Below are 134600 nucleotides of genomic sequence, written 5' to 3' on the forward strand. Positions count from 1 at the left end.
TGACGATCACCATGGTCAATTTTAGAACATTTTCATCACCTCTAAAAGAAACCTCATACCCTTTAGTTACTACCCCAGGCCGCTTCATACCCCAGCCCTAAGCAAACACTGGTCTGCTTTCTGTCCCTCCAGATCTCTCTATTCTGAACTTTCATATGAAGGGAGTCACATACTGTGTGGCCTTTTGTGATGGGCTTCTTTCACTTAGTGTATTGTTTTCAAGATTCATCCATGTTGTAGCGTGTATCAGTGCTTCATGCCTTTTTAGGGCTGAATAATATTCCATTGTGTGGATACACCACTTTTGTTTATCCATTCTTCAGCTGATGGATATTTGGGTTGTTTTTTCCTTTTGGAGATTATGATTCTCCCATAACTCTTATGTCTCTAGATAGCCTGGATCATGTCGAACGAGGTCTGTGGGCAAGAATGGGTATGTCTTAAGTGTGGGAATAGCCAACATCCGGGAAAGCAGGGTCTTGGGAACATGCCTCCTTTTGTGTTAATTACACATGCTCAGCTGGAATGTTCCTCCCTCAGTGAGTTACTGAGGGGGCTACCCCCTCCATTCTCACCCATTGGCATTTGGATCACTTGCTGTGCTCCTCAGAGTGGGGGACTCAGACCCTTCTCCGGGGGTTTCAGAGACACAGAGATGAATGGATGTCTTCTCGGTGCAGAAGAGGTTCCCCAAGTCTGGCCTCCAGTGATCTGCCAGTATCTCACAGCTGAAGGAAGGTCGGTGGAGGCTCCAAGGTCAAGGGAAAGTTTTGTTCTCAGGGGTGTGATGGAGCCTAGTAGCCAAGCCTCATGCCCCGCCTCCTTGCCTGGCCCATGCCAGTGCTGCAGACAGGCTTCGAGTTCCATCCCTTCACTCACCTAGCAAGGATGCACGAGGCACCCAGGTTACCCAACAGACGCTGGCCCTGCCCTTGTGAGCCTCGCACTTCTAGTGGTAAGAGTAAGAAAAATACAAATGAGCAAAGTCATGGCGAGTTCTGTAAACATTTGGTGAATGGATGAATGAATGAATGAATGAACAAATGAGGTCCTTACTACATGCTCCAGAAAGAATACGTAAACAAAGCAGACTTGTACATCACTTTCTGCTGCCACCACCTTTTCTTGTCCGGAAAGCAGCACTGCTTCTCCCTCCCTCAGAGGGGATGGAGTGCAGAGAACGCAAAATATCAGTTAGTAAAATCAAAACTACAATGAGGTATCACCTCACACTAGTTAGGGTGGCCACAAACAATGCTGGAGAGGGTGTAGAGGGAAGGGAACCCTCCTACACTGTTGGTAGCAATGTATTTTGGTGCAGCCAGTATAGAAAACAGCATGAAGGTTCCTTAAAAAACTAAAAGTAGACTTACCATATGATCCAGCAGTCCCACTCCTGGGCATATAGCCAGGGAAAACTCTAATTCAAAGAGATGTATGTACCCCGATGTTCACAGCAGCATTATTTATTGTAGCCAAGCCATGGAAACAACCTAAATGTCCATTGATACTTGGATAAAGCAGCTGCAGTATATATATAATAATGGAATACTACTCAGCCATAAGAAAAAATGAAATAATGCCATTTGCAGCAACATGGATGGACCTAGAGATTATCACACTAAGTGAAGTAAGTCAGACAAAGATACGTGTCATATGATATGACTTACATGTGGAATCTAAAAAAAAACACAAATGAACTTATTTACAAAACAGAAAGAGACAGACATACGGAACAAACTTACGGTTACCAAAGGGGAAAGGGGGCTGGGGAGGGATAAATTATAAATTAGTTTGGGATTAGCAGGTACAACTATAATATACAAAATAGATAAACAACAAGGTCCTACTGTGTAGCACAGAGACTATATTCAATAGCTTGTAATAACCTATAATAAAAAAGAATATAAAAAGGATATATACATATATATTTGTATAACTGAATCACTATGCTGTACACCAGAAACTAATACAACATTGTAAATCAACTACAATAAAAAAAATTAGCTAGTAGTAGCTACCATGTATTGGACTAGCCATGTACCAAGGGATTTATATATCTCACTCATTTTCACTCTTTGAATTAGGTAATATCATCCCCATTTTGAGGATGAGAAAAACTGACTCAGAGATTAAGTAACTATTTGAAATCAATCATGCACATTTGTACTGGACTCTGGGGTGTGGATTTGTTTTCATCCCCTGGTCTCTGCAACAAAGACAAATTCATCTCCTTCTGAGGCCGGGATGCAGAGGACCTGGCTGCCCTCCCCTGTCCTACTCTAGCTCATCCCCTCCACTCCTGCCTAAAGGCAATGAGGGCTGAGGTGGCGGCGCCAGCTCTTCTCTCGAAGCCTGTGTCCGCTGTCTACACCTGCCTGGTGGGCAGGAAGGGAAGGATCAGTTTTGCTTTCAAAAGCCTTTTTCTTCCAGCCCTTGCTGTGTGGGAGGGACCACGAGAGGCCTGGATGTTGTCAACCAGAGGCTTGAACAAGCCAAAGGCTGATGACATTGACAAGAAGGGGACTGCAGCAAGGCAGATCAGCAGCAGCTGATGATTGACAGCCCTTTAGCATCCCCCCACCCCTGCTAAATCAAGACACGTACTCGAACTTGATGACAAATAACAAAACTTTAACACGTTATAATTTTCATATGCATTTGTTCACTTTTTACAGCAAACATAAAAGGTATCCAAGGCTGGGCTTATTATTACAGGAGAAAAAATTTGTGAGGCTAGAACCCGAGTGTCCTGCTCAATTTTATGTGATGAAATTTATGTATGACTTACTGCAGACCATGGACCCTGTTAAATATTTCATGGTGATGAACTCATCTGTTTTCCACCACCATATGAGGTAGGTATTAGTAGTCACCACATACGTTTTTTAAGATGAAGAAACTGAGGCCCAAGGTCTTGGCCGAGGTCACACAGCCCACAAGTGGCGGAGCAGGGATTGTGAAGCCAACCGCCCGCCCCAGAGTCTGTGCGTCATCACTGCACCAGGTGGGCTTGGCACTGGGACTCCACTTGGGAACTCGAGTGTGTTTTCCTGGCCACCCCCCGCTCCCCTTCCCCCTGCCTCTCTCAGTCTTTATGGCCCATTGGAAAAAGCAAGGCAGCGCTGTGGCTCCCAGGGTGACGATCCTTCAGCTGCCTCCTTGGCACTGTCATTCTCGCCTCCCATCTCTTGCCAAGGGCTCCAGCCGGGAATACCACAGACGGTTTGCCATGGATCGAGACTTCTCCGGAGAAAGCGCACAGGAGGGCTGCTGTGAGCAATGAAGGAACTTGCTGTTTCCCTGATTCCCTCATCAAGAGGAGCCCAATGAAGTCACTGCACGTTTGAACGGGTGCTATCCAAGCGCAGCTGCTGGCCAGTTCAGAGGGCTAGGGCGGCCAGTGACTGAACGGCTGCACGGAAAATCTGAGGTGGCGCATGATGGAAATAAAACTCCTGTAGGAGCTGTGTGATTCACTCATCAGTGCTCCCAGATGTGGGCCCAGCGTGTGCACGTGAACAGTGAATAGGCTTGTTCATCCATTTACTTGTTAGCCCTTTATTTATTCAATAAGTTCTGATTATGTACCTAAGAGGCACCACGCTGGGTGTCCTGGATGGACAAGACCAGATTCCCACCCTGCAGGGGCCACGGTCTAGAGAGGGGAGGCAGGAGCAAGGTGACAGTGATTTGTACCAAGTGCTGAGGTGGGAGAGGCATCTTGTATCTCCATTTGATGTCACTACCTCCAAAGCCGTGCTCCTCATTGCCCCTCCTCGTGCTCAGTGCAGCCCCCTTTCCTCCAGCTTCTTTCTGCCTGGATCCCATCTTCCTTATGAGCTGGGTCACTGTTTGGCTGCCGGCAGCGACAAATGCGGCAATAAAGCTGCAGAAATAAGGCTCTCAGTTCTAAGGGAATCCCGGGTGGAGTGGGCCGGGTGATTTGGTTTGCTGCCTCTGTTCTCTGGGCGTCCCTGGCCCTGGAGGCTGCCCTACGCAGAATGCATCACCTGGGCTCCTGAATTCTCCTTCGTGGTCGGATTTGGCCGGCAGGGGTCCTGGCAGGGAAGGGAGAGAAGAGCCAAGGTATTCGGTTCCTTGTCTCTTGCCCACCTCCTCCCTTGTCTGCCTAAAGTCCTAGCAGGGGTTGTGTTTCCCCAGTGGCTCCAGCTTGGCTGGGTGGCCGCTCTCCCCAACCCCAGTTTTACTGGCATCGTTTCTACCCTTATTGATTCCCTGAATACTATCTATGCCTTGAAAATTGTCATGTCATTAAAATCTCTTCAGTGAAGCCCTTTTGAATATCATGTGTTTTCTGTTGGGACCTTGACTGGCCCTCCTAGGTCTACGTAGGGGAGGGGTGATGGGCAGTTATTACACTTCTCCAGGGGCTCCCTGGAGGAAGAGAGAGGTTTTGGACTAAGGAATGGGGGATAACTCCCTAGGGATTTTCACTGAGGAATGAGGAATCACTGCCTGAAGCACTCTGGAAAGCAGAATCGAGAGGTGATGCAGAAAGCTGCAGCCGGGAAGGCTTGTGCTTAGGCAAAGGGAAGGAATAACGACTGAGGACTGACCCCATGATGGCCACTCTGACAAGCTATCTCCTGAAGCCTTCCTAGTCCCTTAGTCCCTCCAAGTGCCTTATCCTCATTTTATAGATGGAATCTTGTGGCTCAGAGAGGGAAAGAGGGAGCAGAAGGGAGCTTCACTCTGCCTCAGTCGCCCTGACAATCAAAGAGAAGGCTCACTTTGTGATCAGGGGATTGGCAGGGTGACAGACAAATCTTGGCTTAAGGGACAGCCTAGGCAGAATCTGGAGCCAGACTGTAAGGAGTTGAATCTTGGCTCCACCTCTTACTAGCTGTGTGATCTTGAGTAAGTTACTTGACCTCTCTGTGCCTCCATTTCCCCACCTATAAAAAAAGGAGCTGATGATAAAGACAAAACTACCCGGAGACAGTAAGATGAGCTTACGGTTAAGAGGGCCTTAGGACATGCAGGCATATTGACCACTCTGTGTAAGTGTTAGTAAAAAAAAATGGACCCTCAAGCTTTGTTCTTATTTTCTACCCCCACCCTCTTCTTATTGCCCATCTTCCCTGCCTTCTTCCCAAGGTCCTGAAAACAGGTGACCATCTACCGGGAGCCCTATGACAGGTCTGTTGATCCCCAAGCCCTCTGTGAGCATGACTTGCCCTGACCTGCCCCGCCCCCAGACGGCACCATTTAGAGAGAGCAACAAGGACTGGAGAGACACCCAGAAAGATCATTGTCGCCGGCTCCCTCCTCCAGTGGGATCAGCCTCGATGCGTGCACAGTGGCTTCTTCCCTCCAGCTCTCCTCGACTTTCGAAGCGGCAGGGGGCCCAGGAGCTCTCAGTAACAGCACATTAAGCCCCTGTTTTGTGGGAACTTTAATTTAAACACACATTAGAGGAGGCAAATGATGCTGGCAGCCAGATAAGCCATCCTGGGAGAGCAAAGAACAAGCCAAGAGAATCAGCCGAGGTAAGGCCTGAATTTAAACTTCTGTTGATACCCAGAGGCCAGGAACAGGTGGACGCTGGAAGTCCTCGGTGAGGAACCCTGGAAGCCCCACCCCCTGGCTGCCCTGCTCTGGGCTCCGAGCCAGCCCCCTTCTCCTCCATTTTCTTGATTTCCTTTTTTGCAAAATTCCAACCCGACTCCTGATTCCATCCCTCCCTTCTCCCACCCCACTGTTTTGGAGAACTCCATTCCTTTATTTTTGTTTCTCATCCTTTTCTGTAGGTGACTATTCTGAGAAAGTTCTGCTTGTTAGCTCACCTCCGTCTCCTCTATTACAGTTGGAGCCTAATGTATCCTGCTTAGTGGTGGCGCAGGGGGACTCTGTTCAGGAGACAAATGTGGGGTAGTGGGAATAACCTGAATGCTAAAAGGCCTGTGTTTATTTCTCTGGGTCTAGTTTCCTCATCTGCACAATGAGTGTGTAAGAGGCTCTCTAAGTCCGGGTGAGCCCTGATTTTTCACAGGAGAATTTGAGGACAAGAACATCCCAGAAATCTCTCTTGTTCTATAACCCAGGAATTTTCCACTGTTCTAGAAACCTTGTTGAATATTGGGGGTGGGGGAGGGAGAGCGCAGGCAAGCCTGTCTCTTCCTCAGTGGGAGGGGCCTCCAGGCTTTGTTTCCACCCCTCGGCACACAAGCCAGCCCCAGGCCCAGGCCCAGGAGAGAGGCTGCCTTTCCAGTTCTGTCAAGGCCTGCTGAGCCCAGCTCTGTGGGGCTGTGGCTGCTGAGACGTTGTCACTGCCCTCTGGGGTGGAAGTGACATATGTTCCCTCTGTCACAGCACCTGTGAAGGTGGCTGAGGGATGGCAACCCCCAGGAGGGTGGAGTTCCACCTTCTCCAGCTGACCTTGAGAAAGCTTCTCATCCTGCTTTTCCAGAAGGTTTCAAGTGAAGGCAGTGGGGGCCCATCATCACAGCCCCAAAGCCCCCACCAAATGGGAAGCTACTGCCTTCAGAGTGTAAAAGAGCACATCTTGGCTACAGCAAAAGGGAAGAGAGTCAAACCACAGGTAGAACTTTCAGATCGGATGCTGGAGCCGACTGTGACCCCAAGAAGTCATCCAAAAGGGAAAACCCACAGCCCTTGGTCTTGGAGGATGTCTGTGACACCTGGGTCACTGGCAGGCGTGAGGACAATGACCACAAAGGCCTGTGCCAGCCTGGAACTCAGGAATCAGAAAGTCCCTGTGATTGGCATAGAAGGACCTTGGCATTTTCTCTAGCCCAAGGCCCTTAGACAGAGGTAGGCAGCTGCCACTGGGGCCCGTGGCCCAGCTGTGTCCCTACCTTGCCCGCTTCCCCCCTCCCGCGTGCCTGGCTGCCCCTGGAGCCCCAGGCCTGCCCGCCATCTGGGCAGCTCAGAGGAGAGCCCATTGCCAAGGGAGTGCCAGCATTGATTTATAACCCACAACCTTGGCAGCCTCGGCAGTGTGCCCAGAACCTCCTTTGCTCAGGAAAGAGACGTGCCTCTTAAAGGGACCGTGCAGAGGAATGTGGGAAGTCCAGGACAAATGCTGAGGCCGTCAGGGGGCTGGGGAGGACGTGCCCCACTCCTCAGGACTCTGGGTGACTGACTGTCATTCCCTAAGGAAGCCTCTCCCCCAACCATCTCACCCCTCATCATGTACTTCTCTGTAGACTTAGCCCAACACTAACAATTTAGTTTGTTTAATGTCAGTCTCTCCTGATAGACTGTAAACCCCATGAAGGCAGGAATCAGAGGCATTGTGTTCATCCCTGTGTGGGCAGCACCCAGCACAGTATCTGCCGTGTGACAGAGGCTCAGGAAGAATTTGTCAAGCACAGGAAAGAAGAAATAAATGAAGGTCCCTGCCCATGAGGTCTGGGGAGGACCATAGCCTTCCTGTTGCCCGCCATAGTTTTTAAGACCCTGCAGCACCTGTCCCCACTCCCAGGACCTCTTCCTCCAGGGCCCTCCCCCACCCCTGTCATGGCAGCTGGGACCAACAGGGCCAACCTGTTACCCAGATGCACTTGCCTCCCCCTTTTCCTTGTGTCATATCTCCCAAGTCTTTCGTACAATGTTCTTTTCCTCCCGTTTTCCTTCCTCCAAAAGCTTTCTTTAATTGTCTATGATCTCAGCCCCTCATTCAGAGACTCTTTTCCACATGACTTCTCATCGTGGAAGTGCTTTATTCATTCATTCTCTGAGGAAGCAGAGAATTGGGCTGAGATTTGAAGGGCGAGAAGGAGCCACATGAAGATGGGAGAACAGCATTCCAGAAGCGGCTCAGTGCTCTGGGTGTGCATAGCAGAACCTCCAGAGTTGGGAGAGGTGGTGAGAGAGGAGCTTTTCCAAACTGTACACTCCCACCTCCTCCATTCTCGCCCCTTCAATATGGGAGGACCATTGTTTAAAATCCTGGGAGAAGCTGTCTCACTTGGGAGCTGATTAGAAAAACAATGTCCAGTTCCAGGCCAGATTGACTGAATGGGAATCCGCACTTGAACAAGATCCCCAGTCATTTGTAGGCACAGGGGTGTTTGAAAAGCACTGATCTAGAGATCACCTCTAAGGCGGGACAGTGTGAGGCCAGCACGGAGGTGGGCAGGGCTGGGGGCGGTTGCTGAAGAGTCAGGATTTGAATCAGAGATGGAGTGTCAGAGTGTACATGTTTGTGGATGTGTCTGTGTGTGTGTGTGTGTGTGTGTGGAAACTCCAGCCTTAATGACTGTGAGCCATCTGAGGCTTTTCACCTCCAGGTCATTCTCCTCCCACGAATGTGGATTACCTGGGGATACATCTTTACCCCACTATGGCAACACCCCCTCTCCTACCTGCAGCTGCAAGTCACATGGAATCTGCCGGCCTCTGGGGGTGGGGGGGACACCTCTGAAGCCAGTCTGGGCGACAAGATCCCTTGTTCCTGACCTCCGGCAGTCCATTTATCTGACCTGAGTCTCATAAAGGCGTCCTGATGAGCCCAATTGCTTGCTAATGGTTATGCGCTGAGACCTGGGGATTTATGGCAGAGGCCTCAGTGGCCACAGACAGGAGCAGGGCTGTGTGCGGGAGACCAGGCTCTGTGTGGATTCGGTTCATGGAGTTCAGTGCCCAGGATTATAACAGAGACACTGCTACCCCTTTCATATGGGGCAAAGAGCACTGCCCTGGGCAGGGGAAGTGGGCTGCAGAAAGAAATGACCTCTGGCTGCAGATGTCCCAGAAATGAAGAGTCCAGCTTGACTGGGGGGGGGGGGGAGGGGGCGGGGCGGGGAGACACTGGGGAAATGAGCACTGGAATTGGAGCCAGTCAAGCTGGAGTTCAAATCCTGGATCTGTTGTTTGCCAGTGTGTGACTTTAGACAAACCACTAATTTCCCTGAGCCTCCTTTTCCTCATGGGTAGGTGAGAATTATAATACAATTCCATAGGTTTGTGGGAATTCAGTGAGATACTGTTTGCAAAAGGCACTACAAATTCTAATTGTGTGCATTTAAGTAGGTCAAGAGATTGTAATTTGAACTCTGCCTCTAACTTGCTGCAGGTCCATCCATCATTGGCTTTGTCCCCAGTGGTCTCATATAAATATGTTTTCTGGGCCTCAGCTGCCCCAGAGATATTAAGAGAGGATTAGACCCAATGTCCGTTCATACCATCCAACTCTGAAGTTTCACAGTTCTAACAAGGAGTTGGCAATGGAGAGTTGGAAAGGACACGCTTCATCTTGGCCATGCAGATAGTATTCCTGCCACATGGCTTCAGGGACCAACATGGGGGAGGGAGCTGAGCAGGAATGGCCTCTCCCTCAGTGGTGCCTTCCTGTGAGTACAACCCCTGGCAGGGTGCTGGGCGCTGTGGTGGGGAGGTCCGGGCCAAGAGGGGTCAAAGTTCTGGAAAGACCATGCAGAGGTAGGGGGCCGAGGGGATTGACGGAAATGCCTAAACCACTCATGCTTTTTGAACAAAATAACCTCCTCCCCTCCTCTTTTCTCCCCTCTTCCCACTCAAGACATGCACGCACGAGCGCATGCACACACACACACTCAGGCACTCACAATCACACCATAACAGAACTCACAGTAGAATCAGACTCATACAGAGTTTGACCAAATGGAGCAGAGAACCCCCCCTCCCCCAGCTGCATCCCAAAGGATGCAGGTAGAGACCTAAGGATTCCTATACCGTTGTGCATCACAGGGTCCTCAGCCCTTCCCCCACCTCTTCACCTCATTGTGGGAACATCCTGGAGCCAGTCGCTGTAGGAAACAGACGTTAACCCCAACCCATCCTCACAGAGCCTGCCCCTCTTTCATGCTTTGCCCCCTGCCCCCAGGTGCTAGCATCCTGATTTGGAAAACCTGGAGACCTCTAGGGACCCAGACAGCAGCTAATTCAATGCCATTTATGGGGGGGGTACAGCTCAGTGGTAGAGTGCATGCTTAGCCTGCATGAGGTCCTGGGTTCAATGCCCAGTACCTCCATTAAAAAAAAAACAACAACCCCCAAACAAACAAAAAAAATCAATGCCGTTTACTGAGCATGTATTATGTGCTTGGCCCTGAGCCAGGAGCCAAGGAGGGAAGTTAGACCTGATCCCTGTCCTCAAGATGTCCTAGCCTAGCAGTGGGACAGACTTTCTACAGTAATGAGAACACAAGGTGCCGAAGGACAGTAATGTTCAGGACAAGAGGTAGCCAGCTCAACTTTGTAGGAGAGGGCGGAGTAAACACTCAATCTGCTTTCTAAAATTTTTTTTGGTGGAAGATTGATAACATAGACAAAAATGAAACAGTATAATAAGCCTGTGTGTCCTTATCATCAGCTCACTTCCTAGGCAGTTTTGGTGACTATACTCCTGCGCACTCCAGGCCATGGGGCACCATTACTTTGGATGGAACTGGGCTGGATTTCATGGAGGAACAGCAAGTACAGGATGGACATCACAAACAGAAGCTAACGCAATACACAGAGGCGCCAAGCAGTCCTCAGGCGAGGCATCAAATCCCGACAGGACCAGTGGGGCAAGATGCTGCATCCAAAGTGCGTGAGCCCCTAAGCCGTCTTTCGCAAGTGTGACTTGTCACGCTATGGAACTAGCTGTCTCTCCAGGCAATTCTTCCTCAGAGCCAAGGAAGCGCAGAGCAGGCCCCTTGAGAGCTGGGAGTGAGGCGAATACAGTGAGGAGGCCTTGAGGAGGCCGCAGGGCCTTGGCCGCCTGAAGCGCAGGGGACAGGCGCGCACCGGCACCCACGGGCACGGCGGGCGCAGCCGGGCCCTCCACCCCGCGTCGGCGCGAGGCCTTAAATATTACCCCGGAGTTTTCAATTATCTCTTCTTAATGGATTTGCAGGGGCTCTTTCATCAAGCGCGGGGTGGCTGGGTGTGGGGGTGTGGGGAGCGCGCGGCGAGGGCTGGAGCTGGGAAAATGGCCCATATTTCAATATTAAAGCCCTTTACGATCGTCAGCAGCATGAAAGATGCTGCAAATAAAACGGAGCCGCCCGCGCCAGCCTCTCCATCTCGCCAGTTTTAATTAACGCTGAGGGGGAGGCGGTTGCCGGGCGGGGTCGGAGCCCGGCCAGGGGCGGATCGCAGAGCCTCGTGGATCCCCAGGTCCCGAGCGTGAGCCGCAGGGATCTGGTCTGCGTGGAGGGCCGGGCCAGGCTGCGGAAGATGCCCGCAGAGGTGGAGAAGGCAGAGGGGACGGGGAAGAGGTGGGAAGGTTTCTGAGCGTCTGAGCAGGAAACAAACGTCGTGCAACTGAAGGCAAATGGCTCTTTTTATTAAAGGGGAAGGGGCTTTTGGCCATAGGACTGAGTTCTTCACCCCAACCCTCCTTCAGCGTCCTCCCTGCAGTCTCCACCCCCCTCTCCTCCCCCGGCCTCCCCCACGGTTGTCTACCACCTCCCCACCACCCCCTTCCCCGCTGGCATCCAGTGGCCCTTGTTTCGAGGAGGCAGACGTGCTTCCTGTGATCCAGCGGCTCTGGGTTCCCGCCCCTCACGGCTCCTGCTCTGGGACGTCTGCTTTCTCCATCACTCCCTCGGCTTCCCGGGAGGGCCGCATTCTCCAGGCGCGGAGTAGAGCGCACAGAAGCGCCACTGTTCTGCCTTGGCAGCGGCCTGGCCTGACAGCTTGTGCCTGAGCAGCAGACCCATCCGTCAGGCGGGGAGGATGGAGAGACGTCCGGCTGCCCGCCCTGAGGACTCCCCGGGGACCACCTCTGGCCTTGGCCCAGACTGCTCTCTCCCCCTCTCCCCGCTCCCCCAGCCCTGCCCGAAACTACCAGCTCAGTATATATGTTTTGTCCCTACTCACCTCCCTCTCATCATATACACACAGCCTGGAGCCTGAGGCTCAGGAGAACCACCTCCTCTCACGAGTCACATTTAAAGGTCCTTCCCCTACCTATCTCTCCATTGCAGGGCATAACTCTTTGACTTAAGAGGATCCAGGCATCTTGGTGGACAACAATCCAAACCTAAATCATCCAGTTAATACTCAGGGTTTAAACCAAGGACTTTAGGCAAACGATAAGGAGTGAAGGAATTAGAAAAAAACAATAACTGAAAAATTGTGCTCTACACTGGAAATTGACACAACATTATAAACTGACTATAACTCAATAATATAAAATAAAGAAAAACAATACAAATAAAAGTCATGATCTATATTCCTGAGTATCTATGTGTACTTTATACGTCCTGAAATATTTTGCAGAAATCAAGTGCTTTTCTCATTGTACTAAGGAGCTTGCAAGCACCAGGTAACAAATTATAGGTTAAAACAAAAAAAAAAAAAAAAGAAAGAAAGAAAGAAAGAAAAAGAAAAATCCTCTTCTGCTTTCTTTTTGGTATGTATTGTTTTCTTCTTGTCAATTTGTGATGATCATCTATCAAACCTGCTGAAAATAGTGTGTGATCATGAAGTTTGGTTAGGGAGACAGAACTCACACAAACAGTATTGGGAACTAATACAAACTTCAAGTGCTATTGAGATATAGGGAAAGGGGGTGATAATTAAAGCATGTCTGGCTTAATCAGGGAAGATTTCTTGGAGGAGACTGGATCTGGAAGTATAATGGCGATACAAATGTGAAAAGAAAGCTACAGGTGAGGAAACTTACCTAAAGTAGAACAGATTATATGTTTTATGTCTAGTTGAGGAACTGATACATTTGGCTACAACACATGTTGCCTAAGAACAGAGTAAGATGAAACAAGACTTGTGTGGTTTTCAGGAAAGATTCAGGGTAGACAGTAAGCTCTTCAATGATGCTGGAGAATGAAGTGAGTGGAGAGGGTCCCTGAAGCACCCCTTCTCCAAAAGAGTCCACCCATATTTGAGTCTGTGGGAGAGATGCCTGGACCAAGGGTCTTGGCCACCACTTCCGGTTGTACCATTAGAAGGTTTGTATCTACGGTCATGGAAGGCAGAAAGGGCCCCAGAGCTTCAACCACCAGCCCTGACACAGTCAGGGGAAGAGAGAGGTTCTTTCCCCACCTTATAAGGGGAAAAACCAAGGTCTGTCCAGTCACCCAAATCGGGAAATACTTATTGAACACCTACTATGTGCCAAGCACTACACAAGGCACTGAGGATCCAGAGATGGCCAGGACATAGTCCTTGTCAACAACATGCTCACAGTCCAATGAGGGAGAGAATTCATGCATTCCAAAAAAGTCTTGGCTGGAAGATGTAGTTCAGTGGTAGGGTGTGCGCTTAGCATGCATGAGGTCCTGGGTTCAGTCCCTGGGACCTTCATTAAAAAAAACAAAACAAAACAAAACAAAAAAAGAGTAAAAAGAAGTCCTGAACACCTACTATGAGCCAGACAGAGCTGCAGGTGCTAGAGATGCAATTGCAAACGAGACAGGCGTGACCCTTGCCCTCTTGGAGAGCAAGACCTGATGCAGGAGGCAGGTACATAACAGGCAGTTGGAATTCAGGGTGATGTGTGCTATGAAGGGGAAAGGACATTTGCTGTGGGAGGGGACCAGAGGAGGCATCGGAGGGACACTTACCCTGGTCTGTGAAGGGGGGAAGCAAGGATGATGAGGGAGAGGATGTACTAAATCTATCCCAAAGGATGCATAGAAATCAGGGGCAGAACGGCACTGGAGGATGTTCTGGGCCATTCTTTGTGCCTGTTCAGCGTCCCACCAGGAGCTGTGGTCAAATCAGGCTCAGACCGAGTTTCTTCCCTCTAGGCACAGGATGGCACTGGCCTGCACTAAAGAAGCTCTTCCAATAGCAGCAGGGAACGCTCAACAATAACCCTTACAGAGCCAGATCAGGGAATGAGGTTATCAGTTTTCCTTATTCTGCTGGGAATCCTCTGCCTCCTGGCTGGGCTATTTGGGAAGACTGGAGGGTGGGAAGGCTCTGTGGAGGGTCTTACTCTTTCCATCTCTCCCTCACTGATAACAGTTTTGAAACAAACCAGATTTTAAATAAAAAGAAACAGGTGATCTGTCTCTCTAGCCACAGCTGAATACAAACCAGGACAAGAAATAATTGTCCTCCAATAACGTTCCTACTTCCCTCATCCTAACCAGCTTCCTATAGCAGCCACGGGGCAGAAGTGAAGTAGCAAAGCAGGAAAGGGCATTCGAGAGAAGAGAGCAGCCTGGGTAAAGGCCCAGGGGCCAGAGCAGCTGTGGCATTTTTGGGAAACCGCCTGTATTCTGTGTAGAGAGGAGGTTGGCACAAGCTCATGAAGGCCCAAGCTCATGTCAGGCTGAAGGGGTGGGGACACTGAGGGACCCCTGATTTTATGGTTTAAATTTTGACAAATTTTTCTATAATACTAAAAATGGAATAATGTCACTCTTGTACCCACTCTCCAGAATTAAGGTTTTATCAAGCTACTATTAACATTTCGAGAGTTTGAGATTTACAAATGTTAGCCACTGTATATAAAAACAGATTAAAAAAAATTTCTTCTGTATAGCACAGGGGACTAAGTTCAACATCTTGTAATAACCTTTAATGAAAAAAAATCAAAATGAATAGATGTATGTATGTATATGCATAACTGGGACATTGTGCTGTACACCAGAAATTGACACATTGTAATTGATTGTACTTCAATTTAAAAAAAAATTTTAAAAACATTTCATCAACTTTGCTCTGGAGTTTCTAAAAATAAAATAAACAGGTAAAACTGAAGTGCCCTTTTCCCCCTCCCAGTACCATTCTCCTCCCTACCAGATGCCCCATCATCATGAATTTGTTTTTATATTTTTTACCACATACATACATCCATGGAAAACATATTATATTGCTTTAGTGATCTTTTATAAAGTTGTTCAGTTTTTATGATATAATTTACAACTTGATTTTTCACTCCGAATTTTTAAAAATGAAGTCTTCATTTGACGTTTTTGGCAGAGCACTGATAAGAGTCGATTTGGGTTTGTAAGATCACTCTGGTGACTAAGCAGAGGATTCCAGGTGATGGGGAGGACCGAGGATGGTAACAGTGGGAAGGAGGGTAACAGATGTCCAGAAGGTAGAACCCACACATTAGGTCACTGATCTGCAAGCTGGCGAGGGCAGGGGGTTGTCTTGTTCTTCAGCACCATGAACAGGGCCTGCATCATCGAATAATAATAAATTTCTGTTGGCTCAGAGAGGTTGATAGGGGTGGAGGAATCCAAGATGACTCCCAGATTCCCAGCCCAGTGTGACCGACCCGGTGATGGTGTCAGCCTCCAAGATGAGAGTCCCAGAGGAGAAGCTGGACTGCAGGGAAAGATGCATCCAGGAGCCATCTTTTTGGGCCAAGGCAATGAGGCTGTGGCACACAAGGTTGTTAGGGAGCAGACCAGACTCCCAGTTCTTCAGCTCTAAGGCTATAAAGGATTTGGAAGGACTCAGAGATTGGAGGAGGGAAAGGTTCAGTCCTGCTGGGGCTGAAAACACAAACCAAATTTAAAAAGCAGTTTCCTCAGAAGGCCAGGAGGGCAGGGCCGAGCTTCTGCATTACCCACGATGAATGTCTTGCTGCCCTCTGCGCGGTGGGTACCCACAGCCCATTAGCCAAGGCAGAGGAGGAGGAAGAAGGTGTAATAAGTGATTCTAGAATCATAAAGACCTGTCAGACGCCCACACTCCTAACTTTGCTCCCACTCCAGATTCATCAACAAGATGGACAGGCGGGGTGCTCACAATTGCTTCCTAGGGACTTATTCTTGACCAAATCCAATCTCTCTATTCAGCGAAGGAGGTAAAATATAACCTGCTTTCCTGCTCTTAAGACCCAGAGTTCTGGCCGTCACCTAGAAAGGCTGCCCTTGGCATAGAGCTCCCCCAAAGCTGCCACCACCCCTCCCTTTCCTCAGCCCCCAACCCCCTGTCCCAGGCCCAGCTATCACCCATCCTCTGCTGCCAATTCACCTTTAAACAGTTCGCTGCTCATCTCTTTTTTCTCCTCCTCAGACACCCCCACCTCCCGTGGAAGCCTTCCCTGGCCCACACTTTCCCTGTCCTCAGCACTGATTTCCTGAACTGAGTCTGGCAGTCCATGGCTCCATCCTTATCTGTCTCTGTTCCTCTTTCCAGCCCCTCAACTGGCCTAGGAGTTCTTTGAGTCCTGGGTATGGCTAAGTGGCATTTCCCCACATCGTTCCTGGGTTAGGGGGCAGGAATGCTTTTACCATCCCCACTGCTCCTCTCTTGGGAGTACCAGGGGGGCACATTAGTTTTGTCTAATCTGGCAGAGTAAGGCATTTCCTTCTCTGAGAAATTGAGCTGTCATGAATCTAAGCCACTAGACTCCCTTTCCCAAGAGTACTTGCAATTTAGACTTGTTCTTTATTCAGGGAATTTTTACTGTCATGAAGTAGTGGAGTAGGTGTAAGAAAAAATCTTGGAAGGGCTGACCAGAATTCTGGCAGCCCACTTCTCCATGAGTTTGCCTTTTGAAGAGTGGTGGGATCCATTGAAAAGATACCCTGTTCCCTGGATCCAAAGCCTAGAGTCACCCAAGGACCAACCTAATGATCCTCCGACTGGGCTGTGACCAGTCCCCTTCCACCTTGAACTTGGGCAGGTTTCCGATTTTTATAAGAGCAATATACCCTGCAGAACACCACCTCCCTGAATCCCACACCGAACAGAGTCACATCATGTAGACTTCCACCTTAAAAGGAGGAGACTCAAAGTCATGCGCCTTGCCCAGCTAACCAAGGAACTTCCTTAGTGGGGAAACTCTGGGGACTTTTTTCTTTCTCCTTTTCAGCTATCTAGACTCAGATTTCTCTACAATCAGCATATATTACTTGTACCATTAAGAAGAAAGTAAAACTTTAGAAAGACCAGAAGACAGCCACGGTGGTGACTGCTGCTGGGTTGGTAACAGAGCATTAGGGAGGTGTGTCTTGTGGGTGTTCTAATGAGTCAGGGGCCACGCCAAGGCCCTTTGAGAACACGGAAGCCTTGAGCCCTGGGCAGCCCCAAGGCTGGACCAACAAAGGGCACCTGCAGAGGACTGGGAGGGGGGTGGTCAGGAGAGGAATGGGTCCACAAGACCTGGATGGGCAAATTCCTTCCTCAGTCATAAAACTTAAAAGCCTGTCAGTGACAGGTAGCCTCCAGGTTCTTCCTTAAGAATCCAACCAATTTTAAGTGTTCTGCTTTGCCGCCTTCTTTAAAGTGTGACTGTTCAACAGGTTGATAGTTAGTGATTTGGCTAGTAATCATTAAACAGGAAGGACTCGGAAATAAGTTGTCATAGATTTAAATTGAGTACTTCATGTCCTTAATGCTAAACTTGAAGGTTAAACAGCGGGAAGGCGGAAACAGTCGTGATGGTGTTTGTTTTGCTCTTTTAAGGGGTGACTGGGGAGGGTATAGCTCAGTAGTTAAGTGCACGCTTAGCATGCACGAGGTCCTGGGTTCAGTACCTATTCACCTCCACTAAGTAAATAAACCTGATTACCCAGACCCCCTCAAAAAAAGAAGTGGAAAGTCTTAAAAAAAAAAAAAGTAACCAAGTCGGAAATTCTGGTTCTTATCCAGGCTCTGCCTCCAACATAAGGATTCTCAAACTTTTCTGCCCTTTGAAGTTAGTGAGAGAAGAGTGAATTAGACCCCAGTGGTCTGGGGGCTCAGCTTGAAGGGCCCTCACTAAGGACCAAATTCTTCTGAAGCGTTAAGTTTTAGTTTTTAAGTTATACAAATTTTGCATTTTATTACATCGTATGTTTTTTATGTCTTGAAATAAAAATGATGTTTGCCGTCAAAGAAGATATAAAAACGATGTTAGTCCTCAGAGAGGCTTCTTATGTGTCCTGTGATACTTCCACCAGGCGGCCACTGCAGTGTGGCCCTTGGCCACCTGCACCCCAGGTGACAAGGGCTTCCGTGTGTGCCCCTCCACCCCCAGTAGGTCCCTTCTCATTCGAAGCCCTCCAGTGACAGCAAGCTCTTTCATCTATGACCAGGAGAGTCTTGCAGAAGAAATTCAAATGTCCTCTCTTTAGGATCATTTAGTTGAAAAGAATACTCAAGTTAGCATCAATAGTCATGGTGGCAGAGGGAAGTGTGTTTTGTTGTTGTTGTTTTAATGGAGGTACGGGGGATTGAACTCAGGATCTCATACATGCTAAGCGTGCGCTCTGCCACTGAGCTATATCCTCTCCCAGTAAGTCCCTTCTCCGTTTGACTTTTTCACTTGTCAAACTTCTCTGCCACTGTCCCAGGTTATAGCTCTAATGGCTGCATTTAGTGAGCACTTAACATGAGCCAGGCTCTGATGCCAAATGCTTTTTATGCATTATATCATTTTTTAAAAAATTGAAGTATAGTCAGTTTACAATCTTGTGTCAGTTTCTGATGTACAGCAAAATAGTCACACATACACATACATATATTCATTTTCATATTCTTTTTCATTATAGGTTACTACAAGATATTGAATATAGTTCCCTGTGCCATACCGTATAAACTTGTTGTTTATCTATTTTATGTATAGTATCTCGTATCTGCAAATCTCAAAGTCCCAATTTATCCCTTCCCACCTCCTTTCCCCTCTGCTAACTATAAATTTGTTTTCTATGTCTGTGAGTCTATTTTTACTTTGAAAATAAGTTCATTTGTGTCTTTTTCTTCTTTCTTTCTTTCTTTTTTTTAAGATTCCACATATGAGTGATATCCTATGGTATTTTTCTGTCTCTTTCTGGCTTACTTCACTTAGAATGACGATCTCCAGATCCATCCATGTTGGGGCAAATGGCATTATTTTATTCTTTATGGCTGAGTAGTATTTCATTGTAGAAATATACCACAACTTCTTTATCCAATCATCTGCTGATGGACATTTAGGCTGTTTCCATGTCTTGGCTATTGTAAATGGTGCTGCTATGAACATTGGAATGCAGGTGTCTTTTTGAATTAGAGTTCCCTCCAGATATATGCCCAGGAATGGGATTCTTGGATTATAAAGTAAGTCTACTTTTAGGTTTTTAAGGAATCTCCATACTATTTTCCATAATGGCTGCACCAAACTACATTCCTACCAACAGTGTCAGAGGGTTTCCTTTTCTCCACAGCTTGTCCAGCATTTGTTTGTGGACTCTTTAATGATAGCCATTCTGACTGGTGTGAGGTGATACCTCATTGTAGTTTTGATTTGCATTTCTCTAATATGCATTATACCATTTAAATTCTCACAAGTACCTGAAAGTCAGAGAGGTGAAGCAAATTGCCTAAGGTCACACAGCTGGCAAGTGGCAGAGTGAGGATTCCAACACTGCTTGCTTGAAGTCAAGCAGACTGCAGCCACCCGCTACCTTCAGGGGCCAGGGCTGGAGTACATGGCTGAGTGAGTAACAGCCTCCTGAGGAAGGGGACAGATGCAGTACAGAAAGAGTCAGAAAAGCTAAGTTTAGTTCCAGCTCTGTCCCTGACCAGCTAGATCCTTCAGGGAGCCCCTTAGCCTCTGGATCCATATCTGTAAAATGGGATGAAAACTATCTGCGAAAGGGACGGTGGAAAAAAGATAAGCTTTAGAGTCAATATCTTAGATTCCTCTCTTGTTCTCCTGCTTACCGGCTGTGTCACCTCAGGGAAGTCACCAAAGCCCTGAGCCTCTGTAGCCTCCCTTCCAAAGTACGGAGAAAAACGTTCACCTCCAAGGACTGATATAGGGATTAAAAATAATATGTGTAAAGCACTTGGGACAGAGTTTGGCATGCAGTAGTTGCTCAGTAAATGCTCCCCCATAGTGGTAAAGCTTGTACTAATATTAGCGGTAGTGCCAACCTTAAGACACCGTGATTATTAAAATGAGGAAAATATGTGAGAGCAAAACTACACAGTGAGGAACTGGAGAAGGGTCTGCCTTAATGCACCTCAAAATAGCTCTGCTGGACACAAGCCTGGAGCTACCCTTCATTGAGAAACCACTAACATAAGTTAAAAGCGGAGAAGGAACCATACATCATGTTTTGGGGGGTTTTTTGGTTGTTTTTGTTTTGTTTTTTTTCCATGTTCTTTTTCCATCTCTTCTCCATGATCCCAAGATGAAGATGCCTCTAACTCATTCCCACTGCGATGGTGCCAGGCAGCCGGAGTACATCTGTTGTAAGTCCTTCCCTGGACACCAAAGCCCTCCTGGAAAGGGATGGGGGTGGCAGCCTGGAGAAAGAATGCTGGGGCAGGTCGAGGTGCAGTAGGGAGGACCCAGGCCTCTCTGCCAGCCAATTTGGAGGACTAAGCCCGACCCTCTGCCAGGAGAGACTCTCAAAGTCTCTCCTCGCTTTATCGTTGATCAAGTCTGACTCTGTGACTCGGCCAGTTAGCCCAAATCCCTCAGTGTGGGCAGGGCCCCCCACCACCACGCACCAGCATCTTTGTGAACTTACACAGCCCCATCTTGGCAGCCACACACAGGCACTTCCCAGTCTCAGTGACGGGAACTCTCTCTGAAGGGGCTCCAGGCCTTGATCCAGGACTGCCTCTCCATCTCCCCGTCGGTGCCTTGCGGCCTCGCCTGGAGGGAGTTTGCCGAAGCAGGTGGGATGGGTTCTGCTCTCCCTGGGCCTTTTCCCCCTAAGCTGGTGTCCCAGGCACCTCTCCCAGTTTGGAAAGCAGATTATTTATGGTTTATTTTTGACACCAGATCATCGCTGCCCAAGTTTCATCAATTTGTCACTGTTTTTATTGTCAGCAATTGCCCATAACTGGAGCACATTTAAAATGTCATTGATCTTGGTATTACAGTGTCATAATCTGACAGTAATAGGTGTAGCCAGCACAGGAAGCCCAGGCCCTGAGATTGATGGCGTTCAGCACACCAATTATATTCTGTCCATCTAAGTGATAAAAGAGTACGTAGGAGGCATTCAATAGATAAATTAGATATCGCTCCCAATTATGTCCCTTTATTTTATGGAGTCATGTGTTCCCCTGAGAACTTTTTTTCTTCATTTGGCTGGTAAAGGGGTATCACTTGACCCCCCAAAACCAGGGTTGCTCCCCTGCCTGCCCCACCTTAGGTTTGACCCTGATCCCTTCCTACCTTCTAGAAGTTTCTCACCTGGCTCTCCCTGGAACTCACCTAGGAGCCTCCCCAGTTCAGTGAGCGGGCATAGATGTGGAGGGAAGGAGGTGGCAGTGCCCCAGTGTCTGGGGAGGGGTTGGATCAGGCCTTTGGGAAGGACTAGGAGGTCTAATGGTGCTTTTCTTTCAAGTAACGCTAACCACATAGATGAGATTGAGAGAGGAGCCATTCAGTGGGTTAGGATCCTCCATCCCAAACACAAGCAGAGCCTTCAAATTAGGACAACTCATGAATTGTTATGGCTGGGGAGGAGAAAGACGGTCCAAAAGCTTTCAGTCCTCAGGAAGTGAATTCATCCATCCCTCTACCCCAACTCCAGCCTGAGTGGAGCCAATGCAAACCTCCCTTGCTTGGACAAATACCCCAGAACCTCCCACACCACCATTCCTGTCCCAATTAGATGCCTTTCCGAACCTGACTCCCAGCTCTGCCACTGTGGTTGAATGATGCCAGCTCTCCTGGGGAGGCAGTGGGCTCCCTGCTGGAGAACAAGCCTCTGCGGACAGCTCATTTCCAAAAGGAGCACTTGCCCGAGGCAGGGAAGTACCCTGCCAGAAATGAGAGGCAGGAAGTCCAGGTAGAGTGAGGGGGTCACTTTATTTAGGGCCTGGCTTATAAGTACCTTAAACTCTGAGGACAGCCTTGACCTGGTCCAGTTCCTTGTCCCCCATCCCTCCACGTCCCCTTGAAGACAGCAGGAAACACAGAGGAGGCCAAGACACCAGGTGGTAAACTGTGATGCAGGTTCATTTATTGAGCTTTGCAAGAGACAGTGTCCGTGGGCTGGGCTGTTCCCCGTAGCCTGTTGCCTTCTCAACTGTTATAAATAATCCTGGCACTAAGTGCCCTGTTACACTGAGCGGAAGTTGTTCTTATGGCGTGAAACCTGAGAATGTGGGTCCGGGGGGAGGGATGACGGGGGACAGGAGAGAGATGGGGAGCCATCACCCCGAGGCTCTGCAAGGACACCCCTGAGCTGGTGATAGATGAATTTCTGGAGCCGCAAATGGCATTTCAAGTGAAATGTTTATAGGAAAAGAGAGTGATTTAAACAACGTCTTGGCCAATAAACACCAGCCAGATCGGGAGTGGCGGGGGGTGGGTAGGGCCAGGCAAAGGGTGGAGGAATCAAAGGCCCGGAGGCCCCCGTGTTAAGCAGCTGTCTGAAGCGCTGCTCAAACACACACACCAGCTTTGGTCTTAACGTGTTTTTAAGAGCTGGTTATGATTTCCTTGAGGGCAGCTCCGATGAAGACAAGAGTGGAGCCCCCAGCTGAGTGCCTTCAATAACTGTCCATCACATCCTCTTTAGAGACAGCAACCTCCTCCCCTTGGCTCAGGGAGCCTGGGACCGGGGAGGGCTGTCGGGCTGCCTGCGCGTCAGCCTGTTCCTGGGCAGCACTGAGGCCTGATGACCTTTGCACGGCCCGGGGCCTGGATGCTGGGACAGATCCCAGGGACAGGAACTGAGCCCCGCCCCCAGAGAGCTCTCAGTCTTCAAGGAAAGAGAAAATATACAACTTAGAAAAGAAGAGAGAGCATGAAGAGAGCAGAGGATGGAAGTCAAGGAAGAGAAAATTGTGCACAAGGAAGAGAAAATTGTGCACAAGCGAGGCCATCACTGAAAACGGGGAGACTAGCCTGGATTTACCCCCTGAATCTGGTGGAAGACTTGGCTTTATGTTGGGATTTCATCATCTCAGTGTTTGTTTGGGGGGAGGGAGGTAATTAGTTTTATTTATTATTATTATTATTTTAAAAAATTTTAATGGAGATACTGGGAATTGAACCCATGACCTTGTGCATGCTAAGTGTGCACTCTACCACTGAGCTATACCCCTCTCAAGCCTTAGGTAGGCCTTCTGTCTTTTGTGTTGAGAGTAGATTGCAGGGAGGGGCTAGGGAAGATTCAGGGAGACCTGCTGAAAGGTTCTGGCACTAATCCAAGTGAGAGGTGTGTGGCTTGGACGAGGGTGGCCATGGTTGACATGGTGAGAAGGGCCCGGAAGCTGAAATTCAGTATCTTGTAGTAATCCAACCACCTCATTCTTGCCTGGCATATCTCTTTGATATGATTGTCCCCAAGTCCACTTTGGTCACTGACTATACTTCAGTTAAAAAAACATAAATTAAAAAAAATTCAAAAAAAAAAAAAAGAATGAGGTGGTTGGAAATGAGGAGTGGACGAGTATTCAGAGGACTTCAAGGTCACAGGAAGGATGTATGTTATTGTATATGTTAGTGGGGGGAGGGAACCGAGTCATCATTTCAAAGAAGATGTTCCATCTCCACTGAGGACAGATGCAACAACCAAGAGCTGCACTTAAAGTAGAAGGAATTGCAATTAGACATAAAGAGAGACTTCCCAACAGTGCAACAGGTAGTAGAGCGAAACTGTGAAGCCTTGTTCTCTGGAGAACCTGAGCAGGACCCAACTGGTGATGCCTCAGCCAGGCGGACACTGAGGGTCCTGGGATGGCAGATGAACACGAGAGCCCTGGAGAGGATTCCTGCCTCTGCCTGGGCCCCTGCCCCCTCCCCTCTCACCTGCAAGGCTTCTGAGCTCCTAAGGCGTGCAACCACTCACCTGGGTGGGAGGGGAAACTGAGAGTATTTGGTTCTCCAAGGCCCCACCAGTCCAGGTGTGTCCGTTTACCTCTCTCCCCAGAACCTCAGTGCTCAACTTAGCTTTGTGGTGACTGCAGGATACAAGGCAAGAGAAATAGAAAATATCTTTGGAGGCTTCTATAAGGCCGTGGTTACCGTAGTTATAATGGAGAGAGGACCAGGTAGCCTGGTAGTTCTGAGGATGGGAGAGAGACTTACTTGTCACTGTATAACTTTTGGTGCCTTTTGAGTTTTCAATCATGTACATTTATTTCCTATGTGAAAAAATAAGATAAATAAAATCAGACAGCAGCAACAACAATAATAATAAAAACAAAGAATAGTTCCAGGGAAATGGGAATTTGATGCCTTACAATTGCTACCCTGAAGACTATGACACTTCTTGCCCATGTGCGCCCTCCTCCTCTTCAGGTATCTCCATTCTCTAGAGGCTCAGGGAGGGGCTTGGCTGGTCTGATGTCACACAGCATTTAGTGATGAGAAAAGATCTGGGGGAGACATGTCCAGACTCTCAGTGCCAACTTTCTCTCTTGGTCTTCAGTGGCTCCATCTCCCCTTTGACTTCTCCAGATCCTTTGCACGGCTGTGTATATGCTACATATCAACCTTCAATGATATATTTTTAAAGCTGCAGGGTCTAAAATGTCATCTTTTTCAGGGAGTCATCTCTTACGGAGCTCTCTTCTGTCCCCTAGGCTGATGGTTTATTCCCTCCCTTCCTGCCTCCATCCTCTCCAGCATCCTTGACCACCAAAGTGTCTCTCTCCTGAAATTTGGCCCTGTCCCAATGAGACATGTGACCTTGAGCAAGTCATTTAACCTTTGTGTGCCTCTGTTCCTTCATCTATAATTGAGGATCGTGACCTTCCTCCCACGGCTTTTCATTCATCCATCTGTACAAGCATGTATTCTGTGCCAGGCGCTGAACCCGGCACGGAGGATCACATGAGACAATGTATGTGGAGTTAATGCAGACACACAAGAGAGTTATTACCAAGGCCTCCTTCCTTGGATGCTTTTCTGGCCTGGGCGTTCCACCCTCCTCAGCCAGCATGCCCTGGGAAGAATTGCTTCACTGTCCCAACCTCTCAGCTTCCAGCACTGCTCCTGGGGTGAGACTAACATCTTCCTCTGGATAAAGTGTCAGCAGCTGCAGAAATAGCCTCTTTCCCAGCCTTTTCCACTTGGCTAAGTCCTGAGGGCATCACTTTGCCTTCAAGAAGGAATAATGCTTAAATTCATCTGCTGATATTTAGTACAGAGCTTCAAGAGTATCTACCTCTCTTGTTCTGTGGGGCCCCATCCCTGGGAGCTGGGGATGGAAGAGGGGACAGGAAATCTGCTCGTGTCCCAGCTCTGTTCATTTCTCTCCTTTCTTGAGCCCCTTGCCTCTTTAGGGGCTGACACAGAGGCAGAGGCTGGGACTAGAAACTCTCTCACATTTGCCTTCTTCTGAATGTGACTGGGGCTGATGGTCCTTTCTTTAAAATGACAACCACCCCCTCAGAGCATATAGGAGCTGGTTTCAAATAGAGAAAAGAAAAGTTCCAAGAGCTCTTGAAGGGAGGCTATCCCCACTCCCTACCTGGCCACTGAGGACTGGGTATCAGTGGGAAGGAGGGGTGTTTGAGAAAGAATGCACTGCTGCAGCCCTGGTCATAACAAAATCCCATCAAAGTGATGATGATGGACCATGGGGATGGAGGGATCAAGTTTAGACACAAGGAGGCACTTCCTGATCATGAGTAAACAGGTGGAAGGAGGGATGCTGGGGAGTGTTAGATGCAACCACTCACACACAGTTCTCCCAGAGGCAGGCGGAAGGATGAGATGATCTGGGGATTGCTAAGGATTCAGGGATTCTATGATGTTGCAGAGCTGGCACGGATGGGGGAGGAGGCCAGGGAGATGTCAGTTCATCCGTGTCCAGAGCACAGACCCCACAGACAGGGACCAGGCTCTCCGGAACCCCCAATATGCCCAGGACCAAGCCTCATATAAGGCAGACTGGAGAATCTGACTGCAGAATACAAGTCTTTCCCTGGCAGATGGTGCCAACTCCACCCTCAAGGAAGGACAGCTGCTTTAGAGCCTCAGCAAAAAATGGTTCCAGACTGTGCGGAAGTACTTCTTCCCGTCCAACCGCAATCCCGCTTACCACACCTTGCTGTGATCTGACTGCAACCTGTGGGGTTTGCGCACCCCTGAGGACAAACTGAGCAGGGAGGGCTGTGGGAGAGTTGGCTTTCAAGCTCAGCTTCTGGGGAGACTGGTGGAAAGTGGAGGAGGGTTTTTTTTCTGTGGACTGCCACACTCCACCGGGAGAGAGACAGAACAGCAGAGGGCAAGGGGAGCTGAATTCAGAGTACCCCACCTGGCTGGGGGTGGAAGAGCTCTTCCGGATGCTCACCCCTTCTACTCCCTGAGAAAAGACTGCAGTTTCTAGAAGGACGGAACTGATTCTGCATCATTTCAGCAGCCCCAGTGCCCAGAGCAGAGCAAATACTCAAAACACATGGATTGAATGAATAAATGAGACTGGGGGCCAAGAGCCCAGCCAGAAACTATTGCGGCTCTTTGGATAAGAGATTCCCCTCTCTGGGCCTCAGTCTCTCCATCTGTAGAATGAAGGGGCTGCACCAGATTATCTCTAAGGTTTTTTCACTCCCGGTCCCCTGTTCACCCATCTTCTCTCTATATCTGTTCTCTTCTCCCCTTTTAAATCCCTCTCTCCCCCTTAACCCACATTCTCTGCCCTCCCTTTCTCAGCCTCTCCCCTCCGCCAACTTTCTCCTGTTTTTCCCTTTACAGGTGTTTCTCTTTCTGCTTCTGGTGATCTATCCCCCTACCCGTCCCCCACTACCCCCAAAGCCCTCTCTATTCTGGGTTCCCCATCCCCCACTGCTCCCTGGTTCCAGCGTCCCATTCCTCGACCTTCGACGCCAGAGCCAGGAGACTGCAAGGAGAGGAGCCCTAAAGCAGCCTGTGCCCTGCCCCTGCGGTGGCCCCACCGCGGTGCCCAGGCTCCCCACCCCCAGCGTGGCCGGCCCGCCTCTCTCCCCGCAGCCGGTGCCGCAGCGCGCCCTCGCCCCACGCTAATGCGATCTGGAGAGACCCGGGCGGGCGGCGGGCAGTCTGGCCGGGCGTCCCGGGCGGCGCTGATGGATGGTCCCCTGACAGTAATCGCAGAATGAGGACGCGCTGGCGACGCTCTCGCCCGAGGCCCCGCTGTTTAGCGAGCCCCGGAGTCCCTCCCTCCGCAGCGCCGGCCGCCCAGGCGCTATCCCCAGCCCACCGGGCTTTGGGAAGGCCTGGGGCCTCCAGGTGAAGGGCGAGGCGAGGGCTTTCCCTGCCTGATCTCCCCCGAGGCACTGGTTTCTTTTGGGGATTTATCCTTGGACCCTACACTGTGTCTCCTTGAGCCTCAGTTTCTCCTTTTGTATAAGAGGAAATACAGTCTTTCCAAACCTGTATAGAGAGTGTTAGCAGCAACGGAGAAAATACTGAGGAAAATTACCACTCTCCCTTAAGTAGAAATAGATTTTTACTTTTTAGTTCACAGTGCTCAGAATAATCTGAGTCAATGAGAGCTGGGTGGATATTCATGTGCAGAATGTATGTTCACAAAAGTACACATGTCATAGTGTTTTGGCCCATCTAACCAGTATATCTGACTAGAAGATGACAATATCAGTATTGCTTAGATGTCTTTGAGGAGAAGCATGTCAGCGCAGGTATTCCTCCAGGGAGGTGACGCTGCAAGCAGGACTCTTTCTGCATTCCACTGAGGCCCACCTACCCATCTAAGCCCCAGTCCCACCCAGTCTTGGGATCCTGAAGGATCCAGGGCTGGGCTGACTGAGGCCAGTGAGGAGAGGATTCCCCTTGGGGAAAAGTTCGTGGACCTCACCACTTCCAGGTGACCCAAAATTCTAAGGCTCTTTCGCTCCTCCACCCCAGGGGGTCCCCCTAGGGCGAGGGCCCCTCGGAGGGCTGGGAGCAAGGACCCAGAACTCATTACAATTCTGAGTACACCCAGACGCCTCCTCACTCCCTTTTAACCTTTCCCTCTCGTCGGAAGCCAAATTGAGTTAGTCTTGAGTTTTGATTTAATTCCAGAAATGGAGTCATAATCTGTTTAGTGTCCTTTTTCCCAAGTCCTGAGTACTGAAGTGTGCGTGGGGAGAGAGGGGGAGTTAATGAGAGAGCAGCTCTGTGGCTTGTGGAGAACCCTAGCACACACTTAACCTCCCAGCACCACCAAGAGTAGGAGACACCACGGTCGAGTTGCTGAGTGCCACTGACGGTGCAACGGGGACTGTGATGACGATGCCTGATATTTGCTGGGCACCTATGCGTGCCAGGACTGAGCTAGGCACTGCCGGCGCATTTCATACTTAAGTCTCACAGTTACCTTCCAGGTGCCGCTAATACTCCCAACTTACAGATAAAGAAACTGAGACTTAGAGAGGTTAAGTAACTTACTCTGCATCCTCCAGCTATTATTATGGGACAGAGCCCAACTCTGAAACTATAGTCAGACTGCAGTGCCTGTGCTCTTAAGCACTTCCCTGTGTGACCCTCGGTTAGACACTGCTACAGGCACCAGTTGTTTGCATAACACAGATAATAAATAGGGATCATCATATACGTCCTTCATCGGGTTGTTGTATTGATTAGATGAGGTAAGGTATTCACCACCTTCGTTGTAAGCATTCAACTGTTTCAGCGCCCTAAACACTGGAGTGTGGGTGGCGAGGGAAGGGGTACCAACGCAATGCCATGGGGTGACTACTCATGATAAACGGTAATCGCTGATAACAGTAGTTATCATGTATTGGAGAGCCTACTGGGCACAGGTAACCCTATAAGGAAAAGATTACTATGTTTGTTTTGCAGATGAAGAAACTGAGTTTCAGATAAATTAAGTAAATTGCCTAAAGCCTACCAGTTAATAAATGGCAGAACAGAGCTTATAGTTAAACACTAGGTACTTGGACTCCAAAGCATGCGGCTCCCAGTGCCCCAAGGTCACCAGAGATCTGCCTCTCCTAGGGGAGGTCAGGGCTGAGGCCAAGAAGCCCAAGTCATACCCCCTACCACCTGGGACCTGCTTTTCTCAGGTAAGCAATGTCTCCTTAAAGGCACAGGAGGAAAGTAGATGACGAAGCAGCTGAGACAGTTTCACCCTCCCCCAAAGCCAATGGGGGCCTCCGTCCCCTCTCTCTCCCTGCTCCCCTGTTTCCTCTGTGCTCAAGTTTGTGGCCATTAAATAGAAGAGGAGAAAGTTTGAACCAGGCATGAAATATTTATCAGTTAATTACAATATGCAGATTCTGTTCCTGGGGGTGATTAATCTTTTTGGAAATAGAGGAAAAGATCCTGGAAACTTGTATCCTAATTGCTTGGCCTATTATTGTAGCAACCAGGTAGAAACTCCATTTACTATGTAACTACAGATTTTCCCACTAACCGCCTCTGCCTCTGTCATGGGTGGTCTGGGGATCATATCCTTTTCTGATGAGGGAAGGTCCTCAAAGAGGTCAATTTGTCCATTCCCCTGTCTTCTCTTGGGGTGGCCCCTTTCAAAATCCCAATAGTTGCAGGAAAAGCAAAGGATGGGCGTCTGGAATTCTGAGATCTCAAGAGAAGCCGGTCCTATATCACAGCCCCCCCTCCAACTGATTGAAGTGGCTGAAGCAGAGTGGCTGCTGCGGGGCCCTGTGTTGAGAAGAAGCTCCGTGCTGAGGGTCCTTCCTTCTCTGCGCCTGGTTCACAGACAGGAAAAGGGCAACGTGACAGCCCTCCTCCCACCTCTTGGATCATTTCCTAGGGCCCATACCTCAACTCCTGGCTACAAATTAGCATCAGCTGAAGAGTTCTTAAAAATCCAGGTGCCTGGGCACTACTCCAAACCAACCAAATTAGAATTTCAGGAGGTTGGACCTAGGCATCAGTATTTCTTAAAACTCCCCGAGGCGGGGGGTCCAATGTGTGGCAAAAGATAAGACCCTCAAGGGCTAAAAGAAGAGAGTGACTACTGGTCCAGGGCCCTGCTGATCTGCAAGACTCTATCACTGGTATCCCTCCCTTTCAGATGCTGAAGGAGGCAATTCCTTCACTTTTATTGGAATCTGAAGTGCATCATTTTCTCTCCTTACAAGAAACTTCTTTATTTTTCTTTTTTCAGTATATGTATTTTTTTATTGAAGTATAGTTAACAACGTTGTGTCAATTTCTAGTGTACAGCATAATGCTTCAGTCATACATGAACAAGAAGCTTCTAATATTAATAACTACCATTTATCAAGCTCCTGCTGAATGCTTGGATCTATGTAAATAAAATTTAATCTGATCTGCACAACAAATCCATAAGGTCGGTGGGCATGTCCATTTTATGGATGTCTCAGAGAAGTTAAGTAATTGGCCTAAGGTTGTACAACCAGCAACTGACAGATCTGGGATCTGAATCCAAAACCCATGCTTTTAGCCACTGTGCTAAAAGCTGCCTCTCAGATTCTCAAGGCTGGAAGGGAAGTGCTTCAAAGCCAGTATCTGTGAGCCTAGGGAATATCTTGGGGGAGGGGAAGGGAAAGAGAAGCAAGGAGAAGTGGAGAAAGGCGCTACACGTGGATGGGGCATGGAGGAGGGAGTGGAGGTGGGTGGGAGAGACTGGACAGAGTATGTGGGGATGGGATGAGGTACCTAGAGGAGGGGGTGTGGCAGGTGAATGGGGTCCCAGAGTGGGAGCTGGCAGTCTGAATGTCAGGAGCCAGTGAGTAGTGCCCACCGGGACTGGGTGGCTGGAGAGGGGGAGGGACCTTGTGTCGGAGGAGGGGTCTTTGTGAGGCACGCAGCAGTGAGGAATGCCCGCCATGAATACTAAGGGCAAGAAGAAGAGAAAGGGCCAGAGGGGGCTGGGTGATGTTTAGCTGCTGGGGTGATTAATGGGGGTGAACGGAGGGTGAAACTCAAACCCTTCGAAGGCGATGGTGGAGAATGGTTGTCCAAGAACAACAGTGCACTGTTTCATGGAGAAAGCCAATGTCCAGAGGAGGGGCAAGTAGGGAGGACGCCAGGCATGGTTGCTCCTTCCCTTTTTTTCCCAAGGTCTCTTTATTTGCCGTCAAACAGTAAATTAAAATATACTTGCCAGCTCCAGAGGACTCTCTGGATGGGTTACCTATCTGCCTCCTGGCTTAGGGGAAACTCAGGGATGCCAGGGTGGCCCAGAGGAAGAGCAAGTGAGCTTTGGGATGGTGGCTGAGATGACTCCACCAGGGCACTAAGTGGAGATGTGCTGGCAGGGCCACTGGCTTCCCCTGGACCAGACACGCACTGAGAGATGCATAGGGATTGGGTCCCCAAATGTCCTATGGAAGGTGGTGGTGTTCTTAGAGCAGCCCTCACTTCAGGGAGGGAGAAAGGGCTCCTCTTCCAAGAGAGAGAGTTGTGGGAGGGAGGAGGGAAGGCCCTGGCATCGTGGTGTCGAGCTGGGTTTGAGGAATAGAGGTAAGAGTCCTGGGACATAGGAGATCTGAACCCTCTCCCCATTTCCTCCTTCTGTCTCTCTCTACGTGCAGCTGTGGGAGCTGCCTGGTCCTCCCCACCAGCATTTTGAGAAGGCAGGAAAGGAGGGCAGAGGGGATGAAGACAGGTGTCTCAGTGCAGGTGGAGGAGGGCTGCAGGCAGGGATTCAGAGGCCTATTATCTCATGGGACCTAGTTTTCTCCCTCCCTAGGCCATTACAGATGTGAAACAACTGGCAGATCCCACTTCCCTGTCCCCAGCTATCCCAGGGATCCCAGGGTGTGGTGTATTTTGAAGCCTTTGTCTCCTACAGGGGAGTGGGCTAGGGGGAAAGGGAGGTCAGGAAAAGGAGAAAGGTGCATCTTCAGGGGTCCCCAGAGGGCTCAGGGAGGCCAGCATCACTTCAGGGCAGGGGAGGCAGGATGTCCATCCCTGATCCCAGATCACTTGAGCGTTGCACCTGGGAGTCGTGCCACCAGGCCTTAATCCCTGTCTCCACACAAAGCTTGGCCCAGCTGCTTCCCTGGTTGGGGTCTCACTTCCGGTCTCCACTCCATCTTTCTAAGAGCCAATCCTATGTAGAGAAGACTTTGAAATCTGAAGTTAATGGGAGGTAGTTTATTGAGTGCAAATACTCTGTGAGGTACAATGCAGCTTGACTGGTAATGAGGCAACCACTCCACATAGGGGCTGAGTTCAAGGGGCTGGCCTCAGTTTGCTGTGCTGAGGACAGGGGCTAACAGAGGCTGCCATGTGCTTCACAGAGGAGAAGGAAATCAATTAGCTCACTGGAGGGCAATGGTCACAATCAACAGTCTTAATTATGAATTAATAATTCATAATTATTCCAGACTTGCAGATTAGCACAAGCCCACTAAAATTATTTTCCAGAGAGGAACATAGTCAGAAGGGGTGGGAAAGGGACTTCGGTACAGCCATTACTCCTAGAGGCCCTTAAGTTCATTCCTCTGTTTCTCAACCCAAACCTGGAAGACATTCGTTAGCTTCCTTGGCTGATTCCTCCCAACAGCTATCATCCCCCCCAAGCCTCTGAACTCAGTTCACTGAGCCACACTGCCTCTCAGTTCTTCCTCAGGCCAGAGGGCCATTCCTGCCAAAGTGACCTTAGAACCTGGACTCTGGATTTCTGGGCTCTCCCTGTTCCCTGCTGCCTGTTCTACTATTTGTATATGGGGTGCAGGAGGGGCTGGTGCTGGGTGTCCCAGGAAGGTGTGGCCAGCTTGCTCTTCTCCCTCCTCCATCCCTTCTCATGGGGATTGCCCAGGAGCCCTCAGATTGTGGTGGAAGGCCTCTCCAATTCCATGCAGGAAGGGAAACAGGGAACATCTCTTCTGGTATGGGTGCCCTTGTTCCAGGATCAGAGTTTGAGGGACCTGAGAAGACATCTACGCGGGAGGTATCACCGATGGTGGGGGTGGGCCTAAACAGGGCTAGGGAGGCATACTCAATATCAGAACCAGCTCTCAGTTGCTCCCCTCCCAAACACCCACAATCCCAAATTCCCACTTCAGGGGATTTATAAATATCTTAAAGGAACCTCAAAGAGCTGCTCAGATCCTCCCAGCTCCAGAGAATCTCCTCTCGCTCAGGGAATCTGACAAGAAGGACAGATTCTTTTTCTTGCAACTGCTCAACGGCCTTACATTCTGGCCTTTAGGAGATCCTTGACCTCCATCTCTGCCATGGAACCACTCTCTTCAAAGTGCTAGAAGGAAGAAGGAGCCAGCAGATGGGGACCAAGGAGATGTGGTATTGGAAAGGATTTCCAACCCCAGTTCTACTTTTTCCATCAGCCTTATCATTTGCATCAAATATGCACATCAGGCTAAATCTGCAGGATGAAGGGAGTTGAAAGAATTGGGACCAAAAAGCACCCTTTTCTAAATCGATGGGTACAAAGGTGCCCTTGAAAAGCTGCTACTGGCAACGTGAATGGTCAGCCAAGCACACCTCGTGGGCACCTACTACCATGGGGGCCACACATCCGCCCTTCACCCAAAGCTCTCTTCTTCCCTGGCCCCACTTTTGGTCTCAAGAGGAGGATCAGTAAGGTGTGATCCAAGTTATCCAGATAATTCACTGTGGAAGCACGAGCTGTGTTTTTAAAACTGCCACTCCTTTGGCCTCCAAAGATACCCAAAATCCCTTCCCTCGCTCCTCCTATTACGCCCCTTCCCCCGCATATACTCCCAAATCCTAGCTCCAAAAAAAATCCTAAATGTAGCGGGGGGCGAACTTTTCTGATTCACCGTTTTCCCCACCTGCAACCCCTGTCCCCTGCACCCCACCCCCCAATTTTTTCTCTCTCTCTCCTGAGCCTCCGTTCTTCGCTTCTTTAAAAAAAAAAAACGAAGAAGAAGGAATTTTCAATAGTCCCACTTGTCAAGCGAAGACCATCTTTTAACCTTCAACAGCAGCGAAAGCCGTGTGAACTCTCGGTGAACCAAGATTGAAGTCATAAATCACGCGTACAAAGGCGGCTGCGGAGGCTGGCGCGGGCTGCTGCACCTTTAACGCTTTCTGGGGCTGACAGGCGGCGGCCCAGCTAAAGTTCACAGCGCCCGGGGAGGGCCCGCCCCCACCCCCGCCGCCCCTCCCCCCGCCGGCCCCGGCCCGCCCCGGCCTGGCCCGCCGCGCGGCCGCCCGAGCCCCGCCGCGGAGGCCCCTTAGCCGCTCTCGCAAAGGAAGGTGGGGGGAGCGGTTTCTCTCCTGCCAGCCCGCTCCATCCCGGCCCGTCCGTGTATCCCCCCACCCTACCCCGATTGCTTTATTTAAATAGGCAGCCAGATCCACACGGACACAATAATTTCGCTTGTTTGGTTTTGGGCATTTTCTGCAGGACCCCTAGAGATGGACCCTCCCCTCCCCTTCCTCCCTCTAGAACTGGCATCCTTCATCTCTGTCTATACAGGCCCAATTATACAGATCCTTGGGGTTCCAATAGGATCTGAGTCACTGGAACCAGGAACACCTGGCCGAAACATGCCGTGTAATTAGATAGGATTTTCTTTTTCTTTACCTTTTCTTCCTTTTCCTTTTGTCCTTTCTTTCTTTTTAAAAGAGGGTTGGAATTACCCTCCTTGGCTAGGGCGGAGAAGCTGGGGTGGGCAAATGGAAGACCTTCATACAAGGCCCAGCTTCCAGACCCTTGCAGAGATCTCCCTGAGCCAGACTAGCTTCCTTTGCTCGGTCTCTCGGCCTCCTCCTCCTGCAATCGTGTTTTGTTTTTTTGTTTTTAAATCTCCCCCTACTGTTTTCTTTTCGGTTTAATCAAAGTTCAGCGACTCCACTTGCCTCTCCTCTGGTTTCCCTCGGAAAGCGGAGACATGACAACCCAGCGGCCGCGAACTGAGTGGTCCCAGCACAACCACGGACTGCCGGCGGGACCTCCCTTCGCCTGCCTCCCTCCGCCGCCTGCTCCGGCCTCCCGGACCTGGGTCCCTTGCCCATCCACCGTCCCGCAGATGTGCAGCTACTGGCCTAGGGGATCTGAATCGCTGGGGCTGGGGTTGGAATGTCCTGTCTTCCCTTAGGCCCTCAGGTTGCACCAGAAAGTTCTTAGAGGGTGGGTACACCCGGACTCAGGCAACTTAGGCCCCCCCAAACCCATGGCTGACTAATCTGATATGACAAAAGCCCGTGATGGATTTGGTATATGTTAATTCACAATGCCCTTTCCTCCAGAATTTAACTATAAGTTAATACACACCGGAAACCACGCGCAAACACGCTCGTTAATGGGCTTAGGTATTAGCGAGTCCTAACGATGCATACAAATGCGCTCTGCCTCTGTAGGCCCCTCAAGATTTATGGGCCTTGAGCTCTCTGAAGCTGTAAACAAGGAGAAAAAAAAAGAGAGAGAGAGAGAAAGAGAGAGAGACTAGGGGGAAGAGACAGAGGCCTGACTTGCCCCTCCAGGTTGTGGGAGAGAAGGGATCTCTGCAAGTGGGTTCTTACATATTTTCCTTTCCTTTCAAGTGCGTTGTGTGGGTTTTGGCATCTGTCTGGGGATGGTGGTTGGGTCTGAATGCTGGTGTGCGTGGGCAACGTGTTGTTTGTGTGCTGGGGTAGGATGCCAGCCTCCTCTGAATTGCTGTTCAGGAGCCTGAATAGAGTAGGTATTTGTGGGTATATACCTGTGAATGTGTGCACTGTGCTAGGAGGGGTGTGTGTCTGTGTGCACATGCACGTGTGACAAGCAGGCCTCCCTCTGGGCCAGGCTGCTGTCCCCTGAACCTGGTGAACAAATCAACAACACTCATAAGAACAATAAAAATAACAATAAAAACAGTAGTTAGCCATCCCTTCCTAGCAGGGTAACAATAAAATGCAGAAGGAGATATTTTGAGGAGGGGACAGTGGAAGGAGTGGTGATTATAGCAACTGGGGGAAGAAAAGAAAGGAAAGAAGGAAGTTAACTTCTTCCTATGCCCTTGGGGGGCTGGGTGTGGGAACCCCTCACCCCAGATGAGGTCCTCCAGCCAGAGGAGGAGAGGGAGAGCCAGGAGGCCGCTCTGTCCCGCTTCTCTTTCTCGGCTTTTGCTTTGTGCGATGAGGGGAAGAACCCCACATAGGGGGTTGGTTAGTGGCTTTGGGAACTCTTTAGAGCCCCTGTTTTAAAGAGAGGGCCAAGCGTGTAGGATCAAGCCCAGGGGCAGAGATGGATGCAGCGATGACCACAGCCGGTGTCCAGGCTGGGTGAGCGGCAGGGGTGCCCGGGAGGACCAGCCGCCAGGCAGAGATCGAAGCAGAAAAACACTTATGGCCGCCCGAGAGATGGGAGAGCGAGGCCCGGGGCTCCGGTAGCCCCAGGAAAGTTGCCTTCCTGGGGTCTTTTCAAAGGAAAAAAAGAGAGAGAGAGAGAAGGGAGGGGTTGAGGCACGTTGAATTTTCCTTCCCGGGCTTGGAGCGGAGCGGATTTCCATAAAGGAAGAGAAGAGCACGGTCCTGGATCCTTCCACGTCCGCCTCATTCAATCCAGGTACAAATTTCTGATTATCCTATTTATTTATGTATTTGAGGAAGGATGGATGGAGTCAGAGGTGTAGGGATACGACGGACGCTCTCGCCTGGGAGGAAGCCGCCCCACAGTTTCAGTTTCGGGTCTAACGAAATCCCCTCCCTTTAAAAACAATTGTATGCAAAAAAACTCGAAATATAAAAACACAAATTAGCCAACTTCCTTTAAAAAGGAAAAGAAAGAAAGACCATAACAAATGAGCGTGAGAACTTTTTAAAAAATTTAAGTCACAAACCTTTTCAGAGATTTGGATTCTTTTTCAACAGCCGGTGACCCATCTAGTCTGGAAAGAGACGGAGACATGCACTCTCCACTGAGTCACTGAAGGCCAGTGTACACGCAAAGATTTGAAAGAGACCTCTGGGCGGGCGTCCTCGTATTTGAAAACCACACGGGGTGGAGGAGCGATAACCAATCGGGCAAAATTACAATAAAAGGCAAGAACAGCGGTCGAAGCGCCGGAGTGCGGGGCGCGCGGAGAGGGCCCAGGTTTGGGGTCCAGGCGGCGACCCCGGGCGAGGCAGCTGCCCCGGGCGATGGGGCACCCGGCGGGCCGGCGCGGGCTGACGACCCGGCCGGGTCTCGGCCTCCGCGGGCGGGCCTGTAGCCCCTTCTCCCCAGCCTCCGCGCGTCTCCTGTTCTCTCGCCTCGGATGCTCCGGTCGGTCGGGGCTTCCCTGGTGCAAGGATTTGGGGCCTAAGATGAGGGAAAGTGACTCAAGCCAGACTCTGCTTCATTTTTCTCCCCTAGGCCTCTCCACTTGCCCGAGCTCCCAGCCACCAGGAGATTGACACGGAAGGGGCTTCTGGGCTGCCCCCCACCAACTCCCGCCTGGTTTCCCCAAATCCAGCGACCTCCAGACCTCTTTAGGGGGAAACTATCAGTGCCCAGACACCTCTGCGCCCTGTCCTGTGTGACTGTGCTCTCACACGGAATATCTCACAAAGAAGAAAGGCTGGTTTAGAGCCGTGTTTACACGTAGTTCTACAGATCCCTTCACATCTGGAGAGTTTATTTATAACTCCCACTGTAACTCTCTCTGTTTAGAGGCACTGGTGGCTCTATTGACAGACTGATGTCTAGAAAATATTGCTCCATCTCTAACCATACCTGAATGTGCTGTGGTTGTATTTACAGATTTACGCTTGAGGAAAATATGATTATTTTCATTATATTTGTGCATATACAATAGTTATAGGAACAGATTTATATATGGGAAAATATACGGCTCTCTTATAGCCATCCAGCTTTATGGACATTTGATATCCTGACAGATTTATCTCTCTGAGCAGCTATATAGATAAATGTATATCGTTGGAATTATGTATCAGAAGATATACACTTATTGATTGTGATATAGAGTAGTTAGAACATTCACTTGGAGCCATATATGGCTACGGAGATATTTCTATATTATTATCACTATATATAGGCATATCTATTTATAACTACATAGTTATAAAAATAGACATAAGTAATTATAGTCCTATATGTACATGCTGCTATCTCTCTCGAGTTATAGACACTTGTGAATATAACTCTATAGAGATTTTTGTATGTATATAAGGATGTAATTATCTCATGATGTGTGTGTACTGGGGCTTAGGCCAGTCTATCTCTGTACAGGCATATTTATATGCAGGGGCTGGGAGAGACTTGTTCGTGGAAATGTTTCCAGAGGGCCAACAGAGAGGTTGTATCTGGCCATCTAGGAAATCATCTAGCAGAGTTCTTTACTTACGGAGGGATGGAGTTGCAAAAGGGTAAACAGAGCATAGGAAGCCTCAAGGAGAGGAGGCAAAAGGAAGGAGATTGAGGCTCCGCACAGACATTCAGGGAGGAAGGACGACAGCCCGGCACCCACCGAGGAAAGTGGAAACCGGTTTTGTGAGGGGCTCGTGCAGGGAGGGCCTGGGTCTTATGGAAGGGGAGGCAGTGAACTACTGTACAACCCAGAGAATGCTCTCCACTGAGGGAGAGAGCGGGCAGGCCTTAAAGGGCCTTCTGTTTGACTTTTAGTGCCCTACAGCTCAGCTACTGCCTAGCCCCACTCTCACCCCTGGTGCATTTCCCTTGAAGCCTAATTTTGGGATCTGAAAGAGTGGGCTTCAGAGGTGAAGAAATTTGGAAGGGACAGAGCAGGAAGTGGGGTGCCCTTTTGTTGCCACAGCTCTCTGGTGGTACAGCCAGGAAATCGAGGTAATGTGACCAAATACAGCTTGCTTTCACCTGGGCCTCCTGTGCTCCTGGGAAGCCGGGTGGATTGAGGTGAATTTTCCAGCAGTGGGCCTGTTCTGATGGGATTTTGGGGAGGACCTTCTCACCTCTCCTTTCTCAGAGGCCTGGGCTTCAGAGGCCTAATTCTGCTCCACTGGGCCACTCCTCTGTGGCTCCCCAAATTGGGGTTTCCCCTTCTCTGGATACCTAGGGGCCCCTCCAGCTCCCTAACAACCCTGTCTGGGGCCTTTATGGGGAGAATTTGACTTTAATGAGCAGGGAACATGGACCTGAACCTCTATCCCTCACTTCTACTTATCTCCTTGGTTCTCCTGCCGGCCCCCTTCCAGGCGCCACCAAGCCCAGGAGCCACAGTTCTCCTGCCACCAACCGTCCCAGGGGAAAAAAGATGCCCCCAACCCCATTTCACTTTTTTTTAAACTAGGGAGTCACAGGCATCTTTGCTGAATGGTTTGTGTGAAGGAGTTTCTCTGTTCTCAGTCTCAGAGGCCAGCTGCGCTTCCAGGATATCCAGGATGCTGGGAAGAGCGTGGAGACCCCCTCGGCTGGGGTTAAAAGCCAAGCTCCAGCCTCCACACACCACTGCCCACTGGATGGGAGTTCCAAGGCAGGGACTCTCTCTGCTGCCTGGCACAGAAGGTGTCGCCCAGTACATACTTGTTGCAATAGACAAACCTAAAGACAATCAATCCAAAAGCTTTTGGCGGAGGGAGTCACCCTCCTCAGCCACCGCAGCCTAGCAGGCATCCGGGGACCCCAGCTGAAGCCAGCTGGGGGTCACATGGCAGCTGCCCGCAGTGGGCGCTGGTGGGGTCATGGTTAGTACCAGGGCAAGAGAGTAGCCCCAGCCTGAGATGGGGGGCTTGGGGGCGGAGTGATGTACCCAGAACCAAGAAATGGGGGTGAGGGCAAAGCAGGTTCCCCATCCTCAGTCTCCTGGCTCCCCAGACCCCCAAGTATATGAAAACTAAGCTAGAAATGAGACTTGGGCTGGGATGGAGCTGCCTGTGGGCCTGAGGTGCCCAAAGAGGAACCACCACTTGATCCATTAAGAAATACTCAAATAAAACAAACATAAATCAGTGGAGGCAGCTTGCCTGGCTGAGGAAAGGCCTCTATGCCTCAGCCCTGCTCCAGGGATGCTACCAAACTGATCCCAATTAATGTTTAAAAAGTTTTTTAACTTTAAAAAGATCACAAATTTTCTAATACAGTAACACCCCCTAATCAGGTCATTTCATATAGTTATTTCTTAATTGTCATCATTCCCCGTGCTTTGGTCCCTATAGAATAGTTCCTTCTGGGAGTCTGGGGACAGGCGGTCGCTGGCAGTGAATGGGTGAGATAGATAAGTTCAGAGTTTCCCCATCTAGTGAGGATCCAGGTCTGCAGGGAAGGGTCCCCCTTCCCCTCAGGCTTGGAGCAGGGAGGACACTCCCAAATTTGGTTCCTTTTTTCCCTAAGGACACTTAGAGGCAATCTGCCCAATGTCTGGGTGAGGGACTGAGGTTCAGAGAGGGGACTAAGTTTAACCTGGAATCTCATTTCTAGTTCACTCAGGGTTTGGACACCCAGCTCCCCCAACCCACCACCACCACACACACACCTAACACCCACAGGGATGGTGGATGCTTTCCTTGAGGAAATGCAGGGAGAGAGCAGAGGGGCTGGCATTTACATACGTTTGCTTAAGCAAAACTCGGAGCAGGTGTCTGGGCTCTGGCCAGGAGGTGGGGGCAGTTTACTGTAAACCTCAGAACATGTGGGTTTCAAATAACAATTGTCTTTGGCCAAAAGGCAGGAAATGAAGAGACACTGGCCATACTTTGTTTCACCTAGAGAGTTTGGGTCCCTTTACATGGGCTAGAATGGCTCTTAGCTATTTCTGGGTCCCACACTCCTTTGAGATGCTCATAAAAATAATTCGCTCTCTTTCCAGCGAACGCACGGACACAGTGTTGCTGAAAGTGGCAGGGATTAAATGGAGCCAGGAAGCCCAGGATCTAGGGCTATGGAGCCCTAGTTTGTATATTTATTTACCCTACCTTTCTTGACCCATCCCCAGTTGTCTGCCTTTATTTTGGCTCTCCCTGGTCTCCTTGTTTGGGAGGCAGGAATTTCCTCCCCAAGTGTAAGCTCTGCCATTCTTTTTTTTTTTTTTTTTTTTTTAACACCACGACTTCTCTTTATTTCCTCCTGGGCAGTGACCCCTCTGGGAGTCTGGATCCCGGCTAGCCCTGCCATTCTTGGCAAAGCCCTTTTCCTTCTTTCCTTCCCTAGCACAGACATCGGGCAGAGGCCCTGCAGGCTTATGCTGAGCTCTTATCTGCTCTCCTGCAGAAACTGGGAGAGTGGCTGTTAACTGAAGCCTGGTCTCCACTGCCCAATTACTCCACTAATTCCTGAGGGTGGGGGGAGTCTGGGGGCATCTTGGCAGCAGCAGAGGCCTGACTATAAGGGGACCAATTCCCATCTCTGGTGGAAACTTGGATGCAAGGAGCAACTTGCAATTGCTATAATAATAGTCATAATAATAACAATAATAATTTATTTAGCATATCATTAGATGTGTATTTACTGTCTTCCCTCTGCTTTCTTACAAGTGTCTCCTAAGGAATTCTCACAACACCCAGGGGAAACAATAATAAGCTAATTACTACCCTTCAGCTCCTCTCCTCCTCCCATCCACAAAGTCACCCTCTCGGAGATAGAGCGTTCACAGAACCCCTCTTGGTTTTTCACACCTGCTTACCAACATCTTCCCAGTCCCAACTCTCCTCTCCCATTCCCAGTGTTTTCCATCCCTGTTAGGAAATAGCTGAGGCCCAGAGAGTGGCAGATATTAATATTGCTTCCCTGATATCACAGCAATATTTAGGATAATGTGGGAGGAACCAAATTCTTACTTCTCCCATTGCTCTTTGGAGGGCAGAAACTGCCTTGGACAGAGTTTAGAGGCAGACCAGGTTAGAGAGAGGACTTGTTTGTGCTGCCCTGATGCCAAAACATCTGAATCAAGTGTAAGAGTGTGGCCTGTCCTGCAAATGTAACATCCACATCAGTGGCTTTCGGATTATTTAGGCCAGACCTCAGAGATGCCAGGCCCCACTTATCTGCTAGCCTCTTTTGAAACTGGAAAGAAAAGAAAGAGGGAAGGAAGGAAGGAAGGAAGACATATATGTGTATGTGTGTGTGTATATATGTGTGTGTGTGTGTGTGTGTGTGTGTATATATATATAAATTTGTGTATATACATATTCATACACATATTTATTCCTGCGTGAATAACCATGACAGTGGTGATTCTTTTAAACATGTTCATTTCCTTGTACCTCTAAATATAAATTCCTACCTTCTCAGAGGTTATAATTAAAACACAAACCAGACATATGTTTTTGGATGACAGATTCTGGGTGGACTCTTGGACCATCTAAAAAGGCCTCCTGGAGTCCCAGGGATCTGCAGAGCACAAACCTAGTTACTCATCACTCGGCCCCAAGCCAGGGTGGAAAACTGAAGCTGATGTCATGATAGTCTTGGTCAGAGACAGAGCTGCTTGGCCTGTCACTGAGATCCTGGGTGTTGCTGCTCAGACTACCCAGACACTGAGACCAGCCCTCCACCTGTCTGCCCAAGTATACAACTGCTCCGGGAAAGAAGCCATTCTGGGCTGGAGGGTGCAAGGGCTGGGTACAGTTAATATCAAGGTGAACCAGAAAAGTTAGCTTTGAATCTACTTTTTACCTCTCTAAACCATAGGTGGCAGAGCTGACATTCTCGGCGGGTCCTCTAGCCCATGTGGTGTCTTTTCCTCTTTCTCTAGTCCTTGTGTCTGTCTGCTGCTCACACTTCCCACTGTCTGCCTCTGGCCTTTCCATATCCCCAGTCCTATCAAAACTTACTTGGTCCTGACTCCCAGCCCAGTCTCCATTGGGTAAGAGCCAGACTGTCAGGTTAGGAAACCTTCACCAATGTGTTCACTTGTACATTCTCCCAGGAAACTATGTGCTTTTTGGTAGCAGTCTCCAGGAGCCATTGCCCAGATGGAAAGACATAGCTACAGTGATGGAATTTCAGACCCATGGCAGGTGGCCCAGTATAGATTTGTGTGAGAGTGATATTTTTCTTAAACCATATCTTGAAGGCAACCACCCATCCTGTCTGTGGGGAAAGCCATCTTTGCCCGAGACCTCAGGTTTCCATGCTGCTAGGAGGGGGCCAGAATTCTTTCTATTTCTTCTATGACCGGTTCTTGAGGGGTCAAATTAAGTTGTAAGAGGACTGGATTCTATTCCTGTGTGAGGATTATGTGTGAATTATCAGGGTCTGGGCTTCTGATTTGTTCAGGATATAATGATCATTCACGCCATGACTCAGTTCCAATTCATGGATAGTATCCTGAAGCCCCCTCAATACTCATAACCATAATAGCTTCCATTTATAGAGGATTACTATATGCCAGGTGCTTTATACTGAATTTGATGAGGAAGTGTAATCTCAGAAAGGTTAAGTCACCTGCCCAAGGTCGCTTAGCCAGGTTTGAACCCTGGCTGTGTGTTTCCCCATCTGCTAGGTTTGAACGGTTCCAAATCATGCCTTCTGGGTTAAATAAACAGCAGATAACCGTGGAAATGAAAAAAAAATTTTTTCCAAAATAGTTTTGCATCCTCTGGACATACAGAGGCGACTCCATGAGACACTTCTACACTGGCTTCTCTACTGGCCAAACTAAGCTCATGTAACACTCAGAATTTTCATCTCCCTGAATTCAGCTTTACTGGCAACCCCTGTGATTTTTCAGCCTAATGACTAGCCTCACCACTTAGAGTCCAGCCCTTTTCGAAGACTGGAAATATACCCATAGCTCAGGCGCCTGGTTTCCAGGGCAGTCCTTGAGTTCCCACTTCCCCGGGCAGAGTCTAGCTTTCTCACAAGGCTCAGCCAACATGAAACTGAGAAGTATCTAGAGATTAATCTTCAGAGTCCCTCATCTCCCTGAGCTTCCCCTCTAATCACTACTTTTCTGGTTCTAGCCTTGTTTGATAAAGTATCCCAGCGGTGCTTTTGTATTTTAAAGGATGTGATGTGCAGAAGACTGCACTTAACACCATGTGCTCTAATGGTGGAACTTAAGGCATTTCAGTGGTGGGATAATTGGGGAGGGGAAAAACAGAGCCTTCCCAGGGGCTTTAAGCTGCATCACTGCATAAGGCTGATCCTGCATCTCATTATCCATTATCTTCAGATGAAAGCTTTAAAATTGGATCCCTTTATTCTGATGTTTGAAACTAAGCAGATAGTGGGCTGATTTCTCTGTTTTTACCTGGCTGCTGGTATCCTGCAGACACCCTCCCCATTGTCCTGCCCCATCTTGTCTTTGCCTCCATCCCCTCAGGGGCAAGGTCCTTAAGGGAGACAGCTCCCCATGGTGTGTCTGCAGGGGCCCTGCGGGAAAGGTTGAGTTGTCAAATGAGGAGACACCACAGCTAACATCCTTACTCCCCCAACCCCCACCAACTCTGGAATGAAGATGGAGAGTTTTCTGTGCCTGGTTTGGTTCACAGAGACACATAGTCCATCATTTGATTTGCTACAAGGAGTATTCCTTCCCTGCCCCCCAGCATCCTCTAGTCTTTGCTTACAGTCTCAGAGCTGGAAAGATCTTAGAGATAACCTGATTGAACCACTTCATTGTAAATGAAGGGAAACTGAGGCTCAGACAGAGGCTAGAACCCAGGCATTCTGATCTCCAAACCAGTATTCTTCCCACCACTACTCTGCATCTGGCTCTCTCTGCATTTCAGCTAGATACTTTTGGAATTGCTTCCTCCAAAACCCAGGACCAAGCTTGCTTTCCAGGGCAGAGAACATAGGCACCAACCATCATGATAATATGGATCCCCTTGCCTGGCTGTGGCCACTTTTTGGCACATGCCTTATCATACCCACACCATGCACCACAATCCCACTGGAGCCCATTTGTGATTTCTGTGAAATCAGAGAGCCTCTCAAATAAACAGGGGAAGACCCTGTTTCTGTTCCATATTATGAGTAAGCTCAACTCAAGACATTCCCTACAGCTGGCCCAGACCTGGAAAGAGGCTGCAGGTCTCAGGGCATTTTTGCAAAGGGGTAAGCATTTTCCCCACCTCTAACATCCTCCCTCCAGCCTCAGTTGAGGAGAGAAAGAGGCTGTCCTGAATAGAAAATTTTCCTTAATAAGTTGTCAAGCCTTGCTCAAGCTTCAAAGGAAAAAAAGGAAAACCTCTCTTATTGTCCAATTCTGAGGATTGGAGGCAAGGGAAGAGGGTAGAGCTTAGCATGAGGAATGCTGATTATACATACAAAAGAATTTGTCAGCCGTGAAAGTTGTCAGACACCTATGTCCTCCGGATACATCAGATAAGTTTTCACCCCCTTGACATGGTCAAGTTAACCTCACAAGGTTCCTTCTGGTCCAAAGATTCTGTTTAGAAGCTTCCTTTTCCCAGTGTTGGGTGGTCTGTCTAATCCTAGATTCCTTAGGCAATGCTCACTCAGGTTCCCACTGGGCCTTGACTCCAGAAAACATTCTTTAATCTCATGTTGGTCCCAAACAACAACTCCCCCATCTTTAAGAAACAAAATGAAACTGAACCAATTTAGGAACAAAATCCACCAGATCACTGATGTGGGTACAATATCACTGGACTGGGGGACCAGATCCTTGGTGTCTGCTACAGGCTGAATCATGTCCCGTCAAATTCATATGTTGAAGTCTTAACCCCCCAGTACTGGAAATTGTGACTGTATTCAGATAGAGGGCCTTTATAGAGGTAATTAAGGTGAAACAAGGACAGAGTGGTGGGCGCTGATCCAACATGACCGGTGTCCTAAGAAGAAGAGATTAGGACACAGACAGACACAGAAAGACCGTGTGAAGCCAAGACCATGTGCGAAAGACCATCTACAAGCCACGGAGGGCGGCCTCTACAGAAATCAACACTGCCAACACCTTGGTCTTGGACTTCTAGCCTCCAGAACTGTAAAAAAATAAAGCTCTGCTGTTTCAGCCACCTGGTCTGCGGTACTTTGTTATGGCAGCCCTAGCTACCTAATATGGTGCCTAAATGTACTAGGCTATTCGCACACAGTGTGACCTTGGGCAAGTCACTTAAAACTCCCCAAGCCTCAATTTCCACATGAGCTCTAAGGTCCCTTCGATATCTAACATTCTGTGATTCTGTAAGAAAGGAAAGGCCCAGATATGCTACACAAACTTTACTTTCTTGCCAGTGAGGTTAGTTTTAAGCAGACCCAATTCCAGGGTGAGTGTATAGCTCAAGTGGTAGAGCACATGCTTAGCAGGCATGAGGTCCTGGGTTCAATCCCCAGAACCACCTCTGAAAATAAATAAACCTAATTACCTCCCCTAAAAATAAAATAATAAATAAAATATATATTGAAAAATAAAGTATACACACAGTGCCAGATACATGGGCTCATACAGTTACACACACAGCCTTGCATCACTATTTTATTCTTCCAAATGTACAGCCATGTACACAGCCCTTTCTGCTTCTCAATGCCAGTGTAGAGCTAGCTTTCAATGCAGACACATTTGGGTTCCCTGACTCTCAGGTGCTGCTGCTGCTGCATCTTGCAAAATTGCTGGAAATGAGAACATTTTAGTCAGTTGGCTGATTTTGGTAAGTATAGTGCCAAATAGCCCCACTGGTTTGTCTCTGCTTAACTGATGGATCTTATATTTAAACTGTCAGATCCTGTCCATCCTTTTTGACTCAGAATCACTCTGTGGCCATGCGAGGCCTAGTCAACCACCTGATCCCCTCAGTTCCATCGCCATTATTCTTTGAATTGATGGGTAAATTCACTCAAAAAAAAAAAAATCAAACCCAGACAACTGATGGCTGACCTCAGGCCCAGAGAAAACACTCTCAGATCATGCCTATAAGGTTCCAAAACACTCACTTGGGTCAATCAAGTCCGTGAAAAATCAGTCTAACCTCCAGCTATAGCACAATGTAGGCAAAACAATGTTCCCTTGTCAGCCCGAGATGACTTGCAGTCTGAACATGGCCAGCATCCTTCCCCTTCTCACCGAGCTGACTTGTTAGGACAGAGGAACGTGTGTTCACAAGGGCACATGCACCCATACATACCATGCCACACTACTCTTAGTCTTGTTTTTTGGGAAGAGAGAAGACTGGGGGATAGAAAACTTGTGCTGGCAGGAGCAGTGAGAAGACCTTGGGATGACTTCTCTCAGGTGCATATTTGCATGAATGTGACTCATATTGTAGCTTTAGCCAATATTTAGTCCATTTGATAGAATGAGAGGGAAGGAACCAGCTAGACTGTGGCTTGGTCATGTTAACTGGTCATGAGTAAAAATGGCCCAATGTGTATTTGCATGCCTCTGGGCTTTTGTGTTTGGCTTTCTGTGTTTTTGTTCCAGGACTTGCAGGTTTGTATCCCTGCATATTCACACATGCCTGAGTGTTTGGGTTTGTGTCTCTGTGTTGTCCCACATGCATGAGTTTGTATCTGCTTGTCCATTTGCCTCTGTCCCTGAGTGTTTGCATGTGTTTGTACATGACCTGTGTCTGAACGGGTGGGTTTGCCTGTGCCTCTGTGCACATCTCCTTTCGAGCTTCTGTATGAGGGTGCTATTACATGTATCTTCGTGTCTTTGGAGATCAGTAACTCCAATGAGACTTCAGACTTCTCTCAAATGCCTGGCAAGCCAAAGGTGAAATCTAATGCTGGAGGATGGTTGGGCAGGCCCCCTGCTCAGATTCCCTCTGGCTCAACAACTATTTTCTTCCAAGATGAAGTCTGCAGTGTTTTCCAAGGACCCCTTCTGGCTGCCTCCACCACATCTAGATCTCCAAGGTACCCTCTCAGCCCATTTTTAGTGGACCTGATGAGTAGAGGGGAGTTTCTGGAGGTGAACTGGGATTTTAGGAGGGATATAAAAAAGGAATCTCCATCCTTTCCTCCTCATCCTTCTCATTTTCCCTTATTGACATTTATCAACCCTGAACACAAGGCACATGGCAGTCAGCTGCTCTGCATTTTTCAGACATTTTTCACTCTTAAAAAGGGAAAAAAATTGCTGAAATTTTTAAGGTAGGTATGATCATCTTACTGTAGTTATGTTGTAAAAAATGTCTTTACCTTTTAGAGAAATTCATCAATTTGGTCATAGAAGAAATGATGTGATATCTGGAAGTTGCTTCAAAATAAAGGAGGTAGTGTTGGTTTAATCTAGACGAAACTAGATTGGCTGTGGGTTGATCAGGGTTAAAGTGAGGTGATGGGTACATGAGTGTCTGATTATATTATTCTTGCTATGATTTTATCTGGATTTTTCCATTGTAGAAAAGAATCACATTCACACAGGCATCTCCTGCTATTTCCCCACGACACTTCCCAACTGGAGATGTAACTGAAAATTATTTCCCCCCATTATGTGGATGAGGAAGTGGAGGGCTCTCACTGAGTAAGCGATTTGTTTAAGGCAACTGGGAGCAGAAAGCTCTGACTAGAATTCCGGCAGCCTGATTCCCACCCAGGGTTCTTCTCATTGGACTGTGCATAAACATGAGCATCATACAGCCATAAAATACAGAATTTGTGAATAAATACCTATCAGATTAATGAAATTACTGAGGCTCCAGTTGCCCATACATTTCCATGGTGCTTACCTAGACAAGTATATGGACACCCAAGGGCTCCACATTTGCATCTGCAGAGACACATACACACCTCAGTTCACACAGCTATGCTTCCCTTGGTTGCACACTTGTAGATCACTTATTTTGCAAAGGTGTGTTGCACATGATGTACAGAAAAAAAAAACGAAGGGGATCAAATTGTTAGCTCCAGGTGTTCATGTTCTGTGTGCTCATGTGAAGAGCTGGGTTATCTACATACCTCTGATGAGAATGTACCAACAGGAGACTTGGAAGGAAGAGAAGCCCCTGAAATGAGACAGATCAAGCTCAGGGCCACAATCATACAGAGGGTTTGATGAGGAAGGAAAAACATTGGCAGGCTGGTGACTTGTACCCTCAATATAACTGCAACTTTGCACACAGGGATACATGATATTTCTTTTCTCATACATGGACATGTTCAGATAAATAAAACCATCAAATACATCCATCAACTGTGTATGGCACCCAGGCACCTTCACATGCATGTTATGCAGCCATGTCTTTAGAGAGAGGGATCCTGAGCAGGGCAGCACAGGCCCAAAAGTCACAGGACAGGAGTTCTGGTCTCCTGTCCACCACTTGCTGAGCGTGTCATCTTCAGCAAGTCACATCATCCCTCTTTGGCTCAGTTTCCCCTTTTGAAAACCTAGATTGATATGAATAGCTAAGCTTCTCAGGTCACACAATGCTAAACATATAAAAACTCTTTTATCTATAAATCTATATTTTACTCTACATATTCATACTAAAAATAATGAATGTGCACCTATAACATACATGGCATATAAATATTTGTAATATATGTATATCTATCTATCATCTATCTACATAATTTAATCTTTGGGATAGAAAAATTAAGTAACTTGCACAAAATAACAGAATTCAAATACAGCATGGACTAGTGAAATGATGATGAGTTTTGGAGTTAGAAGTACCACTAAAGAGCTAAAAAGCTGTCCAGTAGAATTGTTATGGAGTGATTTCTGGTTATCTCAGTTGGTTAGATTAGTGGTTCTTAAAGTGTGGTCCAAGGATCCCTGGGGGTCCCAGATATCCTTTCGGGAGCTCTGTGAAGTCCTTTCTCTTCCAACTATATATCTGCATGAGGCCATGTAATTCATATACTTCAACCAAACAATATATCATGACAAATTGAATGCAGAAACAGATATGAGAATCCAATCATCTCCTATTAAGTTAGACATTAAAAAAGATTTGCTTCGGTGTAAAACAGTAACATTCTTCTCCTCAATTGTTTTGGAAAATATAGTAATTTTTCCTAAAAAGTTACGGTAACATGTAATAGGTTTATTATTGTTTTAAAGGACTTTTTTTTATAGTTCTAGTTTCAATTTCCAACAAGGCAAATGTTGATAGGTATAACCCATATAAAAAGAGCTCTTTGAGTCTAATAATATGTAAGAGTGTAAAAGGTTCCTAAGACCAACATGTGTGTGGACCACTGCGTCAAAGCCTGTTGTTGACGAGGACAAGAACCTGTCAAGACAAGACCACGCCAAGGAGGAAAACCCAGGTTACTTGAGGTTCCTCCTGCCCTGTGCTGTCGCCACATCCTCATCAGGGCTCCCTGCCAAACTCAGTCCCATCCTAACAGCCAGTCCTCAAGTCCATCACGGGCAAAGAATTGGTTCCGAGTGTCCACTCCAGGGTCAGGCGAGTCTGATTGGAGTCCTGGTTCTGCCAGGGGGCATATCGTTAGCCTCTTGGGTCTCACTCAGCTTCCCCTTGGGTAAAATGGGGATATAACAACTTCCTTGCAGTGCCATTGTAAGTCTCACATGAGATAACACATCAGCACAGTGCATATTACATAGTAAATACTTAAGAAAACGCCTATTATTGTTAATAATAACAACAGATAGCACTTACTGAAACTTACTCTATGTCAAGCACTCATCTAAGTGCTTTTTATACATTAACCCACGTAATCCCAAGGCAATTAAGAACCCTAGGAGGTACTCTGTAGCTGCTGCTGCTACTGTGGTGGTGGTGGTTTCCTAGGTCCTGCCTATGGGCAAAATAGTGTAGATTGGAGGGTTAGATAAATGTTTGTGGTTTTGATTTAACTTTGACATGTAAGTGAGAATGTTAAGTGAGGAATCTAATCTTCTAGACACCTCTGACTCCTGCCTCCTTCTTATGTAGCCACCCCAGGCCTATGGAGCCAGGTTGCAGGATTAAGGATGAATCCTTAGGTTACATGAACTTCAGCAAAGGGGCAAGTGTTTTAAAGAAGTGTATGGGGAAGAGGGGACAGCAAAAGCCTCTGTCACCAGTGGCATCAGTGATAAGTAAAACAGCCTACTTCATAAGTTCTCTACTTGGGATGTTATTCTCTGTCACTCATAGCCTCTACACACATGCACACACATACAAACATGCACATCTTCAGTAAAGTCATTTCCCATGCATATATGAACAGAAGGAATGAATGTGTTGAGGTCTTTGCACATCAGTGTCGTGTATGTTTTGAGGTGTGCTCTAGGTAATCACGTATGTGGAGAGAAAGGACTGTATGAAATTACAGACTGGAGGGAGGGACTCTCTCCCTGGTCTTCCCTCTTCCATCCTGACTAATTAGCAAAGATGCTATAACAAAATACAGGCTCCCATCTCCTGTATCCTTCTTAGATCAGGTTTCCTCAGGGAACATCCTGGCTGGTGTAGGTCTATCCAACCAGTTGAGGTTGGGGGTAGTTCAGTTGCCTCTCATCACCATGGAAACTGAGTGGCTGAGCCACAGGGAGCGTGAATCTGGGGCTCTTGGCCAACCATCGATCTTCAAGGAGAGAATACAGGGCAGGAGCCCAGGCAGTGCTGAATCTCAAGATGGAGCTGGAGAGAAGGGAGGGAAGAGGATTTACTCTCATCTACCAGTTTTCAACTGTGGGCACTTATGGCAATGACCTTGGGATTGTTCTGCTGCTCTGGGATATAAGGTGGGTTCTTATTAGGGACAGGTCGACCAAGCAGAGTTGAAAAATCTTGAACCTGAATTATCTGGACTAAGAGAGGAAAAGACAGGTTACTGTCTGCCCTAATTGGGTTTACCACCCTCTCCTTCAGGCTTTGGAGACCATATATTCCTGGTTATGAGTGGAGGGAAGGAGGATGTGAAGGAGTCATTTTTTTTTGGTGTCTTTTTTATTTTTTGGAAGATAGTTGAAAGAAGTCCTCCAATGTGCACAGTGTGGACACTGACTTGGTCTCCTCAGTTTGTTACAGAATTCTCGGACAGATGGAGGGGCATTCTGATTGCATAGAAAATGACTTTGCAACCAAGGGAAGGGGCAGGAGAGAGTGATAAAGACTGAGCAGGAGAGAGTGATTAAGATTGACCAGGGAGAGAGGTTAGAAAAGGCCACCTCCCCCTGTGGTCAGACTATGAAGATATGTTCAAAATCTGGAGTCCCAAAAAGCCCAGCCAAGAACTGGGACAATTACTGAAATAATTCAGCACCAAACCCTTCGGCATCAGGTTCCTTGCTTTTACCTGAATTTAATGGATAACTGTCTCAGTGAGAGAAGAGACAGGATCCTGGGGGCCAAGCCTCAAGTTGTGCAATTCCAGGACCCTCTCCAGCCAGGAGAATGAAAAGAAAGGGACTGGAGGATAAGGAGGGGTCTCAAAGTTTGGCCTCAAAGGGCTCTGGGCTCTGAGGTAGCAGAACAGGCTAGAGGCCAGAGGCCCTCCGTTTGGGGGCTTCTTTGACTGCTAGAGGGGGAGGGAGGGGGAAGGAGAGAAGGAGGGTGGGGGGAGGGGCAGGCAGGAACAGATGCTTCCAGATCTAAAGAAATAATTTGAGGGGGAAGGCAGGATCAAACGGAGGAAGAGGAGGGGGAGGAGGGGAAAGAGGAAAGAGAACAAAGGTAGAGTGGGGATTGGAGCCTCTTTGGTGGAGGAGAGATAAAGGGGAATCCGGGTGAGCCAACATCTGCCCCGGGCTATAAAACCTTGTTCTATTTGCTGCTGGCCCAGGGGCCGCTCTGGAGCGGTCAGATCAGCCCCTAAGGTGACCTGGACTGGAAGCTCATCCAGGAACCTTTGAACCTCAGCTGTCCCTTCAGATTGCCACCCCCTACCTTTTGGTTCCTCTTCTTCCTTTCTCAGTTGGAGGGGAGTGTGAGGAGGAGCACTGGGGCTGGAGATTGTCCCAGGCGATTATTGCAGGATGAGAGGGGCAGAGGAGCAAGAGAGGGGATATAGAGTGCAGAAAGCAGCAGAAATGCCAGGCAGAGACTTTGAAACTGCTGAGCAAAGACAGACAGACAGAACTGGAGGCAGCTACATGCCCAAATGGTTTGAAATAATCAGAGAGACTGAGTCCAAAAAGAGAGGTTTACAGTTGGGAGGTCCACATCTCCCCATCTCACCTCTGAGCCTGGTCAGGCAGGACAGGGGTGAGGTGGGGGTTGAAAAGAGGCAGCTAAAAGCAGGAGCAACTGCACCTGGGGATTATTCCATACCTCTCCTGTTTTCTGCTCTACCCAAACTGTCTGCCTGGTTTTGTTTTGTTTTTTTCCCTCCTGCTAGAACTCAACCCTTGCTCTGTAACCTTAATTTTCAAAGTCTGTTCCAGCTGAGAGGTAAGATGTCACATGTACAGAGTTACAAACATCGTGTTACCGCCCAGAGGGACACTCACAAGTAGGAGCCAGGCGATCAGTTGAGTGGGGAAGAGCTCTCCGAACAAGAACAAACTGGTCAAGGGACATCTCCCAAGTGACTCAGCCCACCCCACACCCCATGGATAACACAGCCCTATGCCATCATTCAGATCTGAGAAGGTGCCTCCCCTTTTATAAGAGCCTTAATCCTAACCTGGCAGCCAGAGACAAAGGCCAGGGGAAGAAGGAGGCAATTCTTCCCATGATTTGGGGTGGAGGTGGGTAGAGGACCCATTCTCTGCCTGGAATTCCTCTTATGGAGGGAGACAGTTGGTTTGATGGCCTGGGGTTCTTTGGAGTCGCCAGCTTCGGTTTGAGAATGCTTCTGCTACTAACTAGATCTCTCCTCTCTGCGTTCCCACAAAAATCTTGACAGGGTCCCATTCCCTGCTCTTGTAACTCTGAGAAAACGATCCTTTCATTTCCAAAGGATCTCCTTATTTGGAGAGACATTGGTCGGTTGAGGAGAGACTGAGAGTCCACTCCATTTTCCACGAAAAAATGGAAGGTGGAATTGGGGTGAGCAACGGAAGCTTGGGCTCCAAAGGCCGAAACCCCAGAGGTGGAGCGGAGTTCACCGCGCAGTGAACCCGCTCGGCCGGCCACGCAGCCCGCGGCCCCCGCCCCGCGTCCTATTGTCCGCCCTGCGAGCCCGGGGTCGTGACCCAGCTGAAGGCGACATCGCGCCTGGAGCGGACGCGGCGTGGAACCCGGAGGAGGCGCTGGGCCGCCGCCGGCCTCTCGCATCTCTCCTTTGCACAGGCTGGCCCCATTTCGTGATCCTCCAGACCCTGGCCGCTCCGAGGAGGGGAGCCCGGACCCCCGAATGAAGGCCGCCGCTTTTTGCCCCGTTCTCTTCCGCCCGGCTTCCTGAGAAGCCAGATGTGGGGAGCGGGAGCCTACAGTTGGACTATTTGGCAGTGCCTCTGACGCGCTCTGATTTAGGGTTTCTCCGCCCGGAAGTTCAAATATACTTCCCTCTCCCAATCTCTGATGCTGGGAAGAGGGTCAGAAAGGAGGAGTGAGTAGAGGTGAGGCTGCTCTGGGCTGGACCCATACCCCATCACGGCTGGCAGAGCAGCATCCTAGAGGACCCTACATCTTAGGGAATCTGGCAATTGCTGATGGGGACTGGAAATTTAAAATAGTCCCTTTCTATTAATTTTGTAATCCTTTTCACACTCAAACATACTCTGACCTTCCTACCCATCCTTGTCTCCCCTGCCTCCTAATATATCAGCCAGCTGGGCCTGCAGGGATCGGCAGGGTGGAAGATAGCAGAGGACTTTATCCCTGCTTGCATGGATATGGGCTTGGCTTTTGGATGGACCCTGTGCTCAAAAAAGCTACAGAGCTGACACTAGAGAGAAGAGCAGGAAAATCCTAAGGTGTGGAGGGAGAGCTAGATCTGGTAAAAGGCTCCTGGACCTGAGGGGCCATTAGCAGACCTTGGTCTCTCTCTGCTCCCCAAATAATCCGAAAGGGGTCCAAGCTCCTGGAGTCTCACATATTTTAAGGTGGCTGAGGGAGCCCTTCAGGTCTCCGATTCAAACACTGCACCCTACCATTTTTAATTCTCAAGATCTTGGCAGATAAACTCAGATACTCAATGCAGCCACATGCTGCAGGGGAAAAATTAAAACGGGGCTAGCGATATGGGATGCAGAAAAAGCAGGCCGAGGAGGATGGTCAGTTCTATCAGAAAGATTGGTCACAGGCAAAGACCTTTTTTCCCTTCTAAATCCCCCACATGTTTATTTTGGTCCCCTACCCACCCAGATAAATCAAGCTAACAGATTAGGAAGTTCATAAAATTGTACTCTTAGGTAATGATACCCAGAGAGGTAATAAATATTCCCTCTGTTCTGATGGCTGCTGGAGTTGGGGAGTTCCTCCATCGCTTTTTCCTAGCCTGAGGAGGATTTCTTGAAAGGGGAACATTTTCATAAGAATTCGCTCTCCAAATTTGGGGTGCTGGATAGAAGCTGTGTAAAACCATGAGAAGTGACTTTGTAAACCACACTCCCCCAGCACTGGGCAAAAAGCAGAGAAAAAGATGGTGAGATTGCCCCAGCTCACTGCTCCTCCCCACCATAGCAGCCTCCACCCCAAGGACCCCCTTCAGAGTCAGTCTTCCTAATCTTAGAGAAGCAGTCAAACCGTGCCTAGTAGAAGAGCATCCTGGCCCCAAGCTCCGGAGAACCCTCTAATTGTTTTCTCTTCCTTATCACTGCCCCAAATGCATGCATATACACACATCTAACAGCAGGAAGATGTCTCTGGATTGCAATCCGCCCAGTCCACGCTGGAAAAAAGCTGATGCACAGATTGTAGAAGAAAACTTTGTAGGAAACTTCACACAAGCGGCAGTGAGAGGCCCTCAGAGAAACAAAGTTTGCTAGTCCTCCCCCCACCCCCAGGCTCACTTTCTCGGCTCGCTCTCTCTCCTTTTTGAGCCAAGTTTCTTCATTCCCCAGGTACACAACTTGGCACAGAAACTCCCATTTGTCCCAAGCAGAAACCCTCCGTTCCTGATTGGACTTCCCGCCTTCCCTCCCCAAGACCGGGAGTTGAGATAAAAATTGAATGGCAAACAGAGATAGAGTTGAAACTGCTGGGCTCTCGCCCCCAGAGCAGATCAGTGCTAACTACTTACATGTCAAGGGGATGTTTGACCTGTGGGGATCTCCTGGTGCTTGGAGAGAAGGACCTTGGAAGATTGGTGTCGCCCGTTTTCACCCCGTCTTCTTTTTTACTTAGCCATTGGAGAGAGAGACACAATACGCTAGCAGGCATTCATGCGCCTTGCCTCTCCCATTACTCGGGGCAAGAAATCCCCAGCCCTACAAAAGCAGTGGCATCCTATCTGGAGACCAGGGGCTGAGCCAGGGCTGGCTTGGGAGGGTCGGAGATGGGGGTGGGGGAGAGGTCAGAGGCACTGCCGAATATAAAGGCGATGGGAGAGAAAATGCTGTGTCCTCCCCGTGAACCTGGGCTGTGTCCTCCCCGCCCCCCCTCAGCCTTTCCCCACTGCTCAACCCAACTTCAATAAAAGCCCCGACCCTCAGCTTCCCAGTGAGGCTGCAACAGTAGCCCGTGGAGCAATAGCGGCGGGGACCAAGACAGCTGGAGCTAGGGGCCCCGGCCCAGGTTGGCCCCCCACATCCGACATCCCACGCCTCCCCAGCAGCCCGATCCCATTCTGGGTGGTCAGGTCCAAGGCAAGGGAGAGGTCTGGGGAAAGAGGAGAGAATAGAACCCATGGGAGGAAAGGCCAGAGGCCAGAGTTTTCAAAAACTCAAATGTAAGGGAGTTGAGTTTTATTTTATTTGTCACAAACTATGGATGTCTGATGCTTCCCCTTTCCAGACCGAGAGGGACAGAGAGAGACACACACAGATTGACTATGTGTGTGTGTGAGGAGAGGAAGGGAAAACAGAAGCCCTTAAAGAAGGAAAAATAAAAGGACTACCCCAATCGTTTTATGTTGCTCTTCCTGAGCAAGAGTGTGTCCCTTCAGCAAGCTCAGGGAAAAGCTTAAGACATAAAAAAAAAATAGTGATTTTCCCCCTCCTGGCTTTCATCTCTTCTACTTTAGGGAGGAGAGGAAATAAATTCCCTAAAACCAAATGAGCAAAGTTAGGAAAGGTCTATGGCTCTTAATTTCCATTTCCCCTTCTCTCTCCATCTCAGCTTCCTTACGGGATTGGAAAGATACACGGGTCCTCCCCTCAGACCCTCCTTTGCTTTTCCCAAGTACAGCTAGATCCCGTTTTCCTGCCCCAAAGTCAATTCCCTCAAGATGATGGGAGTTACAGTCCTATTTGGCCCCTAATTCACTTGATTACATAAAATCACTCCAGATAATTGTTGGCCCTCCTTCCTCACACTGTAGACAGCATGTTTTGCTGTCCCCAGGGCACCATCGAGGGAGGAGAAAGTAGACCTACAGGACCAAGTGATTCCCCCCAGCACACCCACATGCACACACACAAAGTACCCGCCAGCAAATGGTTCAAGAGGAAATAAATCCAAAGCATACCAGATTTTCATAACTTTGTTTCTCTATTACCTTTCACTCCAGAATCTGGGGAGAGAGGACAGCTGTATCCCTGGCTCCCCTACATACCCCAGGTCTCTTCTCCCTCCTTCTTCTACCTCTGATTAGTCCTCCATCCTGAAACTTGGACAAACTGCCTGAGAAGCTCACCAACTATCCCCTCACCTTCTCCCAACAAACAAGCAAAAATCTGAGCAAGCCTTGCTTAGGGCCTGAATTCTTTGGAGACTTTGGCTTAAATTAATTATTCAGGCAGTCTAGCTCAGTTTTTTGTTTGTTTGTTTAACCCCGCCTCCTCCACCAAGGAAATAATTAAAAAACTTTTTTTTTTTTTTAACAGCCAGGCACTCTTCTTCCGTCTGTCCCCAAGCCCTGCGGGGACCTGGGAGGTTTAGGAAGAGGGGTGGTCCCTGCCTCTCTCTGTGTATTTTCTCAACACCTGGCAGGTCCACGATAAAAGTTAGGGGGGAAAAAGAAAAATGCTTCATTATCTCCAGGCATCAGGCTTTGAGGCCTACCCATGCAAGGGGGCCTCCCAGGCCTCTGGCCTCCACTTTGCCCTTCTTTCCAAGTCTAAACAAACAGAGAAACCATCCTGACAGGTCACTTTGCTGCTTCAGAATCACCAGCTCAAAATGTTTCTTCTTTTAAGGAGAACAGGCATATTGAGAGGGCATCTTCCTTAGTCCCTCATCCCCTAAAGAGCTCCAAAAGATGAAAACTCTTCTTCCCTCCAACTCCATACACTTGCCTTCTAGTCTGCAAACTAGGCAGGCCTACTCAGCAGAGGGAAGGGAGAAGGGAGGGGAGGGAAATAGACAAAAGAAGGCACTGTGCTTAACTATAGAAAAGTGAACCCCCCCAGCTCCACTCTAAGTACCCCCAAGAGAGTCTGGCCTCTGCAAACTCAGGGAGAGATCAGCCCTAATCTTCCACATCCCCTCTACCATTTGCTGGTCCTTCTGAGGACACTGGGAAACTGGAGTTAAGATTGGTGTGTTTGTTTGGAGTAAACTTAGGCAGCTATATAGAGAAGGTGGGATGTTACCAGGCCAGAAAGAGGAGGTGGGGGAAAAGAAACCATCAGACACTGAAGTAAAACTAATTCACATCCACTGGTTTATTATTGATCACGGGGCATTTCACATCGACACTAAAATTCTTTATTGCAAGTTTTACAATAATCAAGGAAATTCAGTCCAAAAACACAATAACCACGATGAGGGGAGAGGGTATTCTACCTATAGACTGCCTTTCTGAGCTGAAAGTTCATCTTTATTTTCTTTTGGCTCCTCAAACTGAACAGCTCTGAGAGGCTCTCCAGATGCATTTAGCTTTGTCTGCTGTCTTCCCCACTCTCCTCCCAGCTCCCCCCAACAATAATACAAAAGAACTTCATAGCTTTGTTCTCCTTAAAATGACTTCCCCCTCACTAACCTCCCCTGGTGCATTTTCAATGCAAAAGGCCTAAGGAAAGAGGGGGGAAGGAGCAGGAGGAGAAGAAAGATGAGAATTGGCTTAAAATCTCTTTCCTTTTTTCTTTTCCTCATTTCCCCTGAAATGCACCCAAACCAGACCATCACACCTTGCAATATATAATTTTTGCAGCTTTTTTTCCTTAAAAAATAAATAACCCCCCCAAAATGGCCTTTAAAAAAAAAAAACCCCAGCAGGTACCATGCTAAGACAATATCACATGCTTAAAAGGGTCCTTAACAGTGGAAAAGAGAGAAGGGCAGGGGGCTTGTTTGTTTATCTGTTTTGTCTGTTTGGAATTGACAAGGGATAAGGTGGGAGGAAGAGAGAAAAGAACCAAAAAATATATATATATATTAAATTCTATAAATAAGAGTCAGTTTGTGTGTGAGGGGAGGATGGGGGCCTGGGGTGGGGGCAGGGTGTGAGTTATGTTTTATAACCTGGTAATATCCTCTGCCCGTTGCTGCTCCGGCGGCGTGGCGCTCTGGGAGTGGTCTTCAGAAGTGCCCGGGGTGGCTGCCGAGAGGGTGCTGGGCGCAGCGCCGGCCGGGGGCGCTGACCTGACTTTGGTGTTGGGGAGTCGGTGGTCCTTCTTCCATTTCATGCGACGGTTTTGGAACCAGATTTTGATCTGCCTCTCAGAGAGGCACAGCGAGTGGGCGATCTCGATCCTTCTCCTTCGGGTCAGGTAGCGATTGTAATGAAACTCTTTCTCTAATTCCAGGACTTGCTGCCGGGTGTAGGCTGTCCTCGAGCGCTTGGGTTCCCCTCCGTTATAATTGGGGTTCACTGGGGGGCAGGGGAGGGGAAAAGCAAATAGTGGGGTTCAAAGGCAGCAGGCTCCCCGCCCCCCACCCTCACCCCATCTTCAGCTCCGTGGAACAGGAGGAGGGGGTGGTGGAAATAAAGTCATCAAGCTAAACGGGTTATAAAGAAGTTGAAGGAAGCTGGAGACTTTGTAGTGTAATAAGAGGGGAATCCTCATTGTAACGACACTGAATTATTTATGCGCCCTTAGAAAGCGAGCATAGTTTTCACACATACATAACAGATCGTAGCACATGGCTCGGACTGCCCAGAGTAGCTAAGCCATAAAATTTATGGGGGATGTAATTACCCATTCTCGCTCGTAAATCCAGTTCAATTGTGCTAACCCAGAGTCGCTCCTGGAGAGAGAGGGGGAAGGAGAGAAAGGAGGACGGGGCCGGAGGGGGCCAAGGAGGGTGGGGAGCGCTGGGGAAGAGGGGAGGGAGGGGGAGAGCAAAAAGCAAAGTTGCCTACCCGTGCTAACGTGGATTTTTTTCATCCATGGATAGACTATGGGTTGCTTGCTGGCGGCGCTGGAGGGATGGTCAGGGGCTGGCTGGCTGCAGGCTGGCGGGGCTGGGGACGGGGAGGCGGAGGCGCCTGAGAGAGGCGCCGGCTCGCAGAGCGGCTGTGATTTCTCGGGGTGGTGGTGGCCCGCCTGGGCCGGCCCGTGGCCTCGCGAATTGCCCGGCCCCTGGAGACTGGTGCAGCTATACTGGCGCTCAGGGTAGCTAGGGCGCGGAGGCGGTGGTGGGTACAGCTCCTGGTGGTGATGCTGGAATCCCGATTCCCTGGTCCGGCCGTAATATTCCGGACTGTGTTCAGGGATGTAGCTATTTTGCGAATATTCTTCGCATGGAGGAAATTTCGGATCGATGTAGTTAGAGTCCATCAAATACGAGCTCATGATCATTAATTTCTGGAGTGGAAAATAATTTTTCTCGCTTTGTCGTTTTTCTGCTCCATAAAGCCCTCCTACTAGCTAGCGACCCTGTAAAGTTACTTTCACCATGTGACTCCGCCGGCCAATCACACGGAGCAACCCAGTCCCCGGATAAGGAACCGAATCGCTTTATTCAAAATGTATCCAATTTTTTTTGTGTGTGGTGGTGGTGGTGGTGCTGGGGGGTGGTGTGGTGGTGAGGTGGGGTTAGCTGGCAGGGGCTGGGGTGCCCCCAAAGCACACCCCGCCGACTGACAACCCTCCCCTGCAAAAGAAGATGGGAACCCCCCAGCTCCCTTCCAAAGCCTGGGCACTGGGGGTCTGTCGGGAGGCTGTGATTCAGCCCCCTCCCAAGGTCTCCCTTTGGGCCTCCGGTGGGCCCCTTGGGCCTCTGCTCCTGAGCTTTTCCAGAGGTCTCCATTCATGGCGATCCTGTCTCAGTCCGTGTAGGTCATCGGGCAGCGCCCCTCTTTCGCAGGAAGAGGAAGTTGAATGAGGACTGGAGTGGAGGTTGGATGGGGAGGAGCCCAGGCTGAGCCCAGGAGGCTGGTGGGCCTGGGGTGCCCCCCATCCAAGGATACCAGAGTCCAGCCCCCTTCCCCATACACACTCACCCAACCCTCTGGCCATGGGGCTGGCGAGGCAGGGTCCCAGCTGGACCGGGCAGGTAGAGGCAGCGGGATGCAAATGATTCTGACGTCATTTCTGGAGGTCTGGGGGTTGAACCCCCGCTGAAGAGAGACAGGAAGTGGTTGGCAAAAGCAGAGTTCAGAAGCCTTGCCCTCCCCAAGTACCCACTGACCCTCCCTGCCCAGACCGGAGTAGAGGATCTCTTCTGCTGGCTGCTGTTTCCTCTCTCCATTCTGCCCGGCCTGCTGCTTTCTGACAACTACCACTAAGGCTGGTTCCTAAGGAGCTGGGGCAGGGAGGAGAGCAATCTGCCAGGGGTCAGTGCCCTGGTACCCAGCCATGGCCCTGGGAGCACTACTTTTTCCATCTCCACACACAGCAGACCTAGCTAAGAGGGAGGCCTGCGTGGGTAGATCCTGCTTCCGGCCAGGGATTGTATCCATGTAACACACGTGTTTACATGTAAACACGTATCCCCAAGGGCCAGCTCTAGGCTGCCTTCCAAAAGCTGAAGGGTGAGCTCACGATTCTGGGGAGGCTGGGAAGGCCTTGGGGGTCTTCAGTCCCTTCCTGCCCCCTCCCCTCTCTCTGCCAAGCCACCCACAGGGATACCCTGATGGTGGGGTGGCAGGGCCATGGAGGAGGGAGGAGACAAGGAAGAGATGTTTTCAGGCCCCCCCCCCAGCTAGGGGTGGCCACGTCATGCCACCAATTCCAATTAAGTGATCCCATAACTCAGAGTTGGGGGAGGGGGGTGGCAGAAGGGAGAGCCCAGGGAGGGAGCCGGGTCCCCTTGTTGTACTTGATAACAATTATAGCTTAAAATCATAGCTTGCCGGGGCTCGGCTATATTTTACTTGATAACAATAAAAGTGACACATAAAGTTAACTGTTTATGTTTTATTTATTAGACTAAATCTGCCAGCGGTGGTAGGAGCGCTTGCCTCGTCGCTACAGCTTTTATAGGGCTGTAAAACGTCATAAATCAGTCTCGCGGAATCGCCCGCACTCTTTGTGTCGGCGGCAGCGCAGGGCTGGCGGCCGCTGGCTGCCTGCTCCCTCCTTTCCACGAAAAGTCGTAATGTGATTTTTTTCCCTCTGATTTTATTATTATGATCGCCGCTGTGATTAGTCAATCTACCTTTAATTCGCCGCCCTATGCTGCCTCCTCCCAGCCCAGCCTGGTTGACACTTGAATAAGTACCTTTTAAAACGGCATAACAACTATTTGAGGGTTTAATTAGAACATCTGCAATTAAGGGAATGAGGAGGGAAAATGGAAAAAAAAATGAAACCCTTGTGAGAGAGAGACTGAAGGGAGATTCTCAACCTGTCTCTCACCACCTTTGGGATGCTAGAGAGGTCCCCACTTCCAAATTTAGGGTTCACCCTGAGGGGTGAAATGGGAGCTGGGCCACAGCCGATGCCAAAAGGGACTGATTCCCCCTGCCTGGGCCCCTGGCCACCTTCCCTCCGGCAATGCTCCAGCCCCCTACCCTCACCCCTGGCTCACCAGGAGCCGGTGCTTGGGGTCCCTGGATATCTTCTCCCCAAGAGGACAGTGTCCACCCCCTGCCACCAAGTGGGTGAGAGAACCAGAATTCCCTGGAGGTTGACCATCTCTTAGAGGAGATTCTGAAATCTCCTGAGTTGGTTGAGAGCGCCTGCCCACTCCTGTCCGGGACCCACTGCATGCAAGGACTGGCTGGTTTGGTTGGAAGAGGAGCTTGAGACTGTGAGAAGGGGAAGGCTGCTGCTTGGTTGAGAGTGGTGAATGAGGATTTTATTTTTTGTAATTATTGTTGGAGGGGTTCATCATAAGTTGCTAGAAGTGGCCAAGGGAAACCAATGCTGACTGCTGACCTACATAAAAAGTCTAAACCCAGCCCCAGATTGCCCAGTAGGGTGAGTCAAAGCTCTAGAGGGCTCAAGTAGGGTGGGGGTAAGGTTGCTGGAGGAGAGAGCCTTCCTGCCCCACCCCCATTCTCCCTGCTAGGCCCACACCTGGGTAAGACTGCCCCACCCTATCCTGGCCCGGAATATTCTCGGTCTCTACCTGGCTCCCCTCCTCCCAGCCCTCACATTTACCTTCTACCAGCCCTGCCCCCGTCTCAACCTGCTTTTCTTCAATCTCTACACCCTCTTGGGCTTGTTAGGGAGTCCTTCCTAATGCATTGCCCATCCTACACCCGCGCGCCCCAGGATGCTGAGCTCCTGCAGGTGGGTCCAGGGAACAGGGAATGGGAGGAGGAAACCCACTTCAGGCCAGTATGTGTAAGTAGATCCAGAGAGTTCAGATGCCTCCAACCAAATGTCAAATCTGTTTTTGGTTATTATTGCTAACAAATATATATGCATTCATCCTATTAATATTTATTAATGTATTAAATGCCTCCTTATGCAGCCATAAATATGTGAAGTTTTTCATTCCAGGTTTGCACAGCTAATGCAACATGCTCATTCAGGAAGTGAAATCTGCAAGGTTCCCCCAAATATGCCCACACTCTACCTCATTTACCAAAAAATACTCTCTTTAGTCTCCCATATCTTCATAGCAAGGAAGTCGCCTATCACATGGGGAAAACAGCAAGCCAGACTCCACCACACACATACATGCAAACATTTTCACCTGAATATTGTTGCAAGCACAGAAATAAGATTCCTTCGGAGGGCTCCTGTACTTAGCATTGGCTTAATAGGGTTGGGGGGGTGGTTCTAAAGCGGCTCTTGCCTGCAATGAATCCCTGTATCTCCTTTTGTGCTCTGCCCTCCTGCCTCCTGCCTCACCAGCCCAAGGATCTCCAGCCCCAGCTCTGCCCTCCACTTCTCTCTGCCCCAATTTTATTTTTTATTTTTTCCGATCACCTTTTGCCAGCCTCCAAACAATTACTCTCCAAATGCCACCCTCCTCCCCCACACACACAACTGCTCCAATCTCCTTTCTAAATCTTGATCTAGTTTCTCTTTCGGAAACACGTTTCAGTACAAAGCGCTTCCCTTCTGACACCGCTGAAGAAAAATATGTGTCCATTGTGTGCGAGGCCTTATTGTGCCCGGATTACCATACTGACCGTTGGATAACCCATATTCCTCCCCTCCCCAGTAACAAGCTGCCGGCTGAGAGACCTCAGCGGCTCCACAGATTCTGTGCTGCATTAAAATCTCACCTCTCAGACTCCCTGGATTTTCCTAGGGAGAAAAATAAGTGGGAGAACCAACCCAGGATTTGGAAGGCAAAGAGGAGGAAAATGAGGGTCATTCCATCCCCAACTCTCAGAAGAGCAGGATTTGTGTTTGTGTGTCTGGTTTTTGTTGTTTTAGAGATTAAAAATTGCAATGTGTCTCTTTCCTTTTCCTCAAAGAAATTGACTTTTAGAGGGTATACAATCCAGTAATTCATTTCATTTTTATTTTTTCCTCCAAGCAACTTGAAAACCCCAAACTAAAGCAGGACTCTTATCCCATTTCCCCCGCTGTGTGTTTGTGTGTGTGTATGTATATATATGTGTTTTTGTCCCTTTCTAATGCCAGCAGGCAGGGCTAATGTATGCAAAAGAATATGCAAATGCTTAATTGATTTTTTCTTAAATCTCTTGTCAGTAAAAGTAATGAATTGGTCTAAAATGATTTTAATAACCCAGACGTGTCACCAGAAAATACTCAACCTTTTTTTTTTCTCCTGGAATCGCTTATAGTCTCAAAAAAAAAAGCAATCATGGAATGTTAATTTGCCCCCCTTTAAAATATTAAAGATGAATTTCTCTTGTTTGTTTGGAGACCATAGGCAAGGTTCTCTCATGGATTTCCCCCTCCTTGCTTTGCCTTCCTTGGAATTCAATTTTCCTCAAATCTCGTTTAAAGTGGCTTTTTAAAAAGTGGCCGCATTTTAATATTGGTTAGACAGGGTGACCTGCATTTCACCTCGGGTGTTTGACTTGTTCCAATAGGTCACTGCCATGGGGTTATTGATGGGGAAACTCCATTGAAATTTGTCTCTTCGCAAATGGCCTTTAGATCTTCCAGCGAGTTCAATAACTAGTTATAATGTGGAAGGGGAAAAATGAAGGCCCTGGGCTAACGAATTTGATGTTTCATTTTTATGCTGGAGAAATTGTTAGTTAGAGGTTGGGTTCCCCACCCCCTTCCTTACTCATCCTGGCCTCACTGAACCCCCACTCTGGTCCGTGGCTGCTGGATTGTATCCCCTTAAAAACTTGGGCTGGGGTGTCCCATTCTCCCTTTGATGCAGCTTTAACTCTTCTTATTGTTGCCGTTGTTGTTGCTGAAAATTCTGACTTAGGGCTGCAGGAAGCCTGCGCTGCTGAAGATTTCTAACCTGAACTTTTCTGTTAGAGGGGAAAGGACTTCTACTTGTAAAGGAGTCTAAGTGTGGTTTTGAAAGATCCAGGAATTAGGCTGGCTTTAGGGTAGCTTACAGAGAGCTCCCTGACCTGGTGCTCCCAGAATTAAGAAGCCAATAGGAAGCTGGGATGCCTTTTGGGGGCTGATGAGGGCATCTCAAGATGCTCTAATCTGTTCTGGGCCTTTGAGCTGCTGGAGACCCAGGGGATGGGGCACCCGGGACCAAGGAAGGCAGAGACTGGGAAAGGTGAAGGATAGAGGAAGAATTCCATGAAGCAGGCAAGGGGGGTCCTCCAGGGTCAAAAACAGAATTCATAGAGACCTGGTCGGGTAACTGCTTGCTGAACCTCGTAAGAAGGGTACCCGGCAAAAGCCCAATGCCCAAGAAGATGCATTTTAGTGAACTGGAGAGATCAGAGGAAAAATGATGGGAGGTGATAGCGATTTTATAAGTTTCTTTCTTTTTCTGGAGTTCTTAAGGAATGGGAGAGGAAAGGGCAGGAAAAGGCAGGGAAGGTCTTTATTTTATTCTCCTCAACCACAGCCAAGCTGGGGAGCCAGCCGTTGACTTCTCCAGAGAAGACTCTATGGGAAAGGGTGGTGGAGAGGTTGTCCTCTTCCGGCTACCCAGCCACACCTGATCATTATCATTATTAACCTCCATAATAAGAATATCCGTCCTTCACAATCAGAGCTCCCTGGGTACCTTATTTTCTTCTTCTAGGAACTGTTCCTTCTCCTTCCCTGCTCACAGGGGTCCAGTTAGCTCAGGCCCAAGTTTCCCCTTAATAAGGCAACCCACCTCCCTTCCAAGCCTCAGCCCATAGATGGGAGTCATTTCAAAGACAAGTCTTGATTTCTGGGTTGGAAGAATCAAGGCCGAGGACAACATGTTCGTGCCTAAAACTAGGGTGCCACCTCCCTCCATCCCCTCAAACCCGGAGGCAACCTCTTGTTATCACCTGCACTCAGACAAACTTGCCTGGACAAATCGGGGCACCACTGGGATCTGGAGAGCAGCCTTTAACCACACGCCACAACCCCATAAAAATGAGAAAGCCCGAGAGGAGCTCTTCGGGTCGCTTCAGGATTCGGCCTGGGAGAGGACACACAGCCTGCTCTTCCCAGCCAAGCGGGAATCAATAGCGATCTGTTAGAAACTTCCCCGCAGCCTCCCGGCGCTTCGGCCACAGCGCGCGAGCCCCATCCGGGGGCACTCGCCCGCCCTGGCCCGCACCTTGGCCGCCTCCTCGGAACCCGGGACCCCGAGCCTCGGGCCTCGCCCTCTCCCCCATTTTAATTACGTGATTGATTTTCGCTTTGGCCGCATCGGGACGCCTCTGCCTCAGACTGTTTAAATCTTTCGGTCCCCCCCCCCTTTTTTTTTTTTTTGCATTTCCAAGTCCTCCTGAAGGGCTATAATTTAGAGACTGGCCCTCGGACGGCTGGGTCCGGGTCGGGCTGCGGCCTCGCCCTACACTCCAACGAAATGGTCCTCCCGGGCTCCGCGGCGCGGCCGGCTAAGCGGTCGCCCCAGCACGCGGGGCTCTCACACTGTGCTCCTGCCCATTCGCCTTGCAGAATTATTTTGTGCTCCATTATTCTCTGATAGAAAAATGTTCCGTGTTGGAGTTAGCACTCCATGCCTGGGCTCGGAGCAGGGCTGCTCCGCGTTTTTATGTTTTCTCCTCACCCCAATGAGGTGTGTATGTACGGGAAGGTCTGCATTGAGACCCGAGGAAGCACGACGCCCGGCTCCAGACTCGGCGGGGAGCTCCAGCCGCTTTCCCCAAAGACCCGGCCCCGCCGGCGGCCCAGAAGCTCCGGGAGAAGCAAATTCGGCCGCAACTTTCTGCTATTCGGCGCGGGTGGGGCTGCAGGGCTGGTGGCCCCCAGCCTGCAGTTGGCCTTTGGGTCTGATTCTGCTCCCCAGCGCCAGACAGAGGCCCGGTCACCCCGGCAGCCCCAGCGGGCACCCGAGCAGCCTCCTGGAGGTGGCCGCGCGCACCAGGGTCCAGTCACACGCCGGTCATCCCCACACCAGAGGAACCGAAGGTGAGGCGAAGGAAGGGAAGGAGGGGAGGAATTTCCATTGATGAGAAGACTAGATTTGCAATGGCAAGAGGAAGGCAAAGACGGGAAATAAAGAAAAGAAGCCTCTTCTTCCACTGTGACTGACTTTCCCTTCCTCCTTTGGAAGAAAAAACAAACTCTTTTTCCTCCCTAAATCGCTGGTTTTCCCCTTAATCTCTCATCTATTTACAACTAATAAACACTTCTCTGATTATTCTCCCACATCCTGTTCATTCTTTGATCCTTTCCTACGAGGCAAGCTATGAGTTCCTATTAGCAGTATTTTATGATTCTATTTTTCCCTCAGGGAAAGGAGGGAGTTATGGGAATGTCTTTTTCCCGGGGGAAGAAGTTCACTGAAACTTGAGTTGGTCACCACCTTCTCCCTGTCCCCCCGGACCTGCAACACCCCAACCCGTGCTCCCCCAGCCCCGCTTCCCCTCCCAGCAATGTTGCCGGGTAAATAAGAGTCCGCCTGCCTGGCTATTAGGATTCTGGAGACGTTGGCATCTGTAGCAATCATTAGTCAAAGCCGCGGAAGCCAAAGGAGCCGAGGAGTTGGACAGAAAAAATCTTGGAAATGATATACAGGAGCCGCGGAGGCATCAATCCCGGCCGATAAGAGCTCGGCTGCTGGGAGTGAGGCGGCCGCTTAATTGGGCCCCGGACACCAAAAACAATTGGGGAGGGGGCATCTATGGGTCGGGCAGCCACCCTGGCACCATTTGGGCGCCTTACAAAAATAGTGGGGGACTCGAAGGCCCTTTTTTCCCAAATTTCAAAGGCCCAGTTTGGGTGGGGGAGACTGATGCCTCTGTCAGCCTCTCCACCCTGGGAGCCAAGAGGACCGAATTAGAGGACTCTCCTTGTCTGCCCCTTCTTAGTGGCTGTCTTGGGAGGTCCTGCAGGTTGGGGAGCCCGGGGCTGGAATTTCAAGTCATAGGGACAGCCTGGAGAGAGGCTGTGGTCCCTAGAGTGGGCTTTCAGAGGGCAGATAACTCACTTGGGCTTGACTTGGACAATTGAGAACAGAAACACTCTCTTTAATAAGCAAAATAGCCAAAAGGTATTTGTTCCCTATCCCTACTCACCTGATGTCTTTATTGACCACAAAGATAGACAGAGAGATGCAGTAAGTTTAAATCCTTCTAGAGGGAGATCTAGGCCCCTACACATAGATAAATGCATAATAGAACCATCTGTAAACATATTTTCAAGTATTTAATTTTGTAGCAAAACTGCAAAGACTATAAAGACATCCAAATATGTAGCTTCAATACGTAGCTATTTTATGAGTTGGGACTTTTGCATAAATCTAGATAAAATTTTCAAAATAGAGATTGAGTAACACATGCACAATTCTTTCCAACCAAAGGGAAAAACCCATCAAATATTCGTCCAGATATTTAGAGAGAGCTGTACCAATACATCCCAGCCTATACATCCAACACTATGGAGAGATTGGTAATGTACACACAGGAATTTGACAGAGGATTGTTATGTTCGCTGTGGATCTATAAATCTAAAGATCTATAAATCTGCATTTAAATGTGGAGTAGAGAGGGATGTAAAACATACATCCTGTTACACACAGAGTGATCTCTAAATACATTTTCACATATACAGCTACAGGATTGCTCAGCTTTCTATGAAGACACGTATATTTGCATCAAGTCTTAGGAATGAGGGAAATTCTCTGATGCTTGTGGGTCTGGGATGCCCCAGCCCAGACTTCTCTGGGAAATAAATGAGAGTAAAGTGGAACTTGTGTAAGTACGTGGTCAGAAGGCCCAAGAACTCATATAATCAATGGCCTCATTTCCAGCATATGGGGCACTTCTCTGGCGATAGACAGGAGCCCTGACGCTTGGGCCTGACCTGATGTAGCCTGAACTGAGAAGAAGGCAGAGGGCTCTTTACTTCTTGCCTCTTCAGTTCCCTAGCCCAAGGCTCCAGGGGAGGGACCCATGGGAAGTTGGGGTGTCTTTAGCAGGGGAAGGCTCATTAACATTACAAAATGGAGACATTTAGGTAAAATATGATTTTGTTTGGGGGTTAGAGATGTCAGAAGGCTGTGGGCTTTCACACACACCCCTGCACCCATCTTAATTACATAAAATCCAGTCACAAACTGCAGAGCATTTCTCCCAGTCACACGGTGCTAGCTGGGGTCATCTGTACACCTCAAGCACATCCCCTCCCTTCATGAGCTCTCTCTTATATACCCAAAGAAGTCCCAGCTTGTCAAGAAGGGGTTTGGGCCCCAGAAGAGTGTAGAGGCCCCAGGACTCATGGCATTTACCACCAGGCTCAGAAGCTGACTGCCTTCGATATTAGTTCCTTTTTAATTGAGGAGTTCGGGGACCAATGTCTGCATGGGCAAAAGATTTTCAAATCTGGGATTTTGAGGGGGGAAAATCACCAATGAGCTTTTTTCTTATTGGAGGCAGAGGATCTGGGGTGGGGGGGGCCTGGACCTTCTTTGATTTTGCTCCTTTGGTTTACTGGGGAAGGGGAGGTAAGGAGGGCCCCAGGTGGGCTTGGGGAAGTGCAATCCAATCTAGCTGGCCAGCTTGGGAGAGAGTGATTTACAAAGCAAAAGCTCAGATGCTACTTCCTGAGAAGTCACCAGATCAAAACAGCCTCCTCTAGGCTTTTATGACCCGGTCTCTACTCCCAACAGGAAAAGCACCCTCAATAAAACCTCAGCGCACGCCCCATCCTCCACCCAGAGGAGGGGGAGAGACATAATCTAAAATGAGGGACCTGACCCTTACTCCCTCATTCACACACACACATACACACGCTGGGTTTTCCAACCGGAAAGTTGACTTTTTAAAGAAGTATTTACTAGACAAGATTTTTCTTCACTGTCTGAGCAATGAAGCAACCCTGAGATATTTGGAGTTGGAGCCTGAAGAGCTGGGAAAGGGGAATCTGATCAGATAAGGGTCTGGCCTCATAGCCCCACGTTGCCTTCCAGCCCCCTACAACCTAACAGGCCAACAGGCCACTAAAGGTCACCAAGAGCCTGGCTGCCACCATCTGTGGGGGCTGCTCCAGGGGGTTGGTTTTCCATGGAGGCAGAAAGGAGGAAATTCAACAGTTGCCCAGGGCTTGAGGGCAGGAGTGGGGAGAGGAGGACAAATGGTCTCCAGGTTGGGCTGATGGGAAGAATGGGCCAGGGCAAGGACCAGAAGATGGTTTAAGGCTGGTTTACTGTGTCCAGCCTGGGCTTCTGACCTCTTTCATACCACACTTGGGCACATCCATATACTTTTGTGTGTTCAGGTGTGTTCCAGGCTGGGGACTGAGAAGTAGGAATCTTTCAAAGTGAGAGTCCAACCTACTCTACCTCTCTGAGAGCTACAGCGCATGCAGTGTTGAAGGGATCCCAGGGAAATGAGCCCACACATTCCACCCCTCCCATATAGGGCTGCAGATCATGGCAGAACTTTCTCTGCACTTGTGTCAAGTGTAGAGAAGTACCTTCCTTCCTGCACTGGCTCCCCGGTATACCCAGAGCCTTCTATTCAACCTCGCATTGTAGCTTCTAAGGCCTCATCATCAGAGGCTGAACAAGGTCCTGGATTACCTAGCCCAACTTCCCTAAGTCCCAGTTTTCATCTCCTCCCCACCCCCACAGTGAATCTTCCTAGGAATGGGAGAAGGGAATGGATCCCAGGGTTCTGTAGGACTGAAGAACAAAGAGATCTCTATCACCCCAGTTCCTCAGTTCAGACTCCTTGGGCTCCTGGGGCCCCATCAAAGCAGTGAAGGGAAGTATCAGAACAGACACACCATTCTAGGTTACAAGGACCCAATAAGAGGGATATGATTTTCTTGGCCCTCTAGCAGACTAGTCTCTTCCTTAAACTGAATCTCAAAAAGCCAGAAAGCCCTAGCTGGAAGTCCTGACTCCCTTTCTCCCTTCTCCATCTCTAAGGACTCCAGAGTCTCCAGTTTCACTGAGGAGGAGGCTCAGAGCAGCACTTGTCTCTCTGGGAAAAGAAAACCCAGAATTGAAGCCCAGGACAACGATGCTTCAGCTCAGAAACTCAGTGGAAAGCAGTTACACAAAGAGAGGGAGAGCCAAAGAGACAGATAAAGTTTACCTGGATATTAAGAGGAGCTGAGGTGATAAAAAATCTCTCTTCCCAGTGCTTGCTTAGACAGAGCCAATATTCCCTACCCCCACATTGTCTTTCTTTCCTTACTTTCATGGGATCTAGAACTCCAGTATGAGATATCCATACTGGAGATGAGGATTGGTTTCAGGCAAGACTATCACACCGACTACCAGGAAAAACTATGTCTGCTCTAATTCTAACTCATGAAAGAGGCCAATGGAGCAGTGGAGTTGAAGGTGTCTTGGGAAGCAGGGGCTCAATGGTTTCTGAGACAAGCTGCCCTTCCTCTGGCTTCTCATTTTAATCCTTCCCATCTGGCCTGTGGCACTGTCCCCAAATCATCCCCACCTAGAAGACAAACTAGCAAGGGGGTTTGTCAAAGCCCAGCTCAAACTGGGCTATCCCTCCCACTCCTGCACCCTTGATATTCCCAGAGGAAGGCTTAGAGGTCTGGATGACGCAGCCCATGAGAACTCCTGCTCCTCACTCAGCACAAGGAGGGCAGGAGATCAGGAGGAGAAGGGGAGGGGAGGGAAAATCAATGGGAAAATTAACCCTGCAACTAAGCCTTTGAGATGGGGGTGGGGTGGGGTCGAGGGAGAAATGCCTGGGTCTGGACCCACAAGTGAGTTGGCTCAGGGCCCAGCCCAGTATTCAGGAGACACAGGCACTTCTGCCGTATATGCACATTCCCTGTGCCATCAGATGCTCTTGCTCAGAAATAGTTTATCACCCATTGCTTACTCTGACTTGACCCACGTAAACACAGAAATTCATATCTTCATTGGCTGTGTCCTTAGATAGCCACTGGCCAGGACAAAGGATCACACCATCATCATCCTCATCCTCATCATCATTATCATCATCATATCTTGTTAAAAGAATGGAAAGGAAGAGGACTTAAATCTGTCAACTGTTTAATATGGCGGGTGGGGAGGGGGAAGGGTCCTGGCTTTCTGTGCTCATTCCCTTTTCCAGAATCCTTCTGTCAACTGGCTCAAAGTTACTCAACAAACTAAAGTTACCAAACACAGCCTTCAAAAACTCTCCACTTTTGCTCCCTTCCCCAACCATGCCAGAAGCAATTTGATAAAGCTAATGGCTTCCAGAAAGTATTTCCAGAAAGATAAATCAAAATAGGTCTCTTCTAATCACCCCACTTCCCCCAAGAGGATCAGAAGAGACTGAAAAGTGTGCAAGGTAAGTGTATAAGGAATAATCACAGTCAGAATTGGAATTCAGGCCTGGAGTTCATATCCACATCCACCGCACGGCCTAATGCATTTCTATAAAGTCCAGGGAATTGGGTAGGATCACATGGGAGAAAGTGGGAATAATTTAGAGGATGACCCCACAACCTCAGATCCCTTTACAACTGAGATTGACCTCGAGGTATAGCTTTGTTAGAACTAGAGGACACAAGCCAAAGCCTCCTCAGAGCTGGGTCAGGGGCAGAAGGAGGGAGCTAAAATATTCTCAGCATCACTTCTTCCCTCTGCACCAGAGGCAGGGCGGACCCAGGAACTAAAGGGGGAGGTGGGACGAAGAAAAAGGAGTCCAGGGGAAGGGAGAGAGAGAGAGAGAGAGAGAGAGAGAGAGGGAGGGAGAGACCCAAGTACTCTTTGGCTGATTGGTTGGTGGAGGCCATGTGACCCTGCTTAGCACATTTCTGATTGGTTGTTTGACCTCTTCTAGGGTTAAAGACCTAGGAACAAAATTAGAAGCTTTCCGGGTTAGTTGGGTCACCTTGGCATCTGATGGACTAAGACCCCCCCCAGAGAAACCTCAAATTCGGGCGTGGGGGAGGGGTGGGAAAACCAAGAATCTCAAGGCCCGTTTGTATTTGCACTATTTCCATTTATATTTGTCCTACAAAACAGCAAAAAAACTGGCTGAGACAAGTTATTTGAGAGGAAGTCATAGAACCCCCCCAACACACACACACACACACACACACACACACACACAAGAGACGCTGTGTAAATCTGTAGAACAGAGGCAAACTCACACACCCCGCTACACTGAGCGGAAGGGACTGGGACTGAGATTTGGCCAGGGTTCGGGAAGGCAGCGAGTCTTGCCTGGGTGTGGGGCTTTGGCCCTGGTTAAATTTTTGGTTGAAAACCATTAGACTCATTCCCAGAAGCCCCGGGGAGGCCGGAGAGAAGGGAAGAGTCAAGTTATAGACCAAGGAAAACTCCCATCTCCCCGCTGCTTGGATGGAAAGTTTCCAGAAACCCTCAAAATCAGACTAGTGGGGAGGGGGAGAGTCAAGAAGGGTGGATAACGAGGAAGGGAGAACCTGAGTTAACTTCTCCAGTGGGCTGCTGGGGAGAACCGCTGGGATCCTAGCTCTAAGCCGGGAAATAAAGGGGTAGAGGGAGGCGGACAAGGGAGGCAGGTGGAGAGACTGAGGCCCCGGAGGGAAGGGTTTCCGGGAGTTCTCCACCTGAGCGCCTGAGCGCCCGTGCTTCTCACGCAGGCGACAGCCCCCTAGAGCTAGGGATTGGGCTCTGGCTCCAAAGCCAGGTGTCTTTGGGTCTCTGCCCACCCCCTCCCCACTTTACCCTGGGGTCTCCGCCTCTGCTTGATTTCTGCTTCTTCCTCAGTCCCTTGGGCGGAGGGGTGCGCTAACGGCCTCCTCTCCCGGTCCCCCAACGGCGCCTGTCCACCCAGCGGGCACCCAGAGCCCCTCGCCCCCAGAGCAGCCCCTGGCCCTCGGCGGCGGCCGCGCGGATCTGGCGCTCTCCTCCCTGTTCCCGTGGCCTAGACGAGTCACCTTCTTCTGAATCCCTGGCCCCTTCGGGGAACCTGAGTTCCTAGGTTGTCCCTTTCCTGGCTTAGCTCCCAGTGACGCATGGGGAGGGTACAAGCTGGCAGGTGTGGAGGACACGTGCCCCTGTGCCTGATGTCCCTGTAGTTTCTTCCTAGAAACCTGAAGGGAGCCCCAGCCTGAGAATGGCCCCAGGGCGCCGTGCCCATATTAGGTCCGAGGGCTCCATCCCCCAGAGGCCACTCTCTCCTCAGGGCTGGGGGACTTTCTTGGCCAGCCTAGTAAAGACGTTGCCTCCATTCCTGTTCCCCTTTATTCCCCATTCACAGCAGGAGCCTCTAGGCCTCCTGGGCCTAGCTTTACCACAGGCCAACACTAAGGATGACAGGAAAGATCCCAACAGCTAGAGGGTGGGGGAGGCATGAACCCTCACTGGCCCCAGACAAACTAAGACCCCAATCTGTGGAGGCTGGGACAGCTGCCCACCTAGGCCTGGTGGTGAGGAGAGTGTTTTGGGACTCCCTAGGCTCCACCTGCCACCTTTACGATGCTTGTGCCATTTCAGGTCGCAGCCTGTGGGCCCAGAAATCCCAAAACCGTCCTTCCCTGCTTCCCTCCACAGCTGCCTGCCCTGCCTGGACTCTGGGCCACTGGCCAAGAGCTGAACTGGCCCCTTCCCAGACCAAGGGCCCCAGAGGCCCTTTGCGCTTGCGCCTAGACTTTCCACATTCCTACAAACACCGAACAACCCTGTGTCTGCCGCTGTCTTTCTTCCCAACTGAGGAGGAAGATGGGGGTCAGGGAGACCTGGCAAAGCTCTAAAGAACCCAGGCCTCTCTTTACCCCAGTTGACTTGCAGCTGGAGAGACTAAAGGGCTGAGGGTGGAGAGGGCTGGTCTGGGGAGACAAGCTCCCCATCCTCCTACCTCCAAGCGGCTTCTCCTCTTCTTCTCCCACCCTGGCCTGGGGAGGCCTTCTTCCCCTCCCCTTAAGGAGTGGGGACTGCCTCCTATCTGGGGACGGAGGGTTAGGTAAATGGGAGAAAGGGTCAGAGAGAGAGAGAGAGAAAATTAACTTACAGCGTTCGCCTGGGATTCATTTGCGAAGATGTAACCTCTCTCACCACCATCCCCAGCGCCGTAATCCCCTCTAACTGCCAGGCCCTCTGTCCTAGCATTAAACCTCACCAGCAGCTGCGTGGCTGGACAGTTAAGATTATATATGATGTAAATATATTGTGGGTTTGTCAGCTCTCCCTACACCATAAAACTTGGTTTAATGACATCACGTGGTCCCCCAAGAGCCACTCATGGGCTTGCCTTCAGGCCATTCACATAAATAACCTCCAAAAGTTTCAAACTCCTAAATTCACATAGAAGCTGTGCGTATTTCTCTAATGCTCAGTTACACTAAAAAGGCCTTGTGCTGCTCCTTTGCCCCACCCCCACCCCCCCTGCAGGGTGGGGAGGGGGGAGAGGGTGGATCCTTATTTATTTATTTACTTACTTACTTATTTCCATAAGGACCTGTCGCCTTCGAGGTCGTGTTGATATTTTTTTCTCCTATTTTTTTCCTCCTCTCTCCTCTAATTGCTCAGAGTGGGTCGTGTCCCCCTCTTCCCACTCCCCCGGGAAGGTAAGTCATGCTTCTTCCCCTTCTTTCTCGCTGCCAGAGGGGGTGGGTTCCAGGGCAAAGTGGAGAAGCAGGCTCCACGGTCTCTGTTTGGGACCCAGAAGCCCCTCCACTAAGTCCCCCAGAGCAATGCCAAACCCTGGTACTTGGCGATGGTTCCAGGAGGCTGGCTGGTGGGGTAACCACCCCCAGAATCCAAAGCAGAAGCCTCTGCTCAAGGAGAAAGCTAGGGTCTGGGCTGTACCCACTCCCAGTGCAGGGGAGTCTGTCCGTGGCCTCTGTCTAGGTTGTGGTCGCAGATGCCGCTGGGGCCTGAGCGCAGGCCTGCAGACTATGACAGAGGGCGGAAAACTGGCAGGCACAGCTGCGCCTACCCAAGCCTGGCCGCGACTCGAGTCAGTCCTCCAGCTCCACCAGGGAAGAAGAGGCTCAGACCCTGTGGGGAGGAGGCAGTCAGTGCATGGTGGGGTTGGTGCGCCCTGCCCAGCGGGTCGGAGCAACACTGCCCCCACCCCTGGCCAATTCCCTGGTTCTCTCCCCCAACCCCAGGCAGTGCATTCCCCCAGGCAAGGAAGCAGAGAACCTCTGCAGCAGGGAGGCTGGGAGGGTGATGGTGGGCGCCATGGCCTCTTTCTTAGTTAACTGTTACCCATTGGAGACGCTAGTGCTTCTCCACGCTCCACCGCTCGCCCAATAGTTTTCCTCAGCATGGAGAAAAAATTAAAATAACTCCCTGAAGAAAATTACACATTTTATTTGCTAGAGAGGGGTATTGAGAGAGGAGATGAGTTGGTGCTGGGCCGGCTGCGCTGGCTGCTGTGCGGTGGTGGAGGACAGACATTCCGGGGATGCCCTAACCTGGCCCAAGAGCAGTGAGAAGGGGAAGGGTGTAGCCACGGGTGCAGTTCAGTACGTATGTGTTGAGACCTCCCATGTGCTAGCCTGGGGTGAGGCAAGGCTCTTGGGTCTTTCAAAAAAATAAAATGAGACTGGCAGCTTAGGCAGTAGGATGCAGAGAAGTCAGTTCTTATACTAAATTCAAGGAGCATCAGCATTAATAATCATAAATATTCCCCTTGCCCCTCCCCAAAGTCTCTCAGCTCCCTTTCCCTCTTGGCTGCTGGAACAGCCTTCTAGCCCAGCTCCTGAACTGCGCCCCCCCTGCCCCCAGTGTGGGGGGCCTAGGCTTGGCTCCAGGAAATCACCCCGTCGTGGGAGGCAGGAGAGGAAATGCAGTAAAGTTTTATGGACCCTTCCCACATTTGTTTCTCCTATAAAGTACTTCCTCCCCCATCCCATCCCAGAAGCCTGGAGCGGAGCAGAGCAGAGCGTGGGCCTAGACCAGCCTCAGGCATCACCTGAATTATCTGCCTTTTCCCCTTCACTTTAGCCCACCCTCCCCCTCTACACAAAATCCCAGAGACTGAGATAAATGATGGCAAACAGACGCGAGACAAGACTCAGGCACTGGTCTACGCAGCTTCTTTCGCAGCTAATTGTCCTGCATAGCCCTAGGCCCTAGGAGGTGGGGAAGACAGTCCGAACATTTCCTGCCCAGCAGGTACACCCTACAGGTTTTGCCACTGCTCCTCTCTCCTCATACCTTAGAAAGCTCACGCACCTCCTCCGACTCCCCCAGTGCCCTTCTACCTAGCAGTACCAACTCTTTCTGAGTATCTTTTGGGGACCAAAGGGGCCCCTAGGCAGAGGGCTCAGCCCTCCTTCTATGTCCAGGGAGTCCCCTCAGGGACCACCTGGCCCTGGGAGAGACCTTCACAGGCCCAGAAGGGCCTGAGTCTGAGCATCACAGAGCCACCAGTCCCTGCAGTTTAGCTCTGGCATGCAGTGGGGGGCCATTGCCATTCTAGAGGCCTCAGTTCCACCCAGCCAAGGTGGGAGTGGGTGCAGAGGCCTGAATGCCTTGGAAAGCCACAGCATGGGAAAAGCTGCCTGGCCTGGGTGCCCTCCCCTTCCCCAAGAGGTCTTTCTTGAAGTCAGGGGTCAGTAAGGAGCTCAGTTTCACCTCCCTCCTCTCAATACTCCTAGAGGCTCCTAAAAATTACTTTAAAGGAGAGGCTTAAAGGCTGTGGACCTCCCCCAACACCCCACAGCCCATTTAGACACTTTTGCCCAATACACACCCCCAAACAGAGAGGAGTCGCTGCATCTTTAGTCCTGGTCTCTCTGTCTTTATTTGATATGACAAAATATAGTTTCAGGAAAGACCTGGAGTCAATAAATAGTTGGACAACAGCGATGGGCAGAAGGACACAGAAAGTCGTGGCGGGGATTACTGGGCAGCCAGGAGCCTCTAGGACCGCTTGCTGGGGTCCAGTAGCAGGGAACCCCACTAGTTGAGCTAGCTATCGGCCTGAGGCTGAGGGCCTGCAAGGGCATGCAGAGAGCGCAGGCTGGAGAGGTTCCCGGGCTTTGGGGTGGGGGAGCAGGTTTGGAGAGCATAGGGCAACTGAGGGGGCCCTAGGCAGACGTTCAGTCATCTCCCCCCTTTCATATGCAAATTGTTTTAAAAATGAACATCGAGTTTAATCCCTACAAGGAAGTACCCCAAGTCTGGTGCCGGACTCCGCTGGGCACAACCATTCTCTCACCAAGCCCACAGCTGCCTGCCGTGCCCAAGCCCGAAACAAAGGAGAGGGCGAGGCCGGAGGGTCTGGGCGCGGATCCTGTTGTGCCCACAAGGCCCACCTGGACTCGGGTGCGCCAGGCTGGGGTAGGAATCCTGAGAGGCAACCCAGGCCGAGGATCCCTCAGCACCAGCCCCTCGGCCACAGCCCTCTGGGGGAGCCCCTGTGGAGCCTGTCCTGGGATCTCGGTGCTGAGCAGAACTGAGGGGAGTCCCGCGGGAACCTGGGGTCCGGGGGGATGTGGAATGCCAAGGGAAAGAGCTTTTCTCTGTGAGGCCCGGGAGCCCGTGCTCCAGCCCCCGCCCTTGCCCCAAAATATCTAGAGAGGAGAACCGAAAAGGACGGGCGCAGGGACCGAAGCGGGCTCGGGGTGCTCTTGGCGGGCCTCCCCGCTGCCTCTAGAGAGCCTCTTTGCTTTTCATTTTGGAATCTTTCTTCCACTTCATCCTGCGGTTCTGGAACCAGATCTTGATCTGTCTCTCGTTGAGACACAAGTTGTTGGCGATCTCTATGCGCCTGCGGCGAGTGAGGTAGCGGTTAAAGTGGAATTCTTTTTCCAGTTCCAGAGTCTGGTAGCGCGTGTAACTGGTTCGGGAACGCTTGCCGTCCGTCTCTGGAATATAAACCCCCCAAGCCAGGAAGGGGTGAATAGCGTGCAGCGCCCCAGCGTCCCCACTCCAGCCCCAGGCCCCCACCGCGGCCGGAGGGAGAAGAGGCGAGCGGGGCAGGACAGGCCCGGCGGGCCGCAGGCGGGCCCGGCCCAGCCCTGCCTGGCCCCGGGAGAGGCTCCTCCACCCAGGCAGGAAACTTTCCGCCGAAGCCTTCACTCAGCAGCCGGAGGGGCTGAGGGGGTTGGGGGGGAGAGGGAGACCCAGGCTCGGACCGAACAATAAGCACCCTCGAGATCCGAGCACCGGGGACCCCCCTCCCGCCCCTCCCGAGTCGCTGGAATCCTCCGGAGCGGCAAGCGGCGGCCGAGCCGGCTCCGCAGGGGAGGGAGGAGGGACCGCGGGGGGATCCCCGCTCTGGAGCCCCGCGCTGCTCCTCACCCTTCACATCCCTCTATTTTTTTAACTCCCTCCCTCTCCCCCAAAAATTGAATATTGCCTTTTATACACGTTTTGTTCCTATGATCCAATTATGTCGTCGTAAATTTGGGCGCACACAGCCTCTAAGCCTTTTAGTGGACAGTTTTACGAGCCATTGATGCCTGGATCGTAAAATTTATGGCCGCAGGTTTTTTTTCTTTATTTGCCCCGCATGGCCTATAAAACCCAGGCGGACCCGAGCGCGCAAAATGAAGTCCTAAAGTTTACCGTGGCTCATGTGCAGTTTGGTCATCCACGGGTAAATCTGTGGCGGGGCCGGTGGCTGGCTCAGTCCGGCGGGCTGCCCTGTCTGCGCCTGCTCCTCTTTGATCTCCCCACTGCTCTTAGCTCGCTCCTCCAGCGCTGGGCGAGCCGCCTTCTGACTGTACATCCCGGGGTTCAGAGGAGCCGCTTCATCTCTGCCCAGAGCGTGTCCCGGAGCGGCCGCGGCGCTGCAGGCGGGGCGGTCGGGGTGAGCCCGGGGGTTGGCAGCCATGTCTACCCCGTGGAGAGAGTTGGAAGGCGCAGGCGGTGGGAAAGTGATGCTTAAGTCCAATCCGCCGTAGCAGTACCTGGATGCCTGCACCTCTGAGGCCGATCCATAGTTCCCACAAGTTTGCATGTTATAGGCAGGGATATTGGGGCTCTGCTTATAGAATGAATTGGCTACGTAGGAGCTCATGGCGGGGAGGGCCCAAAAAAAATTTCTGCACCCTTTTTGATTAAGGGTGATTTGTGACTCTTTGAAGTTGAGGGGTTTTTTGTTCTCCAAAGTGCACAATTTATAGGTGGAGATATCTCTTTCTTTATCCTATGCGCTCTTCCCAAATAAGGGAGCCTTAAATAGAGTCACGTGACTCGAGCGGCCACTCATAAATTTGGCTTGATGACCTCCGGGAGGTTAGTGATGGAAGCCGGCGAAACGCATCTTGATATGTTGGCAAAGCCCAACCAAGGGGGAGAGGGAGTGAGAGAGAAAGAGAGAAGGGGGAGAAAAAAAATGGTTCTTGGAATTGGGGGGTAGCTGGGACAACGAGCCCACAGCGACACCTGGTGCCTACTTGGAGGAATTGCAGCTTGGCTCACCGGCTGGCCTTCAGGCTGCTGGATTTTCTACCCTGTGGAGGAGAAGCTGGGTGTTGCTGCAACAAACTCCTGCAATGGCCTTTTAATTTGTATTTAATTTTAAGGAGAGATGAGGCTTCATTAGGATGCACAGAGGGTCCTAGGGGTAATAGATAGCCCAAAAGCCCCAGGGCCTTTCAATGTTCAAAAATAGTTGAGAGAAGGGGGTTAAGGTAAGGGGGGGGGCTTATCTCAGGTTCTCTAAAGCAAGGGTAGAGAACCCTTTCCTTGGAGGTCCCACGGCCCTGCTACTGCTAGGAGGTGCCTATCAGCCTGGGAAAGTGAACCCAGCCTCTAGAGACAGACAGATGGGATGCCCAGGAGGAGGGGTCCTGGGTGGGCAGAACTAGACAGGGGGATCATGGGGCTAAGAGCAATTGGGACTCTGGAATGAGCCTGGAGGTGAGGAGCTAGGGAGAAATGAGTAGACCTCCTCATCATGCCAGGGATCCCAGACTGGCAACAAGACCATTTTCAATTGTGTGTGGGTGTGGATATGGGTGGGTGGATGGATAAAGAACCACACACAATGGGCTGGAGGACTGCTTTGCATCCCTGTGTATGACCCTGGTGTGGTACCTATGCCAGATATTTTGGTTAGAAACTAGATGTTAATTGAGGGCAAGCAAAATTCAAGCCTCCACAAATATTACATGATCAGGGCAGAGAAAAAGGCCTGTTTTGTGCCCTTTGGGGAAAAGGCCTCTGGACCAGGTTTTTCAGGGACTTGGGTCCAGAAAGTTCACAGGAGAGCAATTTCTGAGCTATCTGGAGGTGCCGAAAGGACCTGGCTGGCGGTGGGGGGATGGGGGTGGGCAGGGCAGGCGCCTGGGCAACCGTCACAGCCTGGGGCCAGGGGCTCTGCAGCCTTTCGGCCCCTTTCCGAACCCCCTCCCCTAGCCCCAAGTCTTATTCTTTCCTGCCTGCCTCTCCCCAGGAAATCTCCGCCCCTGCCAGGGGAAGCCCCCCTCCTACCCCCCCGCTGGCGGAGGCGCTGGAGGGGGCGCTGGCGGGGATCTGGAAGGTCTGGAAAACTGGAGGATTTTTTCCCTCCGGGAGACCCCCTCACTACCTCACCCCTTAGGTCCACTCAGGTTTCTCTGGCTGAGTTAGGGGAGAAGGCCTGAGCTGGGGAAGGGTTAGGGTCTGGCTGTGATCCTCAGCTGCCGAGTTTGGGGGAGAAGAAAGAGTAAGGAACCAGACTGGGGCTGGGGCTGTAAGGAAGAAGGAATTTGGTTCTGGCCACGTCAGGAGTCCCAGAGCAGGCGAGAGCTCACTTTCCAGGCTTTCTTTTCCGAGATGTCCTTGAATCGCTCAATCCCTGCGGAAGGGCTCAGATCCCGCGGTCTCCTCTTTCCCCTCGCTCTCCGCCTCCGCCACGTTTCGCAAGAGTCGGCCTGGCGCGGGCCGGGGGCTGCCCCGCTCGCTCCAGCGCCTCCCTCATCACTCCGGGGAGTGGGCGGGGGTGACCCGAGGCCTGGATGATGCGTCCTTTCTGGCCTTTGGGGGCTCGGGGTTCAGAAGCCGCCGAGGACCCCAGACTACCAAAGACAGGAAGAAAGGCCTGTGTGGCGCAAGAGGCCAATCCGACCAACCGGGGCTCCCCCTCTACCCGCAACGAAACCCCATGCGGCCTTTTTTGCGGGGTGAGTGCGTTGCTCTGCGTGGGGAGCCCAGAGAGGCCTCCCAGCCCCCCCAGCGTGGTGATCACTGGGAGAACCGGGAGGCAGGGCTCGGAGCCCTGGCCAGGCCAGGCGCATGCAGGGGGCTGGGGTCTCGCAGGCGGCGGGCAGACGCGGGAGCGCTCGGAGCCTGCTCCAACTTTCACCCCGAGGCCGGCGGGCGAGTGAAGTAACAGAAACCCCGATATAAACTTTTAAAAATAATATCAGTTTTATTAAATATTCGAGAACGGATCCAGAGGTCGGATTTATACAGGAGGGTAACACGAGGGGATTTTTTTAATTTATTTTTTTCTCCTACTGGCTAAACAAACGTCATTCACTTTTTTTCCTCTCTTTTTGCAATTTTCCCTCTTTTTTTTCCCTTTTTAAGATGGGATTGGAACACGGACGGTGCTAAACATAAATATAAATACAGAGACCACAAATACAGCTAAAAATATTCACACAGAAACGGTCACAGTTTGTAATATGCCATAATGACCCCCAGGATTCTTTAAATACAATTCGCCTGGGCTGGGCATTTGCTGGGGCAGAGGGGCCGGGCGGGGGCTGCGGGGAGGCCCTGGGGGTTGCTGTGGGGCCACGACGCGCCCTCCTTGGGCCTCCCGCCCTCCCCGGCGGCCAGGCCAGGACCTGAGGCCCCGGAGCGGAGGCCCCAGGGCCCGGGAGCCGGCTCTCTGAGCGGGGGTGGGGGTGGGGGGCGCCGAGGGGGTGGGAGGCCAAGTCCTCGTTTGGAGGAAGATCTGTGGAGTCTGAAGCGAGGTTCAGGGGAGAGCCCCAAGGCCTGGGCGGGGGAAGGGGCCTGCAGACAAGCCGAGAACGAGCTAGCGGGAGCGAGGAGGAGGAGGCGCCTGGTGAAAGAGTTTGTGCGGTGAGGGAGGGGGGTCCAAAGTTGACTTTTCAGGTCCATATTTGACGCCCTAATTTTGTCTCGGGGAGTCCAAACACATCAATTGTGCCAGTGATAAATAGAGTGTGTGATTAGGAGGGAGCTGGGGGGAGCGAGGGAGCAGGAGAGGGGTGGCAGGGACAGTCCTGGTCACTCTTTCTGCTTCTCCTCTTCTGTCTCTTCCCGCTTTTCCTCTTTTCCGCCCAGGCTGTCAGCCGCTGCCCCTCCACCGCCCCCTGAGAGCGTGGACGTGAGATTAGACTCTTTTTTCCACTTCATCCGGCGGTTCTGGAACCAGATTTTGATCTGTCGCTCGGTCAGGCACAGCGCGTTGGCGATCTCGATGCGCCGGCGCCGCGTTAGGTAGCGGTTGAAGTGAAATTCCTTCTCCAGTTCCAGGGTCTGGTACCGCGAGTAGATCTGGCGACCGCGCCTCCGGTCCGCTCCATAGCCGACCCCTAAAGATCCAGGCACAAAACACACTAAAAACAATCAGCAAGGCATCCTCCGCAGATGATTTAGCCTAGCACAGCCCTGACCCTCCTAACTTGGCCAGCAACTCACAGGCCGCCTCAGGCTCCAGCCTTCTCCCCTCTGTCCTGTCCCCACCCCCACTGGGGGTACAGCCAGGATCCCAACTTCATTCAGTCCCCCCCCCATAGGTTGGTAGGTGTGTCCCAAAGAGAGGTGTGTAGGGGGGTGGCAGAACCAGGCAGAAAGCTATAAGTATAATAGCTGATTTTTGAAAAACCCCAAACACTGGGGATGAGGGCCCCATTTCTCAACGACTGGCTCCCCCATCTCCCCAAGCACCCTAGCTCCTTGGAAACTTCTCCCCACTTCTCTTTCCCCTCCTCTCCCCCTCCTTCTCCTCAGCCTGACTGACTTTGGGGGGCTCCCCCACCCCCTCCCCTCATCCCCTGCCCTGTTCCTGCCCCCTCAGCTTGCCTTGGAGCCCTCCAATCTGTCAGGGGCCGAGGGGGCCAGGCCCCTGCGAGCAAGCGGGAGGCGAGCAGAGGGGGCAGAAGAGGGGGCCCTGTCTCGGCGTCGGCGAGGAGACGAGCGTGATTGTTTTTATGGGGCCATAAAAAACTCTCTCCGCCCGTTCTTCTAGGGAAGCCGGTCATAAAGCCAGTTCAGTTTATTTAATTTATATCTCGGAGCTGTAAAACTCACCACTGTGCGAATTCATTCTCTGCATCCAGGGGTAAATCTGGATACTGGCTTTCTGGTCCTGGGGCGCAGTCCTGCCCTGCTCAGAACTAAAATCCTGAGCGATTGAGGTCTGTGTGTTATGTCCTAAGGTGTTTTGTCTGCAGTTTGAGAGCATGTCTTTCTCCTGGTAAAAGGAATTAGATCCATAGTCATACGGCCCCCGGCTGGAACTGAACACGACATTCTCCTGTGGCGAATAAAAGGGAGTCGAGTAGATCCGGTTCTGGGCAACGGCCGCTCCATAGGTCGAGAAATGCCTCACTGGATCATAGGCGGTGGAATTGAGGGCGACGTTGGGGAGGACGTCCTGGCCCCCGGCGAGGTGGCAGGATAAGGAAGGGTTAGTGAAGTAGGAATTCATCCCTTTGCCTTTACCTGGTCGGGCTATGATTTCTTTAATATTTATTTCTGTCTCCAGTTTGTACTCGGAACTAGATGGTTATAGGGACGGCTCCAATCCAGGACAGACAAAATGACAAAGTCAGCTGACCCCCTTCCAGCCAATCGCAAGCCAGATGTCAAGAAGGGGGAAAAAAATCGCTTCTGCTTCTGTTGATTCCCTAGTTGAGACTAAGTGTGTGCTTTGAAAGTAAGACTTGGATTTCTTTAAAATATATATGAAAGGTAACTGATTTGAAGGTGAAGGAAGGGTGAATGTTCGTGAGCAGGGCCTTGGGGCCCAGAAAAAGAGAGCTGCACTCCCAGCAAATCTCTCAGCCCCAGTTAACTTTGCTGTGCTGTGACCAGAGCCAGGGCTGGAGAAATCCCTGTATGTTCAATCTGATTTCATCTTTTATATCTACTCCCTTCTAAAATTACATCCTGATTCCCCCATGGGAGGAGGAGCTCCCTCTCAGCTCAGGGGGATCCCCAGAAATCCTACAGGAAATCCTGGTTTGACACTTCATGGTGTGAGTCCCCATCACTAAACTAGTATATTTTTTCCAAATAATTTTTTAAAAATCAAAAGTAGAAAGAAGTTGCATAAAACAGGATGCTCAGAGGAAGGAGAGTGTGTCTGAGAGTCTGGGGTGTAGGGGGCAAGTGGGGAGCTACTAAGTCTTAAAGGGGAAGGGTGAGACTTCAGGGTGCAGTGGCGAAGGTGAGGTGTGCAAAGGAGCTGCTGCTTCTTCCTCCTAGCCCCCCTCCACCTCCTCCTCAGGACCCTCTTTTTGGGGAAACTCCTGCAGCATTTTTGCCTAAAAGGGAAAATTTATTGGAAAAAAATACAATAGGCAAGGAAGAGAAAGAAGTAAAAGGTGGGAGAGAGAGGAAAAGGAAGGAAGAAGGAAAGAAGAAAACTCTGAGTGTCTTTCTAGACACATCAACTCCTGTTTATGTTGGTGAGAATTTATGATTTGGAGCCAGCCAGGGCCGGTTGGGGTAATTCACTAGGATCCAGCCAGAAAAAGAACGCTGGTGGGGCTCTGATGGACAGTGAGCATGTTGCAGGCTCAAGCCCCCACCCAGGTCAGAAGCCCCTGCCCCCTCAGACTCTGCCCTGCCAAGGGAGGTGTTCCTGGACCTGAGCTCTGGGGCTTGGAGATTCCAGCTTAGTTTTCCTGGGGAGCTCTCACTAAAGGGCCAGCCACACCTGATGGGGTCCGGGCCTCTCAGCAGCCCCTACTCTTATTTTCTTCCCACCTTGGGGCTGAGAAAAAGGAAGAGAAGGTTAGGGAAAGGCAGCTGAGTCCGAGGCTTCTGAGGGAGCCGCAATGGGCGAACAGAAACAGCGGAAGGTGTGCAGATGGGCTTTTTCCCCCTGATTAATCCAAACTTAATTTGATATCGTAACATAGGCTGAAAATACTTTGAGTTGACAAAGAGTGGGGCGGTCGGACAAGCAAAGGGAGCAGTGGAAACTCATATTTTCCCCTCACCATTTTGGGGGGGGGGGGCTGGCTATAACAAGAACCCGGATGTCGCCGGATTTTATGATCTTTTCCTTCTGTGTAACAAAGCGGAGTAATCAATGGGTAGCAATAAAGCCATAAACGGGACTACGCTGGGAAAAAAACTCGTTTATTCATCTTCTGTAACGTTAAGGTTTCCCTGGAGTGTCGCTAGGGGGGAAAAATAAAGTTTCGAACCCAAAAGCAGACAGTGTGTAGGAGCTGATGGAGACATGTTAGTTAATACATGAACCTCGTTACGGGATTGAAGAGTCTTCCTGTGAAACAGTTGGTGTTAGCTCTTCAAAATACAGCCCTAATCCTTCAGAGAGGAGGGAAATTTGTTGGTATTTAGAAAGGCAGAGGAAAGATGCCCTGTAATTATAAAGGTTCCCCCTCTTGGACCATACTTTCCTCTCCCCAAGGAGACGGTGAAAGTCTAAAGAAGGATTCTTAAAATTAAGAAAGAAATTCTGAGATGAGTTGTCTCATTTTGGGGTGACATGGCAGGTACACAGACACCAGCACCAGCTTGAGCTGCTTTTCGCTCTAGAATCCAGCTGTCTTCGAATTCATGACATGCCTGGACAGAGGTTTCCAACAGCTGGCTGGGGCTCCAGGCCCCCTGGAGGGCAAGAGGAAGAGAGAACTGGGGAGGGAGTGGAAGACCCAGGGGGATGAGCTAAGGGACTAACCAGTGCACCCCTGGACACAAGTAGCTGCTCTTAGAGTTTCCAGCCTCAATTCTGCCCTAGGGGTAGCTGTGTAACACACAGGACAGGCCGGAAGAGAGAGTAAATACCCTCCCTCCTCATCACCCCCCCCCATTTCAGAGAGAGATTGCTGGAGGGATAAATCATGTCAGTGATATTTCCTTCAAGATATTAAATTGTTACAATGTTCAACAAATTGAATGATGGAAGATAGGATGTCTTAATGAGGTTTCGCTTTCAATGAGTGTTGATTTTCTATGTATTTTTAAATCTCTTTTATGGGTGGGTAAGGGAAGGAAGGACCTTGGAAGCAAGAAAGGGCTTCTGGGGAAGCATGTGTTGCAGCTTCCCAACCAGGATGCCTGGGTTTCCTTGAGCCCCTCCTAAACCAGGTCTGGAGGGGAAAGGGGCCCCAAAGTTGGAAAGAGTCTCCTTTGGGGCCTAAAGGCGGTGGGCGCGGGGGTGGGCGACCTGAGGAGCAGAATGTAAGTCTCAGCCCCGGAAAGTTAAGTGTTTTATTACGTCCCTAAACAGAGGGCAGAGACTGAAAGGTCTCGCCGATTTATAATGAACAGGAACCAGCTGCTGGGGGAAAAAGGCAGAAATGCTGGAAGGGGGAGAGAAGGGGAAGCAGAAATACAAATAAATTCCCCCACTGCTTAAAGACTTTTGGCAAAATTAATTTCCAGCACAGTCTCCCTCCATCACCTTCCGTTCCTGAGGAAAGAAGCCACCTTCTTTCAGTTAGATCTTTAATTATGCAGCAGAAATTTGCTAGAAGGATTCGCTCCAAGGGGGGAGAGCAGGTCAGATGAGCTGGATCTTCCCTCCATTGGATTTTATTTTCCTTTTTTCATTTCATGTTAATTTCTTTCTTTCTTTTTCTTTTTCTTTCTTTTTTTTTTTTTGCAAAAGAATGAGTGTCTATGGGGGAAGAGCTGGGACTTGGATTTTTCTAAATATATTTATATTTTCCTGTTAAATTTGTCTGAAAACAATTATGGAAACTCATCAGCAGAAGCAAGAACAGATGTTTTATTAAAACTGCAGTTGAGCTCTGTAAATATGCACAAGTCCTGGGAAGGAGGGGGGAGAACTTGTTCTTTGTTTCTATAAAACAAGCCTAGAGAAATCAGAGGGTTCAGAGAAACCCCCCCACCCCCATCAGGCCCACAGGTCTGTGAGTTGCTCTGCCCCTTCGGCCTCCTCGGGAATCAAGCATTCCGAAGGGGTTTGGCGGCAAGAACGGATTTTCGCTTTCGGAGCTGGAATTAGTGGATTCGAAAACAGAATTCAAAAAACACAGAAAAGGAATAAAGGGAGAAAGTTGCCGGTCACCGTTCCACGCCCCCCCCATCCAAAACACATGCTTTTCATGAGCACTAATTATAGGAGAGGAACACACTGCAGTCGCCCTGGGCCTGAGAAGGGGGCAGTCACTGGCCTGGAGTCCCCAAAGTTAAGGGTTGCATTGGAGGCTGGCCACTTGAAGGTTTCCCAGGGCAAGTGAAGGGCTCCTACTCCAGCCTTGCTCTGCTCCAGGCCAGGTTTGGGGGCCTGTGTAGCTCTGAACCCGGGAGAGGGTGGCTGGGACTGGACCCTGACCTGGGAGGGGTTCATGGGCAGGCCTCACCTTGCCTGCATTTGCTTTCAACTCTGCTCTGGGAAATATATTATTTTCTTGGCGGAGGGTATCTGAAGTGAGAGTGGGGTGAGATCTGGAATTTTTATTTGGGGACAGTCTTCTCCAGAGGTCCTGCTTAGTTTGTGTTCTGCCAGTCTTCTCTCTCTCCCCAGATCCCCCAGCTCTGCGCGGATGTCTGATTCACCAAGCCTCAAACACAGATACACTCCATTCCTGGCTGCCGGCGCCACCAACTACAGCTCGGCGCCTCCGGAGGCTGCTCAGGGACACGGACACTGGAGCCGCAGGACTCAGCGTTCGGCCTGAGCGCCTGGCTGCCTGGAAGCCACTGCAGCTGCCCAACCCACCCCCTCAATCCTCGATTTCCAGAGCCAGAGAGGAGCCCTTGACCCACCGGCCCCTTTTGTGCCACTGGGTGAGGGCTGAAATCCCTCTTGCAGTGAAAGCTGAGTTTCAATAATTGTTCATCTCACCTCACAATTGCACTGTTTGGTTAAGGCTTTGCTGTTCTGGAGTGACTGCTCAGTTGGCTCGACTGGCTTATGATTGGACTTTTTTTATTTAAAAATTTAAAAAATAAATCCTACTCCAAGTGTCTAGTGTTTTGTGTATGAGCTCCTTTGATCTCCACAGAATCCAGAGTAAAAGGCTTGCAAAGAGAGTCTCCTAGTCCACCAGAGAACCTGACCACGGGGAACTGGATCTGCCTGGGGACACCAAAGCATAGCTCACCCAAGGAACCCCCAGCTGCTCACAGATACGGTGAGGAAGTTGTCTGAGCCCACACCCCCTATAGACGCATTGCATTCCGAAAAAGAAGGCTCTTTCTCCTTTCAAAGTTCAGGCATGGAGATACTTGGAGAAAAGTGAAATTTGACACACCCAACCTGGAAATGGATCCCATTTGGGGGTGCTGATATTCTGGGGACGGGGCCCAGTCTGGCCAGCTGAATGGAGTTGGGGGTCAGCAGGGAGGCAGGGAGGAGGAAAAGGCCAGATGGGGCATGTCAAGCTCCTGAGAACTGCCCTAAACACCTCAGAGGCCTGGGCTGGCGACTCCTCTTTTGAGCTGAGAGGTAGCGAGGCTACCCAAGCTGCTTTTGCTTTATTTGCAATTAAACAGAGAAGAAAGGTACATGGAGGGGCTCTGCTAACTCATGTCATATTTTCTCCTCTCCCTCTCTTTCCAGATTTCTGCCTGACCTTTCTTTACCACCACTCCACTTAAGGCTGCTACCATCAGCTGACACAGACTCCCATACCACACCAGCATTTGGCTTCTCAACTCACTTCTCTGGCTGAGGGTTAAAAAGTAAAATAGATCTTAAGCATCTCTGTCCCATCACACTCAGCCCTGGACCCCTTGCGGCTCCCTCTGGAAGAAATCATTTCTGGCTTTTGGGGCCTGGACCCCCAGCCTCTCACCTCTATCCCAAGCAGCTGAATATCAGCTCTGGAGAGGGCAGACAGAGAGCCTTAGGACACAGTATCTAGTCCCCACTGGGAATGGGGAGGGAACTCAGACCCTGAGTGACATTTCAGGGAGGCAAAGCAAGTAGCCCTGCTTGGCCCAAGAGAGAATGAAAATCCAGAATATTCAGAATATTTTTGGTCCCCAGAATGAGGTTAAAGGATTCCCCAAGTTCCTGTCTTCTCTTACATCCCTCCACACCTAGCACTGCTTGGACCCACTTTGGAGGTTTATGAGAACTGTAAAATCCAAGAACACAGCATTTATGACGTCACAGTGAGTTGTCACGAGGAAATCATAAATGTCATAAAAGTTACATACAGCTCGAGTTTGGTGTGTGGATGCCTTGACTTCCCTCACTATTCCCCCTCATTCCCCTTTTTCTTCCCCTGGTCTAAGCTCTTCCACTTGAAAATAAAATGTTATTATGTTCTGGAACAATAAGCCAACAATGAAACATCGTCCTCATTTCCCTATAAATAATTTTATCCTTTATTGTTTGCAGATCTGAAAGAATCATTTAATCTGCGCTGGCGAAAAGAGGGAGAGAGACTGGGAGGGGGAATTAATTTCAGAAAGGAGAATATTACTTACTTTGATGATACTCTTTTAGATTTGATAGCCAGGAGCAAAATTAGAGGCGATCAGCGGCCTCTCTGACTCTACACCTGGCGGGATTGGAGATTTATAGGATCTTTAGTGAAGGGGCAATTTAATTTTGTGGGATTTGCTTAAATTCACTGCTATTTTGGGGGGCTGAGGAGAAGGGAGGGTGAGAGGAGAGTGCCATGCTTTACCTAGCTTTATGAATCCACCAACATTATCCTGATTTAAAACCCAACAACCTGTGTCTCAGGGAAAGCCTCCTGCAGAAAAGAGTGGGGTGAGGGGGACTCAACTTTTTCAATGAATGTGGCCCCCTTAACCAGGCAGTTGCCAGGGGGAGGGATGAAAAGCCAGAGGCAAGGGGAAGGCTGCTCTGTCTCTCCACCACCCGGAGGTTTATGGTGTCCCCATAATTCCCCCACCCTATAAACAGCTGCCCTATTTTAGGACGATTTCTGCTTCCTCCCCTCGGAAAGAGAGAGTAAGGGAGGAGGTAATGGCGGGAGCAGGGTGCCGGAAAGGGGAGGGAGCTCAGGATAGTGCTGCACTTTGTTCTCCTGGGTGAGTTTGCTGGTTTGGCGGGTTTCTGACGCAGGGTGGCAGCAGACAAAACAAGTAAACAACTCACAGACACAATAAACAGGGGCAACTGCAGCGCCGTGGCAGAGGCCGTGGGCCGGGTGAGGGGCACGCTTTGTGGGTAATGTCACCCCAGCACCCGGGGGGTGGCCGAAGCCCAGAAGCCCGAGGCCACCTTCAGTGCGCGGCAGAGAGAAGGTGGGAGAAAGCTGCTCACCTCGGCACCCGCAGCAAGTCTAGACAGGAGATTCTTGCAAGGAACCTGATTGCCTAGGGAGTGGAGGAAAACCCCGCCAGCTCCTCTCTTGTCCTTACTTTCTTTCATTGGGGTTTTCACAGACATTGATACCCATCCTGCTCTGTCTTTCCGTGGTCCCAGAGCGAAAAAGGCTAGGAATTCCCAGCCCCGGCCCACACTCAGTGCTCGAGGCCCACAGGCGGCCAGACCCAGCTTCTTCTCTGGCACTACCACATCAGCCGTCTCCCCGGTTTAGCTAAAGGAGAGGATTAAAATGAAGTCCCACCAGTAACCAGATCTGGGCATTTGGGGGAACTTAGAGAGCCCCTAATCTGCCCCACAGATGACACAGGCAAAGCTGGGGCCCGGTGAGAGCCGGGCAAACAGGGGCGGGAGATGTATGGTCACCGCACTCCTACCGGTTCTAGCTCGCCTTCTCCACCAGCCTGTCCAGACACCCTGACCGGCAGCCACCCCAGACCACTGCCCAGAGGCCACCTTATTAACCACTCCAATCTCCTGCACCACCTCAGCAAGGCTTCAAGCCCCAGGGCCCAGCAACTGCTCAGAACTGCTCACAGGCCTACCTCCTGCACGGAAGAGCCCCACAGTACGCACTGTCAACACAACAGCATTCCCCTGGTTAAACAGTCCTGAATTGGGGAAGTTTTCAAGGAGGTGTGGAGAGAAAGCAGAAGGGAGTCAGTCTTTCCCCAGCCTGGCTACTTGGACAGCTACTTGGACAGCGAAGGCAATCAGGTCTGAGAAAGCTTTTGTGGCATCCCTTGGTGACTGAATCCCGCATACTCCGATTCCAGCACACACACATTTTATTCAGAGCATGCACAGCGGGCACCCAGTGCCTCCTTGAGCACACACCCATCTAGTGAGGGCTAACAAAATTTCGCAAGCACATAAAATGGTGTTTGAGCGAATATAGGCATGGCAATATACAATTAACCACCAAGGAAATATGAGTCTGTATATATATTCACGCGTAAGTCTGCACCGGTACATTTGAGCCTGTATGTAATAAATGTATAAAGCTATCAAGCCTGGTTTTGGAACACAACAGCCAACCCAACAAGACTGCCTTCTCCAGACAAGGTCGTATTCTTCGTGGGGATCACAACTGTCAGACCAAGGAGAGAAAGGGTTTGCTTTGCCCATTTCTCTTTAGCTAAGAGCTGGCGCATGAAATACAGCCCATGGCAAGACTGACAAAGCCCCATAAGGGGCAGGCCTGTGGTGCCCAAAGAGTGGGCTCAGAAGGGAGTGCTGGGCACCCTGGGCTCCAAGGAGTGTCCTCAGATCCTGACCCACAGATTCAGGGCTTCTGCCCATCTTTAGTCCTGGGTGTGCAGAGTCCTTGAGCCTGATTTCTATTCTCAGCCGCCCTGGCTATTATTAGATAATCACAGCAGTGCTCTCCTGCTCTAAGGACCTCGTCTACAGGGAATTTGGTCTGCAAGGAGGCTGAGGGTTACCGCTGGTGGCCCCTCTTTTGCTTCTGTTTGAGCAGCAGCAAGGGAGAGAGAGAAGGGAAGGAAAATCGAAAGTAAGGAGGGAAGGGGCTGGTATTTGGGGCTGGGTTTTTCCCCTGGCCAGACTAGAAAATGGAAAATCAGGGCCAGTCACCACTGCAATGCTTTCTCTGCATCCCTCTGTCTCATAAGGAAGATTCTAGGGGTGAAACGAGTGGGGGTCTGCGAGACTCTAGCCAGGAAAGGACAGAAAATCAATTCATTAAAATATTATATAAGGACATTTCAGGATGATGCTTTTCAACCAGACAACCAGGAACCCTAGTACTGAAATCTCACCAACCACAATCGGTTAGATCCTGGTAGTCCCAGAGAAACACCCCAGCCTTGCCCAGGCCCACCCCTCCAAAGGGAGGGGGCCACTCTAGTATTCCAGGTGAATCCCCACTGGCCTGAGTGACCTTTTCCGGAAACTGTTGTCTTTCTTGGGCGAACAAAGGAGACTTATGCCGCCCCCCTCCCCAAGTCAGTGGGGCCATCTGCAGGGGCGGGGGCAGACAAAATACAGGCGAAAGAGAGAAACAGAGGCCTCACCGATCCGCGATTCCCATAGTACGCCAGGAGAAAGGCTCCCATTTTCAGGCCTCCGGGGCTCCTCCACTGGCCCACTGTACTCCCCTTGCCCTTTGCAGGGCGCAGGGACTCGGGGTCTCGGCCGCCGCGGCCTGGCTCCCCGGGGCGTCAGCCCCTGGGCCCGGCCAGAGCGGCGGGAGAGCGCGCCGCAGCCGGAGCAGGCGGCAGGCTGGGCCCATTTGGGGAGAGCCAAGCGCTTTTCTCGATCGTAAACAAGGAACGCGAAATTAGCCCCTCGGCAGACGCCTCTGCCGACACACACAAGTCCTATTGGGGGGGGAGGGGGAGAGAAAATGCCATCTCTTCCCCCGGGAGAATACCTCAGAGGCCTTTATGTCGGCTGCGAAAGGGGAATTTTGGGGGGGCAGGAGAGGAAGGGAAGGGGATTATGGGGGGAGGGGAGGGAAGATTCACCCTCAACTCCAGCCCAAGGGGTTTGATTTGAATGCAATCGAACTATATTTTTAAGAATGTGATAAAAGTAGGCTATTCCCCCCCGCACCCCCTAGGCGACCGGTGGGGGTTTAAACAGGAAATCAGGGAGCGATCCCCTCCCCCACTCGGGTTTGGAGAAGCCAAGTCGCGCCGTTGGGAGAGGATGCGGGGGGTGCTCTTGGCCTGGATTGAAGGTGAGTCTGGCCCCCAGACTCTCGGACCTCTCCAGGAATGTGCGCCCCTCCCCAACTCTGGGGTGTGTCTGCCTGCGTGTGTAAGCAATTCTGTGTGCATCGCCTTTTATAAACAGAAGCTCACATATATATAGGGGCCGCCTCGGACCCAGGCCAGGGAGCAGGGCGGGGTCATATATCAAGCTGCAACACATTCAGGGCCACGTACATTTGGAAGAAATTAAGCCACTGTGTTATGAAACCATATGTGTTGGGTTAAGACTATACAACACGCCATTAGCACCAATTATTAGGAAGATCCCGAGCGCCCAGGACCCTCTGGGCCGCCCAATTCTGACGTCCCTATCCCTTAAACCGGCCTCGCCTTAAGTCCTCACTGCCTCCGCTCACCCAGGAGGCCCCGCCAGTGAGGCCTGGGCCTATCCCCACCCAGCCTGGGGCCTCCCCAATTCCCACCTCCGCTCCAGACAGGGCAGATCCCAGACCAGAGCAGCCAGGCGAGGCGGATGAAGCAGCCCAGTGGGTACCCTGGGTGGGGTGGCCGCGGTTGGGGGTGGAAGGCGACGCGCCGGGAGAGAGAAGGCAGATTGGCCCCCTTTTTCCAGGCACAAGATGGCTTTTGAGTACCGAGTCCCCCACCCCCACCCATCCACCCGCAGCGCAGGGCACCTCCCATCTTCCCATCCGCTCGAGTAGGGGTGGGAGCAGGGGGTGGGCAGACGCTCTCCCGTCCGCTGACGCGCACCAGCCACCAGCCTCCCCCCTAATTGCCAATTAACAGGCCCCGCCGCCCGCCTAGCTGCGCGCTCTTCCTGCTCCGCGGCTGGGCCCTGGGCCAGCACTGCGCATGTGTGAGCTCTAGCGGTCGCGCTCTCTGGTAGGGAGGGGGCTGCGGAGCAGGGAGGGGGCGCTGGAAAGTTTGTTTGGGGGTTGGGGGGCTGAGTTTGCTCTGGGGGCAATGGTTACAACCTACAAGTTCTCTCTGCTGCCCTGAAGTTTGAGCTCCCAGGCCACCTCTGTCCCAGTCCCATTAGCCAAGAGGCCTCAGATCCATTATAACAGGTAAGGACATACATGGTCGGCGCACTACTGGCCTTGAGCCCCACTGGCGCAGTCCTCTGGCCCCCCGACCCCCAACTTCAGCACACAGTGACATAGGAACAACACACTTCCCCCACTACTATATTCTAGTTTAACCTAATTTCTGCTATCCTCCCCCCATTTTCCTCCCCATAATTGCCCACGCGCCCACCCTCTCGCCAGCCCCCTCTCCTCTCTAACCAAGACAAGCCGCTGCTGTCCTTATCTTGAAACCGCCACCCAGCTACGGACCATTAGTTACATATTTGAACCAATAAGGAAACACTTACCGGGCGCTGCTGTCACTCTCTCTCTCCCTCTCTCTCTGCCTCTCTCTCTCCCACTCTCTTTCTTGTCTTCCCTCATTCTGTGCCGCTGCCGAGCCTGTCTCAGCTCCACATACATTTATGTACTTTATAGAAATTTAAAAATCAAAAAAATAGTCCCAATATTCAAAAAGCCAAATAAAATTAAGAAGAGTTGCAAGAAGGGGGCAGGAGGGAGAGCCTGGGAGAGGGGAGGGGCGGAGGCATATGCAGCTCCCTGTCTCAACTCCTGCTCCCGCATTCCTCCTGCCCCTTGGGGGGCTAGAGGGTCGGGAAGGGAGAGAGGGGTGCCCTCTACTCCTGCCGCTCACCCATCCCCCCTCCCTAGGTGCCCCCAGCTTCCGGCAATTCCATCTGGGAAGAAAAAATTAAATGAGGGGAGAAAATAATTATTAATCAGATTAATAAAAAAATACTCGTAATGAAGGGAGCGCCCAGCGCAGGTTTCCCTGGCAATGGTTAGGCTCTTACAGGGAGGACTGTTCTGCGGAGCGCTCCGAACGGACAAACCACAATAAAAAGTTCACGTTCATGGATGGAATCCACATGACTTCTTGTGGCCAATCCAACTTGTGAGTCGATCGTAAACTTTTATTACTCAGCTGTAAATTTTCTGCAAACAACCGGGAATGCGATGCATTTGTGTAGCGTGTGCAAATGGGCGCCGCGGTCGCCATGTTTACCCAATTCTCTTGGAGAGGGAGCATCCCCCGACCCCCCACCCCACCCCCACCCACCGCCCACTCCCCACGGGCGGGCTGCTCCTGGTCAGCTCCGGAAGGGCAAAAGGGGGACACGAGAGGAGAGAAGGAAAGATTCGGGCACGGAGTCGGCTGCCTCCCTTTGCCATGCAGAATTTTTACATATTTTCCTTCATAAATGGTGTATTAAGGTTTAACCTGGGGGAACCAAAGCTTTGCAAAGGTTTATGACAATTGGGGCAGTGACGGCCAGCAGCGTGAGGGGACTGAGAAGGGATGCGCTCCCTACCGCTACCATTTTTTTTCTAGGAAGAGAACGACATTCTTCCCAAGGGGTGTCCCGTGCTGGCAGTCCCCAACTCCAGCCCAGATGGAAATGGGAGGGGCAGGCCGCTGGAAGCTGGAAGCGTCATCGCCAAGCCTGACCTGGCCGTGGTCTGAAGAGCAGAGAGGGTTTAGACCTGCCCTGGGCAGTCCTGCAGAGACCGCAGGAGGGGTGAGAATGGGGGCCAAGCTCCAGAACCCCCAAAGCGCGCCTCATCCCCAGGTTCCTTTCTCAGAGAAAATGACATCCCCCCAGACCATCCCTAGTGTCAGGTCTCCTCAATTCCTAGGTTCAGATGGCAGCTTACTTCTAATCTTTTTAGAATTAAAAATCAAATTAAGGCCCAAGATCTTGGTTCCCACTTCTTTTTCTTTGGGTGCAAGGTGGTGTGAAGCTTTTCTGTCTTGTCAGGTGGCCCACACCCGCCTGCCTTTTTCAGAAAAATTCCAATGTCCGGGCAGCTGGGACACACCTTGGAAGCCCTGAAAAAAGAACCTATTCTTCTCTAAGTTGCACCTTCCATACTAAACTCTGAGGCGCTACCCACCCCCACTTTTCTCCAGACCCCTAATTTTGACAATGAGCCCAGTGTGGGGAGCCCAGAATAAATTCGCCCATAGAGATTATTTGCCAGCCAGTCATAACCCAGCCACTCTCCCCACCAGCTGGAGATTTGAAGGCCCAAAGGCTCTTCCCTTGGTCCTGAATCAAGCTGGCACGGGGACTTCCATGGCTGGGTGCCCCACCCCAACCAATAGGGGGTCCCTCATGCCCTCCCCAAACTTCCTTCACAGTAAGAGAAGCAGTTCCCTCAGCCGGATGTAGGGACCTCGTTTCTTTTACAAACCCACCCATAAATTTTATAACAGGTAGTTAAAAATTACGACAAGGAAGCTCTGGCCCAGCTTTTCACAATGGGCCGAGGGGAGAATGGGACAGCGCTGCGGGCAGTTCACCGGAAATTTTACTTCTAGTCTGTGGCACAACCTGTCCTGAGTTCGCTCTAAGTGGGGCGGGGTAACTCTCCAGCCGGCTCGCAGCTACAGGGCATCTCATTTAGGAAAGATGAGGCTGAGGAGGCCAGTCCATTCTCCCACCCTAGGGTCCCCCAAGGAGCCCTTTAGGGCACTCACTACCTCCCTCACCCCCCGAGATCCCCCGCAGGCCCCCAACTCCGTTGCCTCTGCAGTAAAGTGGGGAGGGAGAGAAAAAGCCGAGAATTAAAAAAAAAAATTTCAGAGAAACGAATTTGCCCCCCAACTTAATAGCTGCATTATCCCGTCTCTACGGTTGAGATTAGAATAATAAATTCAGGGCGAAATGAGCGAGATGCTTCAACTCAGCATTTTGAAAGATACTATTTTTCACAAATCACAAATAGCTTTCGGAAGCCACTTTGATTGGCTAATAAAAAAAGTAAAGAATGGGAGAAAGTCCTATCTGCTGCAGTCGAATGGTCCCCATTCCGGTAATGGGACGGCGGGAGCATTTGGGAGGACGCGTTTCTAAAGAGAGCGCATCCCGCTCGCAATTAAGTTCCCCCATAAAATGGGTTTTGCCTCCTTTTCTCTCCAAACGAGAAAAGAGAGGCGGTGGGCACCGGGGTGGGGGGGCGGATGCTGCAAGAGGGGGTGGCTGGAGCTCTCTTGGTCTGGCCCACCCGAGGCTTCGCATCTCAAGCGTTGCCGGGCGCCAGACGCACCCCGCCCTCCGACGCCAGGCTTGGGGCCACGGGCATGGCTGAGCAGGGCCAGGGATGAATGGGACATTTGGCATGGGGAAAATTCGGCGAGGTCCTTCGAAGCCAGTTAGTGCACGGTCAACCCACTCGGCTACTGAGGCAGCGATTTTTATTAGTAGAAATCATAATTCCACGTTTAAAAATGAAACGGCCCTCGGCGGCTGAGTCTGGACGCCCATGGGAAGGCCTGCGGTCGGAGCGAAATGCTGTCTTTTCGGGTCTCCCCAGCGGGTAGCCGGTGTTTCCCGCAGCAAAGGGGTTACCTGGCTGGCCCCGCGGCTGGCAGCAGGGACCCCAGGTTCCGAAAGATTTCCCCCAGAGCTGCTCAAAACTGTTCCCGGCTGCCCGCCGCCTGCGCTTCCAATCCGCAGCCTTTCTCGGGCTGCAGGAGTCCCCCGTTAACGACGCCTGATCCAATCCTGTATTCAGGACCACTTTGCGTGGGAGCCAGGGACCCAGACGTGGGGGAACTTACACAAAACAAGAGTCCATCTGGGCCTAAGTCTGGGGAAATCATTGAGCAGGGGAGAGAGAGAGAGAGAGAGATCTGGTCTCAAAAATATTTCACTCTTTGGGGGTCTGGTTTTTAAGACCAGATCACATCCCCTCCCCTTTCCCCCCTCTCTTGACTGAATCAGACGACTTGCATCTTTGGAATTTGGGATTATTTGCCAGAATCTTACTGGCATAAACAGATTTCTCTGACTAGGACCCTCCAGGGAGGAATGAGAGACCCCTTGCCCCCAGAATCCCTTAGCCTTTGACCGTTTATTTTGGAGAATGAGGAATTCAGTGAAGATAGTCCTTACCCTGCTGTGGCTGGGGTGGGGAACTGTCCACTCAGCAGGTCCACCCTGCCCCAGGCCAATGACCCAAATTATGAGCGCAGGGCAGGAACTGCCAAGGTGGAACTGGGAGTGGGCTTGAAACAGCCAGAACAGAGGCTGGAGTGGGTGCAAGCGGACTGGGTGACAGTGATGGCTCTGGGCTGGCCAAATTTGAATTCCAGAATGTGGACCCAGGCTGTTTGGTGTACCAGCTCACTCACCTTCCCCTTCTTTGTCCTCCCCCAAGCTTAAGCTCCCTCATCCCCGACTGGAAGAAATCTTCCAGCCAAGCCCTCCAGGCTGCCTGGAGCCTCACGTTTTCCCACCCTGTTCATGTTGTAGTGCTGGGTGCTGTGTACCAAGGGTTGGCCCTGGGGGTATGTGGCGATCAGAAGGAACCCCATTGCCTCAACCTCATCCTCAGCCCCAGACCCTAGAAGAAAAAGGCCTAGTTGTGGAAAGGGCCTGGGAGAAGATTTGGGGTCTGGGCCCAGCCCAGGGCCAGGATGAAGACAGTGGATCAGTGGAGGGAAGATGCTATCTTCCCACTGGGATCCTGGCATTCAGAAACCCATTTGTTTGGAGCCAAGGTTCTCCCAAGAGCATACCGCTCTTCTTCCCCCTCCTCTCCACCTCCCCCCTTCCACCTGCCCTCCCAGCCCAGCCTGCTCTCTCAACTCCTCTGCTCCTCTCCACGTGAGTTCCCTCTAACCAAAGTCAGATCAGTGGAGGAGACCTTCACCACAGTGTTGCAAAAGGATGAGGAAGGGACAGGTGGTAGAGAATGGGCAGGAGGAGAATTGGGGAAAAAGCAAGTCAGTCATTCCAGCCTCAAATATTTTTTCTCCTTTTTTTTAATTATGACTCACGTATACAATACAAAGTACTTGGACCAGAAACAGGGCTGCCGAGACACAAAATCTACATTCATAGCTGGACATAAAGACAAATGACCAAAAATTATTATTATAGATATATTTTTAACATTTTTTTTCTTTCGAGCACATTGCATAAACAGAGAATTCAAGACAGAGTTAACTATACATTCAGTGCAATTTAGTTCTACTCTACTGGGGTTAGAAGCACAATAAAAGCGCACAGGACCGGCGGGCTAGGCAGTCTCAGTTGTTGGGTTTTTCTTAGTGAAATAAGCAGCAACAAACGACAACAAAACCGCATTACAAATACTCTCAAAGCAGGATTTCTTTCTATAGGTAGTGATAAAATATGTTGGAAGTTTCTTTCTTTTTTTTATTTTAACTTTTTCTCTTTTTTTTATCCTGTATCAGGATTTTTTAAAATTTCTCTCTTTTTTGTGTTTTTAAGGTTATTGCAGGTTCCCTTTAGGTAGTATGTTAAAGATTTATTATCAGTATTATTATTACTATCACCATTATTGTTTTCATGATCATGGTGGTTTCTGAGCGCTAACACTGATGCAGCTCAGAGGAATGTGGGCCCAACAACAGAAATCAGACAGCGAAGGGGGGGAAGGCATGGGCCCGAGTGACCATGGGATGGCTAGGTAGGATCTTAGCAGTGACTACAGGCATCTATCTACCCTGTGGAAAGAGAGGGGGGAGGGGGAGACCCCCATCTCCTTCAGGTTTCCACCAGGTTCCTAGAGAAAGTCAAGGGGGTCTGTCTAAGCAGGGAGCCCCAGGGAAGGAGAGAGGATATTCCTCGCTATCATTTGAAAAATGTCTTTAAACATCTTCCCTTTCCTTTCCTTTCCTTCCTTCACTTTTTCTTTCCTTTGAAAATAAAAAAGTAAATCTAATACACTAATCCAAGCATGAAAACAAAGCCACGAGTCTTCTTCCACATTTTGAGGGGGGCTCCCCTCTAAAATAACTATCAGAGAAGTAGGGAGGTGGGAGTGTGGCAAGAAGGGGCCGGGAGAGGGGGCAAAGAGGCCAGGTCTCTCTCAGACCTTAAAATCCAGGCAGGACTTGGGAGGGTAGGGGGAGGGACAAGTGTGTGTGTTGGGGCAAAGACTACGACAGAGACTCGGAACTTTCCGTACTGTCTCCATCTCCCCCCTCCAGCCCCCAAACAAATAAAGATCGAGGGAAGTCCAAAGGTAATAAAACCAGAGCTGCAAGTATCTGAAAGGTAGTTAGAGTTGTGAGTGTCATTCTATTCTCTATAAAAGCAAATGACAGTCGTAAACTTCTCAATTTATCCGCTACCATAAAACGAAACTTCAAGGGAGTTGCTAAGGGCGGGGGGGGGGGTGTCTCTCTTTTTTGCTCAGTCCTTGTTTTCTTCCTTTTCCTCCTCTTCTTTCTCCTCTTCCTCGTTTCCTTCTTCCTCCACCTTCTCCTCATCTCGGGCTCCGGGTAGTTTATCCTTGTTATTCTCCTTTTTCCACTTCATCCTTCGGTTCTGGAACCAGATCTTCACTTGTCTCTCAGTCAGTCCCAGGGCGTGAGAGACTTCAATCCGGCGCTTTCGTGTCAAATAAGGATTAAAGAGAAACTCCTTTTCTAGTTCCAAGGTCTGATACCGGCTGTAAGTTTGCCTTCCGCTGCGCCGCCCCGGAGCTGGACAGAACAGAACCCCAGTCTGGTTATGTATGGGTGGGGGCTGAGCTTTCATCTGTCAGTCTGCCTCCCCTGAAGTACCCCCTCTGGTCTCCCCAGTTCCCCTCCCTCCCGAAGAAAAGGCTAGAGCAAAAAGCAGGCAAGGGCAGGAAAGTTTGAGGGTTTGTTTTGGCTTGGCTTCGCTTGGGGAGGTAGGATGAGGGTGGGGGCAGGGACTGGGGTCTGCCTGGAAACTGGGGGCTGGCAGGGGCCAGGGTAGCACTGCAGAGTACCCCCCTCAAGGGCCTGAAGTCCCAGAAAACTGGCTCTTGCAGCTTTGTTTACAAGTGCAGAGGGGCATTGGGTGAGCAGGGCTGGGGACAGAGTCTGTTTCCAAAAGGAAGGCAAAAGGGCGGGGGTGAAGAAGAGGGTCTCTACTCACTGCCCCTCCTCGGACCTCTCTGCCTAATGCTTTGCCAGGAAGAAAAATAATTGATCTCCTAGAATGTATCAGTGCTTGGCCTGATTGCTAACTGGAGACCAGCAGATAAATCACGGGCCATCCCCGCTGGAACTTGTCGCTTTCTCGCTTCCCCTTTTACTCCGAAATTGGGTTATGAGGGGCCACCCTTGGAGGGGCTCATGACCTGCGCTGCCCTGAGGGTCTCAGGGGGAAGACCCCACAAGCCTTTGATTGGGGGCAGCTTGGCAAGGGTTCTCTGGATCTCAGAGCCCTCTAATCTGCATGGCCTCCCTCCTTTCCTGCCTCTTTTTTCTCCTCTCTTCTCTCCAACTGAAGGAAGTAAAGCAAAGTTGGGGTAGTGGCCCTAAGTCTAGTTCTCTGAGAGGAGGCGGTGGGTACCCCAGAGAGCCAGAGCACCTGTCCTTGGGGGTCCCGCCACCCTCTGGCCCAGCTAGGGGAAGGAAGCAGGGGTCTCCTTTGGCCCCAAGACAGTCTGGCCACTGCCCTGGACTGAGGCTCTCTGCCTTATGGAGAAACTGGCTTGCTCCAAAGGCTGATAACCTCAGAGTCCTCGGGCCCTTCCCAGCCACCTCCCCAACTTTGACTAGAGATAGTGAGAGGGAGAGATAGAGAGAGACAGAGACAGACAGACAGGCTGACTGACAGAGGTGGAGAAACGATTTTTTTAACCCTTTGCACCCAGACACCACCTTTCCCCCACCTTCACCCCAATCCCCCAAATCTCCCAGGCAAGCCCCGTGCCCCACCCCCAGCGCAACCTCCCAACCTCCAGAAACCCACTCAGGCCCGGGGGTGGGGCTGGAGAGATCCCCAAGCCAGGAGGGAAAGCGAGGGCAGACAAAAAGGAGGCAAGGGAGGGGGGGAAGACCCCGGAGCGCGGGAGACCAAGGGGGAAAGAGAAAAGGCTTCTCACCGTGGGGTCTCATCCATGGAAACATGAGGCTGGGAGACGAGTTTTGATTTAAGTGGCCTTGTCCTTCGCTACTGTTAGTGTTGGCGGAGGATTTACAGTCGGGATATTGCACCACGCTCGCCTCTTGCTGAGCCCCATAAAGGGACTGTCTGGGGAGCGCCTCGTAGCCATAGAATTTGGAGGCGTCTCCGTGGCAGCTCAGCGAGCACGGGTTCTGCTGGTAGCCCGAGTTGGAGATGCCCGAGGTGCCGTGGTGGAAGAAGTCTTGGACGTGGTGCGAGGCGTGCTGGAAGCCGGGCGCCGAGCCGCCGGGCCCGTACACCAGCGCATGGCTCCGGCCCACGCTCTGCGGGAAGCGGCAGTCGTAATAGGCCGGCTCCAGGGACTCGCCGCCTTTGTACTTGGAGAACAGGGGGTTGACGAAGTAGGAGCTCATGCTGGGCACATGAAAACCCGCCGCCCCCTCCCCTCTTGCTCCCGACTCCCCCGCCCGGGACCCCCGAAACTGCCCTCCCCCGGGAGCGAACCCCAGGCCGGCCGGCTTCCCGGGGCGGCGGGCCGGGCTGGGCAGGTGGGGGGGCCTGGGTGCCGGCGGCCGGCGGGGCGGCGCAGCTCCCGGGCTGGGCGCGGGCGGCGGCGGGCGAGCGGGCGGCGGCGGTGGCGGCGGCTCTCTTCACTGTCGGTAGGTAGAGCTCGCGCTCTCGCACTTAGCTCTTTCCTTTAACAGCCCAGGCGAATTCCTCAGACTCCCGGCGGTGGCGGCGCTTACACGCGATTCGCGTTCATCAATCCACGACATGAAGACAGGCGAGAGAGTGAGAGAGAGAGAGAGAGAGGGAGAGAGAGAGAGAGGGAGAAGGAAGGAAGGAAGGGATGGAGGGCGGGGGTGGGGTGGGGGTTGAGGGGTTCAGGGCTGGGGGGACCTGGAACAAGGGGAGGGGAGGAAGGGGGAGGGATGGGGGTGTGGTATATGTGTGTGTTGGTGGGGGTGAGCCAACCCCAGCTAATGGCTAGGGCCAGCTTTTCCAAGGTGTGCATTCAGATTTGAAGGTGCCTCTCCCCCCTTCTCTTTTCCTTCCTCTTAGAGAAAGAGAGATACCTGAGCCAACAGGTCAACTCAGGTTACCTCAACAGGTATAAGACCCCCGAGGCGGTTGAAGGCCAACAAGAGAGAGGAGGTCCCCTAACCCCCAGAGGTGGGCTCCCCAGGGGGTCCTTAAGGCTGGGGACTCTGAGGAGGAACAAGCACATGATATGCCCCAAACACTTCACGCATCAGAGCCCTCTAGGTCTCTTGCCCCTCCCCAGGGTTGAAAGCTACCCTTTCTTTCCTAGATCCTTGAGAATCTCTTGCCTGCCTGCTGTGGGTAATGGAGAGGGCAGGGGGCACCCCATATACCCAGTTAGGGCTGCACTGCCCCTTCAGACACCAGCTCCTGTCTGAGGCAGGAAGCCCAAGCCATGTCACGAGCTTGCCTGGAGGCTCTGAGAGCAAAGCTGCTTGTGGAGACAGAGAAGGAGAGGGCAGCTGGTGGGTCCCTGGCTTCTGGCTGGCCTGATCCAGGAGGTTTCTTCTCAGGAGACTACTTGTATCTGGGTTGGGGGAGAATACAGCAGGCCTCTTCCTTGTCCCCACATACCCTAACCCCATAGAAAATGCCAGTTCGGGGCCTGTAGTGTCCCCCTGGCTTCACTGCACCCCCCACTTCCCCAGGCAGGCTGCCCAGGCCAGGATGTGGATGGAAACTGTCAACAGACACTTTTTAAATATTTACCCACACTTCTCTGGGCTTTTTTACCCCATCCCCAAGGCTGGGTAAATTCAAGTTAATTCTAATGGATAAAAGAACCTTATTCCATCAGCACCTTTCTCTGGCCATAAATGTCTACAGTTATGTGGACTTAACACAGAGAGAAAAGGGAGAAAGTCAGAGAGCTGTGGCCATGTGTGCTGTGTGCAGATGAATGAAGAAGATGAATAAGAATGATTTTTCTGGTTCTCCTCCTCCACAGTGTGTGAGGTTGTTACACACAGGCAACACGGGGACACACTCGGGATACACACGTACTGTATGTGCTACCTTTCACCCCCCCAAAACATCAAATGCATGCTCACTAAACTATCGTGCATGCCAGGAAGTACCCGTCACCTCACAGACACTGTGCACACACGTGCACATCTATGCACATATGAAAACAAGACCTGATAAACACACACACACCTTTAGCTCTTTGCATCATGAAAACAAAAATGTGCTACCTCTTTTCTTTCCACATCCTGGGGTTTCAGGGTTGGACGCAGAAAGGAAGCAGTTAGAAAACCAGATCTTTTTCTTCCCTATCCAGAGCCCAGCTCTGGGGATGGAGGAAGAAATGAAAGTGCCGGGAGGATGGTGTAGAGAGAAAGAGACCCTCCCTCTCTCTATTATCTAAATATTGCTGGGGAAATAGCCACTCTCAGCCAAATTCCCACTGGAGAGTCACTGGTGCTGCCAGCCAGAGAAGGCTTGCAGGATCCCCTGAATTTGGGAAGAACCCACCTCCATCTGAGTTAGGGACCTACCAAACTCTGCGACACCCAGTACTCTGGCCCTGGAGCAGCAGGAGGGGAGGGTCAGCGGAGGGCTGTGCCAGGGCTGCAGTCCTCCCCAGGGTCCAGGACAGTGGAAGGCATGACAGAGTTCTCCTCCACTACCAGAGCATGCTCCCGACTTGGCTCCAGCCCTGCCTTCTCTGAGCCTGCTCTGCGGGTACTAAGCAGAAGGAGAGACAGACTCTGGGCTCCCAGCATCTAGGTCACTGGGGACTGTCGTAAATGCTTTCCCTTCCCCTTCTGGAAAAAGGAGGCTGGGCAGGCGGGATCCACTCTGGGGCCTGCGCCTTATCTTTTAGGGGGTGGGGGGTATCTCGACATTTTATGGTCCAGCGAAAACCCTGCCACAGAGCTATTCTTCCGGGCCTTTGTGTCTTGGAATGCGACTGTCCCGAGTGTGCCGCCAGCACCGCCTGCTCTGAGAGCCCCTCAGTCCCGAAACCCCTGGTTGGACTTGGTTTTCCCTTTGGGGTGGGGTGTCCCTCGCCTTCTCTTTCTTTCGTTCACTTGATCGTTTTTTCTTTTACACGTTTCTGGTTGATTTCGCTCCCGGAGCCTGGAAATAAAGGAACCTCAAGCAGTCATCCTTGCTGGGACGTCTCTGTCCCTCGCCCCGAGGCCTGCACCGCCCTCCTAGGTACCACGGATTTATGTTCGTTTGTCCGGGTCATTCTGCCTTTTCGTGTTAATTACGCGCTGCCTGCTTCATGCTTATCTCCTCCGCAAAGCGATTATTTTCGACGCCCGCCCTCCTGAGCCTCCCGAGTCTGCTGCCAGAGCGAGGGCCCATCTCCCGCCGCCACTCGCGATTTATTTACACCTCGCAGGTGAGACGATTGATTTGCTCAGAGCCAGAGGGGCCGGGCTGGGCCGGGGTGCGGGGCCTTCTCGTCGTTGCTCCTCGGGGCCGGGCCTCAAATGTCAGCGCGGGCAGGCCGGCCGGGGGCACCGCCGCCGCGTCTAACATTGAGCAACAGCGCCACCTCGCGTCCACTTGCTCCAATGCAGTCCGGCCGGGAAAAGGCCAACAGCTAGAGCAAGCAGGTCCCCAGGCTTGGCCCAAAGGTGGGAAGTGGGAAGAAGGAATTTCCAAATAAGTGCGCGCGTGAGGGGTCCCCAGAAGGGATATTCCCCCGGACCAATGTTCTTTTGTTTTCTAAATTCTCGAAATAAACCTCGTCAAAGGTTTCACACTATTTTCTTTTTGTCACCTCCCTTCCCTTATTAAGAGACACTGCAAAGGAACTGCCACGATTTCCCCAGCATTCAGGCGCATTTCTGGCCTCGCAACACCTCCGCGCACGCAGATGCACGCTCCGAAGCTCCCGCGACCGCCTGCCCGCGGGGCGCACCCTAAACTCCTCGCTCCTCTTACCCTGCTGCCGGCTCCGCAACGCGTATTCCGCCGCCGCCTGCAGGACTTTGGGGTGGGACTCTGACTTCTCCCGGCTGTTTGCCCCCCGGTTTGTAGCCCATCCCTCTCTCTCACGCGCGTTCTCTCCACCTCTCCCTCCCAGCCAGTGAGGTCCTGTTCTCCGTGGGCCATAGACAAAACATTCCTATAATCCGATTTCAAAGGAAAGAGTGTCCACCTTATTTAAACCATAAAACAATTAAGCCCAGACGTCTAGCCAGCTCCGCGCTGCTGTTTTGTTCGGCCCCATTCAGAATCCAGCGCAGGGAGACAAACAGCGCCATAAAAGTGGCATTTCGGGGCCGCGGAAATGTACCTATCCTCTGCCTTCCCAAGTGGAACATCCTTTAGGGTTTTGTGATTCTGACAAAGGAGCAGAGGAGAGATGGGAGGGGAAGATTAGGGCAGGGGAGCGTTTGCTAGCCCCTCTCCCCCCCCCACCCCAGCGTTCGTTTCTTTCCCCAGATGTGTGCTGTGTTGTTGTGGTTTGAATTCACAAATTGCAATAAATAAAAATCGAATCCAATCCTGACCTGCAGGCTGTAGGCTGAGCTGGTACTGAACAGTGGTCTGGACTGGGTGGGCCTGCTCTGGATCCCACGCTCTGGTCAGGGCCCTCCTTCCTGCCCCGAGAAAGGCCGGCTCCCGCGGCTGCAGGAAGCAGGCCGCGCTGACGGACGGACTAGGGGAGGCGACAGGGCCTTGGAGCAGGGGCGGGGTGGAGGCCCGGAAACGCCGCTGAGCTCGGGCTGGGAGAGAAGCCTGAGACCCGGCGGTCAGGACGGGACAGAGGGAGACGGGTGTCCCTTCCTCCGCCCGGTGCGGAACCGAGGTCAGGCTCCCATAGCAGCAACATGGCCAAGGGGAGGAGTGAGGAGGCGAGAAAAGAGAGAAAACTACAGGCAAAGCATCTTTCAAAAGGACCAAGAAAACAATCGCTTCTGGAATTGGGGAGGTCTCTTTAGCGGGAAAGAGGAGAGGCTCTTCAGCGACTGGGAAAACCAAGCCTTGTTTGTGACCTTTGACTGTCCCCCCTCAAAATATTATCCAAACAAAATGCTCACCCCTTCCTACCTTCCTCCAGCCCCCAGAATTGGAGTATTTAATAGAAAGAGGGGGTAGGAGATTCAAATGATGGGGAAGGGGCTGGTCCCTGCAAGTGCCTCACCAATCCTGTAAGGTGATGCGATCGGGGGAGCTGCACAGGGACTGGGGTCCCCAATTATTTTCTTTTACGGTGCCATTCCCCGAGTACTCAGAGCAACACCCTGCACCCTCACCAGAATGGGCAGCCTGAGATATTAAAGGGCTATATTTCAAGCAGTCTGAATTTAATAGTTTCCAGATTGGGGGATTTCCGAGAAAGGGGGCGCCGGGCCGAGGCATACCCGGCAGCTTAAGTCTGCTTCTGATTAGCAGATGAAAACTGCCAGTTCTGGGGAAGGCGCTCTGGGGTGCTGTGCAGCTGACCAGCCCCATCGGGAGGTTACATACATATCCCCACATCCCTGCGCCAGGGGTTCCACAGCCACCAGGGAACCCTTCACTCCTGGCTAATCCCTGATCAGCTTCCTTGGGTCCTATCTGCACCATCCCCCCAGAAATACTGCCACTCAGCCTAACCCTGTCACCCCTAGATCAACATTCAAATTAAACACCAGAGAGACAGAGAGATGGAGATTGACTAGAAAAGAGAGAACTAGGAGATGGGGAAGAGAGAGGAGCTGAGAACACATTGAGAAGTAGAAACTAAATCTAATTCTGATTGCATTGGTTTTCTCCTCCCTCCCTCCTAACCTTCCTTCCTTCCTCCCTTCCCCTTCCCTCCCTTCCTTCTTTCCTTTCTTCCTTCCTTCTTCCCTTCCCCTTCCCTCCCATTCTTTCTCCCTTCCTTCCTCTTCCCTTTCTTCCTTCCCTCCTTTCCCCTCCCTTCCTTCTTTCCTTCCTTCCTTCCTTTTTTTGGTGCCCTCTCTACTTTCTCTCTCCCTCTCTGCATCCTCCTTCTTCTAGTCTCAATGCAATCCCCAGTGCCTGTCCCACTCCATGAGGCCTGCTCAGTCCTCCTCACTGTTCACCCTCCCTAGTACACTCCCCTCCAGCCATCCCTCGAAGCACCAGCACCATGCAGACAAGCAAGAATCCAACCTGGGCCCTCACCCAGCACCCAACTTTCAACTTCACCTATCTCTTCCCTCCGATCTCATGTACTCATAAATTACTACAATTAATTACAGCCAGGGAAAACCATTCCTGCAGTGCCCTCATCCCTCAGGGACTCCATGGAGCTACCAGGAGATTCACGGGCAGCCAGCCTGGGCAGGCATAAGCTGGACCTGGGCCTCAGCAGCCTCCACTGCACTCCAGGAGCCCTCAGCTCCATCACACCCTGTCTGGAGAGAAGCAGGGGGCACTTGCCCTTCCGAAGTACAGGGAGCCCCTTCCCTGGCTCAGCCTCCCCCAAAGGACCTGAACACTTGCCTCCTCCACAACAGCAGCCTGGGAGCCACAGGGAGGAGAAATAATGAGAACTGGATGCGGTTGGGTTTCTTGTTTTTTAAGTGACTTCGATATATTAACACGGAGCTGTTCTACCATAACAAACAGAAGCACGTTACAGGACGGACTCTAGGGATGAGAGGAAACATTGCTATGTACACGCCCGAGGCGCCGGCCTGCGCCGCCGCCGGACCCAGCCTGCGGCACGGTCCCCGACCCTCGCCCCTCAGCTCCTGGGCTGGGAAGCATTCTTGTGTATGTGTGTGTGTCTTTTCTTTTTTCTGTACAAAATCTGCACACAGAGCACCCCAGGCCTGGGGACTGATGGCCTGGACCAAATACGATACAGGAAAAAAAATAGAAATATAGCGATTCAAGTACTGGCTTCTCTGAAGAAAGGAGAAAAAAAATCACATTTGTGTGTGTCATTTATTTCAGTTGCGCTGGGAGAAGAGAAAGCGGTTTCTCTCCCCGCCTGCTCCTCCTCGCTGGGTAGAACTAACTCTAAAACACCAATTTCTCAACACTGATCCCTCCCAAATTGCAAGAGTTTTCCTTTTCCCCTTCCTTTTTTTTTTCTTTTTAAGCTGATTGGCTTTTCTCTATCTTGTTCTTTCCTTTTCTTTTTCGTGCTGTCTCCCGCTTGGGTTGGGGTATTTTTGTGGGGTTTTTTTTTGTTTGTTTGTTTTTCCCTTGGCTGTGCCGAGGCAGCAGGCTGGGGCAGGGTTTAGGATTGCTCCTTGTCGGTTTTTTCTTTATTCATCTTTTTCATCTTCATCCTCCGGTTCTGAAACCAGATTTTGACCTGCCGCTCGGTGAGATTGAGAACCCGGGCCACCTCGTACCGACGGTCCCTGGTTAAATACATATTGAAGAGAAACTCCTTCTCCAGTTCCAGCGTCTGGTACTTGGTGTAGGGGCAGCGCTTCTTTCTCGTGGAGCGGGCGTGGATCCAGTTGGCCACGGGGTTGCCTGGAGAGCCAAACACAGGCAGGGGTCAGTGGAGCCCCTTTCCAGCCCAGGACCCTTGCCACCCCACCCCCAGGCTCAGCCAGGCTCCCCAAACCCAATAATTGAACCTGAATTTGGACACGTTTTGCTTTAGGAATTCCCCCCTTACTCCTTTTGCATCCTCCCCCTCCCCATCTCCCCCCCCCCCCGTTTCCAGCACCTAAAACTATAGGAAATCGAAGCTATCAAAGCCTCTACAGTCTGGTCCTCAGCTTCAAGAGTAGTAATTCGAGAATATCCTCATAAAAAGTCCAAATTCCCAACCGTTTCATAGGCCCATAAACGCTTCTCTCTCTTGTTTTTTATTTTTATAGCGAGGTCTCTCTCCTCCCCACTTCCCTCCTCCCCTGCCCCCTCCCATCCTCCCAGCCCACGACCAAGTCCTGAAATTTCAGCAGTTCTGCTTCCTGACCCTGAGAGTCTCCAAGCCCCTCATTACCCTCTCCAGCGCCCTTCTCCCTCTCTCGGAGTTCAACCCTGCTGAGGCGAATTCACAGGGTGATGCTGGGATAGGAAAAGCCTTTCTCCTCTCCCCAGGGAGCTGCTGGCCTTGGGGACAGACTCCCCTATATCTTAGCTCCCCTGTTTGGCTTCCAGTGCCCCTCTCCTCCTGCCAGCCCCAGGACAGGCTCTGCAGGAGCCAAGCCTCCAATTTCAGGTTTATGGGAGTAGCTGAGGGCAAGAAGGGAAGCCTTCAGAGGGGTATAATTAGGCCCTGGCCCCTTATGGGGCTGGAGGAAAGGATTTCCTGCAGCCCCCTCCTGGGACTCCCCCAGACACTTCCTCACACCCAGGGGCTGCACCCCCTCCCCTGCTGTTTCCCCTTCCTCCCTCTTTCTCTGGCCCTGCAGCTCTCACCTGTCCCCCCACCTACTCCTGCCTTTCTTTGCAGAAAGGCTCCTGTTTCCCTGATTGGGGTGTGTGTATGTGTATAATTCTCTAATCTGGGGAGATGCCTCTCCTCACTTCTCACCCCTGACCCCCATTCCTAACCCTCTCTTATGCAGACCCTCAGAAGAGGACTCTCAAGTTTAAGGAGACTGGGACCCCACTTATCTCCCTCAACTCTGAAAGTCCTGATCTCTCCAAGTTCCCAGGCTGTGAAAGCCCCCAGACCCCTCACCCAGTGCTCCTGGGGGAGAAGCCCATGGACCTTCTGCTTTATGAATCTCTAGTGGGGTGAGGACCCCTATGCTGTCTAGGAGCTAGGGGTAGCTCTTCTCCCTGGGGTTATTTCCTCTCTGCCCCCAGTGCCCTCCTCATCTCTCCTCCATCCCACCTCAAACCATAAAATGAACCTCGCCCCTACCCCATCCTCTAGCCTTGTCTGCATTTCTTCGAAAGAAGCGACTGAGCCAAAAAGCCTGGGCTGGGGGCGTGGGGGCGGGGGCTCTCATCAAAGCCAGCTCCTGGGAGAGGAATCCCCCTCAGCCCTCTCCCAACCTGGCTCCCTGGGCCCCCTTCTCAGACCTTCCTGCCCCTAAAAGCTCCCCAAGGTAATTCGCTTTTATTGAGTCCTCGCCCCCTCGCCCTCACCCCTCTCCCGCGCTCCCTGCGCCGCTCCGAGGGGCTGTAATCCGGCTCCCCCCCGCCCGTCCTCCCCTCCCCTCCCGCGCGGGTTGTAAAGGAAAATTGCTCCCAACTTACTGGGGTCCAGGTCGGCCTTCTCCTCTTTGTGCTTGCTGCCGGCGAGGGCGTCCGCCTCGGGCGAGGGCAGGGTCTGCGGGGCGCGGTCGCGCAGCTCCCCGGGCGAGCCGTACATGTAGTCCGGGTAGCTGCGGCCGTCGCCCGGGCCGCAGTCGGCGCGGCGCCCGGGGTAGGCGTCCGGCTTGAGGGCGTAGTGACGGCCCCCGGCCGGGAAGCTGGGGAAGGAGACGGCGCCGGACAGCGGCTCGAGCCAAGTCCGCATGTAGCGCGCGTCGGCGCCGAGGTGGGGCTGGGGGCCGTACGGGTGGTAGACCACGGACGACTGCGAGGGCACGGGCGCCCACGACGTGCTGAACACGGCCGGCTTGGGCGCGAAGCTACAGGACGGAAAATCGCTACAGTCCGGCACCAAACCGCTGGGTCTGGCGGCCGCGGGGTGAGCCCCCGTGGCCGGAAACCTGGACGCTAGGAGGTCTTCATTGTCGTGAGAGATGAGCGAGTCCACGTAATAGTTACTGATGGGCCCCGTCGCCGACATCGTAACAGGGTTTTACATACATAAGATTATTGTATGAACTGTATATGTACTTTTTATCTGCTCACAGAACAATCAAGGCAGGTAATTATTTTTCCAGCCTTTTCCCCGCAGCTCATTGGCTCCCTGGCCCCCACGTGATCGTATTTACCCAAAAATACGGCGCGGATCAATGCGCAGGGGCTTTTTTTCCTGGCTTTTTTTTTTTCCCTTCTCCCACCCCCTTCTTTCTGCTGATCCCCGCGACCTGCGTTTTCCTGGGGGTCCGTCACTCTGGACCCAAGGACCCGGCCACCCCCTCAGGACAACTCGCATCTAAGCAGAGAACCCCCTGGCCCATGTCCACCCATAAGCAGATGGCCTCCGCCTCCACCCCCAGGAGGATTTCTTAATGGGGTGAAAATGCCAGTCCCTGAAGCCAGGGTTCCCGGACCCCCGGGGCCGAGCTGGGCGCGGGAGCCCCACAGGGGCTGAGAGGCCGGGCCGAGGTAGGTGGAGGAACTATTTCTTGACGTAATCCGTCTCTGTCGGCCCCTACGCTCCCGCAGTCTCTGCGCGAGCCGAGATCAGCGATTGTCAGTTCGGAACGTGGCTTTTAAAAATGCGTTTTTAAATAGTGTGTATGTATGTATTTCTTTCAGGAGCAGCAGCAGCGAGGGAGGGAGAGTGGGAGGGGACTGGGGAAGCTGGGGTGGAGGGAGGGAAGCAGGGAAAGGGGAGCGTCCTTCTGCCACTGGCCAATTCAGCCCCCCAAATCTAGGGTAGGGGAAGATTGGGGAAAGTGGTCCACGGGTGGGAGGGGTAGGACCTCGGGACCTGTACACTTGTGTTACTAGAAGTCCTCTCTTTGCTTTGGCACAGATATGCAAACGCCTTCATTTTAAATTTATTGTCTGTATCTATTTATCTTTCTTTGCCAGCCTGAAGAAGTGGAGGAGAGGTCTACACAACTTCAGTGGGGTGACCCCATCCCTGCTGCTTGTTCACCCTCCTTTGCCCCCAACTGCATCTCTGAGACATCCGGCCCCCCGCCCCCCAAAAAAGAAGTCACTCCAGGGCTCTGTCTGCAGAGAGCCAGGGTGAGAGCGGGCAAGGCGAGAGAGCGACCTCAGTCGTGGGCAAGTAGCTTGTTTTTACGTCCTTCAATAAAAATTTTATGAGGATCATTTGATTGTTCATAAATGTGTCTTTCATTAAATAAAATTGTAGGCTGTTTTTGGAACGAGAAAAAAGCTACGGAGGAATGGGGGAAAGCAATTCCTTGGGAGTCAGAAGCAGGAATTCTGGAAGGGGCAGTGTGATTGTAGGGAAGATCACACAACTTGGAGTCCTCCCCCCAGTAAGTTGGTTGCTACCCTCCTCCTCAAATTGGGGGTTCGTTGCCCAGCCCTCTGCTTTCCCTCAGACTGTCTCATGGTGGTTTAGTCAAGGTGGGCTTTAGGCAAGCAGGAAATTCTCAGTGTGTGTGCAAGAGAGGGGGCAGGGAAGTTGGCTGGGGGTGGAGGAGAAGGGCAGGTGATGTCCCCAGAGACAGATGCACCCTAGGCATGGCAGAGTGAGTTTGAAGGAGGGGTGCAATTCCACGGTCAGCAGGAAGGAGTTCAGTTTGCACTAGGGGAGACAGGCAGGAGCTGAGTCTAAGACACAGGCTCTGAGACAGCAGGGAAGGACAAGGCTTCCCAGACCTGAGACGCCTGCCCTTCTTCCCCACTCCTGTCCCTAGGAGGGGACCAAACGCCAGGAGTGGGGGTGGAGGCTGCTTTTTTCCTGCATCTCTGCCGGCCTGATTCCTCTGGGGAGGAGAAGGGCTAGAGAGAGAGGTGTCCCAGAGAGTGTAGTTTGTGTGTTTGGGGAGGGAGGAAAGTTGAGGGGGGGAGGGTAGATCTGCAGCCCCGAAGCACTGACCCCAGCCTGCCAGGCGCCCTCCCCAGTCCCTGCTCCTCCCCCTCTCCGGTTCTTTCCTTTTCGGTCAAGCGGGGCTGGGATTTCGACGCATGGGGGGGATGTGAGAAGTGCCCGGCTGGGAAGAGGCGACCCAGGGCCTCAGCCTCTTCACCCTCGGCGGCTCTGTCTTCCCCTCCCCCGGACTGGACTGGTCTGGGAAATCCAAATTACAGCAAGAGACAGAATATCTCTTTGGCCTTGATGGAGTCGGGTTAGCTGTCAATCAAAAATTCTCCCTCACTAGTTCAAGGAAAAGACAGGAGGTTCCTGTCCCCCTGCGGAGGCTTCCTCCAAATCCCCAACGCCATCAACACCTCCCCCAGCCCAGGCGGAGCCGGTGACCCTGCCTGGCTCTTAGGTGGCTGCTGGCAGCGCTGAGCAGAGACGTGTAGCCTTCAGAGGGCCCGGGGCCAGACTGCGACCAAGAGGATATCAAGGGACAGAGGCTGAGAGAGACTGAGCTTGAGACAGCCTGAGACAGCACGACTGAAGCATGGCGCCAGGCCCATAGAGAGGAAGGAAGGAAGGAAAGAAGGAAGGAAAGAAGAAAACGAAGGATGAGGATGAAAGAAAGCAAGAGGGGAGAATTCCAGAAAAGAGGGGATGCAAGATGAAAAGCGAGAGGAGAGCAGGGAAAGGAAGGCATGCGGAGAGCTAGCTGGAGGAAGGGCGGCGACAGGCAGGCAGGACAGGGCAGGGCGCGGGCTGGCGGAGCAGCCGTGGCATTGTGCAGCCCGCTGGCCGGCCGGGCCTTTGCCGCGGGACCGGCTACGGGCGCAGCGGCCACTTCTGTCCGGACACAAAGGAGGAAGAGGCCTCCTCTCCTGCCCCTCCCGGGCGACCTGCTGGGGTGGGTACAACAGGCCTCTGGGATATGGAACCCTATCTTGGCTGCCCAGGCGGCTGGGGGCCGAGCCACGCTCTCATCAAGGAGCAAAGAAGACATGTGGAAGGAGAAGGTTTCACGCCCGCTTCTCCTTTGCATCTTCTCCAGGCGACAGGGCCCATCTGCCCCAACCTCAGTCTTCCTAGAAGAAAGTTGCCCCAAAGCCCCTCTCCTATGGGCCTCTACTACTGGGGAGGCCCCCACCAGACATAATGGTTATAAACAGATGCCCCTTTCTCTCCTACCCCCTTTGGCCACCTCCTTCTTTGCAGCGCTGGAGCGGCCTGCCCACCCTGCCTGCCCACCCGGCAGAGGCAGCAGCAGTGGGGCAGCTGGGATCACCAGGCCCATGCTCTCCGCTGCCGTCAAATTCCCTGTGAAACCGAGGGGAGATTGTCACCTTCCTTTCAGAGCGTGAACTCAGACCTTCCCCACTCAGACACAGACACAGCTGTGGATCAGGAAGCAGGCCTCGCCCACAGCCCCCTCCCAACCAATGCCCCATTTTGCCTAGGCCTTGCTGAGAGAGGCGGCCAGGAGGAGGGGGGCTGGAAGCGGCTGGCAGGCCCTGACTTCACCAGGCTGAGGTCTCTCGGTTCCACAACTGCCTGTGGGTTGTATCCCCATTCTCTGCATTTGGAGGTGGGGTGGCAGGTCACGGCTCTAAGGCAGGCCTTCAGGCTCCCCCAGTCCAGGCCTGTAGGTGTGGGGGTGTGACAGATGTGGGGACACCAAGAAGGAGTGGTTTGTCTTCCCAGATTGTTACTCCTGCTGAATCTCCCACCAGTTACCCAGACTTCCTCTCACCCCCACCACTCCCTTCAATTTTCATCAGCACCAATGGGGCAACCCAAGGGACCAGAGGCCACTGGGAGTCCCTGTTTGGAATGGGGAAATCCCAGCTTTAGTTAGCAGTTCTGCATTCACTCTGGTGCTCAGAGCTCTCCTCTGACCCCAAAAGACTGCACTGGGCCCAGGAGAGCCCCTCAAGTGGGAGGGGCCCCCTTACTGCATCACTTCAGACCTGTGCAGCTGAGACCAAGCTAGTACCACCGTGGGAAGGACAGACAGACAGAAAGACAGGCAGGTTAGAGTCATCCCCTCCCCTTGCCCTGCACCTCCCTTTCAGTGATTTAAATTCCCTCCGGTTCAATCCACACCGTCAAGTTCGGTTTAAATTTAAAACAGGCTTTTCCCGGTGCCCCAGCGGGCCATCCCTGCCGCCCCGCCACAGGCAGGGCGCCCGCTCCAGGCTCGTCAACACCCGCCCGCGCGGAGGAGGCCTCGCGTGCTCCATTTGCTTTCATTTTCCTTCTCCCCCTGAACTGGGCTCAGTTCACCTCTCCGCTGCCCTCTCCTCCCCGCCCCCTCTTTGGTTCCCCTCGACTTTCCCCCCTTTTCTCTCCTGATCCCTCTTTGTTGGGAAAAACACACCCACACACAACTCCTCTTAGCTCAGGCCTGTGCTGGAAGCAGAAACTGAATTCTCCTGGCCTGCCGCGAGGAGACCCGCGTCCTGCCCCCACCCCAGGTGGGTATCCCGGATCCCTACACACCAGGAGTCCAGCCCCTAAGCCCAGCGGGAGTGAAACCTCTAGGGCCTGTGAACGTGGCCCTCTCAACGCCATGGCCTGCATTCCCGCCGGCCCCCTGCCCTGCCGCCCCGCAGCAAACGGGGCTATTTCCGGCTCCCCCAACCCCGTCTGGTTTCCCAGCCTGGGGAGTGGCTGGAGGGGGAGCAGCCCCTAGAGCAAGGGGTGCCCTCTGCCTGGAGTCTCCGAAGCCCTGGGCGCCTGGTTACCTGATCTTTGTGTGATGTGTGTGTCGCAAGGAAATTTGCAGTGACTTTGGAGCCCAGACTGAGGAAGCCGAGGTGGCGAAAGGAGAGACAATACGGGTCCGAAGTACAATTAAGGGGCCCGAGCCGCTAGTCTCTCCCCCGCCCTCCCTGCCAGACTGGGAGCTGTCTGGCCTCAAACCTCAGGGCAACCCGCGAACCTAGAGCCGGAAACTCAACCCATGGCGGAGGGAACCAGAGGATCCGGCATCCAGAAAGCAGGAGGGACGCTCCCTTCCAACTGGGGGGCGCAGCAACCAGCCCCGCTGAGTTGCAGAGAATCCAATGAATGAAAGTGCACATTCCGACGAATTTTCCCGATTTTTTCAAACCTTTGGAAGGACAGCATAGGGTTTGGGCTGTCTCAGATGGACAGACAGACAGACAGGCAAACCGCATCTCCGGAGGCAGACAGACTCACAACATGAGTGTGAGCCTTAAATCAAATACAGGTTCAACATTCCCGAGGCCTCTCTGCCAGGCCGGCGGGCGCCGATTTCCCTACCTTCTCTCCCTTCCAGGGCGTTGGGCAGAGGCCCGGAAGACTCGGTCCCTCTGGCTTGGTCCAATCCCGCCTCGGGAAGCGCCTTCGTTACCTGCTCCTCGGCTCCCCATGGCCACAGATGCAGGGCAGCCGCCTCCGCCGGGGGAGGGAAGCCCTGGCCACCGCAGCCGCGGCTGCCCGCCCTCCTTCCCTCCCTCCCTCTTCCTCGCCCTCCCTCCCTCTCTCCCTCCCTCGCGCGCTACCGCTCGCCGGGCCCTCCCGCGGGCAACCTGTTCTGGACCAAATCCAGGTATCTCCGAAAGAGAGAAAAAAGAAAGGACCTCTTATGTGGAAAAGAAAGACCCTTGACTGCATTTATTTTTCATGCTCTGACCATTGGTCGGCCTCAGTTCAGACGTCCCGGCCCCGGCCCTGCAGCTGCAGAGGTGTGCCGGGCCTGCCGCCTCGCCCACGTTGGCCGCCGCGCCCCGCGCACTGCGCGCTCCACACTCTGGGTCGCCGCCCCTCGGCAGCCCAAACACCAAACAGACCTCAAGGTCCTTCCTACAGACTCAACATCCGGTTGCTCGCCTCGCCGCTGGCCTCTGCCCGGAGCCCGCTCCGCTCAGTCTGAGGCCAAAGTCCACACACAATCCACCTTGTCCGTGCTCTCTCGCGCGGCCGGACACCCCTCCTGGCCAAGGAGCGCGCTGGCCACCCTCGGCCGCAGTCCTACTTCGGGCGGGCTGCAAACCTTCCATGCACGGGACCCACACAAAGCCCAGTGTCCTGACGCTCCCACCCGCCGCCCCCTGTCCCCGGCCGGCCCCGCTGCCCTTCACCTGTTCCGGAGAAGGGCGGCATCTCCCAGCGAGCCGAGGCCAGGCGGTGGGCCCTGGTGGAGGGTGCTGGGGAGCCGAGGTCCCAAGGAGGCCACAGAGGATCTGCCGGCTAAGCCCAAGCCCCCGCAGCCAACGAGAGATCTCAGAGACCAAGGCTCTCCTTGGCAAGCTCTTGCCTTTTCCTCCTTCTCCCGCAAGTCTTAAACACTCACACGCCGAGAGTTCAGCTCTATAAATCCTGCTCCTCTTTCCCATATCATAATTAAAAAAAACCAGTAGGGGAGGTTTTAACTTTTATTGCGATTTCTGGAGTTGGGCTGCGGAGCATATATTAAGTTTACGCTTATGCGCTCTCGGCGGGGAGGGTCCTTTAAGAAATAAAAATCCATCTTAATATCCGCAGACGAGAGAGATAATTTTTCCCTCCTCTTCACGCTGTTTCTTTTGAAGACTCCCTTCCAGCGAAGCGAATAAATAATCACCATCGCCTTAGCCATGATCCATGGCCCCAGGGCCCCAGGGTGGACTCTGGCCACCAGACTGGCCCTCACCTTGGCCCTGTGAGAACACACCCCATTCCTCAGGATGTAGGGGGGACACCCAGACCCATGGCTCTGTGGCCACCCCCCCCCAAAAGCCCACCAGCTCTGAAAGGGAAATTGGGGCAGAGAGACCCAAAGCGCAGAAGTCGTTCATTGGTGAATTTCGGCCCATCAGGGACGCTGTCTCCAAGCCAGGCACTCCAGAGCACCCCGCCCCTGCCTAAGACTCCCTTCACTCCAGCTGGCCCCGGGCTTCTGACAGCCTGAAAACTCAGAGACTGCTAGGAGCTCCCAAACCAGGGAAGCCCCTGCCTGCCTCACACCAGCTGGCCTTCCTCTGAAAATCTCCCCATCTTCCTGGAAGCCGCAGGGAGATTTGAGCACTTCCTTCCAAGGGAAAAGATTTTTCCCCCTACAGAGGGCTGGGGGACAGACAGAAAGACAGACTGACAATTTCAGCTAGAGAGAAGGAAGGCTCTATTCCTATTTTCTTCCCTAGACTCCTTGGCGTCTCTTTGTACAAGAGAGAAAAAAATACATGAGGATGCACAAAAATATATGCAGGGGGTCTGAGAGAGCCTGGAGGAGACAGAGATCTAGAAACAGAGACCTACCCTCATCCAAGGCTACATATATCCCCCCAGCAGACAACTGCACAAATACAGAACTTCATGTATATATTTTGTTAGAGGGACAGGATTTTGTTCCCCTGTCTGAAAGTTTACAATGTTTTAATAATCATAATAATTCCAAAGTAAGAGAACCAAGAACCTGTCCTTCTCCTTTTGGCTTTCTCTTTCCCAGTCTCCCTGAGAATAGGGGTGAATCTCCCCATTCTTCCTGACCCTCCCCATTTTTCTCTGCAGAAAAACCTCTTTGGAGAGCCTTCTCTCTAGCAACCAGGGCCAGAAGTGAGGAGCCAGAGGGAGAAAGGAGGGGAAGAAGCTTTGCGAAGTTGCACATTGCTCAGAGTCCCCCTTAGCCCACTAGCCTCCCCTCCTCCCCTTGGCATCAGCCAACAACCTCCCCAACAATATGGTAATGGTGGGCGCTGGCAGCCTCCGTTCACCCAGACACTTCAACACAGCGCACAGACAAGCAGCTGCCTGACAGGCACAGACACAGCAGACCAAGGCCTACGGGTAGCAGACAGCTAGAAAGAGACCAGAGCCAGATTCTTGCCCTGATGCTTCCCAGTAGGGTGGGTGGGGGGGTTCTACTTGGACTTGATGGCTTTCCTCTAACCTACTAACACCCTAAATATGCCCTTCTCCTGGGGATGGAGCTATGGAAGGGGAAGAGGAGGTGACTGAGCTAGTGCTCAGAGCTCCCCAACTCTTGGGACACCAGGCACCCCACTTTTCTAAGGAGAAGCTCCAGCCCCAGCCAACAGGAGGCAGATTTTTTTCCCTTGGAGGTGGCAGGTGGGAGAAGCTAAGCCTTCCAGGGCCTCCCTTCTCCTTCTGTGCTCTTCCCTCTCCTGATCATCCTGCCCCACCCTGCTACCCAGCTGAGCTGGCCCTCCAGGCCACCTCTTACTCAAATTCCTGAATTTCCTTGGAATTGGTTAGACCTTCTTTGTCTGTCTCCATCAGCTGGGCCCAGGAAACAATAGCTGCAGGAAAAACTCCTCTCCCTCAATCACAGGGATTGGGACAGGCTGGGGAGTGGACAGTATAAAGCGGGGTTCTCCAGATTTGTCCTGCCGCCCCACTCACAGCTCACCCTCCTCAGTCTGTACCCACTTTGCCCTATCTAGGAGGGGGCTGGGGGCAGTCCCACTGGGGAGGGAAGGAGCAGGATAGGTGGGTTGGGGCCCTCGACGATAACCGACTGATGTAACTCAGGCAGTTTCTTGTTGCCGAGTTCAAAACTCAATCCCAACAACATGAAACTACCTAAGCCACAGATCAGCTGAGCGAGCAGGGCGGGAGATTCAGCTTTGCATCTATCTGGAGGAGAAGGGAAGGGGGTTGGGGAAGGAAGAAATTCAGCCCCGTCCCCCTTTCCGCCCCCACAATCTCCCTGAGGACTAGAGAGTAGACTTTGGGTGACTGGATGGGTAGGGGGATCTAACTGCCTCATCAGCTTCTGGTCTAAGCAAATCGCTCAGGGAGACTGGTGAAATGGGACTTCCAGCCGCCAAACCCCCGCCCCGCCCCCAGCACCGCAGTGGAGCTATTCCCCTGCCTCTGGCCCTGGCCCTGGGGGGAAGCTGGAGTGTCCTTCCACTCTGGAGTTGTGTCCGCTGCCTTGCCCTTCTGGCTCTCCTGTGCTCTCCTCCTGGATTCCCTCTGAGCCTCTCCCTCTCTCAACTGGACTCTGGCTTCCCTTCGGCTATGTGTGGCCGAACCACTCCAGAGCCTCTTCCAATCAGGCCACTTGCCTGGCAAAGCCCCATGGCCAGGGTGAGTGGGGACCGAGAGGCTGGCTAAGGCTCACATCCAAACCAGCAGAAAGCAGAAAAACCTAAGCTTCAAGCTCCAACCCTCCCAAGCCCACCCTCACTCTGCTCCCCGCCAGCAGACAACAAGACACCTAGACCCATGTGTCAACCTCGAGGCGACCCTAAGTGCCCGAGTAGAGAAAGAAGCCAAAAACCACCAATTTACCCCTTTAACCGCCGAACCCCACAGCAACGGGCCGGGGAGGGGGAGCTCATGGCCACTGCGAGCCGCCACAAGGCAAGCCTGGGCTCTCAGCAAGCCCGGATACCCGAAACACCTTCCTCCCTGCTCTGCCCGCTGCACGCCGGGCACCTGGGGACGCCGCTAGTCCCCACTCCGCCGCCAAGAGAAGAACAAGAAACCGCTTCTCTTACCTTGTCGCTGCCTCCTCCTCCTCCTGTCGCTGCCCGCGCTTCTGCTGCTGCTGTCGAGGGTGGGGGGGGATGGCTGAGCTCCTCGTCCCCCTCCGGCGGTTAAGTTTATTCCTCTCCTTGGATAGGTGGGGGGCTCTTGGGGTTCCCCCCAGCAACGGTGGGGTGCGCCTGGCCCAGCACCCCCGGCAATCAGATCCGTCTGCTCCTCAAGATTGCAGTTTGCTCTCTGCCTCTTTCCCTCCTCCAGTCACCTTTAAATGCATCTTTTACTGCAGCACCACATTATATTTGCAGATCATAAAATCCACCTCTCGCGCGCACCAAGACCGTCCTGACATTACTGTTTTATGACCTTGACTTATTGTGGTCACCTGGATAATATTTAAATCAACGTTATGGTCTCTCACTTACATTAAACCCGCCAAGAGACGTTCTAGAAAGGCTCTAGGAGATGAGTCAAACACAAAACACACACATCCACACACTCAGCCTCTTTGGGGGGAGGGTGTCGCTAAAAAACACTAAAAACAAAAAATCACCCATTTGAGGATTACGATTCTGGAAATTTATTAGGATTTTTTTTCTCCATTAAGGAAGCTACATGCAAAAGATACAACATACAGAATATCTTTAAATAACACAACTCCCAGACAGGGACAGGGCGATATTTGGGGGAGGGGCATTCTGTCTCTGCTTCACTATGTTCTATGTTTAATTTAAAAAAATTTTTTGTTCCTCTGGATGGAATTTCTGAGATGGCAGTGAATGGGGGATGTGGGGGTGCTGGGAGGATGGGAGAAAAGCAGAAAGCAGTACAAATACGAGACTTCAAGCAGATTCTCAGAGCGACTGGGAGGTAAAGACACGGAGAGGGTTTGGTGGAGGCGCTGGACGCTACGACAAACACAAACACTAGCCGAACTTTCCAAAACGTCTATTATTCTAAGGAGGAAATGCAGCAAGGAAGAAGCGATTCTGACTGTGCTCTGCGAGATTACAGACCTTCTCTGGTTGATTTTTTCCCTCTTTTTTTCCCCCTATAATCAGGTGGATTCGACCTTAACTTTGCCTGGAGAACAGGATGCTGTGTGTGAGTGCGTGGGTGAGTGAGGGGTTGACACACACACCAGCCACACTCCCACCCTCGTCTATGCGGGCACACCACACCCCACACCCCAGCACCCCATTTCTCATGCTGTAGGTGGATGCATCTTCGCAGCACGAACCATAGGTCCCTTGGAAGGAGAGTCTGAGGTCTTTGCCTTTTTTGCAGGCGTGTTGCATTTATACTCAGGGAGGAAAAAAAAAATATACCACCAGGCACAAAGGGAGGAGGGGCGGGGGAAAGGAAGGAGGGGGGCAGAGAGGGGAGGGGGAGGGGAGCTCCGCGCGCTCAGGTGAAATTAAAATTGGAGGTCAGTTCCCGGATCCGATTCTCTCGGTTCATTTTCTTGAGTTTCATTCTGCGATTTTGAAACCAGATTTTGACTTGTCTGTCTGTAAGGTTAATGGTCTTGCTAATCTCCAGGCGGCGCTCTCGCGTCAAATACATATTGAACAGAAATTCTTTCTCCAATTCCAGCGTCTGGTGTTTAGTATAGGGGCACCTCTTCTTCCTTCCGCTCTTTGCTGTCAGCCAATTTCCTGTGGTGTTTTCTGCCTTTATCTCCTCTGTTAAAAATAACATTATTTACATAAGTATCCCTCGAAGAGGCAAACCCTCACAGCGCACAGTGGCCAGCTTGCTGTGGGGGCGGCTGAGGGAGTGCAGGGGAGCGTTCTCGCCCCACAGGCCTGGCTGGTGGGGTCCTCTTGGGCTCAGGGCTCTTAGAATTTCTTTGGGGTCTAGACTTACAGGGGAGAAAGACAGAAGGTGGTTGCCTCCAGGGCATCTATTGAATTTAAATCACCCCAATCCACCTTGACCGAGCAGGTTCTGAGTACTCCCGCTCTCCCTCAGCCTGCTGACCCTGGTGGGCGCTCTAAGCCTCACCAGGCCCTCCCTCCTGTTGGTTCCTTTTGCTCTGGAAAAATCCAAAGAGAAGGAAAAGTGTTTTTCAGGCCTCAGACCAGGGGGACAGAGGCCACCCCACACTGCCCAGAGCAATTCCCAGAGAGCTTTGACCCCTTTCAACTCAGTGGAGGGATGTCGCCCCAGTCTCTGCGGCCAGAGGCCATGGCAGCCGTCTCTGTGCCAGACCTTCAGCCCTGGCTCCCACCTGAAAGTGCCACAGAGCCACTCTGCCCAACTTGGGTCTCCCGTTGCCAGTTCTACCTCTCCTGGCCATTGCTCCCAGGAGTAGCTGAGGCAGGGAGCTTATGCAGGCAGCAGAGGTCAGGGGCAACAGCTCTGGGCATGCTGAGGGGTCCTCAGACAACTGCCCTGGCCAGAGACCTAAGGTCAAGGGAGAGAGAGATCTTGAGGACATGCAGCCTCCTGAAACTCTCCTGCCTTGTCTAGGTAGCTACACCTGTGTGCATGTCCATGTGTATCTCTGCAGAAATATGCACTCCTACACATATGTACATACACAGAGAGAGATGTTCACATGGATCTATTTATATAAGGAGATTCTATAAGTACAGTGTGTGTTTCCCATTATCTTATTGACAGCTTCTCCCTCTGGCTCACATTGCTGCAATGGACCAGTCTTGCTCCTCTAGCAGCAGAGACCTTGGCCATCTTTTCTAGGGAAGAATCCATGGTCCAGAGACCCGAGAGGGACACCGAGTAAAGGACTCTGCTGATGGCTCTGTGCTCTGCCTCCCCTACTATGCCAAATGAAACCACCTGGTTCCTGGACCTTGTCTTGATGGAGAGTGGGGTGGGGGCCCTAGGGGAACCAGGAGGCTCCAGAAAAAAATGCAAATTTGAGGCTGTAGTTGAAAACACTCCTTAATGTCCTCAATTCTGTTCCTGCCTCTGCACCTGCAGCCTCCTGCCAAATTGTTTAAAGGCTCTCCACGTCTAACTCTGTGCCATTTACTTTCTCATTGGGGTTGTTGGGTCTAGGGGAAAGGGGAGAAATTGCAAATGGGAAAGTCTGGCCCAAAGCCTTCTTGCTTCTGGCCTGGTGGAGACACCAAAATGGGGTGGGGGAGGCAAGAAGGGCACAGTCAGAGTACAGACTGAGAGGGATTAGTTGGGGTGGGAGGGTTTGGATTGTTATGGGGAGGGCAGGAGAGAAAGGGGAGCCTACCGGCATGGGGGCAGTTTGAGTTAGGAGATGGGCTTGTTAACCTTGACTTTGCTTTTGGTGGGGCTAGAATGCAGCTCTTTATACCCTGCATTTGCACCCCAAGCCAGCTCAGGGTATGGAGAGAGGGTATAAAATTAAACTTTTGTGCTGCACACGTGGCACAGCGAAGGCTTCATGGAGGTGTGTGCCTCCCTCCCTCCACCCTTGTGAATTCACCCATGCCCATCTTTTGGAGGGTCTCCATGGGTGTATTTGCCAAGGCCATCTTTGATTTGCAGAGGAGACCCAAGAGGGTGAGGCTCTGCCCTTGCCCGCCTAAAGAGTGTGTGTGCATGTGTGAGCGGACATACATTAGTGTGTGTGAGTGTGACACCAGGTCGCCGCCAGGCACGCGTGTGCACCGCATCCATATACAAAACGCAACAAGACCCAGGCCGCCCCCAGTCTGCTCAGTTCTCACTATTTCATCTGCCTCTGCACTCAAAGAGCTCCTCACACACAGCTCCAGTAGCCAGTGGAGCCATGGGGAGCTGGTTTACCCCCCACACTGCCAGTTGGGCCTTTACTGATGCTTTTTTTTTTCTCCAACTTTTCAAGTTAAGTCCCCTTAGCCTCCCTCCACTGCTCCCGTTTCCTCCACATTTTCTCCAGGTGGCAGAGAAAGATCCTGAAGGCCTCCAGTTCCTGCAGCAGAAATGAATCTTGAACCCCGAGCTTGAACTCTGGCTAGGTTTTTCCCTCGCCAACCAAAATCACAATGAAATCGAACTAAAGCCACACTGCCTTTCAGGAGAAAACCATTTACCATGCACACAGAAATTTCCCAACCACTCATTTGCAAGCTGCTTTTGGAAACCAACAGAAAAAAAATTTAATGTAACTAGAAAAAAAGGAAAACAAAAAAAATTTAAAGGGGAGACAAAAAACTTAGAACATTCCAAATGCCCTGTTCCAACACCATACGCAAGCTAGGCGTCTGGAGGAGGGAGGGACGTGGCGGGCAGCCCTTCACCTCCACCTCTTCCGGCCCCAGCCTGGCTGCCGGAGGCCCCCGGCCGAGCCAAAAACCGCAGGAGCCCAAACCACACGACCAAATCAGATCCACAAACAACAAATCGCGCTTCACTGGAAACAATTTTCAACTGAGAAAACGCAGTAAAGGAAGTCCCCCTTCTCCCAAGTCTTCCCTAGTCCCTGGCCCAAGATCGCCATTTTAAGCGTTTTGCAAGCTTCTGACCTGAGCCGGGGGACATCAGCCCCCCGCACCCCTCCCAGGACACCAGTGTAGAGCAAGCAAACCAAAGCCAGCACGCGCCCGGGAGCGGTCACCCTCCCTGGGCAGCACAAGGCTCCTGCAGACTGCCAGCGCTGCGCACCACCCCTGTCTCGGCGCCCACGGCCGCTGTCGGCCCGGCACCTCCACTTCGCCGCCTACCTTCCCTAGCCAAATGACGCGCCACCAGCCTGGCTCTCAGCAGACACTAGTCGCAGCCGGGGTCGCATTCCCAGGGCCGTCTAGGGCCTCCTCGGCCCAACCCTCTCCCTGCCCCCGCCCTGGCCACAGCCCCGAAGACCAAGTGCCCGAACGTCCCAGCCGGGCCACGGCCCAGGCGGCCTTACCTTTCGCTTCGTTATCCGAGGTGTCTGGGCTGGAGTCGGCGGTTTTGGCCCGATCCTTTTCGCTTTCCAAGGGGCTGCCTTTGGGGCCCGTCAGGCTCTGCTCGGTCTTGATCTCATTGGGGCTGGGAGTCTGGCTGTCGGACTTGGGGGTCTCAGGGAAACTCACTTTGCCCCCGAGCTGGGGAGACTCCAGATGTTCGGCGCGCGGGTTGAGACTGGCCCGCTGCTCAAAAGGGGCTTCGAAATCGTTGGCCCCGGCACAGTGAGGCGGCTTGTCCAGCGCGGAATAGCTCGGGCTGGCGCGGTAGTAGCTGGGCACGGGCACCTCGTGCTCCCCGAGGCAGGACTCCTGCAGGGGGTGGGAGTAGAGAGCTGCCTCGGGGCCACTTTTCGCCCGCTTCTCTGCGCTGTACATGCAGCAGACATTCTCCTCCTTGACACTAGGTGGGTAGGAGCAGGAGGACAGTGGCCTGCCAACAGGTTGTTCCAAGCGGTAGGCGGCTTTGGGGTCGCCCCAGGAGTCCAGCTGCGAGAGGTAGGACGGGTAGGTGTTGAGGGCGAGGTTGGGGCTGCTGCCCTCGTCCCTCTTAGAGAGCGAGGGCGCGAGCCCGCAGCCCCTCATCACCCCGCAGTTGAAGTCACTCCCAGATTGCATATACATGCCTGCGCTCCGGCTATAGCGCTCTCCTCCGCCCGGCGCAGCCAAGGGCTCCGCGTACGAGTTCGAAGTTACATTGCGAGGGCATGTCATTTTCAGAGAGAGGGGTTTTTAAGGAGCAATACTACAGCGGAGGAGCTGACATCTTTTTTTTTTCCCCATCCGGGAGGGGGGGCGGTTGGAGGGGCAGGAGGGAAAAGAAGGGGAGGGGGAGAAATATCAGCTCCATAATTATCCGCGCATTCGGTCCTCACCATGTGACGGCTAGACCAATGGGATTTGAAAATGGCCTTGATGATTCAGACGGCCGTGACGTCAGCGGGGTCAAGTTGTCGGCAGGCGGAGCGCGCAGCGTGGAGTAACAGCGCCACCTAGCAGCCGCCTCGGGGTAGGGGCGCCGGAGCCCTTCCCCGCGAACAAAGGAAGGGCCCCCGGGGCGACAGGGGCAAGAGGCGGGTGAAGGGGGATGGGGGGTTCTAGGGAGAATGGGGTTTGTTTACCCGGGAACCAGCCTGTAACTCCTGGGGAGAGGAGGGCGGAGAGGGGGGAAATGCGGGAGAGAGTGAGAGAGCGAGGCAACTCGGGGCTCAAAACAGTCAAATTCAAATTAAAAGGTCAAGACACGATTCAGGTACTTCTTCCCCTCTCCTCACCTCCCCTTTTCCTTGCTTTGGCCCCCGCCCCCCGCTTCTTCCCCTGGGATGGGAGTGGGGTGAGGAGTGGGGGAGGGCTCCAGCGGGCTGGGAAAGGGAGAGAAAAAGTTAAGGAATCCCAAACAGAACTAAAGTTTCTGTTCTCCTGCGTCTTCCTTCGTCGGGCTTGGCCCTTGGGGCTGGGAGCTCAGCTCGGGACCGCCCGTCACGGAAGCTGGTTGAATTGCAAGTTCCCGGTGTGGACTGACAGGGAATCTCCAGTGTCTGGGGCGGGCCAGGGAGGGGGTCAAGATGACTTCAGGGCTGCTTGGGAGAGGGAGGTTCCGAGGGGACTTAGGGGTCTCGGGAGGAGGAAGACGGCAATCAAAGGCACCGGCTCCCCGACCAGCGAGTGCGGCCTGGGCCTGGCTGGGTGGGCGGCTCCTGGGTTATCAACCCTGGGGCAGGAAGGCTTTGGCCTTGGAGTCGGTTCGGCTGCTTTGCTCCAGGCCCTTGTGGCCCTCGCTTTCCAGTTGACCTTGCCCCCGCGAAAACAGGGAATATTCCCAGAGAGAAAGAGGGAAACCTCGGGTCCTCGGGCAGTTTGGGGGAGTCACGTATCAACCGGGAAACCAGGACAACAGACGCAACAAAATCCCACCCAGAGAAACGTCCTTTACAGAGCGAATGAGCTGGGGGCATTTTTGAGAGGAGAAGAGGGGCCAGTCTATTTTCGTGGTTATTATTTTTTTAATAAAGGGAAGCGAGAACTAAGGGACAGGGTACGTTTCAAATAGTTCTTTCCGTTTCTTCATCGCCTTTCTCCCAAAGCGAACTAAACTCTCCACCCCTTCCTCAGGAAACGGAATCTGGAGAACAACTTGTCTTTCCGGTCGCCCCGCATTTCCCCCTGGACCGAGCCTTGGGTTTTGACTTTCCGAAGGGCCGGAGCCTGGCCGGGAAAGGACCCGAGCTCCGGGCGCCCTGGTGTGGAGTAAGGAGGCTGGATCGCTTCTAGGGAGGCCCAAGCCCGCGGCTGCTAGAAGGAGACTTCAGAAAGAAATCTGCCGAATTCTCTCATCCAGAGGGTGAGAGAGAAGGCGCAGGGGTACCTGAACCCCGGGAAAACTGGCAGAAAATGCGTAATATGTGACTTACTGGCAGGGCCAGCCTGGGGAGATTTGAAATGGTTTTGTGTTTTCATTTGCAGGGGTTGCCGTGGGCTCGGCACAGGGGGTTGGGCCGGGCAAGGTTAGGCTGTTTAGGCCCCAGACGAGACTTGGGACAGCCTGGGCGGCAGTCAATCCAGGGAGCCATTTGTCCCACCGCCCACCCCGCGGGAAACTCGGAGACTTTATGGCCACTCTGTTTGTATTATCTGCATAAGTCTTTCCCCACCAGTTTGATCGAAACTGTTCGCTTTTACGAGGACCCAACGAAAATTCCCCGTCATATTTATCAGCCGGGGATAAAAATTTAGTATGGGAACTGATATTTCCTCATTTATGGGGCGATGAAATTAAAGACCAAAGCAATTGAGAATTATATGGCTTTGGGGGGTTCCCTCCCCCCTCTTTCACATCTCCTTTATTTTCCTGCCTAGTGTGCCTGTCCCTGGAGTTTGGCATCCCGGTCCTCTGCCCTTGCCCTGCATTTTGGGGTCTGCTGGGCCCTCTCCCCTACACCCAGGTGCCGCTTGGCCACCTCGGCTTTCCCTGGTCTTTCTCTGGGTGTTGGTAGCTGGGGGCCGGACAACGATCCCTGAGCCTCTGCCCAGGCCAGGCTGGGATCGGCTGGGGCTGGGGGCTGTGGAAGGTTTCGAGGAGTCTTGAAGGTGAAGGGTCTGAGCCCAGCCCAACCCGGGAAGGGGTGAGGGAGGTGGCAAAGTGTAGGAGACAAACTCCAGATAGCCTCTCAAAAACATCAAGCCCCACAGCTTAACCTGAGGAACCAGCGGGAGAGAAGCAGTCACTCGGCCTGGCAACCTGTCTCCCCCTCCCAGCCGACCCCGTCCCAGACTCACTCCTTACCTCAGCCCTGGAAGGGACTGGAGTTGCTTTCAGAATCCTTGCCATTATTAATGGAAATAATCCCCCCGGGAGGAAGGAGCCTCCTGCCTCCACTCCCACCTCCTCACAAGAACGAATAGTGTTTAAAGTTGAAATAATTAAAAGTATGATAAACACGGCCCATTAATGAAAAAAGAAATCAAATTCATCAGCCTAAGTGGGACCCCCGGTGGGACAAATGTTTGCCTCTAATTACGCAGGATAAACGCAAACCCGGAGCTGTTAAACAAGAACCCGAAGACGCAGACTTGAATAATTTGTTGGGTTTTTGCAGACTTGGGATTCTGCCCCAGCGGAAGCGAAAGGAAGACATGAGGGTGAGGATGGGGAGAAGGGAGTGTTCGTGGGGGTCCGGTGTGATACAGTACAGTGGGGTGTGGGTCCCAGCCCTGCCCCCTTGGGCTCCGTCTTTCCGGAGGCCACAAGCAAAGGCCGCTTCCATCCTATTGTCTGGGCCTGGCGTTCAAAGGCACTCAGGCTGCCACGGCCGTCCGGCCTGCCGCCGCTGCCAGGCACCCACCGGCCCTGCCCCATAGGGCTAAAATCCTCAGGCCTGCACCTCTAGGGAACTGGTTTGGGGTCCAGAAGGAGTCTGTGTGGCTAGAGTCACTCTGTTAAGCCATTTCCCCAACTTTCCGGGAGTGCCGAGTCTATGCCTGACTCCAGGGGCTCCCTCTTCTTGCCTCAACTTGAGGATGTGAGAAGCCAGGGGCGTCAGGCCAAAGCAGGGCTCAGGCTGCACCTACATTTTGATGAATGCCCCAACTCTGAGAGCTCTGGCCCCTTGGGCTCTTCTTCCCAGTACAGAGACCCTGGAAGAGCAGCAGGGATGGGGAACTGGGCCTCCTGCCGCAGCCTATAGGGCTGTGAGCAAGGGAGAGGTGGAGGGTGCTCCTCGCAGACTTTAAGATGGTCAGCGGGGTTCCAGAGGGGAGGCCGAGGACTGAGGGGCTAGGGGTCCCCACATGAAAACAGAAGAAGGAAAGCATCGTGCTCAACCAACAGAAAGGAACCTCGGCTGTTTTCCAGGCCCTAGCCCCTAAGGCACCCCAGAGACACCCTGATTTCTCCAAGAAAAATTAGTGGAGTTTCCCCACGATGTTAAGAAAGTCATCTAGGAAATTCCAAAGATGAGATGAGAAAAGGAAGCATGTCGCTTTGGGGTAAAATAATAAAATAAAATAATTATAGCAGCTTGTTTGCTGAAATCTCTTCAAGTGAAATGGAAAACCAAATTATACCGGTGGTGAAAACTGCAGGTTTTTCCTTCTTGTTTTGGAGGCCCAGAGAAATCAATCTCTTCTCAAAACTTGAAGGATTTGCTTTTTTTCTTCCCTAACACCGGGGCCCTGCCCCCTGCTCGATTGGGAGCAGAGAAATCTCAGGCAAAAGGCAGAATGTGCAGAAACTCCCCAAACAGATTTTCAAACAGGTACAAGAAGAAAGTGGAAGACCGAGGACGCTTGGAGGGGCCTCTGGTCTACTCCGGATCTTGCCGCCACCCTGGCGGCAGCCGGGCCATCAGAGTCACTCTCACATCTGGACATTGTACACATTTGCCCCCAGATGCTATGGAGGTTACCGCCTAGACGCGTGTCTGATTTGCACTTAATTATATGTACAGGGCCAGAAATATTCACTTTTACCCCAAAATGTGCTCTTCGATCCCGGCATCCAGAGGTCTGATAGCCAGCACAACTGTTTTCTTGCCCTGCCGAAGCCAGTCAGTTATTTAACTTTGCCTCCTGAATTGAAACCAGACCACAAACATATCCAAGAAAAGCTTTGGGAGGAGGACGGGTGAGAGGATGTCTTGAGTGGGGGTGCTTTGCTCCCCGCTTTATGGTTTGCTCCCAGGTTGCCCATTAGGTCGAGTTTCCAGCCGGAGTCAAGGCTGTAGTTCGGCCAACCTCCTCCGGAGAAAAGATCGCTCCTCCCTTACCGGCTAAATTCCTTTTTGAAGATCTGTTTTCTCTTTTCTTCCTTTCTTTTTTCATCTTCCTCCTTTCTCTTTATTTGCTTCTTTCTCTTTTTCTCTGCAATTCATTTGTTTCCTTCTCTTTTTCTGATTCTTAATGAATTGTCTCCCTTCCTTCCTTCTTTCTTTATTATACAATTTATTCTTTGCTCTTTTCTTTCCTCCTTAATGCTTTCCTTCCCCTTGACTTTCTCCCCTAGCCTTTCTTGTTTTTCTTGGTTGCGGTGGGCTCAGTGAGGGGAAGGGCAGCAGGCTCCATAGCCTCCCTCTCCAGCCCCGATGCTCAAGCTTGGAGTTGACCTTCTCCCGCTTTCAGCCCTAACTCGGCTTCTCACAAGGCGAAGTGTAGGGCTGTCAGCAGCTGGCGGCCAGGCCTCAGCAGTCGCCATTAGAGGGGAGGAAAAGCAGACAGTGGGGCACATCCTGACAGGCTCTGATGGCTCCCTGAAGCACCCGACTCCAGGGCTTAGGTATCCTCAAGTCCATCGTCCTGAACGAGCCTCATCCACCGGGCCTGTCTTTGGAAAATTTGCTCCATCTTTGTCCTGACTTCCAGAGCTGAACATTAAAACGGCCCCAGTTTGAGCCCCCCTGCCTTCCCAAGGCTGGAATTAGGGGAAATGAAGAAGTGGGGTTCTGTAAGTTCCAGGTTGAAGGCAGATCCGAAGGGTCACTTGCAGGCTTAGCAGCCCAAGGCCATGTCCCCGCACAGTCACCTTTGTTCTGAGAGCTCCTGAACTGCAGCCGGCCAGCCTTCCTTCTCCCTTATCCTACAACCACTGCAACCTCTGGGCAGGCATTTCTTGTCCTTTTGAATTCTGTCTTTCATCAAACCCTTTGTGGACTTTGCAGCAGGCAGGGATGCAGGGTTGTGTGTGCAGCAGACTCTCCTAACTTGGCGGTCTGAGTCAAGGTTATGGGTCTCCACTTTATGCAGTGGGCTGAGGGTGTATGCGGGGGGGGGGGGGCGCGCGTGTGCGCACGCGCGTGTGTGAAAGAGAGAGGGAAGGAGGGAGAGAGAGAGAGAACTATGTCTACAGGAGAACAAGAGGATGCAACAGGGAAGATGTGGTCTTGCTGACACTTTAAACTTTGGGGGTCTGTAAGGGTGTGTCTCAACAGCAGGGTGGCCAGGACTTTCCTAGTAGTCCCCAAAGCTGAGTCCAAGGCGGGACTCAGGAAGGACTAATCCTAACCTTTAAGCCTTGTTTTGCCTTAGGCAGAGATGCAGCTCCAGACACCCCACGCCCCAAACCGGGGCCCCAGATCCTGTCTCTCCCCAGCCTCCCAAAGGTCCTGAGATTTCATTCCATGGCAAGACCAAAACTTTTTTTAAAAAAGTTTTTTAAAAAGGAGGGAGGAATCTTGTAAAACTTTTATGCCAAACAAAGTTATAAAAACTTCCCGGGTGTTGCCTTTTCCAGAGGTTTATATGAATAATAAAGAGTGCAGTCGCGTGCACACAGTTCTGGCGGGCTCTGAGCTGGGAGGGTTCAGCAAACAGCATTATCCAGCCCTGGGGCACCAGGAAACCCCAGGGGCTGCCCCCTTGAGGGAATATTGGCCCAGAAACGAATTGCCCTACAGATTCCGGAGAGGGGCGGGGAGAGGGAAGGGGTGGTGCCCTTGACTTCCTTGAAGTTCAAAGTTCTTCTTTGCCGTAGTAAGAAAAACCCTCCCTGCCTTCAACCCACTCGAGAAATTGGCCCCAGATAGTTTTTCCTCCTTTAGTGGCTGCATGTATCCCCAACTCCATTCACCATTCAGACAACTAGTCTGCAACTTTCTTGCCTCCCCAAAGCAGGGCGCCCCATCCACCCCATCTGAGACACCTAGAATCTGTGGGCTTTCTCTTTGAAGAGGTTGGTGGGGCTTTGGGAACCTTCCAAGGCGCCCTTGCATCACCATCTCCCAGCAACCTGGGGGTCTGAGTGACAAAGAAACCCCAAACCCAAGGCTGGCTCCAACCAACTTCTCCTTTCAAGTCCCCCAGGGTCCCCCTGCACCCCCAAAGCCCACAGTGGGAGGGGGAGGGGCCCAGAGTGCTCTTTCAGCCGACACCACTTAATACCCTTGTAAACTCCCACGTGCGCTATAAACTTGGATT

General features: G+C 51.7%; 5 protein-coding genes and 4 long non-coding RNA genes across 23 annotated transcripts; 4 read left to right on the top strand and 5 right to left on the bottom strand.

Annotated features, from left to right (window-relative positions):
* The first annotated feature begins 2689 nt into the window (after positions 1-2689).
* On the top strand, positions 2690-11424 carry LOC140700418 (uncharacterized). The gene is made up of 3 exons (XR_012078805.1): positions 2690-2858; positions 5122-5513; positions 10343-11424. It is a non-coding gene; the product is annotated as an uncharacterized lncRNA (long non-coding RNA).
* Positions 11425-58092: 46668 nt separating this feature from the next.
* LOC102525023 (homeobox protein Hox-C4) lies at positions 58093-118261 on the bottom strand. Of its 13 annotated transcripts, none has more exons than XM_072972710.1 (4): positions 95733-96281; positions 60840-60956; positions 59757-60201; positions 58093-59264 (listed from the first exon to the last, which is right to left on the bottom strand). In XM_072972710.1, exons 3-4 carry the CDS (start codon positions 60193-60195, stop codon positions 58909-58911), a joined length of 795 nt encoding a protein of 264 aa, XP_072828811.1. In that variant the 5' UTR covers positions 60196-60201; positions 60840-60956; positions 95733-96281; the 3' UTR covers positions 58093-58908. The 13 variants fall into 13 exon arrangements, with proteins under 13 accessions (XP_072828811.1, XP_072828807.1, XP_072828808.1 ...); XM_072972706.1 differs by having other exon boundaries at positions 59757-60694; positions 95733-95866; XM_072972707.1 differs by having other exon boundaries at positions 59757-60724; positions 95733-95866.
* HOXC5 (homeobox C5) lies at positions 77668-80316 on the bottom strand. Its single transcript, XM_006203077.3, has 2 exons — positions 79787-80316; positions 77668-79083 (listed from the first exon to the last, which is right to left on the bottom strand). Exons 1-2 carry the CDS (start codon positions 80238-80240, stop codon positions 78869-78871), a joined length of 669 nt encoding a protein of 222 aa, XP_006203139.1. The 5' UTR covers positions 80241-80316; the 3' UTR covers positions 77668-78868.
* LOC140700102 (uncharacterized) lies at positions 81920-89317 on the top strand. Its single transcript, XR_012078318.1, has 2 exons — positions 81920-82329; positions 88875-89317. It is a non-coding gene; the product is annotated as an uncharacterized lncRNA (long non-coding RNA).
* HOXC8 (homeobox C8) lies at positions 100177-103720 on the bottom strand. Its single transcript, XM_006203074.3, has 2 exons — positions 103285-103720; positions 100177-101908 (listed from the first exon to the last, which is right to left on the bottom strand). Exons 1-2 carry the CDS (start codon positions 103718-103720, stop codon positions 101616-101618), a joined length of 729 nt encoding a protein of 242 aa, XP_006203136.1. The 3' UTR covers positions 100177-101615.
* On the top strand, positions 103829-109105 carry LOC116282600 (uncharacterized). 3 transcript variants are annotated; one of them, XR_012078316.1, is made up of 5 exons: positions 103829-103966; positions 104370-104418; positions 106433-106514; positions 106606-106704; positions 107107-109105. It is a non-coding gene; the product is annotated as an uncharacterized lncRNA (long non-coding RNA). The 3 variants fall into 3 exon arrangements; XR_012078314.1 differs by lacking the exon at positions 103829-103966 and adding an exon at positions 104012-104099; XR_012078315.1 differs by lacking the exon at positions 104370-104418 and having other exon boundaries at positions 103831-103966.
* HOXC9 (homeobox C9) lies at positions 110070-112983 on the bottom strand. The gene is made up of 2 exons (XM_006203073.4): positions 112446-112983; positions 110070-110759 (listed from the first exon to the last, which is right to left on the bottom strand). Exons 1-2 carry the CDS (start codon positions 112981-112983, stop codon positions 110515-110517), a joined length of 783 nt encoding a protein of 260 aa, XP_006203135.2. The 3' UTR covers positions 110070-110514.
* On the top strand, positions 113310-119367 carry LOC140700101 (uncharacterized). Its single transcript, XR_012078317.1, has 3 exons — positions 113310-113468; positions 113901-117341; positions 118169-119367. It is a non-coding gene; the product is annotated as an uncharacterized lncRNA (long non-coding RNA).
* Positions 119368-122878: 3511 nt separating this feature from the next.
* HOXC10 (homeobox C10) lies at positions 122879-128020 on the bottom strand. Its single transcript, XM_006203072.3, has 2 exons — positions 127157-128020; positions 122879-124007 (listed from the first exon to the last, which is right to left on the bottom strand). The coding sequence occupies exons 1-2, from the start codon at positions 127905-127907 to the stop codon at positions 123730-123732; spliced, it is 1029 nt and encodes a 342-aa protein (XP_006203134.3). The 5' UTR covers positions 127908-128020; the 3' UTR covers positions 122879-123729.
* Positions 128021-134600: the final 6580 nt, after the last annotated feature.

This window comes from Vicugna pacos, chromosome 12, assembly GCF_048564905.1.
Source record: "Vicugna pacos chromosome 12, VicPac4, whole genome shotgun sequence".
NCBI classification, from domain to species: Eukaryota; Metazoa; Chordata; class Mammalia; order Artiodactyla; family Camelidae; genus Vicugna; species Vicugna pacos.

Excerpts from the sequence above, each read along its gene's own strand:
- HOXC5 (XM_006203077.3), bottom strand. The coding sequence starts at position 80,240 with ATGAGCTCCTACGTAGCCAATTCATTCTATAAGCAGAGCCCCAATATC. Across the intron at positions 79,084-79,786 it reads CAAACTGCACATGAGCCACG|AGACGGACGGCAAGCGTTCC; the intron begins GTAAACTTTAGG and ends TTTATATTCCAG.
- LOC102525023 (XM_072972705.1), bottom strand. The coding sequence starts at position 93,736 with ATGGGAGCCTTTCTCCTGGCGTACTATGGGAATCGCGGATCG. Across the intron at positions 60,202-60,839 it reads CCCCATGGCCAGAGGGTTGG|AAATTAATGATCATGAGCTC; the intron begins GTGAGTGTGTAT and ends TTTCCACTCCAG. Across the intron at positions 59,265-59,756 it reads AAAAATCCACGTTAGCACGG|TGAACCCCAATTATAACGGA; the intron begins GTAGGCAACTTT and ends CCTGCCCCCCAG.
- HOXC8 (XM_006203074.3), bottom strand. The coding sequence starts at position 103,720 with ATGAGCTCCTACTTCGTCAACCCCCTGTTCTCCAAGTACAAAGGCGGC. Across the intron at positions 101,909-103,284 it reads TCCATGGATGAGACCCCACG|CTCCGGGGCGGCGCAGCGGA; the intron begins GTGAGAAGCCTT and ends TGTTCTGTCCAG.
- HOXC9 (XM_006203073.4), bottom strand. The coding sequence starts at position 112,983 with ATGTCGGCGACGGGGCCCATCAGTAACTATTACGTGGACTCGCTCATC. Across the intron at positions 110,760-112,445 it reads GAAGGCCGACCTGGACCCCA|GCAACCCCGTGGCCAACTGG; the intron begins GTAAGTTGGGAG and ends TTGGCTCTCCAG.
- HOXC10 (XM_006203072.3), bottom strand. The coding sequence starts at position 127,907 with ATGACATGCCCTCGCAATGTAACTTCGAACTCGTACGCGGAGCCCTTG. Across the intron at positions 124,008-127,156 it reads CTCGGATAACGAAGCGAAAG|AGGAGATAAAGGCAGAAAAC; the intron begins GTAAGGCCGCCT and ends TATTTTTAACAG.